This window comes from Cynocephalus volans, chromosome 9 (genome assembly GCF_027409185.1).
Source record: "Cynocephalus volans isolate mCynVol1 chromosome 9, mCynVol1.pri, whole genome shotgun sequence".
In the NCBI taxonomy this organism is placed as follows: domain Eukaryota; kingdom Metazoa; phylum Chordata; class Mammalia; order Dermoptera; family Cynocephalidae; genus Cynocephalus; species Cynocephalus volans.
This window is the reverse complement of record NC_084468.1, coordinates 90182309-90326487: the sequence shown is the minus strand read 5'-3', so window position 1 is coordinate 90326487 and position 144179 is coordinate 90182309. Positions and strand designations below refer to the sequence as shown.

Sequence of the window (144179 nt, the reverse complement as noted above, 5' to 3'; positions counted from 1 at the left end):
TATAGTATCATGTCTTCTGCAAATAGAGAAAGTTTGACTTCATCTTTTCCAATCTGGATTCCCTTTATTTTTTCTCTTGCCTGATTGCTCTGGCTAGTACCTCTAGAATTATGTTAAATGGAATTGGTGAAAGTGGGCATCCTTGTGCTCAAATCAGTAAAATTAGCATATTCAAAAATATACATTGTAATCATTTTTCTTATATCTTATATCAGAAAAATATAGACTTTAAGCCAAAACCTATAAAAAGAAACAAGGAAGACCAGTATATACTGATAAAGGGATTTATCCAGCAAGAAGACATAACAATCATAAATTTATATGCATCAAGCACCCAGATATATAAAGCAGAAACAATTAAGCTTAAAGAAAGAGATAGACCACAGTACAATAATAGTTGGGGACATGTACACACCTTTCTCAACATTGGACAGATCATCAAGGCAACAAATCAACAGAGAAACACAGGATTTAAACCACACTTTAGACATATTGGACTTGTCAGATATGTACAGAAAGCCAGGCACAGAAAGAGAAATAACCACATGTCCTTACTCATAAGGGGAGCTAAAAAAGTAAATAAACAAATAAAATTTTTTTTAAAAAGATATAACAATCATAATAACATGATGAATTTGCAAAAGGAGAGAACAAAACTGGGGTTACCAAAACTGGGGTTAAGAAAGGAGTAGGCAGAAGGGAGGTTTGAGAAAATTATTACATTGTATAATGTTGAATATACTAATTATCTGTGAACATATTGCACACAGGTATTGACTTTCAGCATGTTGCACACAGGTATTGACATTCAGCATGGTACCCATGGATATGTGCAATCAAGTTTCAATACAAAAAAAATTAAAAATAAAAAAACTGCCACCTTCACCACGCAAAAATCTCACGTTATTGTAAAAGAGCTCCTGTATTGTTTCATGGAACTTGCTATTCAAGTAGCATTTTTGGCAAAGAATGCCCACTTTATTGAACCATGTGCAGATACATTTTATACCTATCACAGGAAATAGCATTAACTAGAAACAATTTATTCTCCTAAATTAATTCTTCTTTCCTAGTTGGAAGGTTTAAATATCATAGTCCCTTGGTGTTCCTGTGCTATATTACTCTTGAATAGAAATATTTTTACACATTTTCCCCTTCCTGAGAAAACCTTTATTTCATAACTGTGCCATAAAGTCATGTTTACAAGAAGTAGAAAGTAGACAAGTCAGAACTGTTTGGGGCTGTGCTTTGATAAGTATCCAGAGGAAGATAAAATTCAATATGGGCCACGTTTCTAAGAGAAAATTACCAAGAAAGTAGTGTAAAAAGAGAAATAAAGAACCATAAAATATACTTTGACAGCTCTCCATGAGAAATCATAGTAGAGCAGTAGATGTCTGCCTCTTTTGAAAGTGTTAATATTTTATAGAATTCTATTTGTAGATATAAATTAGCCATATCAGGGGAGAAATAAGACAGTGTACCTGTTTAAAAACAAAAACAAAAAATCAGCATTAAGTCATTGGAAAATATTGCACATTCCACTTAGAATTTATTGCCACAGGGGCTGTCTGAAATTTATTACACAATGCCTTGCTGTGTTGACAAGTTAATGGGATCAGGTCCTGTGAATATCATAGGAAGGGGTCCCACCTTTTTCAGAGTGCCAGCATTCCTGATCATCTAGTCTACCCCTGGCCTAGGGCAATGAATCACAAGTGCTGGTGTGCTGAAGCACATCCTGCCACATGCAGGCTGCTCCCTGCTCTTTAGAACCAAATCAATAGTACTGAGAATGTCAACAACTGTAGCTGGCAACTTATTGCTCCTTTTATACAATCTCTTAGACAAACGGGATTTAGAAGAATAGGAAAGCCATGTTGTTATGGGCTTTGTGGTGGCCACTGCCATAACTCAGACTCCCAGTGCACTTTACAAACCTCCAATAGACTATCCCCAAGAAACTATAGAATTCCTTCTTCTGGAATTGTAGAAAGTGATGCTGTTGCTCTGTTCTGCCTATGTAGATTGAAATACTGAGGAAATAACATTCTCCAGGAGCAGTCCTCAAAGTATGACTCTTGAGAACTGGTGCGTCATAGAGCAGCTTCCTTGGCCATTGAGTCATTTCTACATTTGTAACTTTTCCGAGATCTCCCCCATAAGGGCAATCTTCAATCATCTGCTGGGATAAGTGGCTGAATAGTACGTGGCCTTCCTCTCCTTGCATTACCTTCCCGCCTCCCTGTCAGTGATCTGTGGACTGCCCAACAAACTACTTACACTCAAAACCTTATCTCAGTGTCTGTTATCTACCTAAACATTTTTCATTTCTTTGTGGTTATAACATTTTTGACACTAACTGTGTTCCTCAAGAAAATGGTACTGTTTACTATTTGGTGTTCTTTTCTACTATCCCCACAAATGAAATCTCCATGCAATATAAAACCAACTATGATGTTCCCAAATTTCCACAGATTTTTGAGACATTGGATGAACTATATCAAGCTTCCATATTAGCACTGTAAGTATGCCAGGCACAGTTTAAATATTTAAACTACACAAATTAATTTAATCCTCACAGCAACCCTGTGAGAGAGGTACTATTATTATCTACATCTTGCGAACTCTAAAGTTCAGAAAGTTGAACTAACCTAACAGGGAGTTAGGTGGTATATCTGCTTTAAAAATGGAAACAAAAGTGTTAGATAAGATAAATCAGTAGTGGAAATTAATAGTTCTAGTAAGTTTGTATCATAAACTGATAAGGTAGATAATTTTAAACCAAAGACCAAAGAAAATAATTTTCAAAGGCAAAATGAAAATACACAATTGAAAATAAAGTGACATTCTTTAACAATACTTATATACTTCAGAAAAATAACCATTGATACTAAGCTGGTCTCCATTTCCCATTTAGAACCAGTCATGGCCTGCCGATTATTTGTCATAGTTAGTATTTAAAAGAAGAAACTATTGATATTATTTACAATGACAAATATAACAGCAAGAACATCTAAAATAAGCCAGAACATAACTATTAATATAAGTCATTTTTCCCTAAGATAGCTAGCATAATATTTTATTTAATATATGAAAAGGAACAAAATTATAGGTGTTCATAAAATTCCACATTTAAAAAAGAAAGGCTGAAACTGCAAAGACTCCTTATTAAAAGAATATTGATGAATGGATTTTTCCATTTTCATTTTAAGTGCCTTTTGAACAATAATCTGAGTATCTTTAAATACCAACTTGCCTGATTCAAAACAGATGACACACTTTACAAAACATGTGTTCTGGATATCAATAGCTAAAAAATAGCGTTCTTTCTTTGAGAAATTAAAAAGAGTAATTTACTATCACAAGACAAATTTATAATAAAGAAAACTTGTTACCTGAACAATCTGATTATATTAAGCGTAGTGGTTAAGTATATAACTAATTAGTAGATTTGTAGTAATGTGTTAAATATAAAAATAAAACAACTGAAATTAAATCAAATTTTAAAATATTTAAAATGTCTTAGAACAAGACATTGTCACATGCTAAAATGATCAAGTGAAATTAAAATGGAATACATTTCATATAGGATTATTAAAAATCAGTAATTATTATCTCTCAGAAAGTTTAAATATAAACTTTTAAATATAAACTTTCTGAGAGATTACTGATTTTTAATAATGTTTTGTTGAATAGACTATCAAATACCTCAATATTGAGGCACATATATATGTGTACATATATGTGCATTCCGTAAAAAACAATACATAGCAAGAAGCATTACTTTGACAGCACATAAAAAGCACAGCAGAAATACATAAACATGTTCTAAAAATTCATTAGAGTTCTAGTTTCGGTTCTGATCTGTAAAGATCTTGGAAAATTTCACTTTCGTCTTTAAAATAAAAAAGTTGGACAAACTAAAAACTGATGACTTTGCTTAGACCCATCAGAGAACTGAGGCATAGACCAAATGCCACCCCCAAATCTGGAGAGAGTGGTGCATCCAGCGAGATAAAGCAACTGAAATTTGCTGACCAGGAGCAGAAGCCTATGGTGCCAAAAACTTGAAGAAATATATAGTAATTTTGATGAATTGATGGAGGCTGAGCATATTAGTCCATTTGTGTTGCTATAACAGAATACATGACCCTGGTTAATTTATAAAGAAAAGAGGGTTATTTGGCTTATGATTCTGGGACAACTGCATCTGGTGTGGGCCTCAGGCTGCTGCTTCTCATGGTAGAAAGTGGCAGGCAGCCAGTGGGAACAGATCACATGGTGAGAGGAAGCAAGAGAGAGAGAGAGGAGGTGCCAGGCTCTTTTTAAACAACCAGCTCTTGCGGGAACTAATAAAGCGAGAACTTATTCACTACCCTCACCAATCCAATCATGAGGGATCTGCCCCCATGACTCAAACAGCTCCCACCACTGCCACATTGGGGATCAGATTTCCACATGAGTTTTGGGGGGGCAAAAACATCTAAACTCTGTCACTGAGTATGGACTAGCATGAGAGTCTCAGAGGAACCTGCATTTGCATGGGACTCCGCTCCAAGAACCCTACCAGGTTCTCATTGTGAGGATCTGAGAAACATCCCCCTGTGGTTCTGGAGGGTGAGGGAAAGAGTAACCATTGTGAAACACTGCCAAAGCCTCCTCCAGACAAAAACCTACTCTCTAGGGGAAAGAATTTCACCAGAGTACAATTTTGAAACCCTATTTCAGCTGGGAGAAAGGAATTTCTTTCTACTGCAGCCCCTCCTGCCATTCTGTTTCACCTAAGGAGGAAAAATACAGTCAACAGGGAACAGGCCTTTAAGGATTTAAATTAGAAATGCTGAAGAGAAGGGAGAAGGGGACGAGGTTAAAAAAAAAAAAAGCTATAAGACTAGACGAGGGCCAGAAACACTTGTAAAGGTCACAGCCTGAGGCATAGTCCCTCTAAAAGACTGAGATTTAATCAAAAGATTATGGAAGGCCACCCTCCCTCACTCCTGACCACCACAGCAAAAGAGGTCCAATGTAATAACAGCGACTACAACTGAAAGACGTGCAAAGCACAGACTCTCTCTGAAGAGCAATACACAGAGAAGCCTTTAGGACAAGAGAAAAGAGAAAAACAAGGACACTAGAGAAATTCGAAGTCTCCGGTACCTATAACTACAACAAACATTTAACACAACCTAACTCCAAGACAGATCAACTTAAATCCCCTCATTAAATGCCTATTTACTTTATTTCCTATTACTCAATACAACATGTCCAGCTCTCAACAAAAAATTTACGAGGTATGCAATAAGCCAAGAAAAAACAGTCTGAAAAGATAAGACAACCATTTGAACTAGTCTCAGGTATAACACACATGTTGAAATGATCAGAATGGAAATATAAAATAATTATGATTAATATCTTCAGGGCTTTTGATGGAGTTCCCACGATCACTCTCAGCCTCAGCAATATCTTAGAAAGACTTGAAGTACTCATAAAAAACTGTGAATACTCACAATTAAGGTTTATTATAGTGAAAGGACACAGATTAAAATCAGCAAATGCAAATATAAATGGGGTGAAGTCCAGGAGAAAACAGGCATATGCTTCCAGGTGTCCTCCCCCAGTGGAGTCACGTAGCGATGCACTTAACTCTCCCAGCAATGACGTGTGAGAACACATGGGAAGTGTGGCCAACCAGAGAACCTCACCTGAGCTTTGGTCGTCTTGGGTTTCTTTATCGGATGTCAATTCAGCAGGTATGCAACACCCGAGGGACTTATTCCAGCTGCTTAGAGTCCAGACCCTCTCTCTCTGTAGAATATTAATTGCTGGCAAGGATTCAGAGCAACAGAAACTTTCATATTTATTAGCTCTATTAAATCAAGACTATAACTAGCATTGAGCCCTAAATATGCATCAAACATAAGAGGCGTGTGATGTAAATATGTGCCCTTTAACACAGCAATCCTAAAAGGCAAGTAGTAGTAATGTCTTCCTTGTACAGATTGAAAAATTGAAGCAAAAAGAGATTAAGTGGTTTATTCAGAGGTACACGACTAAGAAATAAGAAAACCAAAATACAACTGAGGAAGCTTATAACAAAAACTTTACATTGAACCTCTGAACTATTGTGAAAAATTGCTGCAGCTTGTTACCTCTTCCCAATGGTTGTTCACTGAGAAGGTTCTAGTCCCTGCGTTTTGTCCCCAGTGCTCTCTCTCCACTACCATTTCCCACATTCAGGCCCCATCACTCTTCATACAGATTTGAAGCCTCCTATCATCAGACCTTTTCCTCTCATCACAGCCCCCTTAAAATAAATTATTTTAGTTTATAAATATTATAAAAAAATGCTTGTGTGAAAATCTTTATTTTGATCTATCAAATGTAATGTCCCTCAAAATTTCTTTAATCTCAACAATATTATTTAAAGAATAAACCGTAGCTCTCCATCTTTGTATTTATTATTAGCATATTCATTTTCACAAATCATGATATCTCTTTATGCCCTTTGCCCGACCTATCACTTCCCAAATCCTGTCCCTCCCTCCTCCCATCTCCAGCTTCCTTAGGTTTGATATCTCTTTCTGAAAGGTGGCTCACATATTTTAAAATCTAGTAAGTTCATTTGGTACAAAAGGGCCTTAAAGCTAATTGACTAATGAGTATATTACTCGTGTGAACATAACTATTTGTTTCATAAAATGTCTAAATATTGGCTTCTGCTTTATAAATTATAGTTGTCTCAGGCTCCTTCCTTTTGAAAGAAATAAGTGCAGAGAATAGCACCATCACATTTCATTAGGCAGTTTGGCAATAATTATTCTGTGGTGACTTTTTTGGTTGAACACAGCTATTGTCATATTTTATCACATCTCTCCAAACACTGCTAAATAGTCATTGAATTATACCTCCCTCAAGTCATGTTGAGGGAATCAATTTTATGATGAAAAAAATTTGAAGATGTCCTGAATATAAGGAATATTGTTTTTTGAACAATATGTTTTAAAAATAATATCTACATGTGAAGAAAGTATTAAACAATCAGTAAATTTTTCATTTTGTATGGATTTGAGCATCAATTAATAATAGATTCTTAAATTAATATTACATTGGGACTACAAAATGGTGATTTTTCCAACCATATAATTCCTTCTAAATGTGTTAGTTGGCATTTTTCTGTAGAGAAAAGTCTTCTAGTCCCCACCACTTTTTAAGTATTAAAATGGACTCATGATTTTAATGTATTCAATATATTATGCATTACTAGTATTATTTTTATGCTAATTTGATCCAATTTGTTCAGTGGATGACTTTTCAAGCTGACTATCTGCCCTTTTGCTATGGTACCAATCTTCCTTGATTTAACCATGAGAAGATATAATAGTTTCACTGTGTACTGTCCCTGCTCCAGGTCTGAAAGCTATTAATTCTCTAATAACTCTGGGTTCTTTTAGTGGGGAACAATATTTAGAAAACAAGATCTAGCCTCTAGCTGAACAGAGTTAGGAAATGAAACCCTGAGTTTATACTGATAGCATTAATTCAAATCCAACATTATAAGCTCTTCCTAACTCTCCATCATTTAGTATTCTTTCCTCTCATGTCATACTATGAGAACTCCAGTTCTAAATATATTTAATATCTTTAGGTATTTTCTCCATCTCACAGTTCTCTAAAAATGTAAACTCATAATTACACAACTAATACTCCTACTATCAGCAAACCTGCTATATAAAGTTCAAAATTTATTTGCAGTCCTTGTAGTCTTTACAGTTTATCACACTAAAGCTTTACAGAATCCATTGGAGTGATGCAAGGAAAAAATTTGATGGAGCTTATTACTGCAGCAAAAACTGAAACATCTAGAGCTGCTCTGATTGTTGGTCCTTTCTGAATTTTTTTAACAAACATTTCTATTAATGTTGTGAACAACTCAATAGGCTTCCACAAATAAAATCAAAAACAACAAAACACAAAACAAAACAAAAAAATCTTGTTTAAGTGCTTAAGTTAGCAAGAGCTTGTTTTGTTACACCAAAGAAACTTAGTCACTACAAACCACATCTGCATGGCAGGACCAGCAAATATTCCCTTGATACACACATGCTTTTCTGATGTGCTACTCACTCATGCTATCCCCCCCACCATAAATTTTTTTCTCCCAATATGCAGAAGACACTAGTTAAGTGCATGGTTGCTGGAGTCAAGCTGCTGGGTTTGGATCTTTCTTGATCTACTTAAATAGCTGTGAGTTATATTACTTAACCACTTTTAGTATGAATTTTCTCATAACTAGAATTATGATAATTATCTAACTCATAAGGTTGTTATGATATAATAAGTTAACAAATAAAAAGCCTTATAGTAGTACCTGACACACAGTAATTACTTAACAATTGTCACAAATTGTATTGTAAACAACCAAAATGCATGTAACTTACCCTTCCTCTGATTCTTATTATGACTTCTCTTTGCACATTCTACATTTGGCCTTTTAATATTACATTTTCTAAATCCTAACACAGTGTCACCCACAATGTAGATGCTCAAAAAATATGTATTTTAAAGACAAATTAATTGTTCATTCATTGAGACATTATTTGTTTTTATTTCTCTTAAAGACAGATTCTGTGCAATATGCATAAAAATTTTCAATAATGATTGTTAAATTTGATTTAATTTATAACTGGGGAGATAATTATATTGCTATTGTGTTAGCCCTTAAAACTTTGACTGCATATAAACAGAAAAAGGCTTTATTTTGGCCAAAATAATGGGAGTAAATTGCTCCCATTGTTTAGTCCGTTCTAGATCTGAAAATTTTGACACTAATAATGAGATAAGTTTCATCCAGTTTAATATCTGAAAGACTTCTTTTACATGGGAGAAGGGGGATAAAATGCCCCTTCAGTTGTTAAAAAGAACTGAACCAAATTCTAGTGTTTGAGTTTTCTACAATTTATTATTTGTGCATACAAAATTAATTCTTTGTGGGTTCTTATATATGTCCTTTTTCTAGTCTCACAAAAAGATAATAATCCTTTACCAAGATGTCCAAAACTTTATTGTTTCTACATGCAATCTATGAGATTTTTTACTCTCTTTTTTATATTATTTTTTTATATTAAGTGTTTGAAGTCCAGTGTGTATTTTACACTTAATGCACATCTCAGTTTGAACTGACCACGCTGAAAGGGCTCTCTAGTCGTTTGTGACTAATGGCTGCCAAGTTGAACAGTGCAAACTTAGTGTCTTAATATCTGTTTAAGTTCTTGGTCAAAATAATGCATTTAAGTACTGTTGTTCATTTGTTTATTTGTTCGTTCTGCCTATTGACATCTACTGAAGTTTTTCTTTAGACCAATAAACTCTCTAATTTAAAATGGTCAGCTGCTTTGCAGTTAATGAAATCAGTTTTGTTTGGCTAAGTTCTCTTTCTATATCTAAAGATTCCATCTTACCTCTGCTACTCTCAGTGGATGTTGTATTCTCTGTAACTTAATTGCTATCTTTATTTACATGCTTTGGGGAAAAAAGGCTTAAACACTTTTTGGTGGAGAAAATGATGGCCCTATAACAATTCTAAGAAACATTTCTAAATTACACCATTTAATATCGTCCTGAAGAATTAATTGGTATTATCTTGTAATGACTTCCCAGGGAAAATAAATTCGATCTGATTTGAGTTCATTCAAATGCAAATTAATAATCTGACTCTCTATCATATTCAGAAAAATTAATGTGTACTTCTGACCAGTGGTTTTTGTTATTCAACTCAATCTGGACAGTTTCCTACTGGAATTGGTGATCATAACCTCTCTCACTTTAGACCACCAGGCCCTCTCAAACAGTTGTTTTTAAACTTTTTAATGATAAATTTTTCCTCCAAACAAGATCTTTAAAGATAAAATCTAACTTTATTGAAGGGAGAAAATAGAACCTCAATTCACTTTTTCAAACTTTTTCCCTCTGAGGCTTCAGAGAATTCTCTCTGGCATCCCTATGGTGGTGAGAAGCACAGTGAGAAAACCAATGGTTTAAACAAATTAAAAATATAACCACACACAAATCTTGAACTAGATTTCTCTCTTACATTTTCAACCTTAGAAACTCAATATATACAAAGATAGAATCTCCATCTTACCCCAAATCCCCCAATAGCAGTTGTAGTTACTTATAGAGGAGATCCAAAATCATATTCTAGTCAATTAAAGTTTAATTTAAATATAAAGGTATAAAATTAAATTAAGTATAAACATAAGAGCTACATTTATATATCATCATGCTTTGTTTACACAAAAATTCGTACTAAAAACTCTGAGTCTTTATAGAAATAAAAATTTTAAAGTTTCTTCTTGCTATATTAATTTTTGTGATGCAGTTCTTGTTGTATCACTTTTCTGTGGTGTGCTTAGGAAAACGAATGAGAAAATACCTCAACTTTAAGCAAGCGATATTTAGACTCTTTGGCAGGTATTAACTGCAATAAGAGTCATTACACAAAAATGTTTTTAAAATATTATACAAACTGGAGAGATAATGTTGGTTATAATGGTAAGGACAACATGCATTCTGAGATCAGAGACTCTTACTTCAAGAACATTTATTGCTATTTCTTTTCTTCACAATTTGACAGAAGAGTCCTTTCAGAAAAGTATGGGAAGTCAGTGGATGTATGACTTTGTTCAAAATACTATTTAGTTCCTGTGAGTTTATGATATTTATATATTGGTTTTTGTCCATGTTTCATAGCATACACTGCTCTCTGACCTTTTCTTGCCCTCCTTTTACCTGTTTTTGTTGTTGTTATTGGTGGTGGTGGTTTGTGTCTTTTTTCAGGCAGGTAATTTTCTGACCAACCTTAGCTGATGGTAGGTCATAAGACTCCCATTTCAAAAGGTGCTCGGACCCATACCCGGGAGGAAAGAATGCTGCACAGAGAGGCAAGAACCTGAACAAACAAGCCTTGCTGGTTTTCCCCACCTAGTCTATTAGTATTAGATCATACCCTTTTTGTCCAATCACATTTCTACCTGGTTGTCCATACTTCAAACATATCTATGTAATGAAGCTTTCATAAAAACTCAAGAGCACAGGTTCGGGGAGCTTCCAGATAGCTGAACATGTGCAGGTTCCTGGAGGATGGTGTGCCCAGGGAGGGTATGGAAGCTCTGTGCCCCTCCCCACATACCTCACCCTGTGCATTTCTTTATCTGTATCCTTTTTAATATCCTTTATAATAAACTGATAAATGTAAATACATATTTCCCTGAGTTCTGGAGCCTCTCAAGCAAACTAATCAAATGTAAGTAAGGAGTTGTGGGAACCCTGAATTATAGCTGGCTGATCAGAAGTTCCAGAGACCTGGACTTGTGACTGACATCTAAAGTGGGGGGCAGTCTTGGCACTGAGCCCTTACCCTGTGCAACCTGACATTATCTCCAGGTAGAAAGTGTCAGGATTACATTGCAGGACACTCTGCTAGTGTCCACTGAAAAATTGCTGGCTTGCTTGCCCCTGGGGAGAAATCCCCAGATATTTGGTCACAGAAGTCAGAAGTCAGTGTTCTGTGATATTATGATTGCTGCTGTTAGAGGGAAAACAAACAGTTTGTGTTCTTTTTTCCCACTCAGTCCCAATTCTATGGATCAAAAAACAAAATCTTTAAAGGAACATTACAGGATTTTTAAAGAATTATTCAAATTAATAAAAGATTTTTATAATTTGAAGTTAGGTAGTGTTATGCCTCCAGATTTACTTCTTTTGCTTAGGATTGCTTAGGCTAATCAGGGTCTTTTGTTGTTTCATATGAATGTTTGGATTGCTTTTTCTGTTTCTGTGAAGAATGTCATTGGTATTTAGATGGGGATTACATTGAATCTGTAGATTGCTTTCGGTAGAATGGGCATTTTCATGATGTTGATTATTCCCGTCCAAGAGCATGGTATGTCTTTCCAACTTTTTGTGTCCTCTTTAATTTCTGTCAGTAGTGCTTTGTAGTTCTTATTGTACAGATTTTCACCTCATTGGTTAAATTTATGCCTGGGTATTTTATATTTTTGGGGGCAGCTACTGTGAATGGGCTTGCTTTCTTGATTTCATTTTCTGATAGTTTTTTATTGGAGTAAAAAATGCTGTTGATTTCTAGGTGTTGATTTTGTATCCTGCAACATTACTGAAATTGTTAATCAGCTGAAAGAGTTTTTTGGTAGAGTCTATAGGTTTTTCTATACATAAGATCATGTCATCAGCAAACAGGGACAGTTTGACGTCATCCTCTCCAATCTTGATGCTCTTTATTTCTTTATCTTGCCTGATTGCTCTGGCTAGTACTTCCAATACTATGTTAAATAGGAGTGGTGATAGTGGGCATCCTTGTCTTGTTCTTTTCCTTAATGACTCAGTCTGATATTGATGATTGTTTTGTCATAAATGACTTTTATTTTATTGAGATAATTTCCTCTATAGCTAATTTGCTGAGAGTCTTAATCATGAAGGATGTTGAATTTTGTCAAATGCCTTTTCTGCATCAATTGAGAAAATCTTATTATTTTTATGCTTGGTTTTGTTGATGTGGTGTATCACATTTATTGACTTGTGTATGTTGAACCAGGCTTGCTTCCCTGCATTGAATCCTACTTGATCATGGTATATAATTTTTGTGATGTGTTGTAATAATCTGATTGCTAGTATTTTGTTGAGGATTTTCGCTTCTATGTTCATCAAGGATATTGGCCTGTAATTTTCTTTTTTTGTTGTATCTTTATCTGATTTTGGTATCAGGGTGATGCTGGCCTCATATAATGAGTTTGGGAGAATGGCTTCTGTTTCAATTTTTTGGAAAAGTCTCAAGAGAAGTGGTATTAATTCTTCTTTAAAGATTTGATAAAATTCAGCAGTAAAGCCATCCAGTCCTGGGCTTTTCTTTGTTGGAAGATTTCTGATTACTGCTTCAATCTCATTGCTCATTATTGGTCTGTTCACGTTCTCTATTTCTTCTTGGTTCAGTCTTAGTAGTTTGTATGTGTCCAGAAATTTATCCATTTCCTCCAGGTTTTCATATTTGTTCATGTACAGTTGTTTATAACAATCTCTAATGATTCTTCATATTTCTGTGGTTGTACATAAAACAGCATGGTACTGGCGTAAAAACAGACACTCAGATCAATGGCACAGAACAGGAAACCCAGAAATCAACCCAAATACTTACAGCCAACTGATCTTTGACAAAGGCAGCAAGAACATACATTGGGGAAAAGACAGCCTCTTCAATAAATGATGGGAAAATTGGACATCTATATGCAGAATAATAAAACTAGACGTGTACCTTTCACCATATACAAAAATCTACTCAAAATGGATTAAAGACTTAAATATAAGACCTGTCACCATAAAATTAGTAAAGGAAAATTTAGGGGAAACACTCCAGGTAATCAGACTGGGCAAAGACTTTAAGAATAAGACTCATACATACACTCCTTGGTCAGATCACCCCAAGCCCAAGCAAGGTTTTTGATGCAGTCTGCAGTATAGATGTTGTAATCTTTCCACAATCGTAAAATTGTCTTCTCAGTGTCCTCCTCAGTTTCAATTGCAGCAATTGCCTGGGCAAATGTCCTCCTCAGGTGGCAGACCTTAAAAGCTGCTATAACTTCTTGATCCATTGGTTGGATCAAAGAGGTCATGGTTGGAGGGGAAAACAGACTTTTGTAATGGGGTGAAGATCACCCCAATAGGATGAAGGATGTGCAGGAGCACTATCAACAATAAGCAAAATCCTGAAAGATATGTTATTCTTCAAAGAGTACTTCTCCAATTCGCTGGCATGGCAATTCTAAAGGGCATCATGGAAGAGGAGCTGGGTCATCCATGACTTCTTATTGTCCCCTTTGGTACACTGGCATTGTACACTTATTGGTATACTTGAAAGCCCTGTGGTTTTCACTGTGCCAGATCACAAAGGGTGTCAATTTGTAGCCTGCAACATTGCTCCTAGGCAAGATTATTATTATGTCCTTTAAAGTCTTGAAACCTGATGTTGACTTGGCCTACTTATGGATGCATTTCCAGAATAGGGAGGTTTCATTCATATTGAAGATTTGCTCCAGGGAGTAATTTTCCTCCACAGTCTGCTTATCTAGAGTTTCCAAAAATTCTTCAGCTGGTATTACATCAGTACTTGCAGACTTGCCACTCAACTTTCATGTTATGTAATGAATAATGATTCTTGAATCATTTAATACACCCAGAGCTAGCAGTGAATTCAACACTATAGTCAGGTCCAGCCTTTTTTTTTTTTTTTTCCCCGACATTGCAAACAAACTTTTTGCTTTGGCCACTATCCTCATGGTGCTGAGAAGATATTTTCCATATCTCATATGGGCCCATATCAAATTTTTGTTAGTCTTGTTACCTTCAATGAAGCAGATCTTTTAACAGCTTTATTACTTTCTTCTTATCTTCAAGATTGTAGCTGTGGTGAAATAGGGCATGCCTGACTGCCCATTGATAACCATCACTGGTTTTCTGCATTTGTAGTCCTTAATCACTTTTAATTTTGTTTCCAGATCAATCACTCAGTGTGACCTCTTATTGGCAACATTAGCAGTTGATTTTGTACACTTAAGGGCCATGATGAACATAGCAACACAAGATTCAATCAAGCACAAAAGACAAGGATGCAATCAAGAGATGCTTCTGCCAGCATAACACAGCATGCTGTTTTACAGTAAACTTTTTTTATTTTTTAATAAGTAGAAGCAGTATACTTTCAAATAATGAAGAAAAGAATATATAGTAAATGCATAAACCAGTAACGTAGTTGTTTATTATCATTATCAAGTATTATGTACTGTACATAATTGTATGTGCTGTAATTTTATACAGTGGGCAGCCCAGTAGCTGTTTTACAGCATCACCACAAACATGTGAGTAATGTGTTGTGCTTTGATGTTAAGGTGGCCACGACATCACTAGGTGATAAGAATTTTCAGCTCCGTTATAATCTTATGGGACTACTATGGTATGTGTGACCCATTGTTGACAGAATTGTCTTTATGTGGCACATTGACTGTCTTTGTAAAGATGAGTCTAATTTTGTTCCCTAATTCCCTGCCAAAATGGGCCTATTCATTTTCCTAATACTATTCAGAATAAATATCTACTGGATATTAAATATCCATGAAATTGGCATATATAATTATTTTTATTGTTTATTTTCTTAAATAAATAAAATCAGCATTTTTTTCTTAAAATTATTGCTGCCAAAATTTGAATTCCTAGTTGACCAGATAAAATAAATGTTAGGCATTTAGAAATAGTTTATAAATATAACATGAGTATTATTCATTAATATTTTACTGTTGAATTGTTCGCATATACACAAAAGTAGAGCTAATAGTATAACAAATTCCCATGAACCGAGTATCTAGCTTTAACATTTGTCAGTCCTCCAATTTTTTTTTTTATGGAGTATCCGTAGAAAATTCTAAACATATGCCATTTAACCAGCAGACTTTTCAGTATCTATCTCTGATATAGATCTTTTTTATACATAACAACCATGCCACTATCACACATAGTAAATTGATAATTCTTTAGTATTTAGCTATATTAAAACCAGTTGTCTCAAACATGACTTCATTGATCCAACTCATGGTTCAAAAATGTCCACCCAATGCACATAGATGTTATGGCTCTAAAATTTCTTTTATTCTTTATATCTCCTAATCCCCCTCCCCAATCATCTTTTCCTATTCTACTCCTTTGAGAAATCGAGTCATCTGGTGTGTATTAAACCCACATTTTGGAACTTTATTATTACAAACACCTTCTTTGTCTCATTCAGTGTTTCTCTTGTCCTGATTTTATTTTGTCTAATATCAAAATTATGAGGCTTGCTTTATGCTTTTTTGCTGTTAATTTTGCATGTGTCTCATTTGCCTTGTGGCTTTTGCTTTGTTAGGCCATCTGAATATCACTTATTCTTTTAATGAGTTACTTAGAATCATTTATATTTATTGGTATGATCAGATGTTTATTCTGAATTCTGTCACATTGTTTTATTTTATATAAAACTTTCATCATGTGGTCTGCTTCTTTTTGGATTTTTTCATACATGTTCTATTATGCAGATAAATTTATATATTTGTTCTAATAGCTGGCTTTATACTACTAATAATAATTGTGTATAATATTCTAGGTTTCCTCTTCTTGACATACTGTCTTATGATTCCTACTATCCACAATAATTAACTAAGCTAATGAAATCTTTCTCCTCTTCTTCTCCTCACCACCCCCATATGTAATTAAATCATATTATTTTAAGTTTTCGTTCATACCTATGAAACAATTAATAAACTTATTTTAAATTCCATAAACTCTTTCTCTTTTCTCCCAAACTTTTATAGTTATATTTGTAATGTCAGAGCATATGCATCTGTGAACAATTTTCTCATTGGCATCCTAAACACTTAGCTTGGTTATATAATTTAATATAATTTATGCTTGCTACCAAAATTTTTTTTTCTTATGATTGCTCAGATGTCTAAAGTAATTATCTAGAATATTATTCATATATAGTTGGTGGGTCAAATATTACTTAATATCTTTCATGTTCATAATTGTCTGTGGCCTTCATTTTATTTTATATAAAGCCTTCAATGTGGGTTTGTCGCTTTTTCATTTGTTTTACATCTTCTGTTATGTAGGTAAATTTGTATTTTTGTTCTAATCATCAGCTTTACACTACTACTAATAATTGTATAACTATATAATTGGCTGAATATGCTATTTTGCTTCTTTGAATATCTTAAATAAGTTGCTCTACTGCATTCCATTATGAAATGTTATTTTCAAGAAGTCTTCTTCCTATTTGCTTTTTCCCATCCTAAGTAACTGAACTTTTTTTTTCTGGATTTCAAATGCCTGTTTAAAAATCTTTGACTTCAGTAGTTTTAATGGGTTATACCTAAGTGTTGATCATTCTTGGTTGACATTCCCATAAAATATTGCACTCTTTTCAGTTCATAGTCTTAAGTAACATTTTGTTTCAGTAATTTTTTTTACTAATAATATTTGTATTTTTCTATTTAATTTTGTTATTTGTTACCTCAGGGATGCCAGTCATAGTATATTGTATCTTCCTTGACTGCCTACTCTCAATTTCTCTTGAAGAAGTATTTCTTTTTACCTTTTATTTAATTTTTCCTGTAGAGATATTGTCATAGGTCATATTTAACAATGATTTCTTCCTTTGGAACTCATAAATGCAATTCAGGTCCCACACCGCAGAATCAGGGACAAAAAGGGAAAAATATTTAAAATAAGGCAGAAATGTATGTATGTGTCTGTAGCATTCCTCACTCCCTCTTTATTTTCCCCACAATGTCTCAACAATCTATACAATCATAAGCTTCCTTTATATGTACATATATTAAGTTTTAATACACATTAATTCAATTGTACAAGCCATCTTTTCAATCCTTTATCACCCCTCAATGTAGTAAGTAGCTGCTTCAATTGCCCATTCCAATTTTCAATTTTTTCCGCTGTTTTGTGTGTGATAAGTTGTGATGTTTTTCAGTCTACTGTTCCACTGCACCTGCAATAAAATGAGTTTCTTGATCAGATGCTAAAAGCAGAAGGTCCTTATTGATATATTTTCTGCTCTAGACATTGAACTTTTTTTTTCAGTTGGTGGATACATAAATCCAAATCTAGATTGAGTGTCTAACGTGGTCAAGCCCCTTTGGTATCCATCTAGCATCATAGGTAATGGGCCAGTGTAATGAACCTGCAAGCAATAGGCCATCCTGGATCTGTTCCATGTATAGCGCATGGCTTCTCTTAGTTTCTAATGTTCATGTTGACAAAGAAAGCAATTGTTAGTGATGCTGTGAGCTTCTGAGGGAGACAGTGTGATACGTGTTTTTTTTTTCTGCCAATCAGTTTATTACTTGATGCGTACATGCCCATTCATCTCATGTGTCCAAAAGACGACTTTCAAGGAACCAACAAGAGTATTCACTTTTTGGTTCCAGTCCTCTTCTGCATTTGAATGGAGTTCTTTTGATAAGCACCAACAAGCCCCACTTTGATTTCCCCTTTTTAAAATCTAAAAATTCTCCGAAACATAGCACCTCACACTGAGAATCCTTTTATCTTTCAGTTATCTAGATTCATTTTCTGGATAAATTGCCAGTTAATTGGCTATTGCCCAATAAATATTAAAAATCCATACCATATCATTATTATACTTTGTTTATCTGATGCCATGAGGAATGCCTCGCTTATTTCTGCTCATTGAATGAATTTGTCATTTCCCTCTTTCATTTACATGTAACCATCAACAAGTCTCAAAGATGCTTTCCTGATTGAGTGTCAACCCATCACTCTTGAGACAGTGTCTGTAAACCATGTTGCATTTTTAGCGTCCTCAGGTAACTAATTGTTGGAAGAGGCCCATTTAGCCAGATGGTTAAGTAATTCCTCAGGAAGATTTAATGAAGGACTAAAATGCACAGCAACCACATGTTCATTTATATGATTGGTACCCTGAGTGGTTTCCCTTGTTGCGTGTTCTTGAATATACCATTTCCATTTAGCTAGGAAAGTTTCTGTGTACTTCTCTCCCATTTGCAATGATGATATTATATAACTTACATCATGATGGGTATTTCAGGTCTCAAGATAACTGTATGCCACTCAGGAACAGAAGCAGTTTCAATTGAAGCCCAATAATTAGCTAGCCTTTCAAATGGTCTGTACCTTGAAGATGCATCAGATTATTTTCTGGTCCAAATACCAATAGTTGCTGCTGGGTGGCAGTAACAGACTTTTGCCAGATTCCAGTCAATGTGGCTGCACTTTGTAGACACTTCCCAAATCATTTAAGTGTGCCAGTTGTGACATACTAATAAGCTTGATTGCATTCTGGCTCTCTGAAGCTCAAAGAAAGCCCATCCTTGCTCAGAACTCCTTTCAAAATTAGTGTTTTCCTGGTAACTTTAAAAATAGGAGCTAGTAAAATTTCTACATGTGGTATATATTTTCTCTGGAAACTAAAAAATAAAATCAACTTCTCTGCTTCTTGTTTTTATTTTGGATCTGGCAGCGACAAGAATGTACTTTTGGCTGTCTGAGAGATATCTCCAGTTGTTCCTTTGCAGGTGGGGCCTAGGAATTTTTCTATTGGCTCTAAGCCCTGTACTTTAGTCAGGACGATCAACCATCCTCTGGTAGTCACATGATTATCAAGCATTTGTAATTCATTTTTGGCTCAGTCTCAGACTGAGGTATTAAAACTTGGCATCAATATAATGAGTAACTTTTTTTTTCAACTGAATCAAATCTAAGTCTTTTCCCCCTAGATTTGGCAATAAGAAGAAAAATGTAAATATCCTTAAGGAAGCATAATGTACATTGGAGGCTACTTCACATTAATGAAAATTGAATTTGATTCCCTTCCAAAACAGATATGAAAAAGAAGACATTAGCTGAATCAATCATCAAATACCGATCTCCTTACTTGTTGCACAGCTTGAATTGTTCATATCATATTAGGCACAGCTAACACTATGTGAAAAATCACTCTATTCAGTTTTCCATAATCTATAGTTATCCTCCAGAATTCAACACCTTTTCTAATGAGTCATATTAGACAAGAAGTTGGTGAGCATGTACTAATATCTACATCAAATAGGTCCTATATTGAAATGAAATTTCTATATGGCCTTGGTATTTCCTATATTGTTTTCAACTAACTACTGAGTTTAGGTAACTGTAAAGATTCCAGTATAACATACCCAATTAATCATGATAAAGAGCAGATATGCACAATACCCTTTTGCCAATGGGTTGGGTAAGGGATGCTTCTCCCATTCAAATATCACTTTTATTTAGATAATATACTCTAGTAAAAGTGAGGCAATGACCATACATAACTTTCATTTACAAATTTCTACTTTGAACCATACTCTCACCTGAAGGCTTTATACAGTTGAATCACCATATCCTGCTGATTACATAACCTTTAAACTTTTTGTTAGCAGGTTTAGGTATGCCAGCATCTGAACACCAGTGTTCAGCAATACTAATAAAGTTTCGTCACTACCCTCAAGCCATTTTACATATACAAATGCAAATAAATTCATATCAAGTTCCATCCAAGGATATAATTTATGCAAATGAAGCAATCAGTTTCATCTAAGCCCAGGGACACCAATAAGATCTGTAAACCTTTGAGGAGTTAGCTATATAAATAAATTGCATCTTTTTATAAACTTACTCTCTAAGATTTCAGAAACAGTTTTATTTACAGTACGGTTGATAACATTCCTTATTGTAAGATAACAACTAAACTATAACAACAACAACAAAAAGCAATGGTAAACATTGTAAAGATTAAGATAAGAATTTTCTCATTTTAAGAATGATTTCTTCAAGGTTTTTGTCTCCCAAAATTCTTATATCTGATCTCCCCTAACACAGTCAGCTAGAAAAAATACCAATAAGTCTACTAGTCTGGTATTTCCAGAGAGCTAATTTTAAACTCTGGATAAAGGATTAATATCTGTTAAAAAGAATGCTAGACATTAGGGTTGGATTTGAATTCTGCTGTGTATAGTGGAAATTGTAAGTCTAATTGCACAGGTTTAAAAAAAAAAGATCTATTCTGTAAGCCCACTTTTCCCACCACAACTGGAACTCAGGAAGATGGCACAAACGAGAGTAAATGTGGTTTTCTGTCAGCACAGCATCCTTGTAGTTCTGCTAGTCAAAGCCAATAGGGGAACATCTGTCAGGGCAGAAGGCACTGAACCATCTCTACGGCTGGGGAAAGGCAGTACAATGGGCGAAAGAAGACAAGAAAGAGAAGTGTAGCATACAGATCTTTCATAACAGATCACCAATCAAAATATCAGTGTGTGCACACACATGCACGTATATAATTATTATTGTGTCAATTATATCCTTGTTCAACTTTACTAATATATAAATTTTAGAATATGCACCAATAATATAAAACATTTAAGAGATAAGATAAAAAATAAAAATAATGAAAGTTCTAGTATATCCTTCTACATCCTAATGAATCTTTTTTAGCACTAAATGAGGTATCTGCACCTCTTGGAGATTAACGGTACAAGGAGAGGCTAGGGTTGGACTCATTTATATTCATTTAAATGAAATAGTCCCCCTTTCTAATGCTTTTTAAATGTAGTTATTTCTAGATACTTTTAACATTTTAATTTTTTCATCCTTTTAAAATTTTAACATTGCTTTATTTTATATAAATTTAAACAATAAATACAGCATGTGCTCACTCATGTGGGAGCTAAGAGAGAAAGAAGGAAGGAAAGAAAGACCACAATAGTTCATTGGTCTTGCAGAGGGAGAGAACATTCCTTAGGGTACAAAGTGGGAAGGGGGGATGGGGAGGGAGGTTGGGGATAATTGGGTGGGGGATATGGGGTACAAATGCAATTTCTGGTAATGGGTATGCTGCCAGTATGAATCTGGCCCTCCCATCATGGGCACGAGGAGTGACAATTAGCTTTGTATCTCAGGAATATTCATTAAAAAATCCTAAAAACATTTTTAATCTAGAGATTCAACTACACTGGGAATTTTGTTTTTCCATAGAAAATCACAAACATAATGAGGCTATGAGGGCTGTTTCAAAATTAATATAATTCTCCCATATTTCAGCACTTAATTAAAATCAATTTACTCTATTGAATGGAAAATAGATTTTCCTTAAAATATACCTATAAAATTAAGATTGAAGTTCCTGTTAATAGAGACAGAGAGAGAGAGAAATACTACCTGCCTTTGATCACATAACTTTGTAAATCCCACACTCTACCACCATCAGATACTTGGCCATAGTTTACTAAAAATCCTTCATTCTTTTCTTTCAAACAATTTGAACCTTTTAGGAGTCTGTGATTTTTATATTAATAATGAAGCCATCAAAAGAAATACCCTAATACATGCTTTATTTCTGCGGGAAATTGAGAAGAATTCATTTCCTCACAATCAGAGGTAATATTCAAAATATCTAACTGGTATAGTAATATAAATTAAATATAAATTGAAATATAAATAACTTAAAAATTATTCACTTTTATTTTGTTGACTTTTTAGAAATTATTCGTGCACTTTATGTTTGTTTTACCCTGTCTGGTTTATCCCGTGTGATGAACTGATGAACAAAACTGAATTAGCCTCTTCCAATGACTTCCCAATCAAACTGAGGCCAGGGATTGTGGTGATTAAGAATGTGGGCTGTGTTGTTGAAACACCTGGATTTTAGTCCTGGCCCAGCCAGTTAAGTTTTAAATGACTTCTTTGTTACTCAGTTTCCTCATTTGTGACATAGAGATATTGATAATAATTATGCACAGGCATTTCTACTATAATGTCATTATAAATGTTTCTGATGACTTCTATTCTGGAAAAAAATGTTATGTTTAAAAAACAGGGCATATAGGGAAAATAGGGTAACTTAGTAACAGGAGCACTACCAAGAATAATTATCGATACTGGCGGAGATGCTCCAGCATGCCTAGAGGCAGCCTCAGCAGACGTTAAAAGAGCAGTACCTTCCCAGTAATAGAGTCATTATTCCCTAATTTGCCAATCAATATGCACTAGCATCTATAGGTGCTTCAGTATCAGATGTTAGCTCTTTAGTTGGTGGAATCCTGAGGAGCTCTGAAGGTTTCCAGGGAAGGAAATGGGACTTCAAGGGAAAAATAGAGGGAAAAAATCTACATTCCAATCAATTGGGAAGTACTTTTGTACTTTTGACAGTGTATGCTTTCTTTTTAATTGCGGTACAATAACTTTGTAGAATACTACACTAGCCAGCATATAATAGTATGAAGATTAGAATGTGATTACTCCCACAGAGAGTTAGCTATATCTGAATTTTTAATCTAAACCATGTTGATAATCTATAATCAAATTGGCAGTTGATTACATATTACAATGTTAGAAATGTTCTAAGACACTAAGAACATTTGGAAATAAATGTGTATCCAGAAAATTTTGTGTACCATTGTGAGTGTACCTGTTTTCACTTTAAAATACTTTCAATCTTGTGGAATTTATACAATTATATTAATATTTAAAATTAAAAATTATACAGACCATAAGTGAAGCATATGTAAAGATATTAGCACCTCCACTAAACACTAATTTCTAATTTCTCCTTCAGATGATAGCAAATGAATATGTAGCACAGAAAGTAAATACCAATTATGGAATTCTATAATTTTACTGATTAGCTTCGATTTGATTAACAACATCTAAGGAGCTCTTATTTTGAGGACTAAAAGGAAGATGAATAATCCAGCTATTTCCCAATCACCCCTCCATCAATCACCCGTTCTTACATTTGGAACAATGCATAGTGATGGTGTTTGGATGTATTGTCCTTCCAGAACTCATGTGAAAATCTGATCCCCAAAGTGGCAGTGTTAGAAGCTGTTTGAGTTACATGGGAGAGGATCCCTCATGAATGGATAAATACTCTCCCTGGGAGGTGTGGGTAGTGAGTGAGTTCTCGCTCTATTAGTTCCCATGAGAGCTGGTTTTTTAAAAGACCTGGTACCTCTCTCTCTCTCTCTCTCTCTCTCTCTCTCACTTGCTTCCTCTCACCACGTGATCTGCTTGCACCCACCAGCTGCCTTCTGCCTTCTGCCTTGAGTAGAAGCAGCCTGAGGCCCACACCAGATGCAGCTGTTCCATAATCGTAAGCCAAATAAACCTCTGTTCTTTATAAATTATCCAGTCTCAGGTATTCTGTGATAACAACACAAAAACAGACTAACACATACTTTAATGAGTTTTGAAAAAGTAATTTTCCTCTCAATTATATCACCTGTACCTCTTGGATTAATATGGAAAATTTTAGTGTTTGCAGATAATCAATATATGTCCAACCTACCACCTCAGTTACTTGAATAGAACCATTTCTCTCCTTATGCAAAGAAGTAAACAAACACTAATGTTACTGAAATTATTTTATGTTTAGCAAATTTGTATGAATATGTTTTTATTTCTTTGGAAAACTGTCGCCAAATTACATGAGAGTAAAAATGCAGATGGCAAAATAATCATTACTGTTAATCCTATAAAGTTACATCACGAATGCATTAATTTTCTAAAATTCAAATGAATATACTTGTGAAACAAAGAAGGAAAGGAAGGGGATGAAAGATAGGGAGAAAAGGAGGAATGGAGGGAAACAATTTGTTGTGCAGAAAATTAACTTCTCATTTCCTCGATTTAGCATTTGTCCTAGAGAGAGGGGGGAGAATGGACACGAGACTCTTCAATTCAGTCATTCTCAGCTCTCATAATGTAAGGGTCTTGAACAAATAAGTACAGTTTTAGTGATTGAAATGTGTGTTTTTATAAAAGCTGGACTCTGAATACAATTTAATACTTTAAGTTGAACTGAATTGAAAAAGCAGCAACATATTCCATAGTTTTAAGACCGTTCTTTAGGAAATGTGTTGTGCGCGTAGAGTAAACTTTATAGGTGACATAAAGGATTCTGAAGGGCAACTTGGATGATATGACATTCTCTTGCACACAGACGTGTGAAGCTGATCCTCACGTACGCTGTGACTATTTTGTGCACGTGTGTGCTGAGAAACCCTGGTAGTGAAGGTATCAATCATCTTGGAGTCAGCACAATGGCTCAAAGCCAGCTCTAACTCATAGCCCCCACCTTCAAATCATAGATTCTCCAGTTCTTTTTTGTTGGCTGAGTTTTAATTTCAAAGAAATTTTCTGTCTTTCATCTGTCTGTTTGTTTGTTGGAGTACCTTCTGTCTGTCTTTTCGGAAACATTCATCACTGCTGTAAGACCAGAATCCTTGCATGTTTGAACATATCTTTCAGTTGCCTTTATATTTGAACAAGAGTTTAATCAATGAGTATTCTTGGAACACATTTTTACATCCGTAAGAAATCTGAAGAATTCCTCAACTATCTTCCAACAGGTAATGTTGTGTAAAATTCCAAGGCCAGAATTATTTATTAAACTTTTAGGCGATTTTATGTTTTTTGCCTGTTACATATATTATTTTCTTATCCAGGGATCAATTAACTTCAATTGAATACCTCTTTACTTGATTTTTCAATGCAAATTTTGATAGTGACATGAATATTTCTGAATCTAGATTTAGTTTTCTTTAGTAATAGTTTCTTATCATGTGTGTATGTGTGAGTGTATATCACCATCAAGAATCTAGATAAATATAGATATAAATATAGATATAATATATAGCTATATAGCAGAAGGTAAAAGCCTAAGTTGTCATCTTGGTAATAAGAAGTTTGGGTTTAGTTCTGTTGTTCTTTTGCCATTGAACACTTTCTGATGAATGATCGGCTTTGGAGTATATAGCTTTCATGTCTTATAATGAATCTCCCATCTCTTTAAGTTTTACACAGTAATTTCTCCCTTAAATTTCTTTGGCTCTCTAAATCACCAATTGCAAAACTGTTTGGCAACTGCATTTCACCTTTACTTTAAACCATTCTAAAACCTATTACTGACAAAATGGCTCACATGCCAATGTCTTCATTTAATTTTACATCTCCTTCCAATTTGTTTTTACACAGGTCTCAGAAAGGCTCACGTAGTCCTTTGGAGTAATCGTGTTACTAGATTCCAAGCAAGCAATTATTGATTTGGCTCCTTTAGGTATTCCACTTACTAGGAAAACTCTGAACTCTACCAATTTTTTCCAACTTGGCAACCACCTCCCTTGGCCTTAATACAATATTTGATTGTATGAACCAATCCTGCTCCATTTATTATTGTCTGAAATTGAGTCTACCTACACTTTCCATTGAAGACATTTTCTTTTATTTTTATTGTTTTATATTTATTTGTTTCATAAAGGAGAGCAGAGTAAAAATATCTTTGGGCCATTGGCTTTAACTAGATAATGTTCATGCTTTATTTTTTAAAAATCAGGGTTTTTTGTCTACTCCATTTGATTTGCTTTGTTTTTCTCTTAAAGATGAGCTGATTAGCAGTAGAACGATTTGGGGGAAGAATAATGTATTAAATTGCACTCCGATGTAGTTCCAACTTTTCTGTGATTTGTTTGCTAACTGTTGCATGGTTTGTTTATTGTCCTGGAAAGATGGCATTATAGAATGAGTAAGATCCCAGACTCTGATACCAGCATCTGAGTACAATTCTGCCTTCCACTATTTCTTAGATATTGTGTGTGATTTCAGGTAAGTTATTTAGTCTCCTATGCCTCAATTCTTAATCCAAAAATAAGATTAATGGTATCATCACATAGGATCCTTAGGACATATAAATAAATTAATGCATGTAGAAAACATGCTTGGAACACTGCCTGGAATTTACAAAGTTCTCTATTAATGTTAACTATTATTTTTATCAAAATCATTTCCAAACTTAGGAGATAAATTCTATTAATATAGGTGTTATATATTTAGTACCCATTATGTAATAAACATTTTATACAAAAGATGTATGGTTAAATATAATCATCACAATTTTATTGAGGAAGAATCTGAGCCTAAGAGACAATAAGACCAGTTAAATAAAGAGTCAGAGCCCCCAGTCAAACATTAACCTCTCAGTTTCCACAGCTTGTGCTCTTTGCTGTTTCCAGGAACATTAAAAAATAAATAATAAAAGATGAGATGTTCTATTGGTTGATTGGTTACCTCAAAGTCACAACTTACTGAAATATAGAACACTAATTCAATAATGAGAATGTAGAGTCTAATTTTTGTTAAAATGTGTTTTGATATTTTTTAGAGATATTACAGTAATGGCATTAATATGTCACCAGATTTAAATAATTAGTCAGGTAGCCAAAAATATCAAAGCCTTAATAAAAGTAGATCTTTATTTAAGATTTTTGTTTGGTGAGTTACATCCTCTCAATCATAGTAAACAGGACATTTCTTTCAACTTGTCACTCAAATAGAGAAACAATTTTTCTTTTGTTCCCTTTTTTCTCAGTATTAAGAAGTCCCTAAACCAGATCATCTTTTTATTTACAGTTTACATTTTTGGTATTTAATTTTTTAAATGCACATAAAAAATATAAATGTAAAAATACAGAGATGTGTAAGGATAAAAAATTAATGTCATAAGTAATCCTAAACCCAACAGTAACCACTGAAATCAGTGAGGGTAAATACTCTTAATTTTTTTTGGTCTGTGAACACGTGAGTAATTTATTTGTTTCTGCAATGAGACAATACACTGTATACAGTTTTATATTTCTGTTTTACTTAACACTATAACATATTGTGTGTCATTAACAGTCTTTAAATCCCATTCTTCAAATTAAGGATAAAAACCCATCTTTGAAAATGCCATGATTCACTTTTTGTATATGACAAAATTATTTTGCATTTTTGGCTTTTACATTCTTCCCCTAAAAAATATAGCAACAATATATATACATCTTTGTGCATAAATTTTATTTGAAATTTTGATTACTTCCTTAGATCAAATTACTAGGAATGAAATTATTGGATTCAAAAAATGATATTATTATTAAGTTTCTTGATATATATTAGTAAATTGCATTATATTGTACCATTTTCTACTTCATTAATAGTTTATGTACCAGCATTGGGGGTTATTATTTTAAGAACATTTACTATTTTCAAGTGGAGAGAGATTTTTAGCATCTTTACTCACACTCTTTACTTATAGCTTTCCACGTAATGCTTCATTTGGTAACATCTATGTACAGAAGATGAGCTTCCATTCTCCAATTTAAAACCCTCATTAAATATTACCTTCAACTTTGAACATGTTCAAACATAGGAGGTGAGTTTATTTTTTGACACTGTGAGGTGTCTCCCTCCACTTACCAACCCTGTGTTCTTGGACAAATTAACCTCTTGAAGATCCAGTTTCCTCATCTGTAAAATGGTCACTTTAGGTACCTCAGTATTGTTGAATGGTTAAAGTAAAATCTATGTAAGTACAGTGCTTTGCAGAATAAATGTTCTCTAAATGACAGCTACTTTGAATTAAATTAAATGTAAAATTTACCTTTAAAAGAGGTAGCTAAGAAAATATTTCCATAGTACAGTCATGCTTCATATAACGATGGGGATACATTCAGAGAAATGAGCCATCAGGCGGTTTTGTTGTGTGAACATTGTATTGTATGCTTCCACAAACCTGGGTGGTATAGCCTACTACACACCTAGGCTATATGGTATAGTCTGTTGTTCCTACATGAGTAATTAGCATGCACTACAATATTATGATGGCTATGATGTCACTAGGCAATAGCAGTTTTTCAGTTCTTTTATAATCTTGGACCACCATTGTATATGAGGTACATCATTTACTGAAACACTGTTATACAACACATGACTGTACTTCGGGTCTTTAGGTAAAGGGAAAAGACGAGTACACCAGTGTATTATTTCTTACATGAAAAAAGCCAGTGTATTTTCTCACCTAAAACATAAAATTATTTCTTCCCAATGTCATTTAAAACATAAAACACAAAATTACAATTTACAATACAAAATTTCACCTACAAATGACAAACCCAGTAAAATGAGCTTTATTTCTGAAAGGTCATGCTTTTATAAATCACATGTGCCCTTAAACAATTCAGTGTCCAATTTAGGGCTGCCAATTTCATATTGAATACAGGAAGAATAGATGGTTTGCTAAGCATTTTGCAATCCCATTAAAATATTTCTATGCAAATCAGCTAAATAAAATTTATACCTTGCTCTTAAATGTCTTAGAGTTTAATTGGGGAGACATACCCATAAATAAGTAATTATAAGATGGTAAAAAAAAATAGCCAAGCTATTGACATAAACAGGGTACTATGATGGACTGTGCCATCATAGGAAACTTCCCAAAAAGGCAATAATTAAAAATGAAATTTAAAGAACAAATGATAAATTAATGGGAATAAAAAGGGTGTTAGAGGAAGAGGGATCTGAACTGTGAAGACGTGGTGTGTTTAATAACAGGATGTGTTGAAAGTATTGCCAGCAGTTTTAAATAGTTAAAGAAAAGAACCATGCCAGGGAGAAGTAGCAGATGAAGTTAAAGAGGCAGACGGAGACCAAATATTAAAGGACAATTTTTGACAGGGAATTGACTGATCTGATTCATGTTTAAAATGATCCTTCTAAAACATGGTAGAAATAGTTGACAGGAAGAGTGCTGACTAAAATCAGAATGATCCATTATGAGTCACAGTATCCACATGAGAAATAACAGGTATTTAAACTAGGGAAGTATCAGTGAGGATGGAAATAAGAAAATTTACATAAAAACTGCTAAGAATGTTGAATCTATTCTACTGGAGTTGGTAAATTGATAAGTTGGATTTGTGGCATAAGGAGGGAGAGAGAAGAAAATGTGAAGAAATCTAGACTGATTCCCAAGATTCTACTTTGGGCAATTAAGTCCGGCCAGGTTTATTTCCATATTAACATGGGAAGATAGGAAGAACAGGTTTAAGACCTTGAAAATGAGTTCAGTTTGGATCTTGTAGAGTGTGAAATGACTGCAGGACATCTGAAGGAAAATGTCCAGTAGGTATATCAGTATATAAGCACAGAGAAGTAGATTTGGTAGAAACTATTTTTAATGGTAGCAAAGACATGGATTTGCATAAGGTATATAATTCAGGGAGAGTAAATAGAACAATAAAAACAAACAGTCAAGACAAGAAACTTTGGGAACACCAAGTATAAATGGTTGTCAGAGGAAGAGAAGCCTCAAAATATATTGCTTGGACATAGGGATAAAGGAAGGGGGAAACAGCAGAGAGTGGGTCTACGGATTCATGGAAGGAGAAAATGTTAAGGATGAGGAAGTAATAATAATGTTGTTCAGGGCTGAATGGTGGGGAAGTGATGTGCTGCTGTAACAAATACCTAAAAGTGTGAAATTGGCTTTCAAATTGGTTAATGGATAGAGGCTGGAAGAATTTTGAAGCATATAATTGAAAAAGCCTAGGTTGCCTTGAAGATACTACTAGATATATGGACATTAAAGAGATTTCTGGTGAGGTCTCAGAAGAACATGAGAAATATATTATTGGAAACTGGAAGAAAGGTAATCCTTGTTATATACGGCAGATAACTTGACTGAATTGTGTTTTGCTTTTGGTTGGAAAGTAAAATTTTTAAGTGAAGAACTTGGACATTTAGCTGAGGATATTTCCAAACAAAGTGTGGAAGATGAGGCCTTGTTTCTCTTTTCTACTTGTAGTAAAATGCCAAAAGAAAGAGACAACTTGAGGAAGAAACTATATTTTAAGAAGGGAACCAGAAGATTTGTAGAGATTTCTAAATTTCTCAGCCTGTCCATATTGCAAAAGATGAGAAGCTGAGCTCTAGAGAAAACACAAAGGGGAAAAATTTGCTAGAAAGGTTGCACAAGTAACACAAGATTCCAATTGATCACTTAGATCAGAAACACTGTCAGCTTAGATTGAAGGGGATAGAGACAGGGAAAAAAAATGAAGAAAGGTTGTTAGCTTCTAGAATTCTGCAGGTAAAAACAAAAACTGGGCTGCTACAGACACTCAGTTGCAACTGTGTGTTATTCTTCATGAAAAGAAAAGAATGTCTCCTAAGTAACTGAGAGGTGAGAAGGGCTTCCACCTCCTCAACTCCAGAAGGCAGAGCTATCACTTCTTTCATCCAAAAGGGCAGGACTGCTGTGAAGGGCCCAGAGGCAAGGATCAATAGGGCTTTGAAAGGCCTAGAGGCAAGGGGCTGGTGGGGCCTCCACAGACCCAGAAGACAGGGCATCAAGCCACAAATGATACTTCTCAGGCCTTGACGTTTCATAAATTTTTCCTGGCTGAGTTGCAAACTTGCTTTAGACCAGTGATCCCTTTATTCCTCCCATTGTCTTCTTTCTGGAATGGAAATGTATATTCTATGCCTGCCCCACCAATGTATTTTGGAAAAGATAACATGTTTTCTAGTTTCAAAGTTCTGTGGGTAGAAAGGACTTTTTACCTACTTTTTACTCAGAGTCTCATGCATACCTAATTTAGATGATGAGACTTGGGGATTTTTGAGTTGATATTTTAATAAGATTTTGGACTTAGAGTTGATGCTGGAATGGGTTAAGACTTTTGGGGATGTTGAGATTGGGTGAATATATTTTGCATATTGGAAGAACATGAATTTTGGGGGACCAGAGGACAGACTGGTATAGGCAGAATTGCATCTTCCCCACAAAGTATGACCAAGTCTTAACTCCTAGTACTGTGAGCATGTCCTTATTTAGAAATAGGGACTTTGCAGAAGTAAGCAAGTTAAAATGAGGTACATTGGTGTGGGGTTGGCTCTAATCAAATGACTGGTGTTCTTATAAGAAGAGAGAAGTTTGGACACAGAAAAACACAGAGGGAAGGTGATATGAAAACATGCAAGAATACCATGTAAAGACAGAGGCAGAGATTGAAGTGCTGCATTACAAGCTAAGGAACACCAAAGATTGCCAGCAACCAACAGAAGCTAGGAGAGAGGCATGGAACAGATTTTCCCTCAGACACTTCAGAAGGAGCAACCTTGCCCATAACTTGATTTCAGAATTCTAACCTCTTAAACCATGAGAGAATTACTTTCTGTTGTTTTAAGCCACTCAGTATGTGGTACTTTCTTATGGCAGCCCTGGGAAACTAATATAAATGTCAATGCTACTTCTACAGAAAGGTCAAGAAAGTTAAGGATGGAAAGTGACTATTTGGCCTAATGTGCAGGTGATTGATGGGACAATGCACTGACAGAACAAGATTAAGTACTTAGTACTTAAAATTACATTGTGAGGCGAGGAAGTGGAAATACTGAATTTTGATATTTTGTTAAAGCGGATTATCTAGGAAGAAGAGAGAAAACATGGTAATTAAAAGGGTATGTGGTCAAGAAAAGGCTGTTTTAATGTAGATTCTTAGATAAGTTTCAATTCTAAAAAAAAAAGGGAAAAAAGAATGAAATGTTGAAGAGTGATAGAAAAGAAAGAAATGGTTAAAAGAAACAAGTAGCACAGATGAAAGAATGGGTTTTAGGAGGAGATAAACAACTTTCACCAAGTCAAAAACAAATGATGAAAAGATGGATGAAATATGCAAAAATGTCAAAGTTACTGGCTAATGGTTTTGAACTTTGTCAGATAAATTAGAAACAGCATCATTTGCTAAGCACGAGAAGGAAAATGGAGAAGAAAAAGATTAGCAGAATAGATGAGAATTTTGGAAGTGGGAACTGATTACAGGCACACATGAAGAGAGTATCTGATAGAGAGCCAGCATTTTTAAGGAACATCTGTCTGCCCAATTAAGTGAAGAAGTATTGATTGATTGATTGCCAACAATACTCAGTAGCTTGACTGCAGAAGCCCAGAACCCAAACTGATCCAATGTAATTTCTGATGAAATTACAAAAGAAAAAGTACAAAGCAAGGGTGAAAGCGCTAGACTATGAGGATCTGATATTGATAAGAAAGAAAAAATCTCAACATAATGGAAAACAATGAACATAGTGAAACTAAAAGTGTAAGAGAACTGTCAAATAGGTTGTTGTCAGAGACTGAAATCTGGAATTTTGATAAGCTCTTGTTCCCCAAAATACCTCTTCCACCAGTCAGCAACATCACCTGAAATTCTACCCTATTCTCCTTGTTTTTAAGAGGCCAGTTAAAATAAAACTTCAAGTATGAAATATACCATAGTAAGTATCCTTAAGTTGTAAGAGAGGAAAAAATAATTAATACATGACAAGTATCCATTCTCTTATTATAAGTTTTTAGCAAATGACTAGGGCATATTGCCAGTATGTGTTCTAAGCAAAAAATATGAAGAGTAAATAAAATTTACTCTTTCTATAAGAAATACAATCTACTAAATGAAAGAAAGTGAGCTGAGATGCCAGGTACCGTTCAAGCTTTATTAAAGAAAGAAATCTGCTGGGCTGTGCTCAGAGTGGCACAGGGCCCATGGCTGCCCTGAAAATGGCAGACAACCCCAACAATGGGTTTGCAAGAGTTTATATTAGCTTTTGGGCATGAAATGTACAGGGGGAGGGACCATTAGGTTGATGAAACTGGGTGGAGAAATACAAGGATGTGGAAGCCGGAAAGTTGTTTCTAAGTCAGGAGGCTTCTCGTAAAGGGAAGTGGGGAGAGGACGGGAGGAGGTGGGCAGCACCATTTTGTACTTGGGCTTGTCTAAAGTGGCGCTGGTTATGTTGCAGATCTATTATTCCTGCCTTTGAAGTATAGGAAAAAGGGGGAAAGGGTGGAGGTCTCATTCTTCTGAAGCTACTTCCTGCTGGAGATGGGCAAAGAAATAGAAAAAATAAAAGATTTAGGTGCAGGGTATTGGTTTCGTGTGGGGAAGCTGTATTCCTCCAGGGAAGGGTTGTTGATTCAGAGGGGCTGATATTCTCCTTTCAGGGACAATTTGGCGACCTTTTGGTTGGTGAAAGCCTGTATAGTTTCCTGCAAGAAATTAGAGAAACACCAAAAGAGACAGAGACCAAAAAGTAGGATGAGGCACAGTTCGGGGTCCTAGTAGGGGCACAAGCCAGGGTATCCAAGGGTTCAGTGATATAGTTTAAGTTGTTTGGATCACCCCAGACTCATTTATGTAATAACAGCATTCCTCCCCCAAGAAGAGGCAGGTGCCTTCCTTCTCAGCTGTAAGGAAGTAAAGAGCCCGACGGTTCTGTAAAGCGACTGTCGCGAGTGAGGTGACCTGTCGCTGGAGGGAGGAGATGCTGTCTCTGCTTAGTTCTTCTGAGAGTTTTTGATAGAATTGAGAGGCAGTAGCAGGGCCCGCTATGCCAGTTCCAGTTGCAGGAAGGATCCCTGCCTCAATTAAAAAGTACAATTAGTGCCCTGTGGGAGCAGGGGCACTTCCTGAGGGGTGGCCGAAGTTAGTCCCAGTCCGCTCTGTCTGGATGGTGATGTCAGGGGTGAGCCAAATGAATATGCAAGAAATTGCGTTGGGAGCAGGCAACAGGATAACATAGTTTTACAAAGGAAATACATTCCGGTTTTAGAGCGTGGATGAGGAGGGGTAAGTGAATGGCAGCGTCTGGTGTTAGTGAGGCAGGGTGTGGGCAGGCCCCGCACAATGCTGACAGTCCCCACTGAGGTGGGATTAGAGGAAAGTGAAGAGACATTTGTGGAAACGTTACGGGCTACATTGACAGGGAGGGGGTGGCCACAAGAAGTTTCTCGCAAAGTGGGAGACAGATGAGTCACTTGGGGACCAGTCTGATTCACTGAGGACTGCATCATCCCTGCGTACCTGGAACCTCCATGTTCCAGGTAAGGGGGAGCACTGAGATAGGAGGAAAAACATGGGAAGGTTGTGAAGTGTTAGGGAGCCAAAAGAATTTAAAGGGGACATTGCCACAATGACATTGCTAAGAAGCATCCTACTGATAGGAGGTAAAGGAGTGCCAGGAGAAATCTTCCTATAATGTTACAATCTTTTCAGGCAGCACTGGCCAATCCTGTAGCAAGTACTAGAACAGGTAGTGTAATAGTAGCTCTTGTGCAAAGGACATGAAGCGGGCCTGCAAGAGTGAGAGGATAATCGCTGGGGGAAAGATCATCCTTCTTCTGGGACTGGGGAAAGAGTGGAGGTCCTGGAGATTTTCAGTTTTGTGGGTCCTAAAATGGACGAAGTGTGAAGAGAGATGTTGGGTTGGGGGTTGAGCAGAGAGACCCCTCTGGCTTGGTTTCAACAGGTTTTTGGGTAAAGTCTCAGGTGCTAGTTTTACCAAGGATAAGTGATAACAAGGGGCCTTTCTTAGTACTTTTACTGCTGTGGGGGTGGTAAGAAATACTGTACAAGGCCCTTCCTAACATGGCAAGAGAGGCTTTGGGATTCGGGTTTTAATATACACTTGCTGTCCCAGGCTCAGTTTAAAGTCTGAGAGGGTGGTGAAGAAAGGATGAGGTAATAGAAGGTTGGCCTGTTTGCTAAGAAAATCCCTAATGAGTGAAAGAGTAGGGAGATACTGGCCTAAACGTGATGAGCTGGAAGGAAAAGGTGTGAGAGTGAAGGGTCTGCCATACATAAGTTCAAGGGGACTGAGGCCTGTGGGCTTGCAGGGAGCAGCTCATAGGCGAGTGAGTGGCTGGTGGGTAGGCCAAAACAAGGGATGATTTCTGAGGTGAGAGCATGCATTACTGCTGTAGCATCCTCTGAAGTGCCTCAGACGGAAAAGCTTCAAACCAACCTGAAAAGGTATCTACTAAGGTTAGAAAATAGCATGTCCTTTTGTGGGATAGTAATATAAGGGCTGAGGAAGGCGTAATAAGAGTTCATAGCCTATGTGAACTGAATTATGGAAATCTGAAAGGATTTGCTCAGCTTGTGTAGTAAGGAGGACATAGCAACCAGAAAGAGTATGCCAGTTGTCCTTTCTCTGTGCTCCCAACCATTGGAGGTGTTGTATTTCTTGGAGTGTGTATTGGGATAAGGGCTTAGGGGCCATGAAAAGGACCTGAGCAGGAGAGGAAGAGTGGTGGCCTGGTGATTGACCAGCCTGTTTTGCAATTAGATCTGCCAGTTTGTTTCCCTGAGCTATGGGGTCATTGGAGGTTTGGTGTCTTCTGCAGTGTATAACCCCAACCTCCTTTGGGAGTTGTGCAGCCCCAATAGCTTGTGTTAGATTTACTATGGCATAACTTGCCCGGGGGGTGGGCATAGAGGTTTTGCTCCCATCTATGAACCGTGTAATGGGATGTGGGGAGATGTGTGGAAAGGGACTGAGAAAGAGGTCTAAAGCGGCTCCATGCAATTGTGTTCTAAGTGTCGCTACCTTGTCCCTAAGGGAGGGCAAGGTTTAAAGGAGAACTGGAAGTTTTCAATGTACATAAGGTGAATAAGTGGTAGTCAGGAAAGGGAAAGAATTGACTTGGCCTTATAGCTGAGAAGGTCTTGACTGTTTGTTGTTTAAAAGTTAGTTTAGAGCTTTCTTATGCTAAAAAGGCAGCTGCCACCAAGGCCTGTTAGCTGGGGCCCATCTCAAGATGTGGCATTTAGTTGTTTAGAGAGGTATGCAACCAGGGAGAAAATATCTCCTGCCTTTTTCCCAAAACCCCAACTGCCAATCTTTGGGTTTTGGTGATGTATAGGATAAAAGGATGAGATAGGCTTGATAGAGATATAGCTGGGGCTGCGAGGACAGCGGCTTTTAATTACTGGAAGGGAGAATGAATGGACTTTGTGGGATCTAAGGGAATGGCAGGAACCCCTTTGGCTGTCCCATAAAGTGGTTTTGTAGCTGCCAAAGTTAGGAATCCATAGGTGAAGATGCCCTGCCAGCCCCAAGAAAGAAAGGATTTCGCCCTTTGCGGTAGGAGTAGTGAGTTCAGAAATTAGACTCTTGAACTGAAGGAGAAGAAATTTGGGCCTTGTTGGGGGACACTTGACATCCCCTGGAGGCCAGGAAATTAAGCAGAGCAACAGTGTGGGCCTGTGAATCCTCATAGGAGGGGCTACAAAGGAGGGGGCCATCCACATGTTGTCTTAAAGGGCTAGAGGTTGAGGGGAAAGTTCAGATAAGTCTTGAGTTAAGGCCTGGCCAAAAAGTGGGGGCTATCCCAAAACCACTGAGGTAGTACTGCCCAAGTAAGTTGTTGGGAATGACGTGTGTCAGGATTAGTCCTGTACTAACCAGTATGAGCCATTACGCTTTATGACTGGAAAGATGGGTGTATTAAAGGCAAGTGGGTAGGCCATAAGAGATAAGAAGAAAGGAGTTTGTGTATGATGGATTTTAATCCTATTAGGTGTTTGTTAGTGATGGGGTACTGTGGGACATTAGGGAGCAAAGAGGGGTTCTGCAATTTAACAAGGATAGGGGAATGATGCATAGCAATGGAGGGAGAAGAAGCGTCCCATACTAGGGATTAACCTTGTCCGAGGAGGAGGGGAAGGTGGAAGCCTCAGGGGCAGGTCTGGGTGTGGCCTGTAACAGGAGTATTGTAGCTGGAGTTAAAGTGTTTAGGGTAAAAGTAGCTTTGAATTTGAAAAGAATGTCCCATCCCAGTAAGGGGGCTGGGCATTGAGGCATTTTTAGGAATTTGTGTGTGGACTGGGTGTGATAGGGTGCAGGAAAGGTGTTGAGTGATCTGTGGGCGGTGTTCTGATCCCGTGACCCCTACTATTGTGATAGAGGATGGGGTTGCTGGTCCTGCATACTCAGGAAGGGTAGAGTAAATGGCACCTATATCAATGACAAAAGAGATTGGCTTACCTGCTACGAAGCGAGTTACTGTGGGCTCATGCGTGTTGATCTCCATGGGGGCCTCAGGCCCTGGGCATCGTTAGACCTCCTCCTGGGCAAAGCCGAGAAGCTCTGGTAGGGATGACTGTGAAGCCAAAGGCTGTAGGCTGGGGACTGGGCCACTCCTTCTCTGGTGAGTGGCACAGTCAATCCCCCAGTGACCTGGCCATTTGCAGTGAGGACAGGTTACAATAGGCCCATGCTGAGTAGACCAGTTGACTGCATTTGAAGCAGTTCCCAGGTGGCTTGTCCCTTGAGGTAGCCAGCTTTGGAGTATGTGAGCCATGGATGGCATTAGCCAGGAGCTGGTATTTGGCCTGATCTCTTTTACAGTTTTTTGAGTATCAGGGGCTGATTGGGTAATGAAATGAGAGTGTAAGAGGGCCACTCCTTCAGGCGAGTTTGGGTCTATACGTGTATATTCATGTAAAGCCTCGTAGAGGCAAGTTAGGAACTTGCTGGGATTTTCAGTGGATCTCTGTGTGATCTCTCTAAGCTTGTCATCATTGACCTGTGAGTAGCCTTTTGGAGACCCTGAAGTAGGTGTGTGATCATATTATCCTGGAGATCCCGATCCCCATGGCCAGCCTGGTAGTTCCAATTTGGGCCCATGCAAGGAACAGCAACGACTCCCACAGGCTGCCTATTATTTTGAGCATGTACCTGAGCCACCATCCAGACCTGCTCCCTCTACATGGACTTGGATAATTCCTTCTGTTCCAGCCACTTCGTGGAAGGGTTATAAAAAGCCGGAGCTGAGGCGGGGTTGTTACCTAACAAAATGGGAGAAGGGGAGGAGTTGGGCTGAGGATGAGCATCTTGAGGCCAAGTGTGGGGAAGAGAGAGAAATGTGGAGGGCTGATGGATCAGAATATTGATCTGAGTCTGGAAGGAGAGGTTGAGCATGAGCTAGGAGAATTTGAGATATAGGACAGTTTTGACAGAGAGAAGAACATGTTCAGAGATAGGAAAAGGCCTGAACAAGGAATCTCTGTAGCTTTTTCCGTTTTGGTGAGTGTCTAAATTGAGTGCCATCTTGTGGCCACTGGGATCAATTGTAATGAGACATTTGAGTTTTAATATCTCCCTGGAGGCAGAGAAATTGGCCAGGAGACGGCCCAGAGGTGTAGAGCACAGAGTACAGTAGAAAAGGGGACCGGACATTTAGGGTCAATGTCTCCCTGCAGGCCAAGATATTGGCCAGGAGATGGCCCAAGGGCATAGAGTGTGGAGGTTTGGACCATGAAGATCCCATTTAGAGGGTGAGAAAGGGCAGTCAGTCCTGGTAGAAGTGTGCCAGCAAAGAGCGTCCTATCTGTTGCCCATCTTCTTTTCAAGAGAAAAAATAGCCAACCAACCAGCTAATGAATCGTCCTTCAATAGCTGGGGGGCACGAGAAGAGTTCCCTTGGCAAGGCGCCTGGGCTTCGTAGAGACCTGAGTCGTAGAGAGAGTAGTCAGGGGAACCACAGAAGTAGGCAGGACAGACCCACTGACTCACCCTGAATTGAGGCCAATGTTGGATGTGTTGGTCTGAAATGGCAAAAAGAGAGAGAGTCCCGAGTGTACCGGTTCTGGCAGGACTGGGAAGGGCCACCGAGAGCCAGTCACTCCCAGAGAGAGGGGATCGTCCACAACGTCTGCCAAAACCCTTCCTGGGTTTCAGCACCATAATGAAAGAAAATGAGCCCAGACACCGGTCCCGTTCAAGCTTTATTAAAGAAAGAAATCTGCTGGGCTGTGATCAGAGTGGCACAGGGCCCATGGCTGCCCTGAAAATGGCAGACAGCCCCAACAATGGGTTTGCGAGAGTTTATATTAGCTTTTGGGCATGAAATGTACAGGGGGAGGGACCATTAGGTTGATGAAACTGGGTGGAGAAATACAAGGATGTGGAAGCCGGAAAGTTGTTTCTAAGTCAGGAGGCTCCTCATAAAGGGAAGGGGGGAGGGGAGAGGAGGAGGTGGGCGGCGCCATTTTGTACTTGGGCTTGTCTAAAGTGGCGCTGGTTGTGTTGCAGATCTATTACTAAATATGATATTTAGTAATAAAATAAATACTTCTTGGTCATTAGGAATAAATAGCATTCACATAAACAATCATAATTTGTATTACATTTATGCAGTCAAACCAATTTAGTTCACTAATATCTAAAACCTATTAACATCTCCTATTAAGTCACCTACCATGTTGACTTATTTCCCTGCATCTTCATACATTTGCATAAATGCACACTAACGCATACTCCCATCTTTTAAGTGTCAGAGTATAAGATCCTACTCTAAGAGTCACCATCTGGTGTTCTACCATTTCCTCTACTCTTTTCCTTCCCTCAGTGATCCAAGGATAAGACTTTTGGAGTTCTTATAGTAATAGAAAAGGATAAGGAAGAATTAGGAAACCAGTTTACTCAGATAAGAGTAGGGATTAAAACCTGGAACTATCACGGCAGCTTATTCACCAAATTCTCTTGGTCAGTAAACTTCATCCCTAGTCATTACCTCCTAAACCTTCTCATTTTCAAGGTGTACACTTCTAGTAAGTACACTAGTACACTTCTGTCTTTCTTTTTGCAACTTTATTCCATTCTTACAAATAAAATTTTTAAAGCAATGGACAGAATCCAGAATTCAGTGGGCACAACGTCTTCCTACACAGTTAAACACTCCCATTTTTCTCTGTTCCTTCCTATTCCTACTCCTATATCTGCTTTAATGTCGAAAATACTGCTGGACTACAGGCTGCAAGTGGATAGGGTTCATTCATTGCTACATTCCCAGTACCTCAGAAGAAAAGAATTCTTTAAACCCCTTTCATTGTATCTACTTATAATTTCATTATCACTGTTTTTTTAACATATCACCTCTGTTCTTGTATAAGACCGATGAAGACAGAATTGTAGACTTACAATACCCTGTAAGTACTATAAGTAAAGCAACAGCGTAAAATGAATGTATTTTTACACAACTAAGTAACTTTATAACTTTAAAAATCTCATCAAAATACGCATACTTGTCAAACAACCACATAACCCATTTTGTAATCTTGAATAAGTGGTATGTGTCATACAAAGAGTTGTTTTTTGTAGATCGTTTTGTTTTCTAATTCCCTCTTGATTTCATTAAGGAAGGAAGAGGCTTTTATTTCTAACTCAAATAATTTCTAGATGATGAAGTGAAAGAAAGAAGTAATCTGCCTTTCAAAAGAAAATGGTTTAATTTAGAATTAGTAAGCAGGAAGTGTGGAATCTTTATTAACTTTAGCTATGACTTTTCACAAATTTTCACAGGCCTCTCTGGGAAGGAAGAGGAAATTAAATTTGATAACTACCATGTTCAGCATGCATTTATTTTGAAGCAGGGTTGCATCAGTATAATTATTATCAGGTTGCTGCAAACATATTTCTATATACTACCCTTTAGTCATAAAAACTGTAAGAAGGAAAATGCTATTCATCACCAGTCACCTTAAATCCATTTGTGCAATAATCACAGCAGGAATTTTGAAGAATATGTTCTTAACCAGAAAACTAAAGAATGCAGAATGTCTACAAATCACAAGCTACCCTCTCTTAATAAAACTGGCTGTTCAGATCCATTTCCCCTGAAAATGTTTACATAAAATGCACATTGATAACTAGAGGGAAGGGCAGTAGCATTTACTGAGGTCTTCCTCCTGCCTCCAGTTGTTGAAGAAAGTCTGTTGAATCTACTTATCCCCATAATTATGCTGTAAATTAGTTTTTTGTTTGTTTGTTTTTAAATCTTCATTTTCAAACGATGAGACAGAGTTCCCGAGAGTGCAAGCATACTCTGGAGACTGCTAAGAATTTATTTAACTCAATCCCTATACACCTGCCCCCAAGAGAAAAATAGGGGAGGGTTTTGGCTCCGGAACCTCCTGATAAATTGCCTGTAAGATAAATCTAAGCACAGACTGCTTTCTAAAGCTTGCACTCTACAAAGCACTCTAGCTCTCCTGCTCTCAGCCAAAGCTCAGAAGTCAGGCCCGCTTATCTGCCAGGGAAACTAAGGTTATTGTCACGCATCCACTTGGTCAGACCCTGAAAACCAAAGTGTCAAATGTCCAGAATTGTATAACCAAGTGTATTTATTTCCATCATTAATAGAATTGTTCAACCCAGAGAAATGAGATCCACGTCTCATCGTCGTGTTTCAAGAAGACTTACATCTTGGGATTTCTGATTTACCTTCAGTGTGTTACGACATTTCAACCTGAGCAAAATCCTCTAGAAGAAAGCATAGTCTCTCTCTGCCTGGGGAGAATGGCGGAGGAGGGACTAATTTCTGGTGATAGAGATTAGAGGAAGAGGGAAAGTGGGTGAACATTAAAAGTGGGAGCAAGAGGAAAAGGAATTTGAGATGTGAGGATAAACCCGGGCGCTAAATGAAATTCCAAAAGCCAGTGATACCTAAGAAAGTGCAAGTGTCCGGCTCGCTGTACCCACAGCCTGCAGCAGGCTACACTCATACACACTTTCCGAAAAATCACTTGCGATCCTGCCCTCGCCTCAAGAATGAGTGATTTAATTGGTTTAGAAAAGAACGGCCCACAATAAATGTCTGAGAGCAAGGATCTCAGCAAAGTATCCTAAAGTTAAAAAGGAAAACAATGTTGGAAAGATTTTAATGACAGCCGAGAAAGCGCAGCCCTTCCTTGAGCGCGTCGGCCCTCCGAGCTCCAGCTGCTTGGCGACTAGCGAATGAACGGGATCCGAAGGTCGGGACGGAGGAAAGGAGGGCAATCGTAGCCTGCGAAGGGGTTTGTCAGCTCTCGGCCCCCACGACGTCACCGAAGCATGGGATTCCAAGAGATATAAAGCGCGCCTGCAGCGCACGATCCTCAGCTCTCCAGCCGGTGCCTGGGAGCTCACGCCAGGGTGGGACAGCCCCTAATATCTCTCTTCCCGACCATCCCATTCTTCCTGTCTGCCAGAGCCGCTGACCCCTCGGAGAAAGTGCGGCTCTTGCTCCCCATCACTTGCTGGCTCCAAGCATCCCTTAACCAGCAAGAGCTGCGGTGCCAGTACGGTCTGTACCCGCTTCCAATCGGGGCTGAAGACCGCCCAGCGCCGAGGTAACCAGGAGGCAGAGAACTTCGGGAGAGTCGGCTTGGGCTGGCGACGGGTGAGTGGCCAGGTCCTCAGCCGCAGACTCGCCGCGATGGCCTCTCTCCCAACAGCCGCCAGCTGGACAGACGGCGCTGGAGGCGTGGGTACGGACTCGCGGAACCTGAGTGCCGCGCTCGCCGCAGGCGCGGCTGCCGGGGCGGCTGAGGCTGACTGGCTGCAAATGCTGCTCCAAACCGGCAACCTCTCCTGCCCCTGCCCCTCAGCGCCCGGACTGCCCGCGGCTTCCCCCGCACCCTCCCAGCCCCGGGCCAACCTCACCAACCAGTTTGTGCAGCCGTCCTGGCGCATCGCTCTCTGGTCCCTGGCCTATGGCGTGGTGGTGGCCGTGGCCGTCTTCGGAAATCTCATCGTCATCTGGATCATCCTGGCCCACAAGCGCATGAGGACCGTCACCAACTACTTCCTCGTGAATCTGGCTTTCGCCGACGCCTCTATGGCCGCCTTCAACACGTTGGTCAACTTCATCTACGCGCTGCACAGCGAGTGGTACTTCGGTGCCAACTACTGCCGCTTCCAGAACTTTTTTCCTATCACAGCCGTGTTCGCCAGCATCTACTCTATGACGGCCATTGCAGTGGACAGGTGAGGAGAAGGCGGGGAGGAGAGAGGGAGAAGGGAGAGAAGAGCTGGACAGTGGGATAAGGTTACAGAGGAAATGGTGACATAACGGGGCCTATAAAGTAAAGGCACCAAGAAAGAGTTCTTGGAGAAAGGAAGTCACAAAGCCCTGCAGTGGCTGAACCCTTTTTTGCCTCCATGGCCTCCCCGGCTCATGCCCTAACTCCCAGAACCCTATTAAGGGCATGTAGAGAAAGACTGAAGTGGTGAATGAGGGAGATGTGAAAATCAGTCATCTCAAGTAGGAGAGACTTAGCTAGAAACATTTAATACTAGCGGACTTTCCCAAATGTCTTAGAACAACTGCGCACAATTTATGTTCTTGTAAAATGTACTTTCTGGCCTTCCTTATCCCTGTCAGTCACTATTCTGGCAGAGAAATGGACAATGAGTCACCCTCCCCCTTTCCCTCCTTGCTCTGGTTTGCTGCTTCTCATTCTTACCTGTCCCCATTCACTCACATCACTCCAGCGCCCACACTGGTTAGCCTCCCAGCCACGGAGGTTGTTCGAGGCAGCAAGCTGCTTCCTGAAGACTGCTGTCGGCTACGAGTTTCTCCGTGTCTCAGGATAGAGTGAACTTCCGGCAGTCTGCAGAGGCTGTCAGCTGGGTAAACCCTGGGTAAACCCTGTAACAGAATCTTAAGCCCAAGCAAGAAGTGGTTAAATATGAGACACGCGACAGATTTTTAAGATAGTGTTTTAGAATGTTCCCCCACCTACATTGGAGATTCCGAGGTGCTTAAGCAATTAAAAGAGTCCAGATAAACTCAAACATTTGTTCCCATATTTAAGTTTTTAAAAATTCTGCATGCACTTGCTGTCTCATACTGAACATTATGAAATACACATCCATGTGGAAAGACAATGGGGAGAGCCTACCTGTTATTGAAAGCCGGTTACACTTTAATTGAATATCATGATAAAAATGAACCACAATAGTTGATTCCAATCTCGGCATTGTGGTTGGCAGCTGCGTGGAGGGTGCATGGAGATGTCATTTCAAAAAGTCCCAGTGTTCTCATCTGGGAAAAGAGCACTTTTTTTTTTTTTTTTTTTTACATTAATGAACCTATTTCAAAATAAAATGAAGCTAAATATTATTACTACGTTCAGTAGTGTTTACTGTTTTGAACTAGTGAGCACAGAGATATTAATAACATAAATCTATAGATACTATTTTCACATGACAGGTCCAGAGGGGTAAATTGAAGGAGCAGTAGCTGATTGACATTAACTAGGATAAACATCATTTTTTTAAAGCGTCAGAAATTGTCAGTCTTCCCTTTTTTCTTAATCTCTGATCTTCCACACATATTCACCCCTTTATTTCTGGCAGGGAAAGGAGTACAAAGAATGAGCAGTATCAGCCCCAAATTGGGAACAGGTGAAATTGCCTCTAATCTTGCTCCACCAAAATAGAAGTGAATGTACCTTTGGTTTGAGCATCTTTGTTGTTGTTGTTGTTTGTTTGTTTGTTTTGTTTTGTTTTGTTTTTCTTTTTCTTTTTTTAATTACTTATAAGTAGGTGGTTTTCAATGTTGTGATCAGGGGAGAGGCATTAGCATATAATGTTATAAAATGCTCACAATCTTCTTAAAATGTTGATGCAATATGAATTTGCTGAAAATTTTAGTGAGTGTAAAATTGCTATTTCAATTCTAAGGGTAGGATAAAGGTTATTTTTTCAATTTTCTCTGCCAACATTTCTGAAATGGTCTTGAAATTATTATTATTATTTTTTTTGGTCTTGAAATTATTTTAACTGATAATGTAATGCTACTGTATTACACTCACTGGTTGGAATTAATGCACACTCTTCTATTTATTCTTTACTGTTTCTTTATTAGAAAATATTACCCGATCACTAAAGCTATACACTAATTACATAGTATACAATTTGATATAAAATCTGAAGCATACTTCATTCAGGTACTGAAAAACTTTTTTATAACTTATTTAAAGGAATACTCTTGTTTGAGCAGACAATTGATGAAAAGAAGTATAAAAAGAGAGAAAAACCTATATAAGATAATTTTTAGAATTAAAGACTGTTATACAAGACATAACAGTTATTAAAGCTCTCAGTAGTTTACCAGTCTATGAAACCTTTCTACATTGGTGTCTTATCAAACATGTACTGGAAAAACTGACCCTGTGATATTCGCAGTAATTTTATAGATTGACGTTTGTAAAGTTAACCTTTCTGAGATTGACACCTGAGTCATAGTGCCTTTGGTTATGGTTGCATGAACCTATTTCCTCATTTAGCTGAAAGGCAGTTAACAGTAAATGATCACAGAAATTATATTTTTCCCATACAATCAATGCTTTATTGAAATAACCATAAAGTTTATATAATCCCTAATTGGCTCTCATTGATAAGGAATACATCATTTAGACTGCAGTGTAAACACTTCAATTATTTATTTGTGTTTTGTATCCCCATATAATATAAACTTCATCCCAGCCTAAATGAAAAACATATTAAACTCACTCTGACCCTCTGCCGAAAATCAACAGATTCCCTGAGTTTGAAAACAACTTCAGCTTTGACACATGTCCATATAGCTTTTCTTCAGCTAAAGCAAAATGCTTTCATCCTCTTATAGTTTTCAGAAATTTTAGACCCGAAAAACACTGTAGATGTTCCCTTAATGAACACCTGTGTCTTACAAATTAAGTGAATGATCACACATTTGTTATAATAAAAGTCACTGAAATTTCTTTGAAGTGTTCAGCATTTATTCTACACTGGGAGAATTGCTTGCTTTCTATTTTAACTTTTTAAATAATATTAGTAACTCTACTGAAGATTTGAATGTTAGGTTACAGATTCTGGTCTATCTTCAAGCACATTACCTTCTACTTTGTTACAGATTCCTGCAAACTGTTTTCTTATTGGCCACGAATCCATCTTTCAGTTCTACACATTTCCTTCTTGCCTGAAGGCTACTTCACCAATACCTTCCCCCCTCCACCCCACTCCCCACATACAGGGTGGAATTATTTGCCAATGAAGTTGCTTTTCTCTCCATCATCCTCCCCAGATTTGCCATTTTGAAATGTAAGATTTAGATATAACATTTATCTAAAAGATGCCAAGATTATGTCGTAGAGCCAAGAGTCAAACCACTGCAGTCCACTCCAGGGCCCAGGCTCCTCTTAACCTCTGCACTATTAAGCCTCCTAAAAAGTTGTGAAGATTCAGGGTTTGATTAGACAAAGTCATTGTCTTCAAGCAAAGTAAAATTTAGAACTTGTTTATACTATATACCTTACATGTATATATACCACATCTTACGTATATAACCTATACTTTAATTGAAAATGTAGAAGGTAGAAAATTATGAATAGGACAATTAATCCAGTATAAATATTGTGCTTTCTATTCATTTATGACATACACCACTTGATGTATGGGAATATTAGAAAATAGTTAAATATTTTCTTTCATTTTCTAAGCACATATTTGAAATTAAGTTAGAAACTCTAAGAAGTTTTATCAACATATAGTAAAGGACAATTTCAAGGCACATGGTCCAGTATTAATTCAAATTTTAATTGAAGAATTTTTAATGTCACATTTACCATTTCTTACTTGTAAATCTTAAGGGAATAATTTAATATGTTTTATCTAATAGACTAAGAGCATTAACAAAGATAGCAACTAATACTTTACATTCTTTAAACCTAGGGACATATCTGAGATGAATAATTATTAAAAGGAATATTTAACCAAACTAAGCATTAGTTTGTAGCCAAATAGATAAAAATTGATCTTATATGCTACTCTTTTAAAAAAAAATTTTTTAGGAATTTTCTATTTCATTCTTTTTTATAAAGTTAGTTTATGCAAAATATTCATGGAACCCCTATGGGGGGCTTCTGAGATTTATTATGAACAAATAAAAATATACATTTATGAAAAATAGTGAGGCCTCAATCCATTAATACATTGTCTACACTTAATTGCTATAAAAATTGTAGATATAAATGCTGTGGTAAGTTTTTTTTACATCCTTTATCAGGCTTTTATTTGAGTGCTCTGAGCCAATCTCATTTCTCTGAACTCTAGGAAAAGTCACTGCCTGTGCAGTTAATATTCTTTATTAGTGTTAGAGTCATATTTGACTCACTACTTAACCCAGATAATGAACTTTATGTGCTTAGCCTAAGACTAATTGCTTTATATCTTTGAATTATTTACAAAGTAGTAAATAAAGTATGTTCTGGGAAATATTACTTTCAAGAAATTTATTATGAAACTTTGGTTCTTTCTACAATTTACAGTTCTTATTCACGAATTTAAAAATATCCCATTTGCATCCATTACAATTACTGCTCTGGTTAGTTATGAAAATTCTGTTAAAATTATAGTGTCAATTCTTTCAAAACTAATCATGAGCACATAGTTCAAGCAATTAATATATATTAATTAAGTGGATGAAACATAGATCATCACAGAGTAAGATGTAATCAGAGGTGGCTCTCCTATAACTAGCAGAACTCCAGTTAATATTAAGACTATATTAACCACAGTAGGAAAGAATATTTCAGAAAAGAATTTGAAGCATATTTAACAGGAATAATGTAAAAAAAATCCCTAATATATATCTCTAATATAGTCTTATACACTAAGAAAAAGATAAAACCCCAATGTAAAAAGAGCAAAATACAAAAACAGAAATTTCACAAAAGTAGAAATAAAAATGTGTAACAAGCATAAAACTAACAGTTGCTTATATTTCATATTTCCATTTCCTCATCTGCTATTTGCTCCTTGAACCACTCAAACCTGTGTTCTTTCCCCAAAGACCCAAATTGTGAAATTCCTCGACTTCCTTGACCTGTCAGCAGTATTCCTCACAGGTGGCTACTACCAGGAACTCTCTCCTCTGGTCTTCCAACTTTTCCTATCTTCACCTTAGCCTTTCTTCCATTGCTGCATTTCTGAATCTCTGCCTGCATGTAAATGATTAAATACAAAGGTTCCTCAGTGCTAAATCCTGGTCCTTTTCTCTCCTTACTTTGTTCTCTGTCCCCAACTTATCTTATCCAGAACAATGGTTTCATTTATCACTTTAAAAAATTTTTTTATTATTAGCATATTCATTCTTACAAATTGCGATATTTCTTTATTCTCTTTGCCCAACCTATCATTTCCCAAACCCCCTCCTTCCCTCCCCACCATCTCTAGTATCCTTAGTTTTGTTCTCTCCTGAAAGTTTAACTTATTTGTGGTCTTTTCTTTCTTTCTTTCCTTCATTCCTTCCTTCTTCCCTCCTTCCCTCCCTCCCTCCCTTCTGTACTTCCTAGCAGCCAGTTATGAGTGAGAACATGTGGTATTTCTGTTTCTTTCTCTGGCTAATTTCACAGAACATAATTTTCTCCAGACTCATCCATGTTGCTGCAAATGGCAGAATTTCATACTTTTTGAAAGCTGAGTAGTATTTCATGGTGTATATAAACCACATTTTCTTTATCCACTCTTCCATCAATGGACACTTAAGTTGGTTCCATATTTTGGCTATTGTAAATAGAGCTGCAATAAACATGGGAGTGCAGGTATCCCTTTGACATGATAATTACATGATAATTTCTTTTTTTTTTTTTTTTTTTTTGTCTTTTTCGTGACCGGTACTCAGCCAGTGAGTGCACCGGCCATTCCTATATAGGATCCAAACCTATGGCGGGAGCATCGCTGCGCTCCCAGCACCACACTCTCCTGAGTGCGCCACGGGCTCGGCCCAATAATTTCCATTCTTTTAGATATATACCCAGTAGTGGGATTGCTGGGTCATATGGTAGCTCTATCTGTAGTTGTTTGAGAAACCTCCATACTGTTTTCCATAATGGCTGTGCTAATTTACAGTCCCACCAACAGTGTAAAGAGTCCCACTTTCCCCACATCCTTGCCAGCATTTGTTATTCTCAGTCTCTTTCAGAATGGCCAGTCTAACTGGGGTGAGATGATATCTCAATGTTGTTTTGATTTGCAGTTCTCTGATGACTAGTGGTGCTGAGCCTTTTTTCATGTACCTGTTGGCCATTTGTATGTCTTCCTTTGAAAAAAGTCTGTTCATCTCCTTTGCCCGTTTTCTAATTGGATTATTTGGTTTTTTACTGTATAGTTGTTTGAGTTCTTCATATATACTGGATATTAATCCCTTGTCAGATGTATAGTTTGAAAATATTTTCTCCAATTCTGTAGGTTGTCTTTACACTCTGTGGATTGTTTCTTTGCTGTGCAGAAGCTTTTTCAGTTGGTATAATTCCATTTTCTTTTGTTGCTTGAGCTTTTGGGGTCCTATTCAAAAAGTCTTTGCCCAGTCCGATTACCTGGAGTGTTTCCCCTATATTTTCCTTACATAAATTTTATGGTTCAGGTCTTATATTTAACTATTTAATACATTTTGAGTTGGTTTTGGTATATGGTGAGAGGCGCAGGTCCAGTTTCATTTTTCTGCATATGGATGTCCAATTTTCCCAGCACCATTTATTGAAGAGGCAGTCTTTCCTCCATCTTATGTTCTTGGCACCTTTGTCAAAGATCAGTTGGCTGTAAATATGTGGGTTGATTCCCAAGTTTTCTGTTTTATTCCATTGATCCAAGTCTCTGTTTTTATGCCAGTACCATGCTGTTTGGGTTACAATAGCTTTGTAATATAATTTGAAGTCAGGTAGTGTTATGCCTCTGGTTTTATTTTTTTTTACTTAGAATTGCTTTGGCTAATTGGGGGTTTTTGTTGTTCCATATGAATGTTTGGATTGCTTTTCCTATTTCTGTGAAGAATGTCATTGGTATTATGATTGGGATTGCATTGAATCTATAGATTGCTTTGGGTAAAATGGACATTTTCACAATGTTAATTCTTCCCTTCCAAGAGCATAATATGTCTTTCCACCTTTTTGTGTCCTCTTTAATTTCTTTCAGTAGTGTTTTGTAGTTCTCAGTATAGAGATCTTTCACCTCCTTGGTTAAATTGATACCTAAGTATTTTAATTTTGGGCAACTATTGTAAATCAGCTTCCTTTTTTGATTTCATTTATCACTTTTGAATGAAGACCTCCAGTTTTTTCTGTTTAATTAGTTTTCTCTGGATTATAGGAGACACATAGGACACATACAGTGAATAAACAAATATAAACGAATAAAAAATTAAGACTGAAAAAAAGATATACCACATAACAAGACCATACTAACAGAAGTATATATACATAAATAAGTATATAAATGTAGAACTTCATATATATTTACGTGTGTGTATATATATATAAATGTGGGAATATGGGACTCATACAATGAATAAGATAAAAACGTATTAAAATTTAAGACTGTGAAGGGGGATGGAGAGAGACTGGAGACTAAAATGAAAATGATTTGGAGAGCTTTTGCCATATATTACAACTTTTATTCATATGTATATATATATATATACACACACACACACACACACACACATATATATGAAGTGATATATATATATATATTTTTTACATATATATACTTGTATTACTCTGGTCTTGTTATATGCTATATCTTTTTTTTAGTCTTAATTTTTCCAGTCTTAATTTATATATACACACACATACATGATCAAGGTAGTATATATGTATGTATGGTATAGAACATGACCAAGGTAAAGTTGTAATATAAACATTCAGATCAAAGAGTTCTAATCCTTATGAAAGCCTAACCTCAATATGTCTCTGAGCCGGTTGGTAACAATACAAAAAAGGGATAAAAATTAGTAATATGTTTTACACTATCCATAAAGACAATGCATATACATTCTTTAAGTTCTAAAGAATTTCTGGTACTTGAGTTTCAAGGAATTCTTTGTATGGGCAATAAAGAGGACAGTATCCTCAACCACACTGTCATAAATGCAAAAACAGGTTTCCTGCAGGTTTTTGCTTAACATTCCTCTGAGTAGGTCAAAGGCATGGTGCCATAGCAGAACTCAGCAAATGAAGATTTGAGGGTACTAAACCCACCTCTAAACAATTTCCATATGGTATGGTTTGTTACAAGGATAAAACTGCAAGAAAAAATAAAATGCATTTTCTCCATAAGTATATTCCTCACCTGATCTTCGCATATAGCTTAAGAAGCAGATAACTGAAAGTTGTAATATGTGGTAGAAGCTCTCCAAATCATTTTCATTCTAGTCCCTGGTCTCTAATCTATCCCCCTTCCCAGTCTTATATTTAAATGTATTTTTATCTTGTTCATTGTATTAGTCCCACATTAACAGTGCAAAAAAAAATCCAAAAATATAAATATTAGAAAGTTAAATTTTCCCATAATTATCCTACTCCCCAAATGTAGGTAACCTATGATCTTTACAACCACATTGTAACTCTGCCCTGGTTTTGTAATACATATGCTCTCTCTTTCCATCTTTCTGTCTCTCTGTCTCTCTCTATATATATGTATATATACACACTTATACATAATACGTTCTATACATGCGTATGTACAGATATGTGTATTTTCTTTAATTACTATAATAGCACATTACTATGTCATTTTAAATTAACATACTGTTATTAAACATGCATTTAACAAATTATACATCTTGAATATATTTTTGTATCAGAATATAGAGATTTGTCTCATTCTATAAAATTTTTACTTTAATTTTTAACAGATAGTACATATATAAGTTTTAAAACTGAAAAAGCAAACAATTAAATTTAAAATACCATTCCTAAATCTCTCAGCTCTGGTCTTGTATATTCAATTACCTTCACAAATTTCTACTTATATATCCAAAAAGCTCCTTAAACTCCACAAAACCCACTTTCCTAACTCCAAACCTTTTCCTGTTTCATTGTTCTCTATTTCAATCCATAGTAGAAGGTTCTATCCAGCTCACATATCTCCCAAATCTATTACCTTTTTTCTTTCTGTACTCCCACTTCCTGAGTCCAAGACATACTCATCTTTCCTGACCTACTTTAGTGACCTCCTAATTGTTTTCTGCTCATTCAGTCTAAAACCACGCTGATGTGTTCATATTTCAACACAGAGCGATGTTTTCAAAAAATACATGAGAACATGTTTCCTACATCCCTAGTTAGAATCCTCCAATGTCTTCCCATTGCTCTTATGAAAATATTCTTAATCCGGTACAACTTCATTACATACCATGATTCAACTGGCCTAACCTCTGTTCCAGCCACTCACATTCTCTTTCACATCCATGGTGCATGATGCTATCTTTTTGCCTTTGAACACAGTTTTTCTTCTGCCTCAAATTCTCTCCTTCCAATTCCTCATTAGTTAAATGTACTCCTCTTTTAGGTAACAGTTCAAATGTCACTTTTACCTTCCATGAGCCTCCCAATTTAAATTAAATGTCCTTTTATTGATTGGCTAAATATGCCAATCATAACTTTTTCCATAGATTAAATTTTATATTTATATTTAAGAATATTTCATTATAATTTCCTCTAAAAGACTTGTAACCACCGTGAAGGCAAGCTCAATTCTGTTCTCAGTTCTCATGGTATTCTCATGCCTATCATAATGGTTTGAACCTAATAAGCACAATCCAGATTGATGCAAAAATGAATTATAAAAGTAAAAAATGGATGAAAATTAAGGTGATAAAATACCACTTTTGATCTATTAAAATTGACAGAGATTGGTAGGCATGTGGTGAAGATGGCATTTTTACACATACTTGTATGAAAGTATGTGTAAAATTTTCATATTTATAGGTTTTTAAACTTTTTATTGAATCATAATTGATTATACATATTATGGGGGTTCAACATTGACATATGTTGATCAAATCAATATTACTAGCATATATATTATTACAAATCATACTTATTCTTTATGCCCCTTGTCTAATCTCTCCCCATCCCTCTTTTTCTTCCCCCTCCCTGCTCTAATTACCCTAGATTTCTTCTCTCCTTCAGAAAGAGTAATGGTTACTCTGTTGACTTGTTGCCTAGATGATCTGTCCAATGCTGAGAGGTGTGTTCAGGTCCCCCAATATTATCATAGAGCAGATGCTTCTTCTGTCACTCCGGAATGGACTCTGTGAAGAGAGACATCCTCTTCTTTTCTTGGTCTCTGCTGGTGACTCTCCTTGTGTCAATGCACTCCAGTGGCTGGTGGACCATCTGCATGCTGGTTGTGGCATCTAACCACTTTCACAGCAGCCGTGGTTATTGTGGTGGCTTTTGGGCCACCCACATGGAAGTGATGTTTTTGGCATGTTCCTTACCTAGTTGGTGGCGGCAATGGCAGTGTGCCTGGTTGTGGGAGGGGGTCTGGTCACCACTCCATACCTAAGGACCCCAGGCAGACCCGTGGCACTGGCAATGTGCCTAGTTGTCCTTCCTTTCTGACTTCATAGCCCAGGGGACTTCTGGTCCTTCTAGGTATAATAGGTGTTCTTTGGTGACATGAGATGTTTACTAGGTAATATCAAACTTTGTCTCTGGTTGTGGGTACTCTGTTTTTTCTTTCAGTTCTGTGTTGGATTATTTGCTGTTCCTACCACTTAAACTCTGCACTGGAACTAATCTGTTGCTCTTTGCTTACTTCTAAAGTCAGGAAACATCCTGTGGGGACCAGTATTTGAGCTTCATGGTTGAGCTAAGTTGTTGCTTTGCTGTTGATTCCCTGGAGAAGGCTTTTTGTGCAGCTCAGGTTTTAATGGTTGACTTTATAGGACTTCCGGGTTTAGTGAAATCCAATGTACCTGGTTTGCATAGAAACACTGGTCTGGGCCTGAGTCTTTTCATCAGACTGCACCCCATGCAATTCTATATTCCTGAACAGTCTCCTCTGAGTGATCCTATGCTGATTGTGTGGCAGATCAGTTGTCCTTGCTGTGCCCCAGTATTCTCCCAGTGGGCCCCAGTCTCCCAATGCCCATGCTGCAAACATTTCCCATGGGATGGGCTCTATACCAATCCCTTGCAATGACTCACTAGCCTGTGAGTGGCTCCTTTTTTCAGTTGTCATGGCTCCTCAGTCCTATGTGGGTCCCGGGAAACCCTATTAGTGGTCTTGCTGGCCTGGGGGCCAACATGGCCCTCTTCTCCCCTGCTGCCTCCCAGCAACTTCATCTGAAGAGCACAGCTGCTGCTTTTGTCGGATCCTGCTCCATGCACTCAGCAGCTCCAGCCTGGAGTGGCCAGGGCTCAAAACGGTCAGAGCAGTTTTTTCTTTCTCTTATCGTGGCTTCTCCTGCCTTCATACACTCCGTAGGTCTCTCCTCCTCTTCCCCTGAGCTCTAGCAGTCCCAACTTAGCTGTCATTGCTTTTTAATAGGTGTAAATTAGTTGATTTGTGGGAGAGAATAACACTGGGGACCATCAATTTTGCCATCTTAACTGGAAGTCTCAAAGTCTTTTTCTTGTATTTATAGTTTAAAATTGTCGATTACTATTTAATATTGTTTAACCTAAAAGTTGGGTATAAATTAGCAAAAATCTTTTAGGAGTGCAATTTGCCAACACATAATCCTCTGAATCATTTATTCCATTCACTGCTAATAATTAATCTTAGTAAATAACAATAGATTTTAATAAAAATTCAAGTTTAAAGATACTTTTAAACCAAAATTAAAAGAATTGAAAACAATTAAAAATCCCACTAAAAATGTTCAAATAAATGATAGGGGCATTTAAAAATGAAATTCTACATAGAAATAAAAAATAATGTGTTTAAATAGAGCCCTGATTCTCCCAAGTCTCCAGGCCCATGTGTATAAATGTGGTAATGTATACACTTCTTTTGCCCATAATCTCTACTTATAAACCTTTTCTTGCTATAGACTCCCAATTATTTCAGAGTGTCCCTAGCAAGGTCAAAGGGGGAGAGGATGCGATAATAGTTCATCAGTAGTCCTCTTTAGTACTTCCAAAGCAATGTCAACACTTTGTTTCAGAGGATGACCATTTCTCTGGAAGAACAAGCCATCTTCTTTTTCCAATGGCTGTTCTGGGCACATTGCAACCAAATCTGCAAAACTCATAAATTACAAACTTTACCCTCTGCCTGAAATTTTTGTAAGTCTATTTGTATTCCAAATAGAATTTGTAAGCATTATCTTGTCCCTAATATTTTGCTAAATATATTAACAATTTCTTAAGAACCATGTTCCTTCATTGTCATCTTGCAAATCTCCCTCCATGGGGTTTAGCTCTAAGTCATTTGTCCAGGACAAAGAGTTATCCATCCTTTTCTTTCCTATGCCTCATCACTCTGAGCATAAACCATTTTATTGAGGTTTCCTCACTGGTACATTAAATAAGTGCTGTAAAGTAGACAACTGGAGATGGCAGCCCCACCACTTCATTAGACACAGTCAGAGTCTGAATCCCATTCTAGACACAGCAGGATCTTTAACACATGAGGAATTTTTAGACCATGCATTTAACAGTCTGATATAATTATGTATGTGCAATAAGGTAGATATAGATTTGATTTGCTGGGAATAGTGAGACTTTGGGTAATTTTATTTTCTTTTATACTTTTCATTTTTTAATTATCTACAAAAAAACGCACTTCTTGTACATGAAACAAAATAACTTCAAATATTTGTTAAAGTTGTGGATATGGATGGTGGTTATGGTTGTATAACAATGTAAACATACTTAACACCACTGAAATGTAGACTTAAAATGGTTAAAACGGTAAGTTTAATGCTATGTATATTTTACCAAAATAATTTTTTAAAAGCATTAACTAATTAATTTAAATACTTTTAAGAAAATCTAATAGTGACTCTGAGATACGAGCAAAACAGTGTGGACTCCAGAAGAAAACTTGATTGAACTTTGTATAAATATTTTTGTGGAAGGTGTTTTATAGCAAATTTTAAAACACATTTTCTAAGCTGTCTTAGAAATCAAAGACATTTCTGGCAAGAGTGTACTATTGACATTATAATAGATTAGCAGGCAGTGAATCTTTTCCCCAGAAATTGTAGAAAGATAGCTCACCTGTATGGAGCAACTTAAAAGCCTGCCTAAAGGTACAGGGATAAATTAGCTCAGTGTTTTTGTTATTTAGTTTGTATGTGACACAGGTTTTTAAATATTTGCTTAATTTCCCTATTTTGAACTTGTATTATCATCTGTGGGATGTTCTTTCCTTCACACCTGCCCAAGTATGTATCAAGGTTATTTAAAATTTTCTTTTATGCATTCCTATAAGGAAAATATTAGTTGTGTTCTTGATTCAGTTTATACCAGCCAGAGAGAAGCAATTGTGAACATTTTTTTCCAACTCTGCGTTTAGTGATGTTACTTTTTTAGCATGAAGTCATGGTAATTATACCATAAAAATCTTCAAACACTACAAATTAGGAGTTTTGTTTTTTGTTTTTTCCAGGAGTACCTGTGGTTGAACATTTATCAGCACACAACTCACTATATTTGTATTTACTCACTCAACAGATATTTTGGGAATGCCTTCTAAGTACTAGACATTGTATAGGTATGGAGCACACTAAAATAAACATAATAGATATGGCCCATAACCTCATAAAACTGTTATTAATATCTCCAGCTTGAACCCCTCAGCTGTATTCCAGAGAACTAAATCCAGCAACCTACTCAACATCTCCATTTGGATGTCTAATAGGCCTCTCAGACTTACACATCCAAAACTGAGTTCCTGATATTCCCCCAATACTTACTCCTCCTGCAGTCTTCTGAGGTCAAAATATGAGTCTCAGGTCAAAACTCCTAGAAGTATTCTTGACTTATCTCTTCTTTTATATCCTATATCCAATCCATTAGCCAATTTAGCCATTTTTACTTTCAAATTATATGTAGAATCTAACCACTTCTTGCTGCCAATATTGTTTCTCACCTAAATTACTACAGTGCTCACCTAACTGGTTTCCCTACCCCTACTATTTTCCCCCTTTAATTTGTTCTCAATGCAACAATCAGAGTGATCCCATTAGTAATGAGTCAGAATATATATTGCCTCTACAAATCATCCAGTGGTTCCCCAGCTCTCTTAGGGTAGAAAGCAAAGTCCTTAGGAGAGCTTATAAGAATTTACAGTAACTGGTCCTTTGTCACTGTCTGACCTTATCTCCTACTACTCACAACTCTACCACTCTGCTCCACCTGCATTGTTCTCCTTTGTTTCATCAATATACTAAACAAGTTTCCACCACAGGATCTTGCACTCTCTATGAAACACCCTTCCAACACCCAATTTGCTCATTCCCTGTACTCCTTCTGGACCCTGACTATTGTATAAAATTTATTTTTTCTTTCATCTATCACCTTATAAAATACTATATTATTTAAAATTACTATATAATTGACTCATAGATAATGTTTATTGTTTTTTGTCTGACTCCCCTACTGTGTTGGAAGTTCTATGAGAACAGTGCTAGACTTCTGTCTCAGTTCAATGAATGAACAATAGATGAAGTGCATGGTAAATGAGAACACATAGCAGGGGAAATTACATTTACAGTGTCAGTGCAGAAAATCAGAAATTGCAGTTGTATTTTTAATCTTCCTTATTTTATTAAAAAATAGAAATAGAAAATGTCCTAATAAATCATCCATGTGTTGTTAATATTTAAATGAAAACAAAATATTTTAAATACTCTATACAACTTCATGCATGATGATCACCTTCATATTAAGCTGAATCATCTGCAGAGAAAAAGGTTTAAGGATTTTCAAATAAGCATAAGGAGCAATTTTGAAGAAGTCGAATAAAAGCTTTGTACTTATGAAATTGAGTGATTACATTGAATAAGTACTATTAATCAGAATTCACAAACGTATAAACATGTTGAATTTAAAAGATGTCATAGTACCATGTGTATATACATTTTTACCTTCAAATCAAATGGGTATATGAAGATAGCTTTTTCCAATTACATGACTATACGGTGTAAATAAATTCAAAGATCTTAAACTATTAATCATGTTTTTATTAGCTTTAAATGTTTTACTTGCTAAATAAAAATATTTTCCATATGTTTTCAACAAAGATTTACATAATCTAATTTCATGTTGAAGACTATAGTATTTCAGAATCAAACAATAGTGGTAGTGTAATCTGATATTACCTTTAAAAACTAATAGATTTTAAAATCTTTACTGTATAAGAAGTTACTGGTAGTCCCTGTTCATCAGTCACAGAGCCGTTGTTGATGAATAATTTTAATGAACAGAAGTGAAACAGGACTCCATGGAAACAAATAAAAATATACCATCTTTAAAGTTTTAGTTTTTCATAAATAGAATATATATGCTAAAGATAAAATAAATATATGTTTGTATAAACAGATAATCAAATCTAAACATGCACTTTTCACTGCACACAGATTTTAGTTACCAAGATTTAGTTAAATAACCCCAGTCCCCTCAACAACAGGCCTCAAATTTCAGTTACTATGTTATATTAACTGCATCTGCATAAAGTAGAAATTTAGGGGCTACCTGTTCAGTCTACAAATCACTCTACACATAACAGATTTGAATCATAATCAGTGGCCAAACACATTCCTTCTTTCAATATCTGTCACTGATTGGCCACTGATCATTTGTTGTTCAGTTCATGCACAGACAGCAAAGTATGAAGTTGTTATTGCTTAATTGTTTTTCAATGTTAAACTCAGCTGACATTTTAAAAATAGTTAATCAAAAGAGGGATTTGCCAACAAAGATGAAAGTGTAGTGAAGAATGAAAAGTGATAACACTGAAAGTGAAATTCAAATCCAACATAAATGGAGATATAGAAGACTAACTGACAAGAGAATGTTGACCGTATAGACTATATGCAGCCAAAGGGAAATAGTCAAGGTGAACTTGTCAACATAAATGAGGAAACTGGTAGTGACAAAAGGATGGAGATGTCACAAAGGAAGTAGCATTAGCAAAAATCTTTATGTTAAAAAAACTCTTAAAGGTATTTCGCCACTTTGAAAGTACAAAAGATAAAATGTTGGAAGCTGATTCAAATTTAGAAAAGAGTACAACACTTTGCCAAGGTATAGAAAAAATGCCTTCTCTCTATCATATCATACAAGGAAAAGGCAAAAACTGTTAAATTATTCATGACTCATTTTCTGCAAATAATAAAACTTTTTGAAGTGTTTTTAATGTTTTAAATTACACTCTACTAAATAAATGTTAGTTTTCCTTTTATAAATTTTTCTATGCCTTTGTAACTGAAAGTAAGGAAGTGTTTGATATCTTTTTTTTTTTTATTTATTTTTCTGGCTAAACCATCTTTTGGACATTTATTTTTTTTATTTTTTTATTTTTTTAATTTTATTTTGTCGATATACATTGTAGCTGATTATTGCTCCCCATCACCAAAACCTCCCTCCCTTCTCCCTTCCCCCCCTCCCCCCCAACAATGTCCTTTCTGTTTGCTTGTTGTATCAACTTCAAATAATTGTGGTTGTTATATCTTCTTCCCCCCCCCCCCGGTTTGTGTGTGTGTGTGTGTATGTGTGTGTGTGAATTTATATATTAATTTTTAGCTCCCTCCAATAAGTGAGAACATGTGGTATTTCTCTTTCTGTGCCTGACTTGTTTCACTTAATATAATTCTCTCAAGGTCCATCCATGTTGTTGCAAATGGCTGTATTTCATTCGTTTTTATAGCTGAGTAGTATTCCATTGTGTAGATGTACCACATTTTCCGTATCCACTCATCTGATGATGGGCATTTGGGCTGGTTCCAACTCTTGGCTATTGTAAAGAGTGCTGCGATGAACATTGGGGAACAGGTATACCTTCGACTTGATGATTTCCATTCCTCTGGGTATATTCCCAACAGTGGGATGGCTGGGTCGTATGGTAGATCTATTTGCAATTGTTTAAGGAACCTCCATACCATTTTCCATAGAGGCTGCACCATTTTGGAGTCCCACCAACAATGTATGAGAGTTCCTTTTTCTCCGCAGCCTCGCCAGCATTTATCGTTCATAGTCTTTTGGATTTTAGCCATCCTAACTGGGGTTAGATGGTATCTCAATGTGGTTTTGATTTGCATTTCCCGGATGCTGAGTGATGTTGAGCATTTTTTCATATGTCTGTTGGCCATTTGTATATCTTCCTTAGAGAAATGCCTACCTAGCTCTTTTGCCCATTTTTTAATTGGGTTGCTTGTTTTCTTCTTGTAAAGTTGTTTGAGTTCCTTATATATTCTGGATATTAATCCTTTGTCAGATGTATATTTTGCAAATATTTTCTCCCACTCTGTTGGTTGTCTTTTAACTCTTTTAATTGTTTCTTTTGCTGTGCAGAAGCTTTTTAGTTTGATATAATCCCATTTGTTTATTTTTCCTTTGGTTGCCCGTGCTTTTGGGGTCGTATTCATGAAGTCTGTGCCCAGTCCTATTTCCTGAAGTGTTTCTCCTATGTTTTCTTTAAGAAGTTTTATTGTCTCAGGGTGTATATTTAAATCCTTAATCCATTTTGAGTTGATTTTAGTATACGGTGAGAGGTATGGATCTAGTTTCATTCTCCTGCATATCGATATCCAGTTATCCCAGCACCACTTGCTGAAGAGGCAGTCCCTTCCCCAGTGAATAGGCTTGGTGCCTTTGTCAAAGATCAGATGGCAGTAAGTGTGTGGGTTGATTTCTGGATTCTCTATTCTATTCCATTGGTCAGTGTGTCTGTTTTTATGCCAGTACCATACTGTTTTGGTTATTATAGCTTTGTAGTATAGCTTAAGTCAGGTAGTGTTATGCCTCCAGCTTTATTATTTTTGCTGAGCATTGCTTTGGCTATTCGTGGTCTTTTATTGTTCCATATAAATGTCTGAATAGTTTTTTCCATTTCTGAGAAAAATGTCTTTGGAATTTTGATGGGGATTGCATTGAATTTGTATATCACTTTGGGTAGTATGGACATTTTCACTATGTTGATTCTTCCAATCCAAGAGCATGGAATATCTTTCCATCTTCTTGTATCCTCTCTAATTTCTCTCAGCAGTGGTTTGTAGTTCTCATTATAGAGATTTTTCACCTCCTTGGTTAACTCAATTCCTAAGTATTTTATTTTTTTGGTGGCTATTGTAAATGGGCAGGCTTTCTTGATTTCTCGTTCTGCATGTTCACTATTGGAGAAAAGAAATGCTACTGATTTTTGTGTGTTGATTTTGTATCCTGCTACTGTGCTGAAATCATTTATCAATTCCAACAGTTTTTTTGTAGAGGTTTTAGGCTGTTCGATATATAGGATCATGTCATCTGCAAACAGGGACAGTTTGACTTCCTCTTTTCCAATCTGGATGCCCTTTATTTCCTTCTCTTCTCTGATTGCTCTGGCTAGTACTTCCAACACTATGTTGAATAGGAGTGGTGAGAGTGGGCATCCTTGTCTAGTGCCTGTTCTTAAAGGAAAAGCTTTCAGCTTTTGCCCATTCAGGATGATATTGGCAGTGGGTTTGGCATATATGGCTTTAATTATGTTGAGATACTTTCCCTCTATACCTAACTTATAGAGGGTCTTTGTCATGAATGAGTGCTGAACTTTATCAAATGCTTTTTCAGCATCTATAGAGATGATCATATGGTCCTTGTGTTTGAGTTTATTAATATGGTGTATCACATTTATTGATTTGCGTATGTTGAACCAACCTTGCATCCCTGGGATGAATCCCACTTGATCGTGATGAATAATTTTTCGTATGTGTTGCTGTATTCTGTTTGCTAGTATTTTAGTGAGGATTTTTGCATCTATATTCATCAAGGATATCGGCCTGTAGTTTTCTTTTTTGGTTATATCTTTACCTGGTTTTGGTATCAGGATGATGTTTGCTTCATAGAATGAGTTTGGGAGATTTGCGTCCATTTCAATCTTTTGGAATAGTTTGTAAAGAATCGGTGTCAATTCCTCTTTGAATGTTTGGGAAAATTCTGCTGTGAATCCATCTGGTCCTGGGCTTTTCTTTGTTGGGAGCCTTCTGATAACAGCTTCAATCTCCTTTATTGTTATTGGTCTGTTCAAATTTTCTACGTCTTCACGGTTCAGTTTTGGGAGCTTGTGTGTGTCCAGAAATTTATCCATTTCCTCCAGATTTTCAAATTTGTTGGCGTATAGTTGTTTGTAGTAGTCTCGAATGATTCCTTGTATTTCAGATGAATCAGTTGTAATATCGCCTTTTTCATTTCTAATTTTGGTTATTTGAGTCTTCTCTCTTCTTTTTTTTGTTAGCCATGCTAATGGTTTGTCAATTTTATTTATCTTTTCAAAAAACCAACTTTTTGATTCGTTGATCTTTTGAATTGTTTTTTGGTTTTCAATTTCATTCAGTTCTGCTCTGATCTTAATGATTTCTTTCCGTCTGCTAACTTTAGGATTGGATTGTTCTTGTTTTTCTAGTTCTTTAAGGTGAAGTGTTAGGTTGTTCACTTGCCATCTTTCCATTCTTCTGAAGTGAGCATTTAATGCAATAAATTTTCCCCTCAATACTGCTTTTGCAGTATCCCACAGGTTTTGGTATGATGTATCATTGTTTTCATTAGTTTCAATAAACTTTTTGATTTCCTGCTTGATTTCTTCTTGGACCCATATGTCATTAAGTAGAATGCTGTTTAATTTCCATGTGTTTGTATAGTTTCCAGAGTTTCGTTTGTTATTAATTTCTAGTTTTAATCCATTGTGGTCTGAGAAGATACATGGGATAATTCCAATTTTTTTGAATTTATTGAGACTTGATTTGTGACCTAATATGTGATCTATCCTGGAGAATGATCCATGTGCTGATGAGAAGAATGAATATTCTGAGGTTGTTGGGTGGAATGTTCTGTAGATATCTGCCAATTCCAATTGGTCTAGAGTCTTGTTTAGATCTTGTGTTTCTCTACTGATTCTTTGCCTAGATGATCTGTCTAATATTGACAGTGGAGTGTTCAGGTCCCCTGCTATTATGGTATTAGTGTCTATTTCCTTCTTTAGGTCTAATAGAGTTTGTTTTATAAATCTGGCTGCTCCAACATTGGGTGCGTACATATTTATGATTGTTATGTCTTCTTGATGGATCAGTCCTTTTATCATTAAGTAGTGTCCCTCATTGTCTCTTTTTATGGTTTTTAGTTTAAAGTCTATTTTGTCAGATATAAGAATAGCCACTCCAGCTCGTTTTTCTTTTCTGTTTGCATGGTAAATCTTTTTCCATCCTTTCACTCTTAGTCTGTGTGAATCTTTATGGGTGAGGTGGGTCTCTTGTAGGCAGCATATAGTTGGGTCCTGCTTTTTGATCCAGTCAGCCAGTCTGTGTCTTTTAATTGGGGAATTTAAGCCTTTAACATTAAGAGTTGTTATTGAAAGGTGTTGATTTATTCCTAGCATTTTATTGGTTGTTTGGTTGTCTTAGGTGTCTTTTGTTCCTTGCTTTCTGATTTACTGTTTGGTTTCTTTGTTTGTTGGTTCCTTAGGTTGTAGATAGTGTTTTTGTTAGCTTGTTTTCTCTTCATGAATGCCATTTTTATTGTACTAGCGGGTTTAGATTTTTCTTAGGTTTTTATGGCAGTGGTAGTTATTTTTCAGGAACCAAACCCAGTACTCCCTTGAGGATTTCTTGTAAGGGTGGTCTTGTGGTAGTGAACTCCCGCAGTTTTTGTTTGTCTGAGAAATATACTATTTGCCCCTCATTTCGGAAGGATAGCCTTGCAGGGTAGAGTATTCTTGGCTGGCAATCTTTGTCTTTTAGTATTTTGAAAATATCATCCCATTCCTTTCTAGCTTTTAGGGTTTGTGATGAAAAGTCTGATGTTAACCTGATTGGGGCTCCCTTATAGGTGATTTGACGCTTCTCTCTTGCAGCTTTTAAGATTCTCTCTTTGTCTCTGAGTTTTGCCAATTTGACTATGACATGTCTTGGAGAAGGCCTTTTTGGGTTGAATACGTTTGGAGATCGTTGAGCTTCCTGGATCTGAAGATCTGTGATTTTTCCTATACCTGGGAAGTTTTCTGCCACTATTTTGTTGAATATGTTTTCAATGGAATCTCCATTTTCCTCCCCTTCTGGAATACCCATGACTCGGATATTTGAGCGCTTGAGGTTGTCTGATATCTCTCTCAGATTTTCTTCCATGTCCTTGATTCTTTTTTCTTTCTTTTTGTCTGCTTGTGTTATTTCAAACAGCCCATCTTCAAGTTCAGAGGTTCTCTCTTCAACTTCGACAAGCCTGCTGGTTAAACTCTCCGTTGTGTTTTTTATTTCGCTGAATAACTTCTTCAGTTCAGCAAGTTCTGCTACATTTTTTTTCAGGACATTGATTTCCTTGTATATTTCCTCTTTCAGATCCTGTATACTTTTCCTCATTTCATCATGATGTCTAGCTGAGTTTTCTTGTATCTCATTCAGTTTCCTTAGAATTATCACTCGAAATTCCTTGTCAGTTATTTCAAGGGCTTCTTGTTCTATAGGATCTAGAGTATGAGATTTATTAACTTTTGGTGGTGTACTTTCTTGATTTTTGTATTTCTGGTGTCTTTTTTTTGGTGTTTATTCATTGTGGCAGGGGGTTTCACAGTCCACCGGTTTGAGACTAATGACTAACTAGGATGTTGCTGTGGTTGCCAATTTGGTATGGCTCCCGCCGTGACTGCTCAGTTGGCCTCTAGTGTCTTGTGTGTGTGGTTGCCTCGGGTCTTGGGCTTCTCCGGGGATCCACCTTTCTGGTCAGCTTGGACTCTGCTGGGCTGGTGGATCACGTACCACAGGGTGTGTGATCTCTGTTGAGCTTTCACTTTCTGTACAGGACTTCTCCCCGTTCCGTGTGCTCTGGCCCAGGCTGTTAGATCGTGCAGTGGCGACCCCACCGGGTGTGTGGTTTCTGTCGAGTCTCCGCCTCCCTGGCCGCACGTCTCCCCCCTCTGTGCACACTGTGCTGGGCTGGGGCGTGTCTTCTGCACCCCTCGTCTATCAGCTGGGCCTTCAAGACCCTGCTCAGCACCGCCTCGCCCAGGAAGTCTACCAGGTTTCTGCTAGGCACAGACGACCGGTCTCTCTGGGTGCCTTTGTAGCACTGTGTAGATCTTTCTCGGGTCTTGTTCACCTTTGTATCCCCCTGGTATAAACCGAGTCTAGTGCCCGCCTGCAGCCTGCTCTCCGGCAGGTTCAAGCGGACCTGGGAACTCTCCTACCACACTATTCCCAACCAGAAATTCGTTAGGCTTTTTTCCAAACTGGTGGTCGCAGAGATGGTATCTGCCTCCCAGTAACAGGAAGTTTACCGGGGCCGGAGTCCAGGGTGTGGTGGAGTGACAGTCGGCCCGCCCGTACTTGCTAGCCCTCCCAACACTGGTCGGACGCCCCACACCCCCAGCCCCGCCAGAGAACCGCGGAGGGAGTGGGAGAGGAGGCTGGCCCGCAGGGTCCGGAAAGCCCCGCGCCAGGCCAAGCAAATGGGCTCAGTGATGGCCGAGCAGGGCGGAGCTGCCTGCACCTGGGAAAATGGAGGCAGCACCGGGGCAGTGAGTGGCCTGGTGGTGCAGGCGGGAGCCGCGTGGGCATCCACCCCCCGAACAGAGCTGTGCCAGGGATCACTCACAGTGCTGTGCCAGGTCGGGCGTTCGCTCTGTCTCTGGTTTGTTGCCTTCCGTGTTCTCGGCGCTGCCGCCTCGGGCTGTTCAGTCGCGGCGCCGCTCGGGCGCTCCCAGGAATCTTCTTTAATGCCGGCCTGAAACCTCGAATCCTGAATAGGGCAGCTGGCCGCCTTCAGTGCGGCCCCAGCCTCCGGGATCCTGGCTGCATCCACAACAGCCCTGGCGCCGTGTTCCCTGTTTCAAGACTCGCTTTTGCAGCTAAGAATCAGTTCTTTTCCTGCTCCACACTTCAAAGCTGTTGCCTGTAAATGAGGCAGCCTCTCCTGCCGGGGGCAAAGTGGCGTTGACCCCCACGACCGGCCAGCAGCAGCAGTCCTCCCTTAAGAGATGGCCAGAGGAAGGTCCACAAGTTTCACGGCTGCCTGAGGCCCAGTGGCCAACTTTTCCACCTCAGCTACTCTGCGCCAGCCGCCGCAGCCGCCGCCATCTTGAAAAATCAAGTGTTTGATATCTTAACAAAAATTTTAAAGGTCACAGAAAACTTGCAATTTTCCCATTGATTGTTAAGGTCACCTTGCATAATTTCATCTTGCCTGGGCATTTTAATATTCCCACCCAGCTTTGCAAAGTAAGGACTGCCTGCATGTCAAATATCACAATCTGATTGCCTAAGCTTGGTAATCAATAGATACTTTTCTCTCAGACACTTGCACACTATTTAACTAATTAACAAATATAGACCATCTGTTCACCAAACATCATAGCTTATTGAAATATCTTTGTCAGAGGTATAAATTTTATAGCTTTATAAATAGAATGGAAAAGGAAAGAGGGGGAAGGGAAACAGTTGCTAGGAAAGACAACCGAGAGAAGAATGGATGAGTAAATACCAGAAACTACTAATATACAATCTTAAAAGTAACCATATGACCCTCTACATGCATACTGAAATGCATCCAAGATATAGGGTACTTTCTTAAGAAGATATACAATAACTACCCATAAACACAATACTTGAGAACTATCTGAAGTAAACTATACACACACATGTGTGCACACACACATCTATATACCAGAAAATAAAATACACGTACTGAGAAGACTAAATAGTAAAAATATGAGGGTACATCCAAAAGCTCAGGAAAATATTTGTATTATCTTTTAATTCTATTTTTCCACGAACTTTTTGAAGTACCCAAGTACCCTTGTATATCAGTTCTTTTAATATTCAATGTAATTTCAGTAAAACCACAGTGGAAGTATAATAGAACTCTAATAGAACTTAGTCTAAACGTTTTCTAATTATAAGCTGCTAAATTAACCAAGAAATGTTTGTAAATGTAATAATAATGAAGAAAAATGCCTAATGGGATGGGTAAATACTATAAAATTATAATAGATATAAACATTTGGAAAGAGAACAAGAATCAACAGTTAGATTAGTAATCTATGTACAGAAATTCTTACATATGTGAGATTATTACAAAGAAAGTACCACAAAACAATAAGAAAAAGCATAATAATTCAACATGAGAAATTTGGAATTTACCTAATTATTTGGGGGAATAACAATTTAGAGTCTCACTATACTATGCACTAGTATAAATATCACATAGAATAAATAGTTAAAATATAATAATAAAATAATAAAATAACATAAAATATTGCCATTAAACTTTTTATTTTAGCTAGGAAAAGATACTCTAAGCATAAGAACATCAGTTGATCTGACTACATAAAACTATATTACCAAAACATTGGGTAGTTTGACCAAAAATCAGAAACATTAAAGCAGAATTAAATTAGAAGCAAACTGTTTTAAGTATTTACAATATAAATGATAGACACAGTTAACTTTAACTTACAATGAGTTTTTACACATCAATAAGAAAATATTAATGCAAATATGTAAAAGATGGCAACTATGCAAGAGTAAAATTGTTATAAAAATAGATGGAAAAAATGTACAATAATAAAAGAAATGCACATTTACCTAAATTAAATAAGCTACCATATTTTATGTTAATACAATGCTGATGAAAGTCAGAGAAGTGGGCATTCTAATTTCCTGCCAGCAGAAATAGAAAAACAGAACAGCCTTTTAGAAATCACTTTGGTAATGAATATAATGAAATTGCTCATTCCCTTAGTCACAGCAACTCCATCTCTAGGTATCTATTCATAGAAAATAAAGTTGCAGAGAAAGATTTTATTGTTTACAGTCTTTTTAGCATTACAAATAGTTCTGAAATAGACTTTCTTGTACATGTGTTAGAATGTACATTAATCAGTGATTTAAAATAATGTTTTGAGAGTACTGATATGCAAAATAACATGCAAAATATTACTTTAAAAGGATGTATATAAATATAAACAGATGCGAAACATAATGATATAATTATACAATATACATAATGATATGCACATAAATATACATAGGCATATGCATAAGTAAAATAGTAAAAGGAAATGAAAAATCAACGAGGAAGTTTACTAAGGTTGTCCCTTAGTGGCAGGCTTGTGGGAAATCTGTATTTTCTTATGTATGCTCTTCCATATTTCAGAAATATGTATTTAGTAATGATGGAGAAAATGTAACTTTTATGTAAAGCAAGAGAAAACTATTACTTCCGCAATTTCATTTTCTGCAATGACTGAATGTTCACATGCTTTCCCATTACTCTGATATTCTGCTGTTGATTAACTCACATAAATCTGGACAATGACTGCCTTCGTGGTAACCTGGCCCTTAGAACTCACATTGTGGTTCACTACCTGTATCCATTCCTGGGAGTGTCCAGAGGTGTGTAATGGATTTCTAATGACACTTTGCACAGTATTTTCTACTCATTTGCTATGGGTATGGTTCTACTATTTGATTTGTTAATTTTTAGGGGAAAATTCGTAATATCTTTTAATTCTATTTTCCACAAACTTTTAGAAGTATTCTCGTGTAACATTTCAGAATAAATGGAGAGAATTGTTGGCATCATCTGTGTGATGAACTCTCCTCTTAATTATAGCAAGCTGATTAATCATGTTGGACAAATCTCCATCTTTACTAAATTTTGTTATTGTTGTTTTGTCTTCTTGTTCTATTGGCTATCAAGAGAGGTGTGTTATAGTACAACTATGATGGGAGATTTTTTCTTACTTTAGTTTTGTCAAGTTTGCTTTGTACATTTTGAAGCAATGTTAATACAAATCTAAGACTGTATGTCTTCCTATTGAATTGATCCCTTTTATCATTATCAAATATCCCTCTTTATATTTAGTAACAAGTGCTTTAAAGTCCAATTTTTCCGATACTTTTTTAGCTAATCTTTTCTTTTGGTTAATGTTTACATGGTAAACCCTTTCATATAAACATTTTAATACCAAGAATGTCTAATATAAAAAATCACAAATATAATTTCATGATATGAGGGCATGTAAATTCCAATTACATAGTTTTATTATTTTTTTGAATTAACATACAGTAAAATTTATTTTAATTTATGTACAGAGCTAGGGTTTTTAATGCATGCATAAGTTCATCCATTCACCACCACAATCAGGACACAGAACAGTTCCATCACCACAAAGGAACTCCTTCATGCTATTCATTTATATTCACACCCTCCCCGGCCTAAAACCTAGGAACCACTGGTCTCTCCTTCATCACTGTAGTTTGGTCTTTTGGGGAAATGTCATGTCAATATAATCTTATAATATGTAACCTTTGAGACTGGCCACTTTAATTAACCACACCTCTGAGGTTATCTAAGTTCTTGAGTTTATCAAGAGTTTGTTACTTTTCATTGTTGAGAGTACTCCACTGTATGACTGCCCCACAGTTTGTTCATCCACCCTTTTCAGGATATTTGGGTTGTTTTTAATTTTGAGCAATTATAAATAAAGCTGCTATAAACATCCATGTACAGGGTTTTGTGTGAACACAAGTTTTCATTTCTCTAGGGTAAGTAAATAGGAGTGGGATTGCTGGATCGTATGGTAAATATCTACTTAACTATAAAGTTAAAGTTAAAACCTGAAAAACTGTTTTTGTACCAGATGTACCATTTGTATTCATACCAGCAGCACATGAAAATTTCACTCATTCCAAATCCTAACCAGCAATTTATATTGTCAGTATTAGTTTATTTTAGCCATTCTAATGTGTGTGTAGTTGTATCTCAGTGTGGCCTTAATTCACATTTTATTAATGGATAATTATTTTTAACATATTTCATGTGCTTATTTGCCATTAATACATCTTCCTTTGTGGAGTACCTGTTTGAGGCTTTTACCCATTTTTTAATTGGGTTATTTTTCTTAAAATTGAGTTTTTTGTTTTGTTCTTTAACAGCCTACTTGAGTTAGAATTCACATACCATAAAGTGCACTTATTTTAAGTATATGAGTCACTGATTTTTAGTAAATTTAGTAAATCATCAGTTATGTTGATGTTTATGTAACCATCTACATAATCTAATTTTAGAACATTTCCATCACTCTGAAAAGAAACCTCACTTCCAATTGCAGTTACTCCCTGTACCACACTCAGCTCTGGGCAACCACAAAGCTATTTTTTCCCAATATAAATTTGACTTTTCTGGAATTTGATATAAATAGATAATTATATATAATGGATTTTATATAATTGATATAATGGATAATTGTATAATTATACAATGAGTAGTCTCCTGTATAGACTTCAAATTGTTTTCTCTGTCTTTAAGTTGGATTATATGCCTTACTAAGTCATAAAAGTTCCTTGCATGTTCTGGGCAGAAGTTCTTATTGGACACGTGATTTGTAAATATTTTCTCCAAGTTTGTGGCTCATCTTTTCACTTTCTTTGTGGTGTATTTGAAGAACAAAAAGTTTAATTCTGATGAAGGACAATTTGTAATTTTTGTCCTTTATTGCTTGTGCTTTTGTGGTCATATCTAAGAATTCACTGCCTAAGCCAAGGTTGTGAATGTTCATTTTTATGTTCCCTTATGATAGTTTTATCATTTTAGATCTTGTAATTATGTATGATCCATTTTGAGCTACTTTGTGTACAATGTGTGGTAACAGTCTAATTGATCTTTTTGCATGTTGATATCCAATTGTACCAGTACCATTTGTTGAAAATGCCACGGTTTTCTGCATTGAATTGCCTTGGCACATTTGTCAAAATTCAATTGAACATAAATGTCAGGGTTTATTTCTGGACCCTTGATATTTCTATTCCATTTATCTATATGTCTGTGTTTATGTCAGTACCACAGTATCTTGGTTAGTGTGGCCTTGTACTAAGTTTCAAAATATGGAAGTGTAAGTGCTTTAACTTTGTTCCTTTTTGAAGTCTTTTGATTTTTCTATCATATCTAAAAGATATGATTTTTAGGACCAGCTCTTACATTCTGGAATTGGAATAGAGAGTTTTTCAAGGATTGTATTGAATCTTTTGATCAGTTTGGGGACGACTGTCAGCTGAACAATATTGTTTTCTAATCCATGGATATCAGCTCTCTCTCCATTTATTGAGGTCTTTAATTTCTTTCAGCAATGCTTTGCAGTTTTAATGTTTTACAAGTCCTGCACTTCTTTTATTAAATTTATTCCTTAATGTTTGTTGAGCTTTTTGGAAATATGGGTTCATGTTCTTCATCCAATTTGAGGAGTTTTCAATCATCATTTCTTAAAATATTTTTTCTGTTCCTTTCTCTTCTTCTGGGACTCTCATTTTGCATTTGTTTGCATATTTAATGGTGTCTTACAGATCTCCGGAGCTCTGTTCATTTTTCTTTCTGTTTTCATATTGGAAAATCTATATTAATCTCTGTTTAAATTCCTTAATTCTTTCTTCTGTTAGCTCAAAAACAACTAGAAAAGTTTTGATTTTAATTTTTTTGTTATTGTACTTTTCAACTGCAGAATTTCCATACAATTTATTTCATAATTTCTGCATCTTCAATAGTCTCCATTTAATGAATCATTGCATTATAATTTAATTTAAAAACTGATTTCCTTTAGTTTTCTGAACATAACTACTTTTAAGTTTCTGTTTGCTAAGCCCAACTTTTAGAGCCCCTCAAAGATAATTTCTAATGACTGCGGTTATCGCTGTGTATGGGTTACATTTTTCTGGGTTTTTTAAATGTGTCATACTTTTCTGCTGAAAACAAGACATTTTATATAATATAATGCAGTAACTATGAATTCTGACTCCCCCCTTCTACTCTGAAGCTTGCTGTTGTGGTGATTTGGGGCCTGTTTGTTTGTTATTTATGTAGTGACTTGCCTGCTCTAATTTTGTGGAGTCTGCTTCCCTCACAATTGTGGCCTGTGATATCATTGCTCTTTTTTTTTTTTTTTTCCTTGCTGTTATTTTTAAGTCTGGCTTCCAAGGATTTGCCTCTGAGTCAACTTAGCTAGTGGTCAGCCAATCAGCCAATGGTTGGTCAGAGGTTGTGCTTAAATAACTTGAGCTATTAGGACTCCACAGTTTGCTATTGGATCTGTGTCATAGTGATGGTTACAAAGTTCTGGGAGTTTACAAGGTTGCCTCACATTCATCCAGGGTCTAGTAGCTCTCAAGGGCTTTCTCAAGTCTCTCCTAAGTGGACACACTCTTCCAGATCACCAGGGATATGTACAATCCTAAAACGGCCTTACTTGACTGTTTCTTCCCCTGGATCAGCCTGTTAAATTTATAAATGACCTGCAGTTTTGTTGCATTCTTTAAATAATATTGCCATGATGTTCACCTTTCCTAACTGTTTACCTCTCCTAACTGTTTACCTCTGATATCTCTATTGTTTTCTACAAAATTCCCAGATATGGGTTTTTCCAGGCTCTTATTTAAACAAAGTCAGCCCCCTCCAGCAGGACAGCAGAGCTGATAATTCTCATATATGTTCCCACCCACACAGGACAGAGCTCCTACACCATGGACCCGGGGAAGGGAGGAGTACACACAGATTCCAACTGCTTTTACAAAGATTTAGTAGATTATTAGTGAATAAATACTTCTTAGCTGTTTTGGCCTCTGTTCAATTTTCAGAGACTTTCAATGGTTAATTGTGACAATTTTGTACATTGTTTTTTTCATTGGTTATGAGGGAGAGGATTTCCAGAGCTCCTCACAATTTAGTTCTGGGAGAATACCCTACCATGGAGTTTGAGTGTTCTTTATGTATTCTGAGTATGAGTCCTTTGCCAGGTATGTGACTTGCAAATATCTCCCAGTCTGTAGATTAGCTTTTTCTTCTCTCCACAGTACCTTTTGCAGACAAAAGTTTTAATTTTGATAAAGGTCAGTTTATCAATGTTTCATGCTTTCATTGCTGTGTCTAAGAACTTCTTAACTACACCCAAGGTTATAAAGATTTTCTCTTGTATTTTTTTCTAAAAGTTTTATTGTTTTATGTTTTACATTCAGATATATGATCCATTTTGAGTTAATTTTGTATATAGTATGAGGTTGAGTTCAATGTAAAAATGTTTTGATACACAGATGTCCAATTGTTTCAAAATATTTATTGAAACTCTCATTTATTCATTTAATTGCTTTTGCACCTTAGTCAAAAATCAATGGGCCATATTTATGTGGGTCTATTTCTGGACTCTCAATTCTGTTTCATTGATCTGTGTCTGTACCAAATCCACACTGTCTTGATTACTTCAGCATAGAGTAAGTCTTAAAATATGGAGTGTGATTCCTCCAATTTCAATCTTCTTCTGCACAGTTATTTTTTGCTATTCTACTTCTTTACTCTTCCACAAATATTTTAGAATAAACTTTTATGTATCTACAAAAAAAATTCTTCTGGAGTTTTTATTGTAATTGTATTAAATATCTATGTCAATTTGGAGATATCGATATTTTTATTATGATGAATTCTCCAAACTAGGATCATGGTATGTCTCTTCCAACTATTTAGGTCTTTTTGTATAGTAAATAAAATTTTTAAATGTCTTATTTTAGCAGTTTATTTTTAATATATAAAAAAAGAGCAAGACAGGAGAATCTGTTGGCCGTAATATTTTATAAGGAAGAATATCACCCTCTGTTTTCACTAAAATAGTTGATCTTATAAAGGAAAAACTAACCCATTAAAATAAAAGAACCTATGGGAGAAAAATGGTAGTCTTAGAGAAAAAAATTTAACTCAACCAGAAAGGAAACTACTCAACAAAATAGCACTTTCTTTTGAAAAATTACTGGTATCAGATGGGTGGATATACAGCCATAGCTATCAGAATAATGTTCAATTCACTAATAACCCCATGAGCCCTTTTAATTGAGAACATAAATGAGATTACTTATTTTAGAGAGTTAAAAAGCTCCTCACATGGTGAGAGAACAAATCTAGAAAATCTGTAATTCTAATCAATAATTTCAGATGATGAATGAGTTAGGTAAAAGATCCTGAGAAATGAGAAAGGAGCCTCGTGGACAGATTTTCATTCTTAACTACATGTTAGGGTACAAATGAGAAGCAATTCTATACTCATAAATAGCTGTTATGGCATTTCCACTTGACAATGATGAAAAAGATATATGTCCCTTAAATTAATATGGAAACCTCTTAATAGATGGTTACCAGAGCAAATTTCCTATTATAATACACATTCTTTCATTTTTACTGGGCACACTGAAATTTTCCTTCCTTATCTGGTTTAAACATTTTTCCTTGTCTCAATAGAGTAAAAATTCCTGTACATTAAGCACCATTTTCTTTATGTTCTGTGGGTGTGACCACTACCTCAACTGGTTAGTTCTTCATAATAACAATAGAAAAAGTATGCAAGCTCCTATGGCCTAATTAACTTCTTTTTTTTTTCATGAAAATTTCACCCCTAGATACAGTCAGTACCCTTAGAAAGGAATGACACTAGTAACAAACAAAATAGAGCAAGAAATTTATTAGAACAAAGTTTATCCCAACTTTAAAAAAATAGCACAAAGCACAACTATATTGAGAAGAAGCTAGTAAAATCATCTGCCTGGAATATTGTGTGAACTCCTTGAGGGCGTTTGTTGTGTAACCTAAGTAACATTGAATATTTGACTGGCGGTAAGCATTCAATAATATTTCTTTATATATTTATATGAATGCCTTATAATATTTTCTATTGTCAAAGATATAAAGATGGCAGAATTAAGGTCCATCAGTTTAAGGTAAGGTACTGAATATGTAGTAATTGCATAAACACTAAGTACTTAGTGTTAAGTATTATCCATATCTATGTATTTATGTTTCTATGTATTTATGTATCTATCTATCTATATAGCTTTATTTGTAGCATCAGCATGCATACATACAGAACAGTTACTCACTTCACCAGGTGGTAGTCTTAGTTAATCCCCGCTGTTACTCCCCCTGCCCACTTTACTGCCAAAGTGTCACTAACTGGCTACCTGAAGGTTTTCAAGTGGCTGAATATAGCATACATTTTATACTGGATTGAATAGTGAAATTTTATCAGGCTAGACACTCTTGAGACAGATTGTAATTACTCCAAATTTTTAATTAATAAATAATATATATGTAATGATTAAAAATAAAATAATAAAATAAGTCTTAGATATCTAAATTTCCTAACTCATACAAGTATATGAGCCACTCAAAAGAAAAATATTTGCAAGAAATTTGTGATTGGCCCGTACCCTCACTAAGCACCATGGAGAGCACCCTACTTTCCTTTGTTCTCAGGTACTGCACATTGCTTGGACACAGTCTGACAATGTAATTTGAGGCATAATTTGACAGGAGATAGAGAGCTTTTTATTAAAGGATTTAAGAGTACTAGAAAAGAAACATAATTGCTTAGCGATATAATATTGTGTCTTCTCATTGCACGGAATTTAAAATGTTACAAGTCCTGTTTTATCAAGCCAAACTACTCCGTATTGTAAAAACAAAACAAAACAAAAAACTAATATAATAGGGTTTGTAATGTTAGTCTGCCTCAACACATGCATTCTATGTGCTTCCAATATATCTTCTGTTAGAAAATACTGGTGTCAAATCTTTTACTTCTCTCACAATGGATTTTATTACAGACCATCACTCTACTTACTTTTTCCTCATGGTTCTCCAGAGTTCCCATTACACTATAAAATGTTATTACATAAATTTAAATTTTCACCCTCAAACCCAAGTTTAAAGGGAGGTTATTATAATCTTATAAAACATGTAGAGCTTAATTTAAAAGATTCATACCCTTTCCTCGCACCCAAATTCCCCAAACTCAGCAGTAATTCTACACTAGAATTGTTACTAAGGTGTCTTTTGAGCACATTTTAAGCCTTAGAATAAGATGGCATTTTATGTAAGAGCCTTTTGCACCCATTTCATGAAAACAAAATTACTACTACTACCTCAAGTATTTGTCTGTAGTTCTGGCTTCTAAAAACCAGATATGATGACCCCCTCAGAATACTTTCACCTACTAACAATTCCAATTCTAAGTTTTAAATATACTGCTATTAAGGTGACTATTAAGGTGACCAGCCATTATTTGTACACCACATTGTCACCTCAAAAACACAAAAACAGTTCTACCTATAGAAGATATACATTCTCAAAACAAGAGAATATGAATCCAGGATTGTGACTGATCTTTAACTAGAAGAAAGCAACGCAACTGGGCAGAGTTAGGGCCTTTTACTTTCCTATATTTACATAATAATGTATCATAGGAGATGTCGGTTAACATTTTATGAAGATTATAAAGTGGACATAACAATGTTCTGAAATGAATAGAACTGAAATCTAGTGTATGGAAGATTGGTAATTTAATGTGAACTGTCTGGAATCACTGATTTGCTTCAGTAGTGAGACATGAAAATGACCGAACTGGAAAACACTTGCTATTTGAGGTTAGATTTTATGACTTTTAAATCATTTGTCCCCCATGAGCTCAGAAGGACTTGGAAGAGTTATAGCTCACAAAGAGCAAAGGCTATTAAAATAAAATGATCTTATAAGTGTGATGTGGCTGAGAACAGAGAAGAAGCTCTAACAAAAAAATGAACAGTTACCTTTTCATTTTCTCAGTGTAACTCATCTATGAACTGACCACTGTCTAAACAGCAACATTGTGTCATTTTCTGTCTAAATGTACTTCATAGTACTGTCTATTTTATTTATGACTATAGTCATAACATCTAGGATAATGCCTGAATTTATTTGGCACTCAATACATATTTATTATATGACTGAATGAATGAATGAAGGCAAATTTTTAAGTTGTTTTCATATGCTTGAATGATTTGTGCTCAGATCAAGTTTAACAGGATATTGTGAAAATATAATTAAAAAGCAAAGTAAGCTATGGAAAAAGCCTCCATTTCCCACACTTATTATCTCGATTTTGAGGTTAAATTAATACCTGCTTTCTTCCACTTGCATAGTTAAATAAGCATGTACATCATTACAGCTTAAATACCCTTAAAATTTAGAAATTCTTCTGCTTGATGGGCACCATCATCTCTATTAATTTAAAGATAACATACCAAAACTATACTACAGGCTAGTATTTACTTGAGAAGGGATTTTGATATTGTGAAGATCCATATAAGACAAAATTAAAGATAATCAATTCCTATTGCACCCAAAGAAATTACAAAGTCTCCAAGTGTAACATTGAAATTTCCATTTAACCATTGAATCACTGAGCACTAGCTGACCTTATTCAAGTTGCATAAAAGATCTCATTACTCTCCATTTAAAAAACTGTTTTAAAAAGTGAGATTTAGAAGAAAAATAACCTATACTACATTACCCTGATAAAATTAGTTTCTGTTGAAAAGCTAGGAACAATATCAAAAGCAGGTTTTCTTAAGTCCTTAGATCAAAATTTGAGCATAAACTTATTTTTCTTTACATGCTGATCAAAAGTACCTAAGAATCACTTTAAATAAGTTATTTTTCTGTGTACTTTGCTGTTGTTGTTGTCTCTCCATAGCTGTTTTTCTTCCTGAGTGTTAATTTCATTATATTCAATATAGTTCAGGATGATTTAGGTGGAGAGTCTCCTGTGCATAACAGTATTTAACTCTGTTTGAATACATTGTGTTATTTAATGCAACTTTAACATCGTAGTCACACTCTGTTTTTTATTCCCATTTAGCAAGGTTAAGAAAACTATTCCCTTAAAAACTTGTATACATGCAAGAGTTCTCATTTGTAAGAAATTACTCATTCCTTCATGTGTCCAAATATTCAACAACCATTTGCAGTCATCATTCAACAACTACTACTACTATGGGCAAGATGCTTTGCAAGGTGTTACAGAACAAAGAGAAGAATAAATCAGTATTCCTTTCCTTTAGTAGCGTATTTAGAACAGAGATAAAATTAAAATATGAACATAATGCCATTGGAACACTGAATGTACAAAAACTAACTCCGAAAGGAGAGAGGGGAAAAATCCACAGTGATCATTCTGTATCTGAGTGAAAATGAAAGGATAGGTAGGAGTTTTCCAATTGTAGAACTTTAGATAAAGATCTGAGTAAGAGGGATAATTTCGATTTTTCGACTTAGATATACTCTATACCAACTCCACTCTTTTCTCTGCCCCTTCCCCACAAGGATGACTGGCTGTCATAGATAGGGTCCTCTACTCCCTGAACTTTTTTTGGCTTTGCCTAATGGAAAACACCTGAAGGAGATGGAAGCAAGTGATGAGAGTGACTTTGGGGTATATCTACCTTTCCTTCCTTTCAGGATTGCTGCAAATTGGCTAAGCCACCCATAGGTATCCATATCCCTCATTGGATGCCTTTCTCTCTCTCTCTCTCTTTTTTTCTTTTTTTGAAGCTTTTTTTTATTAAAAGAGTGACTTCAGCAATATTCAGTCAAAGTGAAGGAAAAACTTATGTTTTGTAATGAAGAATCAAAGAATAAAACAGTGCAGTGTGCAGGGAGAAACTATAGATTTTGGGGTCAGACACACTTAAGTTCAAATTCTGTCATGTTATGCCTCTGGATTTATTTTGGGGGGGGATGGGGGTGCCTTTCTCTTAAGGCTTCATCTCATCATTTCAAATTTAGGATCTTTACATCCTTCAGGCTTGTAAAAAGGGGAGAGGCATCAATTCCTTGATATTGCTTGTTTTGGAGGATGTTTATTTCAGGTTGGTTTCCCTTAAGCCTCGCTCCCCCACACACACAAACATACACAGACACACACACACACACACAAACACACACACACACACACACACACACACACACACGTTTGTAAATGACCTCTTTATTAATCCCTCTTTAGTTTGCCCATTCAAGTGTGCCGTCTATTTTTCCTGGACCTCTGATTGATACAGTATATTAAAATTGTGGGAAAAGGTGAGATGTTTAGTATCATTGTAGTAAGGAGTGTGTAAAAATGCAGTTAATTCTGTAGGAAGTGAAGAGACAGGGAATTATCTTAGATAACTTTGAAGACAACGTGAAAAAAGCTAGAAAAGAGTAGTAGCAGGGAAACCCATTATGACTATGTTTCAAGTTCAGGCATTGATAGTTCAACTATCAATCAGAGGGAAAGAACAGATTTGGTGACATTAGAAACTGGACTGATATTATTTTTAACTGTGCAAAGGAAGTGAGAAAAAGGAAGGAGTTTAGAATAACATACATACAAATGAATAACATTTACAGTGAAGGCAATTAAAAGAGTACTAGTTTTCTGAGAATGAAAAAACCTATTAATGCTATTGTAGGGGCCAAGGGAAAACTTGCCCTTCTCTGAAAAATCAACTGAAAAACAGGTTGATATGAAGAAAAGGTATAACAAATCATAACAAGTTTTATTATTTTAAATGCTGGGATGGGACAATGCACAGGGGAATCACAAGAGAGAAATTTTCCAATTTCCCATGGAGTACAAAGCTTATATACCTATCTTTATAGGGAAAGGGAAAATGGGGGTGTATTAGTAAATGGTTCTTAGTGGGGGTTCAGCGGGCTTGGAGAACATTCAATGGCCTGAAACAAAGTCTGTCAGGCCCACAAAGCAGACAATCGCTGGTAAATGATTCTCTTAAAAATACAGGATGGGACCAAACTAGAACACAATGGTCTGTGGCAAAAGTCTGTCCACGTGTGCAGCCAGACTTTAGTCTTCCTTCCTTTAATATGAGTTAGGTTAATGAAAACTCAGGGAAAGGACAAGAGGTGATTATCTTCTTTGTTGGGCCCAGACTTTAGGCAGGTAAGGGAACAGCTTCATCCTGTGCTTTGGAAAATGACAGAGTATTGAGAGACAGGAAAAGGGGAGGGGAGGTCAGAGAGACCTTGAGGCTGCTTCCTTATTTCAGCATATCAAAGCACCATATTTTGGGGTAACATCTTCTGATCCCCAACATGCCCTTGTTTGAAACCTCCCTGGGAATTTCACATATTAAAAGCTGAGTTGGTGACTGTGGACAGAAAAATTGAATTAGTAGCTGAATGGTAAAGGATCTCATTCAATCGGTCTCCCATTCTTGGGAACAGGTCAGTTCAATTAAACAGTTGTGTCTCGTTGTAGAAGATGGTGTTGTAGATGGTTTCTCAAAGCTAGGCTTCTATACATAATGTACACAAACGGATACTTAATAACAGGCATTTCTGTGGAAATAGAAGAGGGACAAAAGTTGCCTGGAGCAGTCTCTTAGCTAGTCTCTGAGTCTGAGGAGCAGTTATCTGAGATTATTGGCAATCTGACAGATCTTTGTGGATTGCAATTTGTATGTACAAATTTCATCCAAATGTAAGCTGATGACATGATTTTTCTTCAAAATTGTTGACTCACTTTTGCCTACAGGGTCTTAGGAAGGAAGGCACCTTGAATTTCTTGTGATTCCAAGTCAGAAGTGTGGGAGAAAAACTGGAAATGTTAGTCTGGAGAGTCATATCCAGAAACTGGAGAAAATTAAAACTTCAGGATTCAGTTCAGATAATAAAAACATAAAAACAATGGGCAGGACTAGAATCTAATAAGAGGTACAAAATAGAGTATTTTTCTGAACATAATTACTGTCTCTCCAGTCCCCCTTTTCTACCAAGGATATTTATGACAAAACTAATTCATGTGCAAAATAAATTTAGTCTCTGGCATGATTATTTGCAAAAAGTGCAACAAAAGTAGTGATTATCATATAGGCTCTTTATAAATTGGCTTTGCTGAAACTTGTCATGAGGAATCTCAGATTAGACTGATAAGCTTTAAAAGCTTCTTGAGGCTTAGGAAGCTAAGCCAAGGATTTGACTCACTCTCGGACTGTATTTTTATGAATTGGGTGAATTCCCCTCTTCTGGAGATCCCCAAAATATCTTGAGGTTCCTGAGCCCAACAGAAAGTGACTTTCTTTGCTTACTTTAAGGCTAGGAACTTTGTAAGAATGTATACAGGATACCAGGACAGTCTTTCCAAGGGGCTTTTTATTGGCTCCTTAAAAGCCAACCTCATAATTACTAGCACATGTCTCATAATATCACAGTGTACTTAATGGGGGAAATTCATTCACCAGAATTCCCAAAAGATTGGGCAAGACAGACCAGCTTAATAAGGAAATGAAGGACTGGGCTAAACTTCTTAAAAGGTTGTACATGACAAGATCACCTATGGTACATGCAGGATTTTAGAAAATTGCAGAATTTAAGGTAAGCATACAAAGAGAACAAAATCCAGTTTAGAACCAGCAGGATGAAGAACAGTGGTATACTTGACCCTCCCCTAACTCCAAATTCAATACAATTTTGAAATATGAAATACTTTATATGATTGGATATCTTTTGGAAATCATGTGATAGTACAATTTTGCACCCAAGTTCACACTGAGTAAAGTGAATAAATTTTATGCAGATTAAATAATGGAGACAGAGGGTACTATATAAGTCAGGTTGAAAACTTGTAGGAATATTCAGAGAGGGTGCTGAACACACTGGCCGTTACACTAAAACCCCAAAGAACATTTAACAAACTATCCAAGAGACAATGTTGCTCCACGCAACACTTGGGTTGTAGTTTCTCACCTATTTTGTGTCTATTTAAATAATGTGTTTCTTCTGCATTAAATTCTGGACTCTAAAAGCACAGGACTACATCTATTTCATTCATCAATAGGGCCAAAGAATATGTCATAATTCTGCCCGGAAAATAGTTGGTATTCAAGAAATAGTCGAAAATACATAGAGATACTCAGTAAATAAGCAAATAAATGAATGATTAGTTAAACTCATATTTAAATTTAAATTTAAAGCATACACCATGAAACTCAAATACTTTTACTATTCTGAAACTGATTTAAATATAACTTCCCTTAAATACCAGTGTACACATTTTACTTATAAAAATCAAAGAATTTGAGTAAATGAACAGCTGATTTATTTTTTGCCAGATAATTTAAAGTTCCTATAATATGTGTACATTTATATGAATGTATTCATATATGTTTATTTCAATAAATGCTTGTTCATGCCAAAATTTATTAAGACAATATTTATAATTAACTAATTGATTAGCCCATTATTAAGCTTGTTAAAGGCATTTATGGAAAATCACAAAATAAAATTTATCTAGAAAATGCAATTTAGAAAAAGGTACTATACCTCTTAAATAATCTGACAAAGCAGAAAATGCCCTAGCACTGAATCCAGAAGTTGAAATTTTACGGGTCATGTTGCAACTAATCTTTATTTTGCACAAAGAGCAGCCAGATCACATTTTATATTTAGTATTTATAGACTATAACATCTTTTACTGTGGCTAGAAGCAAAGGAGAGGACAGTAAAATCCATATTATTTGGGGCAAATTTTCCTTGCATGGTTAGTACAATCAAGCAAATACTTGAAGGCTGCACTCTGTCTTCATTGCAAAACTTAAAATTATGTAGAAGTGCATAAAGATCCCGAAACAGAGCTTAATAAAAATGCAAACAAAAAGAATTACACTCGACACTAATAAAAAATACCAAATTGAAAAGGCTTACTTATTCAGAGCAGGCAAACAAAATTTATGTCAAAAAAATCTGTTTTTCTAAAGACATCAAAGTAAACATAAAGAATCTCCTCAATTTCATCAGAAAAAAAGTAAGTGGAAGAGGGAAGTGGTCTAGTATCAGAGCAGAAAGGAAAACTGCTGAGAGATGGCACTAAAAATATGAGCTTTCAATGGATGCGTCTGAGAATTTCAGCCTCTGTAAAAGATAATAAAAACTGCCTTTAAAACCTCTTTAGGAGATATGCTAATTCTAATAATGAAGAGTCCAACCTTAGATGTTACTTGTGAAATAATCATACTAAGGAGACGCTAATGTATTTGAAAATCAGGGGAGGAGAGAATGCTAGTGAGAAGCTCGGTCAAAAACCTAGGAAAAGCTAAAGTGATCCCATAAAAGATACATGCTTCTTTAAAGGAATGAAGTACTGACAATTATTTGGGTAAAATTATAACTTAGATTTTATCATTTCTTCTCAAAGTCTAGAAAATCTTCATCCATATGAGCCTAAATATCCATTTTTTCATGCCTACTTTTGAACAAATTGGTTTTGCTGGAAAAAGTTACAGAGTAGAAATATTGGTGCCAAAAATTAATTCCTGACTGCTAATTTCAAATTTGTCTTCAGCAGTGCCTGGCAATTCTACCTACTTCTGTGGGCAACTGGGTCTTTGCTTCTACAACAGTATTTCTACTTTCTACTTTCAGCATTTCTTTTTTTTTTTTTTAATTTTATTTTGTCGATATACATTGTGGCTGATTATTGCTCCCCATCACCAAAACCTCCCTCCCTTCTCCCTCCCCCCCCAACAATGTCCTTTCTGTTTGCTTGTCGTATCAACTTCAAGTAATTGTGGTTGTTATATCTTCTTCCCCCCACCCCGGTTGTGTGTGTGTGTGTGTGTGTGTGTGTGTGTGTGAATTTACATATTAATTTTTAGCTCCCACCAATAAGTGAGAACATGTGGTATTTCTCTTTCTGTGCCTGACTTGTTTCACTTAATATAATTCTCTCAAGGTCCATCCATGTTGTTGCAAATGGCAGTATTTCATTCATTTTTATAGCTGAGTAGTATTCCATTGTGTAGATGTACCACATTTTCCGTATCCACTCATCTGATGATGGACATTTGGGCTGGTTCCAACTCTTGGCTATTGTAAAGAGTGCTGCGATGAACATTGGGGAACAGGTACACCTTTGACTTGATGATTTCCATTCCTCTGGGTATATTCCCAACAGTGGGATAGCTGGGTCGGATGGTAGATCTATCTGCAATTGTTTGAGGACCCTCCATACCATTACTTCCTCAAACCATTCACTTAATTCAGTCTCCAGTGGTAACTCTCTATTCCAAGCAACCGTCATTTATCACCCAAACTGAAACATTCGCTGGGTAACTTACTTCCCTATTTCCCTTCTTTCCCTCCTCCAGTCCATTCTCCAGACCAAAGCCTGTGGCTCTTTCCTAAAGAAAATCTGATTATTCTACTCCTCTGATTAAATCATCTCAATTACTTTCCATAGCAAAAAAACTACAAGCAGCTCCCTGTAACTTCATCTCAAACCACTTACCCCTTTTACTTTGTTTCAATTGTAGCAACTTTCATTACTCAAGTATATAATGCTTTTCCCACCCCTACCCATTGTATTTGTTTGCTAGTGCTGCCATAACAAAGTATCACAAACTAAGTCACTTAAAACAGTAGAAATATATTGTATCATAGTTCCGGAAAGCTGGAAGTAAGAAATTAAAGTGTCAACCAGACTATGCTCCCTCAAAAACTTGTAGGGAATTCCTTCCTTGCCTCTTCCTAGCTTCTGGTGGTTTTCTGGCAATCTTCATCGTTCCTTGGCTTGTTGATGCATCCCTCCATCCTCAGTCTTCATGTGGCAGTCTCCCTATGTGTGTCTCTGTTTCCAAACTTCCCCTTTATCTAAGGACAGTAGTCCTAATGACCTCATTTTAACTTGATTACTTATGTAAGGACCCTATTTCCAAACAAAGTCACTTTCTATGATACTGGGGTTAACACTTCAATCTTTTTAGGAGGGGACACAGTTCAACCCATAAAAGCCCACCATCACCACAGCAGTTTTTTGCATGCTGTCTGCTCTCCCAGAAATCTTCTTTGTAACCCTCACCCTTCTACCACCTTGCCTAGTCACCCTTCCACATTCCAAACCAGGATGACTTTTCTTGGGGAAGACTGATGTGTACTCTAAATATGTTTTTCTCAGTTAATACTTTCACTTGGCCTTGGCTTTGTGACTTGTCACATTTGTAATTTATACTTGTTGGTAAGATTATTTGATTAGTATCTGTCTACTTCACTGGACTGTGAGCTCTATGGAGGCCACTTTTGCTCATTGTTGTATCACTATAGTGTTTGAAATACCATAATATACATTCAATAAATGTTTTTTGAATAAATGAAGGATGATTCAGAACAGAAATGACAAAAAGGCCATCCTCAAGTTTCAATATCTCTAGTCTCACTAAAATGTTATTTAGTGAAAATGTAAATTGATTATTTCCATATGATTCAAATAAAACAATGAAATAACAATTATTACCTGTCAGGAAATAATTTCTCTAACGTTAGACTAATTAGCCAAAGAATCAATAAGAAAGTTTCAGTTTATTTTGAATTACCTGTGCTACAGTAGCTGGATGAGACTATAACTGTGCTCAGGTCACCCAATTTGTCTTTTTAGTTTCGAAAAATCAACCGTCTAAATATCCAAATTGTATTCATAAAATTTCAGGGCAAGAGAAAAAGATTATGATAGAATTGAGGAATATTCAGCTCAGTGCAACAAAATATATTGAAAAGTGCCGCACTTGGCTTTGAAAATACCCATAAAGCAATAATTCACATATTGTGATGAATGCCATTATGAGCAGCAGTGGGAAAAGAAATGCCTACATACAATTCTTGCCTTTATATGTTTGACTTTCATTTTTGAGATTACACATGATGCTTTTGTATTCAAAAGGCAAAATGCTACCGCTCATTCTTTTGAAGGTGTCTCTACCTTATAAATTTTTCTTTCTATTCCACAATTCCTAACATGAATGGTTATATTTAGAAGCCATAATAATCAGTATCAATATTGTCTTTGTAAACTGGCAGAACTGATTTAGAATCCAGCTGTCTCCCTTACTGTCTGGGTCATCATGAACAATTTACTTAATCTCTTTAAGCCTCAGGGGTTTTTTTGCTTTTTGTTTTGTTTTGTTTTGTTTTTCTGTAAAATAGAGATAATGATATTATTTGTTTGGTTGGATTAGTCTAGATATTAAATATATATAATGTATAAAATAAAGTCGCTGGCTAGGGTTAGCAATTAATAAATATTGCTATGATTATCTTTACCAACATAAGCATAAGCAGTGAATTTTAAACAGTCTTCCATTTCAAACATATGCATTTTATTTTATTTGTATGGTTTACCTGCTTTCCTAAAACAAGGTACTGTTTTTATCATTCTTTTTTCTTTTTCTTTTTTTTTTCTTGTAAGCTTTATTGAGATGTAATTGGTATCCAAAAAGTGTACATATTTAATGTATACATTTTGATGAGTTTTGATGTATGTGTACACCTGTGATGCCATCACCACATTCAAGGTACTAAACATACTCATCACCTCTAAAAATGTCCTCGTGTTCTTTAGTGTGTGTGTTTTGTTTGTTTGTTTTGTGTGTGTATGTGTTAACAGCACTCAACACAAGACCTGTTCTCTTATATTTTAAAGTTCACAATATTGTACTGTTAGCTATAGTTACTAAGTTATACAGCAGATCTCTAGAACTTATTCATCTTTCATAACTGCAACTTTATACCTACTGATCCCCTGGCAACCACCATTCTATTCTCTGCTTCTATGAGTTTAACTATTTTAGATACCTCATATATGTGGAATCATGAAGCTAAATGAAATAAGCTGGTCACAGAAGTATAATTATTTTTTCATATTTAAGATTTGTGTTCACCTTTTAACTGTTACAGGTAATGAAATAAAACTATTTCCTTTAGGTAAATTATGGCTAAAGTTAATACAGTATTGTAGTGCCCTTTTACCTGCCCGTAATCCTGCTGACTGGGCCAATTGTCAAGCTAGGGCTGGGTCTGGAGCTCACAGACCCCTCAAGCCCGTTGTCCAGACTGGGTCACAAACCCTTCACATGCTAGGCTGGGTCACCAGACCCCTCACACACAGGTCTACAAGCTAGGTAATGGGCAAACAGGTCCTTGGAAGCCATAGGTTGGAGAGCATGGCCATGCGCACAGACACCTGAGGCAGATGCCAGCCAAGTCGTGTCACAACCCATGTACACTAACCCACCCACACACAACTTATTTAAAAAGAATGCACCACACCACCCCCAACCAGACAGGCAAGTGAGGGGGCCTGATTAAATTATTCTATTTTCCCAGCAAGTACATATTAATAGTAAATAGATAATTTCCATCATATCTGCTGATGATCTATCTAATTCTGCCTAATAGTTACAAAAGCAAAGAGCAATAAACAAATCGATTAATTATCCTTATTCTGAAATATTTATTAAGATTAAAATGCTTTTGACTTAAGTAATATTCATTCCTTGATAAAAGCATTGCCTTTGAAAATTATCCATAAATCAAAATATATTATGTTTTGCAAACACAAAATAGCCAACAGTAAAATTTAAACAATTTAAATTTTGTGTTTTAGTGATAGAATTTTCCTTTAAACAGTTAAATGTACAGAAAAGAAATGAAGGTTTTGAGTTGTGGAACTAGTATTTTTAAGCACTTATTAAGTGTCGTTCCTATTCAGTTCAGCAGACATTTATGAATTTCGATGTGTTATGCATGGCACCAAACAATACCTTTCACTTACGTTGTTTCTGTTGAGCCTTACTTACCCCAAGAGGTGAGTGTTCCTATTTCTATTTTTAAAATAACAAAGTTGAGCTTCAAAAAGATTAAACAAGTGTCAGAATAGGATTTGAACTTACGTCTGCCTGATTCCTAGTTCTATGCTTTGTTTATCATTCTATGCTGCCTCTACACGAGCAAAATCCTTATTAACTTGTTTACCAGAAGAGAAATAACTCTGGCCATTGAAACAACTTGGGAACTCCATCTTAAACTGTTAACAAGAGAACCAACAAAATGGTTTTGTTTGTTTTTACGTAGGTATATGGCCATTATTGATCCCTTGAAACCCAGACTGTCTGCCACAGCTACCAAGATTGTCATTGGAAGTATCTGGATTCTAGCATTTCTCCTTGCATTCCCTCAGTGTCTTTACTCCAAAACCAAAGTCATGCCGGGCCGTACTCTTTGCTATGTGCAATGGCCGGAAGGTCCCAAACAACATTTCACGTAAGTTAATTTTCTGTTATGATTTTCACTTCAATTTATCAAACAGTTATGGAATTATAGATAGGGAGCAACAATTAAACAAATAAGACATAGACGTTTCCCTCAGAGCTCACATATTATTTGGGAAAAGAAACACCCCAAAATTCTGTAATACAGTGTGATATGGTCAGTAAATTTGTATAAGTTACAAAGGTTTTTGATTGGTAATGTGATGACTTCTATATGGGGTAGCACTGGAGAATTTGCTGGAGAAAAGTGATAAAAGATAAAAACAGTGTGCAAAGAAAAGGGGTGATTATTGAACAAGAATGGGTGAGAAGGGAGAAATCAAAGGCCAGAAGTGCTGATTGCTCTTTCAGGAAGCCCGGCTAAAGGGAAGGGGTGCCCTGGTTGGTTCTTCCATTTTGATCTGGTTTCATTTGACTTGTGTTCTTTTGTTTCAGTATTAAGAAACCTAAACACTAGGATGTAAAGGAAATAGGAATGTCATATGATAGAATTTGGTATTTCATATTTTGGAACCACTTTTTAAAAAGCAAAGGGGTAGAGAAAAGCAAACTTGTGTAATTGATTGCATTTAATTTTTTATTCTGATCATTTAAATTTTATTTCAACAAAATGTTTTTTTCCCATTTTAGTGACTTGTTTTTCCCTTTAAAAAAAATAAATGGTTCAAATACTGTTTATCTTCTAAAGCAGTCATTTTATCTAACTCTGCTCTCCCCAGAGTCCAGATTTCTGAAGAAAAATATTAGGAAGCACATACTGAAGGAAAATCAGGTAGCAGTTATTAAACTGAGTACTGGATTCTGTCCATTATCATTGATAAATCTTAGTTGTATGACAATTTTATCATCCATAAATTATTTGTTGACTGAATTCTTTCCTTATTGACTTTATTTTTTTATTGGTTATGAATATTCATGAGATACAGAGCCAATTGTCACCCCTGGTGCCCAAGATGTGCTTAGCAAGCTACTAGTAAACAGGAAGGCAAGGAGGTTTACGTTTGACTTTATAAAAAACACAGGTATTGAGAAGACTATTATAACAATTTCTAATTTCTTTAAAGCATTCCTAAAATAGTAGAATCCACACAAAAGTGTGTAAAATTCTATTTGGGCTGTTATAATATGGGTTACCATCCTATTCCTCCCTAATTCTATTCTTATAATTTTTATTAAAAGCTATGAAATTCCAGAATTTAATGTAATAATTTATACTATCACAACTTTGGTGTGACTAATATGTCTATATGTTATTTACCAAGTTAACAGTGCAATCAAATGCATGAGGACTTTGTAAAATTGCATGTAAATGTCCTTACCTGACTTTTTGAAATAACAGTCCAGTAACTTGTGGTCCAACATGGCTCAGAATATCTACTTACTGTTTTTTTTCATTTGGATGAAAAATAATTTATTTCAGATATGTCTGATGTTACAGGGATACATAGAATAGTCCTACATAGAAGAAAATATATGCCAGTTGATTAGTTTATTCTGTCCCATCTCTTTTCCTCTGATGACACATTTAATCAGTTTAGCTCAACAATTATCAAGAAGAGTACCAAGCAGAGGAAAGGTGTTCATCCTTGGCCTCTAGGCAAGGGGACCATGTGCAATTCAAATGAGCACTTCTGCTCAGCTATAGTTTTTATATACTAAGGAAAGATTGACACAGATCAGCTGATAGCATTTGAAATGTGTAGATAACAATTGCATAATATTTTGATGCATCAGTGAAATGAGGACATAGAGATAATGTGAAAATTATGTTTGGCAGTTTTATAATTTAAAGCTAAAAAAATTCAAAATCTCATATAATTCGTCCCAATGGATTCTATAGCATGTGTTTTTCTTATATCTTGCAGTTACCATATTATTGTCATTATACTGGTGTACTGTTTCCCATTGCTTATCATGGGTATCACATACACCATTGTCGGAATTACTCTCTGGGGAGGAGAGATCCCAGGAGACACATGCGACAGGTATCATGAGCAGCTAAAGGCTAAAAGAAAGGTACTGTTCCATATCATTTACCCAGCATTTGTGAAAATTGTGGCACATCAGAGAGGAAAAAATCCTAGTCATGGCATTTTAATATAATATGATTTGATGTTGTACTCCTACATTTTTAATGTCTTTTTTTTTTTAAATTCTGCCCTTCTATAAGCCACTTTCTACATACAATATCTGTCTATGATAGAAAAATTACTTCCTTACCTCAAGACTTTTTAAAATCTCCTTTTGCAAAGTATTCTCAATTATTCTACCTGAAATTGCTGAAATTTCACTTTAAGTTGATTGTATTTCTGCTGCTCTAGCTATCTGTTCTTCACTGAGCAGAATGCCTCTGATGTACTATATCTGCCCAAAGCTTCTTTTATCCCAGGAATGATATCTTTCCTAGAAAGTGCTATAATTGAGTAATATCTGTCTATACCTCTTCCATCCCCTCCTGCCTCCTCTCTCTCTCTCTCTCTCTCTCTCTCTCTCTCTCTCTCTCATTCTTTCTTCCCCCCTTCAGCCATCATGTATATCTGATTATAGGACAAGAATTATGTTAATACTGTTCTGCAACTTATGGGGTGACATGAAAAAGCCTACTCCTGACTAATTCCTAATTCACATTAAACAAGGAAATTTCTGTAAATTATTATATTGACATTTTAACTAGGGTTGTTATTTTTATTAAGATTTATTTTTTACTACCATTATGTGACTCAATGAGAGAAAATTAAAAAATGGAGTTAGAAGGAATCTTATTCCATCCTCTTCTCTCCAGTTACTATGAGCTTAATGCATCCTGGAGAGGTTTGTCCAAGCATGAGCCCTGCTGATTATGTCGGTCATTATTATTTATTCCATTTATCATTAATTTATTTATGTAGAACTATCACCAACCATCAAAGGAAATAGACATTTCCTTTACAAATCATTCAACCATCTCAAAACCACTTAACTACAAACACTCACTTAACAATGGTTAATCAGATATCAAATAAGCAATGCAGAAAATTGATTCCATTTTAATAGTGTCTTTTCTCTGATATTGACAAATAATGGCAGACAAGACTTATATCCTATAAACATTTATAATGATCTCTAGTATTTGAAAACCAAAAGTAAGCATGATCTTTTCCACATCAATTTACTCATTCATACTACATACAGATATGTCTAAATTATTTACATAATTTCATTTCTCTTTCAAAAAACTAACCTTAAAAGTGATGTTCACAAACAACCAAACTATGTTATTAGCACCCAAAAAAGAATCCTAAAATTAAGAGAACGTCAATAACATTTTCAGCTTACATGAACAGTTTCTCTCTCCCTTTTATAACGTCAATCCACATTTTCTAAGGTCTTGCTTGTATTGCAAGACACTCTTTTCTTGGGATAATTGCTTATACCTATGTTTAGGGTATCGTCACATTATATAAGTAATGTGAAGTTTTATGTATTTCAGAGTAATTTCTGTCTTTGTATTATCAACTTAGTTTCCTATCTCTTATTTATTTCTTATTGGTTTAGGTTTTTAATTTTTTTTTTTTTTTATGTTTTCCATGTTTACTCCTAGACAAAATTAAAATAAGCGTAGTAATTGTAGACTATATTTCTTTTTTCTTCATATACATGTAATATTTCATAGGAAGAAATAGAAATTAAATCTTCATCTTAAAGAAATACAAAATAAATCTATTATTTTTTAATTTAGAGTCCCAGAGGGAACAAAAGCCAGAGAGTATATTTTTTAGTTTGTTACGATACAACTGGTGAGAGTAAGGTGTAAATATTCCCTTTTGATTTCATAACTCTACAATTTCAAAGTAGAAATAATACCTCAAATTGGGAGTATAACTCTTCTAGAATATTTCGAACAAGTAAGATATTTAAATGTTCCAGTTCATATATCTTTCTCTTGGATTGTGTTCTGGGCTGAAATAATACAAAACGACATTTCTGAATGCCATGGATGTTTATAACAAATCACCTTGTCCTTAGATTTCTTTCACAGTCACTTAATGGTATACATCAGTATCTATGCAGTAATATTCATTTTGTCCAAAATTTCAAAATTTCAAATTATAACTAGCTCTTCTCTTAATTTATTTCCTTCTATCTAAAACTAAAATATTTTTCTGGAGTGGTTTGGAATATAGTTATTACTAGTAATCATACTATTTTCATATGATTATTTAGATCAAAATGAAAGGCTGTCCTGGATGGGACATTTAATTGTATGGTGTCTCCTATAGAATACATCTTAGACATTACAGATTGGACTGGAGAGGTAAAATAAAAAGTATTGGCTACAATCATGCAAATGAGTCATAAGTATTGGGAGAAACAACTCCATAAACAACTCTGAGCAAGCCTCTTTTAACAATAAAAAAGGTAATAGATGTTGACTGAACTCCCAAACACACATATACAAGAATAAATAAAAGCTGAAGAAATTTTAGTCAAGTCACTAAGAGAAGATCTTTGTAATTACTGAGGAGCATTCGCTTCCATGTCACTTTATCCCACAGTCTTCAGGAATTATGCTCAATTTCAAGCCCTGTAGTTTAAATTCTTTGAAGAATAGCGAGTAGAAATACATCACATTTCTAACTTATATAGAAGCCAACAAGTTTAAAAATTGAACTAATATGAAACTTTTAGATAATTTAGGAGTAGCCACCCCCACTTGATTTTTACATGTGTCCTGCCTAAGTATACATAGTTTAAAATAATATCACTGGTTGCACCAGTGCCAGGTAAAAAGACAAAATAATAGTCTTCAAAAATGAGTTAATACCTCTAGAAACATTTCCTCATTATTAAAATTAGAGCATTAAACATGAAAATCAGTAAATATTTCAGATCAGAAATATTAATGGGCTAAAGTCATAGGAAATTTTCTAATGGGCTCTGTGCAGTTGATTTTGGTTAAGGCCAAACTTCCCTTTTACCTTTGATGCTATGCAAGTAACCAAATATATATTAATTAATATATTAATGACCCACATATATTAAGTTCAGAAAGGCTTAGAAGAATCCTTTAGGGTTAGACTTATAGTGTGCAGGGGAAGGGATGGGAAGACCCGCACTTATGTCAGTTTGACATAGAGCCCCCTCCACTCGAAAACAAAGGTTACCTTTCTTTCAATTTTTAAGACTCTAGTCTCCACACTTCTTTCTAGTCTTGGCCACCCCTCCACCTCCTTCTTCTGCTCCTAGCCCAATCTTAAGGGAAAGAAAAAAGTACATGCGTTGACTTACTTTTAGGCAAGTGTTGTACAGTAATGCTAGTGAGAGAGAAAACAGGAAGGGGAATCACAGAATGCACTGATACTTAGAATATTAATTCACACTTACAGTGCAATGCTATGTTGTTTATCTGTAGTAGCTCTTGCTCCATTACTTATATAAATATGCATATATATGCATATAAAGTATATATTTAATGCACAGCAGTGGTGCACCAGATAGTGAAGCAAAGGAGAAATAATGGAATCTGAAAAAAAATGATGAAAAAAATTCCCAATTCTATAAGCTTTTGTAGCACTAGTCTATACATTATTTTATTTTACACTCACATTGATGTTCTAAGATAGATAGGAAAGGTATTACCTTACTTTAGAAATACAGCAGTGAGAAAGTTGAAGCTAGAAAGGGTAAAGATGAAATGGAAAGGGCTCGATGTGAAAGACTTTGGAAATAATCATCAGAGTCTGGTGACTGATTAGATGTGCATGGAAACAGAGAGGGGAAATGAAAAAATTCTATTTCAGGATTCCTATTCTGAGAAAATTGGGACAGTATTGTCAGAAAATAGAGAGCCTACAAGAAAATACAGGAACTTTTGGATGAACAAGATGAATTCACTTAAGAGAGCTGAGGAAGGTGCAGGAGTTCACGTGCAGCTGTAGGTAGGTTCCAACTTATGCTGATGAAGACGACAAGTGGAGGTAATCAATGCACATAGGTTCATATCAATCAATTCTGTACTCGGATTAGACATTTTCACAAGAAGAACATTCTATCACACCCTCTGAATGGCATAATTATCGTGACTATCGGTATACCACCTACTTGGTATCAGGAGCACAAATTCCTCTGCTTACCTCTCGCTCCTTCCTCTCAATCTCCACTCCCCCGACCTCTGGGAGCCCAAATCAGAGGGGCAGAGAAAAATCATTTTGCTAGAGCTGTTGTCTTCTATCCACATTTATTTCATTATTTCTGCTTTTTATTTCTAATTTAGTAAAAGGAAGATTTTCAACCAGTGCAGAAAACTCAATGATAGCATTGTTCCTCTTTTCTAGATATTACTAGTTACTAACAGGTTAATAAAATATCGTTTGAAAAAGATGAGTTGATAGCTGACAGTCCGTGAAGCTATTTTCGTACTTCAAAAGCAAGAGGATTGATACCACCTGCCTTCGTCCAGTCTCATTTAATTTGTCATCATAATTATGTGGCCTCAATCCAAAGCAAAAAGGAAAAAATAAATAAATAAAAATAAAAATAAAAGTTAATGGGGATAGAAAGAAGAAAAATGTTTTTCACTTATGAAAAGCAGCACCAATAATTATTCGATGAATTTGAAAATCAACTCCAGCAGAGAAGTATATGAGATTCCTGCTGATACTGATCATCTGAGAAATAATGATTTATTGCTGTTTGGTATATGCTTCCTTACGTGAATACAATTTTCCACTGTGGAATCAAAGTAAACTAAGTGTTCTGAAGGAAAAAAAAAAAAAAGAAAATTATGTGGCCTCTGAATAATAGTATGTAGTCTTTTAGCTTCTGGCCCTTCGTCAGCAGGAGATGCATCTGTAGCTGTTTATTGAGCATGGTGATAGATTGGTACTGATGAACATTTGTGTATTTTCTCCAGCTTCTATTTTGAAAGACTATATTTGTTTTTTGTTTAAAAAAAAAAAAAAAAAAAAAAAAAAAAGCTGAGGTTGGGGAAATCTGTGGTCACAGAAAAGAGCAAATAAAATTAATCTGTGGAGGAATTAAACCCTAAGACAAAGAGGTTAAGAAACCACCTGACTATTTTTTTAATGACTCGACTGAAGATAGGAGATATAAATGATCTCGTTTAAATTCATGCTAAGTAAGCTATTCTGTGGGCCTCTGTTTATGCATTTAGCCGTTGGGATTTTAAAAGCTAGACACATTTTCCTTCAGATGCTCAGTGTTTCTTTGTTTAGGTAATTACATTTAATTATAATAAGACCATAATCCTAAGCACTGTTAGTCATCTATACTATCTCGTTTAGATTTGGTAGCTTCATTAACACTATAAGCTATTATTATACTTAGCCAACTGATGATGTAACCAAAGCTCAGAGAGTTTAACTCACTTTAAATTATTATGTTCAGTAAGTAGAGGAATCTGGTTTGGACCCTCGTCTAACACTAAAGTTAAGGAAATAATGAGGACATTATTGTCAGAAAATAGAGAGCCTATGAGAAAATCCAGTAACTTTTGGATGAACAAGATGAATTTACTTGTATGCAGCTAAAGTACATTACAGTTAATGTCAGTAAAAGAAGTAAACAAAAAAAAGAGTGAAAAGGGGTGGGAAAATAATTAATGATATTATCATACTAATACTATTTAGCCTTTTCTGCAATGTATACTCAATACAAAAATTTTTTTAAAAAGCCATTTCTTTTATAGACTAAATTCCTCTGATTCTATTGTCCATGTAACTCACAAACATCTTACCTTGTTCAATTATTTATGAATAATTGTGGTTGCATTTGCAGGCCACTGTTAGATTTTATATTTAATACTAAATTGATCTTCTGCTTTTCTGTATGGAATTTCTTATCTGGAAATAGATCCCTGCTCTTCAACACTTTTTTCCTCCTTTCTTTGTGCTCTTTCAGTGCAGCTTTTAAGATAAGGTTCCTGTCAGAATTTATTTAAATGTTTTCTGTCTTATCTGATAAAGTAAATCTCCACTAATATTATTGTCTCTTCCTTCTCCTAAGATTAAAGGTCATTTTAAATGTTATCATGTTTTGCTATTTTACCTTGCTTGTGTAGTTTCTAATGAACACTTAAATAGTTTTAACTAGGCTATTTGTGAACACTTGAAATATTTACTTTTGTCAATATTGATATATTTTTAATACTATTAACAATTCTTCAGTTTACAATTAAATCTTATCTAGAAATAAGTTTAAGTGGCTATTAGAGTAGACCAAAAAATAGAGGAGGAAAGAATAAGGTAGATTAAAATTAGATTAAGTGAAAATTATGCTTGGCAGTGTCCCTAAGGAAGGTGGAGCATTTTATCACAAGCAAATTCTCAGATCTATTATAGAACATCCATCTAAAGCTATGCTTTACTCACCATTGTATACTCACTGCCTAGCATAGTGCTGGGTGGATGGATGTAAATTACAAGTGTACACGTATATGACTCACCATAGATCCACCTAGGTTAAGTAACAATACAAATGTCAGTTATATTTCATGATATCACCCCATGTGATTTAGGGGTTGGGTGAAGTGATGAGGGAGGGATAGGCAGAAAAAAGAGTGTGTCAGTTTGTTAGAGCTTTTATAATAAAGTGCCACAGTTGGGGTGGTGTAAACAATAGAAATTTATTTTCCCACAGTTCTGCAGGCTAGAAGCCTAATTATCAAGATGGCAGCAGGGTTGATTTCTTCTGAGGCCTCTCTCCTTGGCTTTCAGATAGCCATCTTCTCCCTATGTCTTCACATAATTTTCTTTCTGTGCCTGTCTGTTCTAATCTCCTCTTCTAATAAGGACACCAGTCATATTGAAATACAGCCCAACCATATGACCTCATTTTACCTTAATTAGCTTGTTAAATGTCCTATCTCCAATTTTAGTCACAATCTGAGGTACTATGGGTTAGGACTTCGACATATGAATTTTGAGAGGACACAATTTCAGCCCATACCAGAGAGATTATTAAAGATCTTTAGAAATTGATTTCTTTGATCCAAGTCTCCTCTTGGATTCTGGTAGCTTCCTGGCACCAAGGATGAATTCTGCCCTGTCCCGAAGCTACAAGTTCCTTGGCAAGTGAGAATGCTACTAAATGAAGGACTGTGGTAGAACTCCTCCCCATCTCATTCCAACAGGTCTGTACCTTAGCTGAAAGAAAATTGAGAAAACTGTTTTTCTGATTTTGACTTAAACATTTTACTCCTTTTCTCATCCCTAGTTGGCACAGTTTGCTTTCTTCATCCCCTTGCTCCTCTACTCCTCTTTCTATTTGCCTTAGAGGAAACAGTTTCTTTTGAAATTATTTCACTTTCCCATTTTTACATAATCTTTGGAACAAGGGACAAATCACAACATTTTAATGTGTGCAACATGACACCTCCCTCCCTCCAAGAGAGCACTCTATAAAATAACTCATACCCCTTTCATTTTTTATGCTATCCAGTTCCCAGCAATCTGCTGTTTTATTTTACCATTTTTTATGTAACCCAGGTCTTTGCTGATTTCAGGTATATCACGTTTTAAAATTTTCATGTCTTTAATTTTAAAAGTGTAAATTTTACTAAGGAATCTTGTAGATTACTCCAAAAGGAGAACTTGCTTCTCACAGCATCAAATTTATTTTGACATTTCTTCTCAAGTCAGCTCCCAGGCAATTGTTTGTGTTTCTCTCTCCCCTTTTTATCTCCCTCTCTCTTTTTATCCCCCTCTCCACCTTTTCTTCCTTCTGCCCCTCTTTGATCCAGTTTTCTGCTCCAGAAAGACCATTCACCCACAATTTTTGAAGATAAATTTAGCACTGTTCTTGCAATTCTATTCTATGCACTGTTTTTATAATTCAAATAATTTCAAACTTGCAAATTTCTACCTACATTCATTACCCTGATTGGCAAACAAAATGTCCTCCATAGACCTGGTAATTGGAATCACATAAATAAAGTGTTTAACAACATGGTGTGACAGAAAAAAAAAAAAAAACATTATTTTTCTGTTTATAATCTCCTTCTGACTTAAAGTTCAATCTTTTATAAACAGAAAAATAATGTGCTTTTGTTTTTTTCCTGTTACACCATGCAGTAAAACACTTTATTTATGTGGTTCCAATTACTTGCTTTGAGTATTTTCAGATGTATTTCTGGTACAGTTTTTATTTATATTTCATTTTAGCAAAGATTTTGGGGAGACTATCTTGCACTACTTTGCTTAGTTCGTAGATCCCAAAGTGCAATGATTCTCTGTACATCTATATACTTTACTCAGCGCATTTCCAAATTTATGGCTTTGTCAAATCACTTGTCAAATCATATGCCTCCCAAACCTGTCCTGAATCTGTTTTTATTTGAAAACATTTAGAACTGGTGGGATAGTACATTGTGATTACTTTATATCTTTTGATTCTCAGGTATTATCCTCAGATTATTTCTGCTTCATTATTTCATCATTCTCCAACAAGATGTGGCAGCATTATACAAATCCCTGAAACAGGAATTTCTAAAGCCTTTTGCTGCATCCATCTAAGCCCAGATGAGGAAAATGATTTCCACTGAAACCCTACAGGAACATACATGCTTCACATATTAAATCTGCAAAAGAAAAGAGCATCCTAAAAGAACTGAAAACAGTGCACAGAATAGTTGTCGCATGCTGAAAAGGAACAGGATCTTGAATATTAATAAGAATAAATAACAGGTCCTTCAAATGCTACCCATGCTGATTAAAAAGCAGAAGATCAAGTATGAAATAATTTCCTTCATATAAAATGTCTCACCAGAAACTGAGTGGTCACAAATTTGTATGCAACAGTTAATCCAGTTTGAATGAAATGGCATGTTTTATTTTAAAACAATGTTTCATGGAGAACTAGAAGTTATTTTCACTTACTTGACTGAGAATACAAGCCAGGTCTCTATCATCCCAACACTAACCTACATTTAGCCATAAGGTTTCTCAGAGCATCGCCTAGAATATACCATTACTAAACTGGAGATTTTTACTAGGAAGGACTCTACACAGAGACCTCTAAATCCAGTGCTGTGGGGGTAATAAATAAGTCAACTTGCATTTATTTAGTGATCAACTGTAGTAACATTGAATGGGAGACCTGCATCTCACAACTCAGTTTCTATTGCTCTCCTATCTTCCTAGAAAAGTTACTAGGATTTAAGCAGCTTTGAGCACATGATACAAAAATGAAGAATTTTACACAAAGTTCCATAGCCTAAGATGAGAATCATGGCCCAGAAACATTTTGCTATAGAGATTTCATCAAATTTTTAATATCTATAAAGCACAAAAGTGGCTGTTCAATTGTATTCTGCAATTACAAACCAAAAGATATTTTGCCATTAAATAAGCAAAAGAAACTATTTTTTAGAATATAAAGTGGTTAACATCTTTTTTTAATTTTTTTAATTTTAGAGGAACATCACAGAATCTTTGGGTGATTTAACAGTATACGTCAGAGTCTCATTTCTCTGAAATATGTAGCTTTGCACGCATTTTTGTATCCAACTAAAGTACCATATTATGCTATTTGAGTAGAAAAAATCTTATAGTTTTATTTATGTACACTGTAAGCATAAAGAGAAAGGAATAATATATTCATTTTGAATCTTTTTTCCAAGTCGGTTGTAGGTATACTCTAATTTGAGGATGGGTAGATCCAGCAAATGACCTCACAGCACTCCCATCTTTAATTTTGCCCTCTGATTCATTTTGATTAGAATTTTAATGTGTATTTTATTCTATTTTTGGAAGTGTGGTTCTTCAAAGCTGGTGAATGCCCTTCTCTAACCACCTTGACATTGGTCTTTTCCGGATCTGATAGCTCCTTGCTACTGAATTCCATGACTCTACAGCAATGCAGCTCTTAATGCAGTACTTGAACAATTCCAGGCATCGTATTTGAAATCTCTTTGATATGGGACTTGAGGCCTCAACTGGCCACAAATTGTGGCCTAGGTTCGTTCTCTGAACAGTCAGCAAGCTTCTTCCATCTCTCTCTAGTCTCTATCTTTTCATGCTCTTTATCCACACTTCGCCTGTGCTCTGGATCATTGGCACTTTCTTCTCTAGAGTAACCCTCCATCAGTTAAACCATCCATCTTCTGAACCATGACCTGTTTCACTTCACTATGTTCCCCCTCAAAATGTAAGCACATTCACATCTCTTCCATCTTGTGTTGTGTACATTTGCTTTCCCCTCTAACTTACCAATCTTTTTTGCTCATCTGGTTAATTCTTTATGGCTTCTAAGACACCATTTCACTGAAACTTTGATAGAAATCAAAGTTACCTTTGACCGTTTTGTTAAATTCATTGGATGCATCAGTCCTGACAAAATTGAAGCAACAGATACACTTTGATCACGCCCCACTTGTGAAGTCTTCTCTTCCATGATATTTGCTTCCTTTCTCTCCTCTGTCTCTCCACAGTAGTCCTTCCTCTACCATTTAAATGCTATGCTTTACCCCAGAGTCTCATTTTTCATATTTTTATAGCTTTTATAGGGCAGTCCTTTTTGAATAATTTGATCTACTCCCAAGACATCAACACCCTTGAAAATTACTTTCAACTCAACATTTATACTATGCTCATATCTAGACTTCTATTCTGAAGTCTAGGCCCTGAACTTTAAAATAAAATTCTATTAACCATCTCTCATTCCAAACCTATGTGTAGTAGACACTTCAAAATAAGCTGGTCAAAACAAAATAATCACTTTTGTCTCTGAAATTCTTCTTCTAATTTCATAAAATGTTACTAATATCCATACAGTGGTCCAGACAAAAAAAATCTAGAAATAATCTATAACTCCTCCCTTTCCTCAATGAATGTCCAGTAAATGATAAGGCCCTTTAGATTAGCTCTAAAAATGAATCAATTAGATTCCCTTCTTTCCTACGCCCTGCTTTACTCTTGTTTAGAACTATGTAACTCCTTGCCTGGGTTAATATTGCATTTCTACTAAAAAGCCTCCATCATATCCCACTCAAATAAAATCCATTCTACACTGCCTTCAAGGTGCTCTCTGCAAAATCTGAATTTATTAATACCCTCCTTAATGTTTTTTAATGGCTTCTCTGGCCTGTAAACACATAATATCTCTCTCTCATCCATCAATCTCTCCCAGCTTCTTCATCAGCACATGTTACATCTCAGTCAGAGAAACTACTCATAGCACTAAAAGGAGGTGAGAGTTTTGCTTATCTTATTTTCCATAATCAGGGCATGCTTCTTCCTCTCCTTCACCACTTTTTCTTTTTTGCTCCTCACACATGGATGTTCCTGTTTGTCTTTCAAGGTGCATTACAGGCACTTCCTCCAGAAAGCCTCTTCAATACCACCGCCCTCACCATGCATTCAATGTTTCACCATTTGCTTAACTATCTCTTCCAACAAAGTTTACAAAGCTGAAGGGGAGGGTTCATGTCTTATTCATATTTAGATATTCAGCAACTCAGAGGCTGCTTAGCATAATTCAGGAACATTATAAATGTTTATAAAATTAATGAATGGATCTTTTTCCTTGGATTTTTTATCTGATGGCCAAATGCTCTTAAAAGAAAACTAAAGACCAGTGATCTTTTGATTTTTATAACTTCGTAGATAGTGAATTTTCAGGATATTGTGTAATTTTTCACCCCTTAATTTTTTTCTTTACCTACAAGCATCATGGGGTCTTGAGGGTCTTGAGGTATTTTTTCTCTTCTAATTACCATTTCCCCTGGATGCCTGATAAACACAGGTTCCTTCAAAGTGAGGATACTAGTTAAGTTCATTTTGTTGTGAGGTTGTCACCCAGGAAAGGAACCAAACACTTAAGAATTTTAACAGTCTTTATTAGCCAGCCGGTGACTGCCTCCCCTAGATATTTCGGGAGAGCAGCAACTAGCCTTGGTCTGGTGGAGTTTATAAAGGCAAAAACCACATCCCATGGGCACACAGGTTTGTCCAGGTGCACAAAGCAAGCTAGGTAGCTGGGTTACAGAAGCCAAAAGTGAGCAGTTAAAGCAGTCAAGCATAAAAATTTTCATTGTGTATGGTTCTTGTTCCTATGTAACAGTTCACGGTGTATGGTTCCTGTTTCTATGCAACAGTTTTTGTTTCTATGAGAAGGTCAATGGTTTCTCATGCAGAGGGGGGTAGTCTGACAATGAGAATGGAGTAGTGCCTACCTAAGATGGCGTTAATCATATCAGAGTTTTCTGTTACATTCCCCACTGGTTTTATGTACATGAGTCAAATCCTAGACTCATTTGTATGTAATCTGCTATAGTGGGTTCTTAAAACCTTTAATTTCATTGATTGAACTTTTGGTTTGATATATTTAGTAAGAGAGGTGAACACTGGAATTAAAAGCAAGGGACCAGCTAGTGAGGAGAGTTGTTAACCAAGGAGACCAGGAGAATAAGGCTTCATACTAGTTGTGGCCTTTGTTTCTTAATTCTTTTCTTTCTTTTAACCTTTTTCTGATTAGGGAGAGGCTGTCTCTTATTACTCCTGAGTGATTAGTACAAAAACAACAGGTTTCCTCTAGAACCACATATAATCCCCCTTGTCAGTCTGATTGTGTGGATTATTTTTGGGTGCAGCTGCTGCTGCGCATTCAGATAGGTCCAGCCTCTGTGTAGGACACAATGACCACAGTGAAGAGGAAAAAATTAACTTTTTACAACATTGTCAGATTGACCACTTGGTGTAAATCTTTTCATCAAAGCACTTTACATTTTAAAATTGTTATTTAACTGGAATTATAGTAGATGAAATCGGATACAAAGCATCTAGTCACAAAAATAGAAAAGGTAATGAAAGAGCACTTCAGAAAGAAACTCCATAGCCAAAGGGCATTTAATTGTTTTTCTCCAGAGACCTGTAATAATCTAGGGGGCCATGAAGCCATCTGGGTTCAAGGTGGTGGCATTTCACCCATATGAGGTCTTGCAGTTGGTGCGGATGTGGTGTTAGGACTTTTGTCAGTGGGTAGGCCTCTCTGATCAAGGAGTGAATCTGGCGTAGTACCTGTTGGTGGGCCTGAAGAGACTGAAGAAGGTTATAGTTAGTGATTTCAGCAAGTTTATCATCTTTAAGACAGGGCAACAGAGGGGGCGGCCTTCCAAACATAATTTCATAAGGTGTAATTCCTTGTATGTATGGGGTGCATCTTGCCCTTAGGAGGGCAAAGGGAAGGAGGCTCACCCAGTTCCTGCCAGTCTCTAGTTTTAATTTGGTAAGTGTTTCTCTTAAAGTCCATTTCATCTGTTCTACCTGTCCTGAAATTTGTGGCCTATAAATACAATGTAGATTCCAATTTATTTTTAATGTTTTGGCTAATAATTGGGAAATTCGGGCTGTGAAACCAGGCCATTGTCAGACCCAAAGGTTACATGTAGGCCAAATCTGGGGACAATTTCTTGTAACAATTTCTTTAACATTATCTGAGCAGTTTCAATTTTGGTAGGAAAGGCTTCTACCCATCCAGAAAAAATGTCTATGAACACCAAAAGGTAGTGATACCCGTATAGTCCAGGTTTTACCTTGGTGAAGTCAATTTCCCAGCATTCGCTAGGGTTGGCTCCTTGTATTCTGGTTCCAATGGGCAGCCTTGAGTTTGGCCCTGGATTTACTTGTGAACAAATTTCACATCTGGTAACAATGTCTTTTGTTATTTTGTCAAGATCTTGGATGTAATAATATTTTTTTAAAGTTCAGTTAATTTTGTGGATCCAAGGTGTGTTCCTTGATGTATCTGTTTAATCATCAATCTGCCTAGAGCCTGTGGTAAATAAATCCTGTGGTCTGGCAGAATTTTCTAATTCATGGCATTGTTGGAAGCTTTTAAGATCTTAGTATGTTCTACTTCTTCTTTAGTATAATAGGGGGTCGGCAGCAATTGAGGTGCTAGCTAGAATGACTATTAAAGAGTCAAATGGCCCCACTGGTTTTAATGCAGCCTCTTTGGCAGCCCAGTCTGTGGCAGTGTTACCTTGGGCTTCAAGCGAATTGTCCTTTTGTCCCCAACAATATATGATGGCCACTCTTTTTGGATACCATATGGTTTCAAGGAGGGCTAGTATTTCTGCTTTATTTTTTATTTCTTTTCCTCCTGATGTTAATAGTCCTCTCTGTTTGTATAAGGCCCCATGAACACGGGCAGTGGCAAAAGCATATCTGCTGTCAGTATATATGTTAACAGTTTTATCTTTTCCATGCTTTAAAGCCTGTGTTAGGGCTATGAGTTCAGCCTTTTGAGCAGATGTTCCTTGGCTTAAGGCTTGAGCCCAAATGACCCAATCCAAAGTTACTATGGCTTCCCTGGCATACCTGATTCCATTGGAGAAGAAACTGCTTCCATCAGTGAATAACACTTCATCAGGATCTGTCCAGGGCTCATCAGTCAGGTCCAGCCGGAGTCCTTGGGGAGTCTCAATTGTTTTGAGGCAATTATGGACAGGCTCAGTTGGGTCGTCATCTGGAAGGAGGGTAGCCGGATTTAGAACCATTGTTTTTAGGAACTTTATTTGGGGCTGATCTGGAAGTAAAGCCTGACACTGGGTGATGTGGCCATTAGTTAGCCAGCTATCTGGTGCACTCCATAGGAGGGATTGTATAGAGTAAGGGGCTACCACAGGTAGGTCTTGTCCTAGAGTTAGTTTGTTTGCCTCTTTTACTAGCAAAGCAACAGCTGCTATGGCCCAGAGGCAAGCTGACCATCCAGTAGCTACATGGTCCAATCTCTTTGAGAGGTAGGTGATGGGCCTCTGCCATGGCCCTAGGGCCTGTGTAAGTACGCCCTTAGTAATTCCCCTTGCTTCAGCAATAAACAATGTGAAGGGATTGTTTATGTCAGGCAATGCTAAGGCAGGAGCCATGGTGAGTGCCCGCTTTAGATCTTTAAAGGTCTATTGTTTAACATCAGTCCAAATTAAGGGGCTATTTCTTCCCCAGTGAACACAGATATCCAAAGGCAGCAGTAGCCCACGGCCCTCAAGAATTTGTGAACTTTTTGTTTGTTTTGAGGTCCAGGATTTTCTTAAAATTGTCTCCATTCTTCTGGACTTTCTTTGCCATTAAAAACCTTTTGAGCAAACTTGACCAAGTCAGATAACAATTTTTCTTTGAACTCTTCCTGTCTTTGAAGCTTTTTTTTTTTAATATCTGGGGCTGACTGGGTGACAAAGGCAATATTTATTGCCCACCAATTTTCTGGGGCCTCAGGGTCCACAGGAATGTAAGTCTTATAAGTCTCCACACTTCAGAAATGTGGTGGGGGACTTGTTTGGCCCTTGAATAGTTTCACTTACTTTTGATAGGTTAGTGGGCTTCTGGGCTGCTGTGTGGAGTCCCTGAAGGAGAGTGTGGTGATACTTCTCGAGAGCCCCCTTACCTTGGTCCATGTTTGGGTCTTATCTGGGTCTGTTAGAGGGGAACACGTGATCGAGATGAATGGAGTCATCAGAGGGTCGGCCATTGTGACCGGTAACAGTGTTTAGGGCCTCCCTCTGGATCCACTTGCATTCTTCCGATGTGAAGAGAGTCTGCAGGAGCTGCCAACAATCATCCCACGTAGGCTGGTGGGCAAAGGAAACAGTCTCCAGGAGGGAGATGAGGCCCTGAGGTTTTTCTGAGAAAGAAGCGTTTTGATTTTTCCAGTTGTACAAGTCACTAGTAGAAAATGGGACATAAACCATGAAGGGAACCTGATCTTGAGGAGTTCTGGGAGGCAAGGGAGCCTGTCGGAGAGGAAGTTGAGGTACAGGAGCGAGAGAGGATGGAGAAGAGTCAGGGTCACGGTCAGATAGCAGGTGGGGGAATGAGAGGAGGGTTTGAAGGAAAGGCAGGGAGAGGACTGATACGCAGTGCCATTCCGAGTATGCGGGGGGAAAGGTCAGGGCCTTAGAGGTGTCACGGAGGGTGGGAGGTGCTGTGGGGGCTGCAGGCTTCTTCAGGGAAGCTGGAAGAGAAGGCTTGGTTAGAAGGACAGTTGACCCACTTACTTGGGGGCATTTTTAAGGCATTTCTTTAGCCATGAATGCTTGTCAGAGACTATATTACTCCCAACCTGTATGTAAGGCAGTTGATCAGGATGTCCAGAATGCCCAAGATAAACGTCTTAGACCCAATAAGCTGTTAGAAAATCAGTAGTTTCATATGAGGGCCTCCCAACATTGAACGTTCTCCAGTCAAGTTCAGAGAATTTTCTGAGACCAAATGGGTTGACTGACACCCCATAATCTGCTGCCCTTATTTGGAAATACTTGAAGTTAGAAATCATGCATTCAAGGGGGCCTGCCATGTGAATCGGCCAAGATGGAGCTTGCCCCATTTGGTTACAAACAACAATGATGACAGACACACAGAAACAAACAAGTAACAGGCAGGACAACAAAACTAAGACAAGTGGCCACAACCAATTATCAAACCAATGGATCTGGCGACGTCTCGCCAAGATCCTGGACTTGGGAAGTAGTGCTGCATCCAGCCTTCCACAAAGTCCCCAAATCAGAGCTCTGATACACAAATGCAAAAATAAGTTTTTGAGATCTCACACCAAAGCTTACCTCTGGAGGTCCAAGATGTAGAGTAACAAGACAAACAAAGACTCTGGTGCCAATTGAAGAATTTGGTTGTGTTGGGCTCTCGGGCAGGGGCCAAAGGACCTTGGGGCTGAGGAATGTCTTCTCGGTGGCCTCCCATAGGGCCCACAGCAAGAGCAACCCTGGGGCCAATTTCCCTCATGGTGGCTTGCCCTACGGAGACTTGCCGAGTTGCCCTGCATCCGAAGCTGCTGTTTTTGGTTCCCCTGAGTGACAAGATCTCACTGGGGTGTCCAGAATGTTAAGAGGTTGTCTCCCAGGAAAGGAACCAAACACTTAATTAAGAACTTTAACTGTCTTTATTAGCCAGCCAGGGACTGCCTCCCCTGGGTATTTTGGGAGAGCAGCAACTAGCCTTGGTCTGGTGGAGTTTATAAAGGCAAAAACCACATTCCGTTGGCACACAGGTTTGTCCAGATGCACAACGCAAGCTAAGTAGCTAGGTTACAGAAGCCAAAAGTGAGCAGTTAAAGCAGTCAAGCATAAAAATTTTCATTGTATATGGTTCTTGTTCCTATTTAATGGTTCATTGTGTATGGTTCCTGTTTCTATGCAATGGTTTTTGTTTCTATGAGAAGTCAATGGTTTCTCACACAGAGGGGGTAGTGTGACAATGAGAATGGAGTAGTGCCTACCTAAGATGGCATTGGTCATGTGAGGGTTTTCTGTTACAATTTCTCTATTCAAGTGAGGCATTACTTAAAAAATAGGTACTACAAGTGAAAGCTTACACTTAATATAGTTAGTATCATATTTCAAAATAAATCAAAGTTTGCTATATGTTTTTTGGCTTTCTTATTTATCTAAAACCATGAGTCAAATGAATTATGATCTTTTAATGTTTATGACTCAAATAATATTAAAAGATAGTGACTCATTTTTGTTCTCTAAATCTGGCGTTCATTTTTGATAAGGCAGTATACACCAATTCTTATGTTGTGTGAGTTGCTAGCAAGAATAGACTCTGACCAGAAAGAGCAGCAATTAATGGTGTTAACAAAAAGACAACCATGGTATCACTAAGAGAAGAGGGAGACTTTTCCAGAGAGAGGAAAAAATAAAAGGAGAAAAATGCAATCTGCATATCGGGGAACACAGGTTCCAACTGGAGCAAAGTCAAGCATTCCACTGAAGGAAGAAGGCTGGCATTTATGCCTTCCAATATCAGGTTCATATGCATAATGAGCGAGGTTAAAGAAATGCTATTAATATTTATGGTGAGGCCATACAAATGGTCACAAGCAAACACAAGTACAATCATAAGACACAAAATTGTGTTGTTGTGCAGGGTCAACAGTCTGGCCCAGGCTGGTTTTGATATGGCCTCTCTTATGTGAGAAGAGGAAGAAAAATGTCCGTGGAGTCCATTTTCTGTCTAATTGGGCCATAGTTGACCCTCAAGAATGAGAAAGAAGGGGTGGATGACTGGTGCCAGTTGGATTCGTTGAGGGCAATATAGAATTCCCAGCTGTAGCTGATTTAGCCTTATCTGTTGAGAGTTGTTTTTGCTTAGTTACAGGAAAGAAAACTTCATAACAGTCGGTAAGACACATACTTGCAGACTGAGAAATACATATCCGCCCTTTCCCTCGCTGAGGCCATTTGGTTTTGTTAAACAATTTAAATGTTTCTTTTAACTACAGTGAGTCTATTTTGTCTGTCCTTTGGGGTGCATTTCACAATGGGAACTCAATACGAAATATTTTGCTAATTAAGAGGTTCTAAAATTTAATTTTATCTTCTAGTAGTAATAAAAACAAAAGAAATGTCTTATTGTCAGAGTATAGTGTTGGGAAAGGATATGAGATGTTAACAAAATCAGTCAAACATTATCAAGTACTTATTATCAAATATTTACATAATTGTAATTTAAATAAAGGATCTAATGCTTTGTATTGATTTCAAATATTTTTCTAAGATTTCTATTTGGTTCTTCTTTTTTTAACAGTTTTTATATCTTTCCTGAAATTTTCTATCTTTTAAATTATTATAACGATCTTTTTCTGTGGGTAATTTAACATATTTATCAGAGTTATTTAAAGGCCTTATCAGCTAATTGCAAGACCTATTGACTTGTTTCTTTTCTTGACTATGGAGCATGTTTTTCTTTTTCTTTGCATGTCTGATAATTTTTGGTTGCATACTAAAAATTGACAAATAAGTTAAGACTCTGAATAACAGTATCTTCATCTGAAAGTTTCTGTGCTTTCTCCTAGAAAACAGTTATATTACTAGGGGCTCATCTCAAATTTGTAGAGGTTTAGTTTTATACTTTGTTAGGGTAAATCTATTTTAATTTTTCCCTTGGTTTTAGGGTTAATCTTTTAATCCCAGGCATAGTATTTATTCCTAAGGCATAGACTTTCTGAGAAAACCCAAGGTACCCTCATATATATATATATATATACAGACATATATATATGTATACATATACATATACATATATACACATATACATATATACATATGTATAGAGACATAAGTATACATACGCTTATATGCACACATGTGTGTATATATGAGTGTGTCTATATACATATAAATATGCAAGCTACTCTGTATATACTATATACAATATATACACCATATATTATATAATGTCAGAGTAGCTTCTACGTATATAAAGCATACACACACACACACATAAAGTTTAACAAAAAGTTTAACCAAAAGTTTACAAAGTGTGTGTGTGTGTGTGTGTGTGTGTGTGTATGCTTTATATACATAGAAGCTACTCTGACATTACTGGGACCCAGAACCCCTAAATTTCTTATATAGGAAACTTCTTTATAATATGTCCTGTCTTTTTTCTTTGGCTGTATGGTTTGTTTTGTCTGTGTTTATACATGCTTTCTCCATATCTCCCTCATGCTTTAACCCTTTTGATTTGGATTTTGCCTCCACAGCATCACCAGAGATGCATGAAAATATTTAAGACATATTTTGGTGTCTTCCTTAACAGGATTTGCCAAGGGATTGAATGGGGCAGTGAAAATGAGGGAAAGCAAGGGAACAATAATGACTTCTAAGTGTCTGGCTTTAGCAATTGGATGGATGGTAACACCACTTACTGGGATGAGGATGTTCACAGGAAGAATATAGATTTTATAGGGGGGAAAATGAGCTTTTTTTAATACATAAAATTTTGAGATGTCTTTGAGACATCCAGATGGATATAGCTGTCTGGGGGGAAATGGTGGCTAGAAAAGGGTTCTTTAAAAGTGCTTCCTTCTCATCTGCAACTTTGCTAATTCTCCTGAATGAAGCAGCAGCTTTCACAAAACAGTGGGCAGAGCTCAGAAGGGTGTGTGAAGCCCAGGGGGGTGCTGCAATCAAAGAAAGAAAGGCACAGAGTTTTACTCAACAACCTCATCATTCTTGAGACTGTGAGACAGCTAATTCCACCCTAGGTACACATGGCGCAGACTGCCTCACCACCTCCCTCTCAAGGCACCCGGCTGGCCAACAGGAGAGGACACTGTTCTCCCTGCCAAGGTTTGCAGATTTGTAGCCCTGAAAGGAACACTTTCACTTTATCTTTATAGACAAGGGTGGAAAGAGACTGGAATTGGAAAAAGAAAATAAAAACAAACCATAGGGAACCCAGCTGCTACAAACAAGACAAAGGAGGTGAGCATCTAGAATAAGCTGTATGCCATGAACTAAAACACAAGCAATACAATCACTTAAACTATGGCATGAAAAGAAATCATGAGACTAAATATATGATTTTTAAATTTAAAATTCTAGGACTAATGGGTACAAGCTATGCTATCTACCCTAAGTGAACTGTGTATTGAAACAGCACACTGTACCCCACAAATATGTACAAATAAAAGTTAAAATTAAATAAGTAAATTTAAAACTCTAATTGCTTAAAAAAAAGGATATTACTGTTGAAAAGTGAAGAAATATATCAAACTATATACATTATACAGATATATACATATGTATATACACGTACATACATACATATGTATACACACACATACATACCTAAAACACCTAAGGCTCTTAAGGGAATAAAAAACAGAATCTTCAGAAACAGGTCCAGGTTAGAAATATGAATTCATTCTCTTGAATAACCAAAAGTTTACTGTATATGTTTAATTTCCTTTCACTCCAGAATCATCCTTCTCTACCTTTTGTATTATGTGTTATCTACTGTTCTAGGCACACTAAGCACGGGTCATTAAGAAACGAGGATGAAATTACTAGAGATTTCTCACCATGTAATCCACAAATCTACTTGCATATACACTCTATATTCTTCCCTCTTATTACAATGAGAAAATTCCCCACCTCTCAAAAGTTTGTGGATTTCATTCATTCATATTCTCTTGAAAAGCACGAGCCTTTAGTTGTACTCAATGACCTATTGGCTTATTCCAATAGCATTCAAACATCATTCAGCATGTCTAATTTTAGGAAGTTATCTTTTGATCCCCCATTTCTCCCCTACCCAGCTTCCAACCTATATTCCTTCATCATAACTAACCAAACGAATTGTTTATACATGCTTTCTTCATATCTCACTCTCACCCTTTCAATTTGGATTTTGCCTGCACAACTTCACCAGAAGTGATCTTGTTCAGTTAATCACTTGCCTACATGGAAATGGTAATTTCTTACCTTACTAAACCTTCGAGCAGCATTCAATAGGATTGGCAATCCTACCCCTTAAAGGAGATTAAATAAATAAATAAACAAACAAACAAACTGTTTTCTTGACTTTCCTGACCACAGTCTAGTAGTTTTCTTGCCAAATCGTTACTGCTCCTTCCTTATATCCTTTCCAGATCTTTTCTTGTATCTTACTTCAAAATATCTGAGTTACTTGGAGCTTGGTCTGAGCTACTTCTCACTCTTCATTCTCTGAAATGTGTGTTTCAAGTCAATACTTCCTCTATGAGCTCTAAGTTTATATAATCATCTACATACTTGACATCTCTGCTTTGGTTGTTTCTCAAGTATTTTTAAATTATAATACAAAAAATGGCCCCTAATATTAAGTGTCCACATCTAACATGAAAATAGCCTCTTCCTACACTCACTCAAATATCAGTAAATGGCATTTTCACTTACCCAGACACTAAATTCAGAAGAGTCATTATTGAACATTCCTTCTCCCTCTTGTCATACCTGATCCATCACCAAGGTCTAATGACTCTCCTTCCTAAAAATATCTCCCATCTCTCTACTTCTGTCCAACTCCATTACAATAATTCTCCAAGATACTATTACTGGTCATCAGGACCACCATAACAGCCTCCCAACTGGTTTTCGCAGGTCTACACTTGTTCTCCTCACATTCATTCTCCATTCAGCAGCCAAGATGATGTTTGTTGTATCTAAATTGATTCAGGCAATCTGCTTACAATTTTTCAAAGGTTTCCCAATATATTTAAGAAAGTAAATGAAAGAAAGTGCAAACCCTGAAAATAATGTACAAGACCCCGTAGAATCTTGCTGCTGCTTACTCTGCCAACCTAATTCTGTGTGACCTTGCCACGCATGCACTGTGTTGCACTGATGCTTTCTCTCATCCACTGCTGGATGTCAGTAGAGTGTGTCCATTTTTTATTTTAGTAAAAGGCTTAGTGAGTTTTATATTCATTAAAGAAACTGTAAATACATGGATTTATTTAATCTTCAGGGCAAACCTTTGACCATAGATATCATTTCTACACTTTATGAATGAGGCAATTAAAACAAAGGAAGTGCAGTGATTTCTCAAGATCCCAAAGGCAAATTCATTGCTAGGATTACTGGGTTTCTTAGTTTCTCACTAGCAAGGACTCATTCTGTATACATACACCCTGTTTCTCAAGACCCTTAGGAATAGCCCTTGCTTCTCTCCTCATTTATCATGCTCATGGGGTGCTTAAGTGGAAGGGTACACAGTATCCTTCTCTTCTAAGAGACAGCCCATTTTATGTGAGATGAGATGTTTTCTTCAAGGCAAAAGAGTCAAAAAAGAATTTGGAATGGTGGCATGGTCATGGAAGCTTCAAGTTGGAGACTGGTTTATCTATCTCTATGAGTATAGACAGATTTATCAGAACTAAAACTTGTGAAATAGGGACTCAGTGCTTTAAATGTTTTATGTGCTCTCTGGCCTTGCCGCTCTAACAGTGTGATTTTCCTTTGGTGACTGTTACAGAATGTTAGAGCCAACCGGCTAATGCATAAAGTGAAGCACTTCAAAGTGCTAAGCATTGCATTCTGTAACACAGAATCTGTATCAACAGAAATTGGCCACAGTAAAGTAATAAAAATAAAGATGTAGAAATAGATGTTTGAAAGGTAGGATGAGAAAGTCCTTACGTAGAGCACAGGATAAAAAATTTGAAAACACTGCTGTATCTTCCAGAATTTATGAGAAAGAAACTTGAAATACAGAGGCAGAAATGGACTCTCTACTACTGTCAAGTTACAATATAACAATCCAGTCCATCTAGTAAGAGCAGAAGACATAGATCAAAAACTATGGAACTCCATTCCCATTGCAAGACTACTTTATTGCAGTTCATTATGAATTAGTATTTTTATATATTTTGTCTATATGTTGTGAATAGTATACTTTTATTACATTTTTATGTTAATTTGCTAGAAGTATACCTTTAAAGTAGACCTCACTTTTTACCCATATTTGATATTCCTTACTTTTCTAAATAACGGTTGTCTCAGAAACATGAATTGGCCCCAATATTCATAATAAGTGAAAATTGCTTTTTAAAAATTCTTCTTGAAATTGATTTTGTTTGGATAATTGATAGTGGTAAATAAATCTACCTCTATTGTTTTTGTAAAGCACAGAAGTTGTTTGCTGTCTATTTTCTATTTTAATTCTCTTCCTATAAAAACAAACAGGTAGAATCAGCTCTGCTCCTTCAGAGGTGAATATCTAAGTGTGATAACTAAAAAGTCTTTTGCTTTAATCAAAGGAACCACTGTTCAGTCTAAGTTCGAGTGACAGATTCAACTGGAGTTTTAAGTTGCATGAAAACCAAGACTAATCTATTGCCTCACTCAGCAAGCATGCATTCTGTGTGCTTGTTATTCTTTCTGCTGCAAAAGAATTAGCAAGGAAAACAGTGCTTGTGAGGAAGTCATATATAACCTAAGATAGGCTCAACTGATGGAAATGAAGACCCTGGTCTATCTCTTACATTGCTGAAAGCAATTTTAGAGGCAATCCAAACCACTCTGGAGATCTCCATTTTTACTGGGACCCTGCACCATATTTTGCTTACTACTTTGCTAGAATAAAGTTATATAGTATACTGCCCTCAGCATCTCAAACATTGTATTTGAGATGTCTACTCAGGCTACCATAACAAAATGCCATAGACTGAGTGGTTTAAACAACAGAAATTTATGTTCTTACAATTCTAAAGGCCAGAAGTGTGAAATCAAGGTATCAATGGGGGTTGATTTCTTCTGAGGCCTCTTCCTTGGCTTGCAGATGGCTACAACCCTGTGTCTTCACATGCTCTTTGTTGCGTGTGTCTGTGTACTAATCTCTTCTCCTTTTAATGATACCAGTCATATTGAATTAGTGCCCACCCCAATAACGTCATCTTAATTTAATTACCTCTTTAAAACTCCTATGTCGAAATATAATCACATTCTGAGGTACTGATGATTGGCATTTCAACATATGAATTTTGGGAGGATACAATTCCACCCATAACACTATGCACACTGGTCCCCCAAAATTCCTTTCCTTCTCACAGGCAAAATACATTCACCCAATCCCAACAGCCCCAGCAATCTTAACTCTTTCCAGCATCAACTCTAAGTTCAGAATTTCATTTACATCATCTAATTGATGTATGGTCGAAGACTTGAGGTATGATTCATCCTGAGGCAAAATTCCTCTCCAGCTGTGAAATGTGAAACCAGACAACTTAGCTGCTTCCAAAATACAGTGGTGGAAAAAACATAGTGTAGACATTTCCATTCCAAAAGGAAGAAATCAGAAAGAGAAAAGGAGTGATGGGTCCTAATGAAGTCCAAAACCTAGCAGGGCTAACTCCATTAAATTTTAATGGTCAAGAATAATCTTCTTTGGCATGATGCTATGTCCTATGACCCAAAAGGCCAGTGGCCACACTCCCCAGGCCCTGAGCAGTGCCCCAATCTCTCTGGAACTGAGGAGAACACAACCCTATCTCCCCAGCCTGTGCTTTCTAGGCCCATGGTGACAATGGCAGCCCTGCCAACCTCTGACGTGCCTTGGGAGTCATTCTTCCCTTTTCTGGAAGGATAATACATGTTTGCAGCTGGATAGCTCTATTAGCCTGTCCTGCGGAATCACAGAAATCTGGCATCCTTTCTTCATTCTGTCCCATCTCTGTCCCCTTCAGTCCAAACCTGCAGCATTTTTACCGGTATAACACCATCTCTATTCCTGCCTTTTGCTGGGATGCCTGATTAGATCCATTATGTCACATTCCACAATCTTTATTCCTTCTGCCTTAATATACTTATTTTTCTAATGCCATTCATCTTGTCTTCCTTTTTGTGTCTACAACTTTTTCTTTGATTTCAGATCATTATAGGCCTAAAATCTTACAATGCTCTCAAAAACCAAGTGTCCAACGGAAAAATAAAATTACCTTAAAAATAAAATGTGACCAATGAAATGTAAAGGAGTAAAAACATAACACAGAAAAATATTTTCCATATTTGTATACATATGCACATATGTTTTTTTTTTTTCCATTGGGTTTGATACCATTTTTTATAGGCATTGCTGTAGGCTGATGTTAATTGAATGCACACGTTAGTTGCCTTTGGCAAGAGTGTTCAGTTTCATGAATGACACTAACATAATATGCCTATATTAACATAACCCTGAAATTACTGGCAAAATTCAACTCATCTTCTGGGCCATCCTGCTCTGTTTTCACAGGTACTACTAAATTCTCATTTTCTCACTTGGTACTGAAATTCTTAAGTGTAGTCTTTGAAACTGAAACACCAAAAGCCAAAATTAAATAGTCCATGAAGTACTACTTTGAATTTCAATGCTTTTTATTAATATTTTTTTCTGTATCTTAACCTTGAAAACATTATTTTAGTCTGCTAATCTGTGGTTAAAGTAAGCAGGCCTGTAATACTCACTTAAAAAAATATAATGATCTATTCTAGAACATTTGTCAGAGGAAAGATATGGAGAAGTGGTAGGGTGCAGTCCATGAGATGGTTGTCCAAAACATATGCTCCGAGGAGATTCTAATAAAAAACAAGAAGTTTCCTGTCACACAGAGGTGACCATTTCTAGTTCAGACATTTAGAAAGAATATCCTGTACTGAGGAATATGACTCAGATTTTTTTAAAGGTTGGCATTATTTTATTTAATTTCCAAGACTGATTCTCTTATGACCTAAACCTCACAGTCATCCATCCTACACTAATTTAATGTGATAGATAAAAACAGCTGCAGGCATTCCAGTCTAACCTGTACAGGATACAAAAATCAAAGATTTTTTTCCTCTTTGATACAGGAGAAAATGTTGCCAAGGCTTATTCTCATTAACATATGACATGCATTTCCATCCTACCTATGTGGTTAAACTGGATTCTTAACTACTAGAACTTTGTTAAGAGTTACACCATTTGTCCCCACCTGCTTTCCTCCTGCTTGTAAGTTCCTGTACCAAAGACAATGGGTGGCCACAACCATGCATGTTGCCATGGAAAATAACTCCCATTGCCTCAGAAGCAGGATATGTCTTTCAGCTTCATGAAATACCCAATATCAATCAACCTTTATATCAAGTTACAATAAAATTTGTTAAGACATGATAAGAGATTTTAATCTTCTCTATTCCGCACAAGAATATTGCCTAAAATCCCAGGAGTTTGAGGGAGTCTACCAACTGATTCCCTTTCCTGCTTAGCATTCATACCTTGTCTGTGCTAGTGCCGTTGTTCAGCCATGCGACACAGTGGCAACTGCTCATAGAATTTGCTCATCTATCATTGCTTGAGCTTTGCGCTTTGAGGAGCTCTTTTCCTTAGCATTTCATGAGGGGGGGGATTTGCAATTTTGTAATTTCAGCATTTCACAAAGCAAGATAATTTCTCCCACCCCAGAGCCTGCTTTTGCATTTACCTCAAAACTAGGGTCCTGAGAGTTCAACATCAGAAATAACTCCACAATATTTTGTGAGCAGAGAGCTAAAGTAACAGTATTTTATAGAAATAAATACAATATATCATAGCAGTTGTTTCACTTTAAAAGACCCTTTTTTTTAGGGTCTTTAGGTGTTTTCTAAAAATCTTCAAATACATTTCTAAATCTTTTGCAACAAGGTTCTAAAGGCCCTATATATGTGAGTTAGAAGTTATCTGAAACTTCTGTTCTGTTCTCCACATGCACTTTAATTTCTTCCACGTTCTTATGGACTTTTTCACATTACCAAAGTCACTTTAAAAGACTGATAGCCTTAGTATGTCTTCAGCTATTGTTGGAAAACAATTTCATGCACAGGGAGTTTTTGGTTATTCTGTATAAAAGGGTTCACATGAACTCCATGTTCACATTCTCATAGATATATAGATATAGATGATATAGATATAGATATAGATAGATATACTTTGTTGTTGTTCTTAACATGTATTCAGAATAAAATTAAATGCTTTCATGTGACCATAGCAATATATGGTTATATTATTTTTGTGCTCATTCTCCTTACCTGAATTTGTTTGCCTTGAAAGGAGAAATAGCAGTAAATGTTATGCTTGTTTTATATACACACACTCACTTTAAACTTGGAGAACAAATGATACCAGTAGGTAAAGACTGAGTAAAATCTTGGACGTCACTTAACCTATGTATCTTTCACTTTCTTTCATTTTGTATTCACTTTCATTTATTTATTTTAAAAAATTTGGACTCCCCATTATGTGTGAAGTCCAGTCTAGGTGCCTGGAATACATCAGTGAACAAAACAAGGAGAAAATTGTTGCTTTTTTATATTCTAGCATGAGGAAACACAATGTAAAGAATAAACATAACAAATTAAAAATAAAGAGCTAGCTTATGGGTTTTAGGATTGCTGGAAGGGCAGATTACAGTTTTGAATAGGTTGACCAGGATAGGATTCACAGGAAAAGTAACAATTGTGCAAAAGCTTAAAGAAGATGAGGGAGTTAGCCAGTGGGAATCTTGGCAGAAGAGTACTCTGGGAAGAGGGAGGGAAAATAATCTAGGGCAGGAGCCTGACTACCTTGTTCAAAAAATGGTAGAATGTTCACATATTCCAGAGTGAAAATGTCAATAGAACCCATCTCATTCAGTCTAATATTCCCTGAGCCTACAGGTAGCAGGCACACATTGAGTCATTCTTCATTACAATAAACAAGTGCATTCTGTGTTAGTCCATTTCTGTTACTTATAACAGAATACTTGAAACTGGGTCATTTATAAAGAAATAAAATGTATTTTTTTACAGTTTTGGAGGCTGGGAAGTCCAGAGTCCAGGGAACACACCTGGTGAGGACCTTTTCCCAGTGGTGACTCTATAGCAATGCAGGGTAACACATAGCGAAATGGTTGAGCAAGAGAGAGATATCTCTGTCTTTGCTCTCCTTTTAAAGCCATCAGAACTATACCCATTACCACTTAAGCTATCATCCTATTACTACATGAATGGATCAATCCATTCATGGGGGTATAGTCCTCACAGTCTAATCACCTTTTTAAGGCCCCACCTTTCAATTACCATAATAGGATTTCCCACCCTCTTTTTTTTCTTTTTCTTTTACCAGAGATGGTAATTTTTGACAGTTTTTTTTTATTGAAAGATAATTAATTATATGTATTTGTGGAGATTGGAACCAAATGTTGACGCAAGTGTACAATCTGTGGTGATCAAAGCAGGGTAATTAGTATACTTATGTTTAAAAAATGTAATCACTTTGTGACCCTTAACAGCCCTACTCCCTCTTTCCCATTCCCACCTCTAATAACCACAGTTCTGTTCTCTCTCTTTTATTTTTTGAATGTTTAATGTATTATTGTGATTGTTTCTTTCTTTTTCTTTCTTTTCTTTTAGTTTCCACTTATTAGTGAGAACATATGGTATTTCTCTTTCTGTTCCTAGATTATTTCACTTAACATAATTTTCTCTAAGTTTACCCATGTTGCTGCAAAAGGCAAAATTTCATTCTTTTTTGATAGCAGAGTAGTATTCCATTGAGTATATATACCACATTTTCCTTATCCACTCATCTGTCAATGGTCATTTAGGTTGATTCCAACTCTTAGCTATTTTAAATAGAGCTTCAATAAAGGTGGGAGTCCAGGTATCCCTTTGACATGATGATATCCATTCCTTTGGGTATATACCCAGCAATGGGATTGCTGGGTCATATGACAGTTCTATCTGTAGTTATTTGAAGAAACTCCATACTGTTTTCCATAATGGCTGCACTAATTCGCACCCTGTTATCATTGTTACAGTGGGGAGTAAGTTTCAATGGGTTTGGGGGATACTCAATCCATAGCACATTCTCATAAATATTATTTTCAGTTTTATTTGCACATGTTTGTACTCACCATATTTCTATGCATTTTTACAAAAATTTTACATTTTCTTTTTTTTAATTATATGGCAAGCTTCAGGATAAAGTGTTGGTTCTCTATCATTGTATTTCTCAATTTGTTTCTTTCCTAGACCCAACAGACATTCAACAAATTGTTTTAACTGCAAACAAGAAAAAAAAAAAAAAAAAGACTTAAGAGTTTGAGTTTTAAAGACCCTAACTTAGTTCCATGAATCACAGTGGTAAAATCTTTTGGTCTTTGCCTCAGTTTCCTAATGTGTAATTGAAAGGCAATTAATAAGTTGTTAAATATATGAAATACTGCATAAGTATAAATTTAAAATGGCTCTTACTTGTATTCCATAAATATGTGAATAAGAAATATAAGAGATAAAAATGTAGAAATATGAATGCAATTCTTCAGAAGAACACAATGGAATTTGAAGAACACTGAAAAAATCAAATGAATTTAAATGGTGTGGCCAGTGATGACATTCTGTGAGCTATTGATCTGGATTTTCAGCTCTGCTGGCCAATTTTCCATTAGCTCACTACTAGTCACCTGCATTGTACGGTGATTAGGCCCTTAGGGAAGTTTTGCCTTCCACACCGATCCTTTTCATGCTTTGTCTATTTCTAGAATCATGTCTTTCATGACTCTTAACCTTGCCAACTTTCATCTGAATCCCTAACTTGCAGTCAAATGACAAGTCAAGTTCATAAATAATATACTTTCCTAGTTCTAAGCTGCCTCATAGACCATTTACTTCAGGACTATCTCTGATGTGTATTAATCTGACTGCAGGTAAGCCTCAAAATTCTTTTGTTTAATATAACTTATTCTAAACTTTTTACTATTTCCAAATTCCAAATTTAGTGGACAGATTAATGATGAGAAATGTTAAATGAGGTAGTCAGACAATATTATTTTAATTCCTTTTTATACACAAATCTGAGCTGCTCAGTGCTCAGTACCTTTGATTCTACCTTTATTATAGACACAGACAATGGAACAGATTTTTTTTTTCATTTAGAGACACATAAAACATCCTTCTCATTCAAACTCCAGTTGCAAATAGTATGTTGCCATTCATCATTCATTCACTCTATATCTATCAACCTCCAGCTATATACAAGGGTCTGAGCAAGATGTTGGGAATATTAAGATAATAAAGCATTGTCTTTGCCTTTCAGGAATTTAAGGCCTAGTAGAAGAGAAGTAGAGGCTGACATTCTATTTTGGCTAGGGCCTTCAGCACATTATCGTTCAAAAGTGTGGAATCAAAGGAAATGGCCTACACTTATCAAACTCATAGAGCTGATGTATAAAACAGTTGTATAAGCCAATTGCCTATTTACAAATTTAAAATTAGTGATATTTCCTCAGACTAATACGAATATTCATAATCACTATCTAGGTAAATATTCCTCGGTATTATATTATAAGAGAAACCAAATTAAAATTCAGAAGGTTGCTTAGTGAGCATGGTATTAAAATAATCTGAATAGCTTTAAGCTATAGTCAGGCTATTATAAATACTTATGAACCAGCCCAGTCCTTGTAGTCCACTATTCCTCCATAGTGACTTAACAGTCAGTTTCCCCAGACATAATACCTCTGCTAACATACAATACAGGCTAGCACAGCCAAATCCTAGCTCCTGGCTCTCTCTCCTCCAGGCTGTCTGGGTTTCTGTAAACACTCATTTTTTTCAGGCCAATTAAAATATATTTTTCTATGTTTGGGTTAGTGCCATCCATTCTGTTGGGTTGGTAGAAATGGAATGGCAGCACCATCATACTTTCTTGAGACTTACCTTAGGCAACAGTCCCTATATTATTTCACCATTTTTTAATATATTGTCTATTCCTTAGGCATGCTTGGCATTTAACTGTATTGACAGAAACAATATGATTTGCAGTAAATTATTGGAACTATTATACTTAATGACTTAAATTTGTGAAAAATGACTTTCTTTCATTCTAGGTTGTGAAAATGATGATTATTGTCGTGGTGATATTTGCCATCTGTTGGCTGCCCTATCATATTTACTTCATCCTCACTGCAATCTATCAACAATTAAATAGGTGGAAATACATCCAGCAGGTCTACCTGGCTAGCTTTTGGCTGGCAATGAGCTCAACCATGTACAATCCCATCATCTATTGCTGTCTGAATAAGAGGTAAAAACAAAACTACCAAATGCAAGTTTCTTGTCACTCCTGCCTTCACTGGAAGCAATAACATTGTTCCAGCTTCCTGGTACAAATTTAACATGCAAAAGGAGGGAAAATTTCTGAATTCCCTGAGAGGAACACAGAGCCTGATTTTTAAAAATACTTTTCTACTTTACAGAATATCCCACCTTAACAATTACATGCTCAAAAGCAATGTTCTTAGAGGTTCTAACTGGGCCATTTTTATATAGGCCAACTTATACCTCTAAACCTTCAATCATTTTATCTGTCTAAGAAAAAGAAATGCCCTCATTATTGAAGAAGGGGAGTTGAATATGTGTTCAAATCCTCAAATAAATTAAGGTACTTCCTAGAAATTCACAGATAATTTCTACGATAGAGAAATGATGGCATAAATGAGTGGAATCTATTAAATAAGGTATGTTGTAAATAGATTTCAAAATAGAAGGTGTTGCCGTGAGGGTGGCAGAAATAACAGTAAGGACAAGGAGAGTTGTAATCCTCCATCCTGAATAATGGGGGTGGGAGAGGACATGGGGGCACCTACAGCCTCCATGGGAAATGCTTGTGAAAAATTGGGGTGGTCAAGGGAAAGATGTTTATAAAGTAAAGTTAAAAAAATAGGAATATTTATAGTCAAATTTAAGACTAGAAAAAAGGTAAAATGTGGCTTCCAGATAAAAGCACTTTAAATGTATGGTTACAACATAGAGAAGTAGGGTTAAATTTCATAGTTGTCGATTCCCTTAATAAACCAATATGTTTTGTGCACAGGTAGAAATGGAACTTTATGTAAGTAACTGCACGAACTAAATCCTAAACTGTCTTCATAGTTGGGGCCCCAGCACACCGTGCCTTAAGTTTCTTAAATACTTAATTAACTTGTACATTTTTTACTAGTTGCATTAGCCATATCTCAATTCAAGCCACCCCACAAGCAGTTCATCTGCTTTTAATCAACTTCATTTAATGGTTTACAAAGACAAAGATTTTGCACTTTAATATATGGTTAGATAAAAACCATCAAGATTAGCAATTAATTCCAACATTAAATAAGACTTTAATTTATAAATGTGCACTTATTTCTGAAAGAAGCTATTTTGAAATATGTCATTTTTAAGTTCCATAACCGGCAAGCCTAATTTAATTATACTTCTGTAAATGTACAAAATTATTACAGGGAAGTACACTGTTTCTTTGGCATATTGATTACCTGATGCTGTACTTTCATTATTTGATAACTTGCTTCTCATCGATGGGAAAGTAAGATTAAATTCAAATTAAGATTAAATTCAAACAAATACTGTGACATAAACTTTAAAAGTTTGACTAGAAAATCAAGTTCAAAAACTCAGTCGGCATAAAAGGCTAATGTAGAATTTTCTGTGGCAGCCAAAGGACATGCCCGCTTGAAAACACGACTTTTTCTTTCTGTGTCCCGCTTCTGCTCAGATTTCGAGCTGGCTTCAAGAGAGCATTTCGCTGGTGTCCTTTCGTCGAAGTTTCCAGCTACGACGAGCTGGAGCTCAAGACCACCAGGTTTCACCCGACTCGGCAAAGCAGCCTGTACACCGTGACCCGGATGGAGTCCGTGACGGTGGTGTGTGACCCCAGGGACGCGGGCCCTGCCAAATGCAGTCGGAAGAAGAGAACCACGCCAAGAGAACCAAGCTTCGATGGCGGCTCCCACAGCAATTCCAAATCTGCCTCCACCACTTCCAGTTTCATAAACTCACCCTATACCTCTGTGGATGAATATTCTTAAATCCATTTCCTCAAGTGAGAGATTAATGTGACAATCATGCTGCCAGCCTAGGTCCCCATTGTCCTGTTCATCAGTCCTGTCCTGCATACGCTCTAGAAACAGAAGGGCACTTTTTAGGCAGCAATGCTTAAATTGAGAAAGGTAGTATATAAATGTGGCAAAGGCACGATTAAGGTATCAGACCCCCTCCCCCCCAAAATAAAATAGGCTTCAAATGTATTCTTTGAAAACTCTAAATTATTATATGCAACCAACAAAAATATATCTGAAAAATACCTGTAAAGTGTCCAGTTTTTCTCATTTAAAAATTGCAATATATATTTGTGACACTAATAAGACATACGAGAGGTCTTCAAAAGGTTCATGGAAGGATTATCTTTTAATTCTATTTTTCCACAAATCTTTTGAAGTACCCTGATACAGTTTTTACAAGACTAAAGAAGCTTTAAAATATAATATTGTGAATGAAGAGAAACAAATCTATAAGAAATGTAGCCTTTTTATCTACAGCTAGAAACAAATCTATATGAAATGTAGCCTTTTAATCTACACCTATAAATGAAAAAGAGTTAAATGACCCATTTTCCCACCAGAGTGAGGAAAAAATAACTTCAAAAAGTAGAAACTAATAAAAATCTTTGCTCAATAAAACTCATTTTGTACAATAAAACTTTCAAAGATTTAAATATTTCTTCCATGACATTTAATTGAAAAAGAAATCTAGCCAAATCATTAGGCAGATGTACATGACATCCTCTTGATTATTTTTTCTGACAAAGTGACTTCAAAAGACAAAAGAATTCCTCTTTGACCATTACATATTTCTCAATGCCAAGTGAAGAAATAGTCAGAGTTAGGGCCTTAAAAAGACAAAGAAAATTCTTACAATCCTCTTTATTTTATTTTTCACAGATATTTTTATATCTCTGATTAGAAAATATCACAGATGCTAATGAAGAAAGGAATCCCATTTGTTTCTGAAAATGGCTACTGGTTTTCAGGCGAGAATAAAGGTAGTAATTCATAATTATGAAGGCAGACAGGAAGGAGCATCTCCTAGCTCCAGAGGAAGATGTTTCTCCCCTATAAAACCAGGGAGAAAGTTTAAGGTGGACACCAGCTTTATCAGCTGCATCGTGTCCTCCTTTTCCCTCACTGAAAAAGGAATAAGGGCTAGAGGAAGGTATCAGAAAACATATTCAAATGCAAATCCTTAGGGAAAAAAGTTGCAAGTGTGACCAAAGAAAATATACATACACATCAATCAGGCAATGCGTAGAGAGGTGAGTCAACTGTTAGAAAAGAAAGCTGCACAATAGTTTGAGTACATGTGAACTAATACCGGGTGAGCAAGAGTGTAACACACACTCTTCCAAGGAGAGGCCTTTTCTTTTGTCTGTTTAGAAAATTCAGAAGTCCCACCAGAAATAAATGAGGTAATGATCCTGAAGAAACACTCATTTTACTACAAGAAAAAATATACTGGAACATTTCTGAGACCCCTAACAAAACAAAGAACACCTTTCAGTGCAAACTTTATCTTCTAGGCATCCGTGCTTATAAATCATCTCTCCTTGAATTAGGGATAGTGTCAATCCTACTAAAGAAAGCAAAAGCTTCCTGAGAATGTGGGCATCTAGTACAATATTCTCCTTTAAAATACCCAGTTAGATTTTTAAAGCTGTCTGTCTAAAATAATTACCTCTAACACTTTACTTCCTTGTTATGCCTCCATAAATATTAGATTCAAATATTTCTGAAGAACAGGATAAGAACAAGTATTCAATAGCAAATCATGGTCTATTACTACCACAGCATTAATTTTCCAATCTTCCTCCTTACTTTGGAGCCAAAACCAGAAATACCCAATTGTTACAAAGTGTTAAAGTTTTAAACAACCTAGCCATACGTGTTTGAGCCAAATTTCTTCTGATGGCACCAATCAACAGACACACACACATAGGAGTACGAAAGCACATGCAATCATTTAATGAATGTAACAACTTCAAAGAATTAAATTCGGAATTGAAAACTGGAATAGTAAGTGGTCATTACAGGGTTGCCACAAATAGCTCAATAAAGTCTAAGAAGCTTGTGTGCATGTTTATTACTATGCAGTATCTAATCGTTTGAATATAATGTTTTTAAATGTTCATTCTTAATAAATGTAAATTCTTATCATAGAATGTAAATGTGTCAAGAAAAAGCCCCGTATGTATTATTTCCTTCTTAAATTTATGAATGATATGGGACTAGAATTAATTAATGTTCTGGACATATGGGATTATATTCAGCTGTAGAATAAGCACGTAAAGTTTGGCCCTCAAATTTAATGCAGTCAGCCACCACCGAAGTACATTTGAAAAACTTAACTCCTGGCCTTCACACGTGTTAGGGCCAGTAGTATTTGCTAAGACATTTGTGAGAAAAAATATTGCCCTAATAGGTTGTTTTGTTTGTTGGGTTTGGTTTTTGTGAGTAGATTTGTTGTTGTTTTACTTACAGAGCATCATCCCTTCTAGTGTGACAGAAATAGCCGAGGTCCAGATAGTACCTTTTTAATACTTTTTAAGGAAAAGTGACATCATTCACTCAATCCTCATGACACTTAAACAAGACTTATAGGCAGAATTTTTTAAACTCAAAAATTTAAATGAAAATAATGATAAAATAAATGAATAAAATATGAAAGAGGTAAGACTTCAGCCCTTTTCTCTGCATTTTGGCACTGAGAGTTATACAATAATGCATTTGGAAATCAGCTGCCATGGGACTCATATTTTTAAAACAAAGCTATGCCAGTGTTTTTATATTTGCCAGGGTTCAAAAGAATTTGCCTCCAAAATTCACTCTGCTGATGTTAAATTGCAATGTGAATTTTTTTTTTTTTTTTTTTGATTGTTTGCAGCCAAAGACTGGCATGATACTAGGCAGATGTTTAAAATATTCTAGGGATTTTTAGACTTGAATCAGCACCAGAAAAATCCAAAATATTTTGAGAAAAATCTGAAAGAATCAAAAAGCCTTGCATCATTTTAAAAGAAGAAAGTAAATTAAAAATATTGTATTTTCATTGATTTGCATATGGACAAAGTGTTTTGAAATTACCCGCATGGGAAAAAAATTAAAGAAAACATGATTATTATAGAATGCAATCTAATATCTTTAATTTTTTTGGCAAGTTCAGTATGCTGTTGTGATATTCCATCTCCCAACTTCAAATGGTAACATTTCTGACATAGTAGCCGAATTCATCCTCAGAACCTGCCAATCTCATGTAAACAGAGATCCCACGAATTTCAAATTGACCCTCACCTTTACAAAGATCACAGAATACCAATTAGCTTAGTATCAAACCTAAGAAAAACAAAATGAATGTGAAACATCAACACAGGCTAACTCAAAATTTAAATTTGATATTTGTTAATGCAGGATCTCCTCAGAAAATCTCTGATTAGTATCTGGTCAATTATTCCATCAATGACAAGGGCAGGAGAATTACAAAAATTTCTCACACTTCTAACAGTTACAATTGGAGTTCACACTTGTCATTGATAATGTACCAAAAACTAAGGAAACCAAGCTTAACACTGACCATTTAGAATAATAATAAGGTTAAAATAATTTTCCTTAGGGCCAACCAGGAATGGAAATAAAGTCCAAAAGTGCTGTATAAGGTTATTCATTGTGTGGTTTAATATATATTGACAAAAAAATTGTTTATATAAGAAGTAAATGTATATGAAGTTTGTAACTAGTATTTTCAAGTTGTGGTAATTATAAATATGTTTAATAAATTCACACCCTTTTCATAGTGGTAACGTGACAGATTTAATTTCTATTTTTTCTCTAAAAACATTAAAAATGATATTATAAATAAAAGGAAGCCTCATTATTTTCCTATTGGCTAACAACACATATGTTCTGGATGGTCTTATCTTTTCTAAACACAATTACCCAACCATCCCCCACAACATACATTGGGCTTTCTTATTTTTCCTCATGAGAAGGCCTAGTTTTCCTAAGTTACCTTTATTCAGAAAAAGCATTTATGGGGAGCAAAGTTATCAAAATGTAGAAAAATATTCTGTATAGAGAGCAAGAGCAGATGAATTGGAATGTAGAGCTGAATGTGAATTTAGCTGAATACAGAGCATAGCATTTTAGAGCTAAGGCATCCGGGCTGTACCAGCCGACAGACTTGAGATTAAATCCAGTCTCTATTAATGTCCAGCTGGGGGACTTCTGGCAAGTGATTCTCTGCTCTGAGCTTCACTTAACCCATTAGTAAAGAAGGGAAAATAAATTCCTCAGAGTGTTAATGTGAGCATTAACTGAGCTAATGCATGAACAGGGCAGAGACAATGAAAAAATGTTCAAAAACATCATTATTATTGCTGTGTGCATAGGGCAGAATATTAGACAAACCCTTTTTTGCCTGTATTATTCGGTCCCCATCCAAAACTCTTTGAGTGGCTGGAAATACCTCCTATCACTTAGCCCTGGGCTGTTGTCAGAGTTCCCAGGAAATTTTGTGGATTGTGCATGAGTATTCTGGGAATTGGCTGTCTGGCCCTGGACCCTGAGTAGGGGAAAGCTGTACAAGTGAATGGTTAGAAATAGCCAGTCAATAGAAGGAGTGGCCTTGGTCATGTGAAATTAAATGTGCTTCTTAGAGAAGATGCAATTAAATGAAGCCATTTTTAGATTAAGGGATAAAAATGTTAAACTTCAGAGGATAATAGATGAGGGATGGAAAACAGAAAATTTTCTTTTGAGGTTTCCTGGGCAGCTCTGCTGACTGCTATCTTGGTGGCTCCTCCCTGGTGCTCTAAGGAAGAGTGCCCAGAGACATTTCCATGTCAGGTGGCAGCAATGACCCACACTGCCTATCCAATTCCATCAGTTACAAGGACATCTTCCCTGATCCAGTCTCCCAACTCCACCTGGATACAAGCCAAGCATCTCCTACAAACTCATCATAAAGGGGGAAAGAGAGAAAGAAGCAAGACATCTTCACTAGCCCAGGACACATCCAAAGCAGCAGGAAATCCTCTAACCTCTTAAAATACATCAAATGTCGTACTCCTTCACACTATGTCAACTGCTACAAACATGGTCCAAGATACCATCATGTCCTATCTGGATTATTGCAATAGCCTACATCTCATGCCCTCACTACAAATGATTCTTAATAAAGCAACCCAAGTGTGGGAAAAATAGGATAATTTAGTCAGGCTCCCTTGGCTCAGGTCTGGTTGGGGATTGAGCAGCACATTTCCTGTAAACAAGTTGTGTTGGAGTTAGTGCACATGTGCACAAATGTGTCCTTTTAGTTTTGTTGCTATTGTGTGCTCTTGAGATTGTGAAGCAGGCTGGCTGGCAGAGAGCTCGCTTCTAAAAATAGAGCAGGTTTACTCTGCTTGCAGCTGCTCAGTTTTTCTTTGGACTTTGCCAGCAGCAGTTAAGTTTCTAAGTTTCTCTTTGTACTGCCTAGCTTCTAGATGTGTGTGTGCTGAATAAAGACTATTCCTTCTTCAACCAAGGCTCCAAGGACCTTTTTGCCAGTTACCTAGCTCATAGACTTGCATGTGAAGAGTTTGTGAATGGGCTCAAAGGGTCTGTGAGCACCAGACCCTAGCTCTAGCGCTATACCAAGTTATTCTTTTAAAATAGCATTATATTATCTCACTCCTTTACTAAAAAATACCTTGTAATGGCATCCCATTTCACACAGAATAAAAGTCAAAATCTTTACAATGGCATAGAAGAATCTTCTTTCTTATTCTCTCCTGTGTTACGTAGGATCCACGGATCCACCTATATTGGCTTCCTTTATAGTCTGTAACTATGGCAAGCATGCTACCACCTAGGGACTCACATACTACTGATACCTTCTGAATAGGATGTTGTCCCCCAAGAGAGTGGCAAGACAAAATTCTTCATCTTCTTCAAATCTTTCCCCAATGAGGCCAATCCTGATTACCTTATTTAAAATTACTAGTCCTCACTGCCCCCCGCCACACACTAGTCGTCCCAATCCTCCATCCTGTTCTTTATTTTTTCATAAGCATTTGTTACTTTGCAGAATACTGTATAGTGTACTAATTCATTATATTATTGTATAGTCCCTCCGCACCCCCCTGTTTGAAACGCAAACTCTATAAGTGCCTGGACTCATTAAATAATTATTGAATGAATGAATGAATGAGTTTTGATGCTAGGTGTAGTGGAGATTGAAGTTCTTTACATAGCCATCATTTCTCACTGTCAGGGCCTCAAATGGTATTTTTTCACCAGCAGGCCGTCATTTGTCTATTCTTGTCTGTGATGCCAAAGCTGGGACTTTGTAAAACACACTCGCCAGACTCTCTTTTTGCCTGACTTTCCATTTGCTTCTGTAATATGAGGAACTAGAGGCAGAACACAATGTAGAAGAGAAGCTCTGGTCAGTGGCATTCCTACAGCAGCAAAGAGTTGACATCTATCTCTATCTTCTTCCAACACCCCTAGCACTGGTCTTCCATGTACCCTCCAAGACAACAGTATCAACTGTACTGTGCCCCTTCGGCAATCAGATCACCAGCCACACCACAATCACTCACCTGATGGCCCTTGGTGCCTTCTCAGAGGCCCAAGCACCAGTCCACTGCAATCTCTCCTCTGAGTTCTGAGATTCTAGCAATATCTTCTCTTCGTTTTTATTATCTCGGGACTACACAATGTAACTGCTTCCAGCAGATAGGAATCTCCGGGTTATCTAAACACCCTTTTTTTGTTGTTCTTTCAAACTTCTAACATCTGTTGACCCCAAATCTATGCTTGAAATGCTTAGCTTGGTTTACCTTTTCCTAAGTGGACTTCCTGACTGATACAGTACTTGTAAAGCTAGAGCTAGGTCTCATAGACCCCTCGAGCCCATTGTCCAGACTGGGTCACAAACCTTTCACATGCAGGTCTGTGAGCTAGGCAATAGGGAAAGGTCCTTGGAGCCATTAGTGAAGAAATAATAGGCTTTATTCAGAGCTAGGAGTGCCTGGATACAAGGACCTACGATGGCTTCCTGGACCATCCTCTAGAAGCTTCACGCATCTGCACTGTTAGTCCTTTATACTCAAGTCGATAATTCAAAAAAAAAAAAAAAAAAAAACCCAGACGCACATGCACAACCACATTAGAACATCCGTGCACATGTGCAAACCCACCTCTGGTGTTGGGCAAGACTCCGAACATCTGAGGGGCCCTGACTATTTTCCTTCAGGGTCTCTCGCCGTACAATCTACATGTTCAGAATCTTCTGCAGTGTTCCCTTAGCAGGGATAAATGACCCTTATATTCATGTAACCTATTGTCTGTTTATACCTTAAGGCTTGTCCTGTAGTTCTGTCCTTTCAACTATTAGCCACACATGTCTGGTTAGTTGTCATCATTGGTGTGATTTTCCATGGGAATCCTCCAGTAACACTGATAGGCAGTTCAGTGCATATTCAGTAGGTTGACACATTGATCACATGAACGTATGTATGTACCCAGTTGACTCTGGTACCCGCAGCCAGAACACTATAGGCAAAAAGACAGAAGGGTTATTGGTACTAATAGGGGAAGTTCCCACCCCTCTGCTAAGATATATGCCAGTTTGCCATCCTGAGAAAGGATGGTTGCAGGAATAGGTATTGTACCTGGTTTACGATACTATACTTTATCCGCTAACACTGTTGTATCTCTAGGTTCTACATGCAGCGGTATAGGGGAACTCATAATTGGCCATAATGATAAAACAAATATGCCCTTGGAACAGAGCACTTATCTTTAAGATAAGACATGAGAGGCCATGTTATCTTTACTTGATGAGGCCAGGTACTTGTCACCCAAGGTGAAACTTGCAAGTTTTCTTCTAACCTTTTCCCCCAAGGCCCTATTAGACCTACCCAGCGTATGTGGGGGGAGGTTCTATTCTCCAAGGCCATTCCCATTGTACTGTCTGTCCCTGTTGTAAACAAATTGGGGCTGGTAAGAGAATATTTCCTTTCTCACCATATCCTGGCTTCAAAAGCTTATCTTTAGTAGTGACTTGCAGTGTTATAAGTGCTGCAGCCCTATGTAACAGAGCTTCCACTGGAAAGGGCCCACCCTTGTTCTCTCGTTTAGAATCCTATCAGTCAAAACCACCATTGTCCACCCCTTCAGGGATGGGCCTGGGCAGATAGCCTTAGTCCCTTTTTTAAAAGACCATTGTACCATTCAATCATTCCTGCTGCCTGGGGATGATATGGCACATGTAACTTCCACTGAATAGACAACTCGGAGGCCCACCCATGAACCCCATGTCCAGTAAAGTGGGTTCCATTATCACTCTCTATGACTACAGGCTGGCCACACATGGCCGTAAGGCTATTCAATGCCTTTACAGTGTTTACCTGGTCTTGGGCCTTACAAGGCCATACAAACAGAAGACCAGTAGCCATATCAACAGCAGTGAAGATGTATCTGAAATTCTCTGACCGTGGCAGTGGTCCAACAAAGTTCACTTGCCATCAAGTCAGGGGCACCCTTCCTCGAGTTATTTGCCCATCTGTATGGGGCATCTGCCAGGGGTGTGGACTCTCTTGATCACATACTAGACACACATGACAGGCATTCACTACATCTTCCCATTTTATAAGCAAGTCCTACCTTTGAGCTGCCATCCACTTGGTTTTGCTGCCAGCATGCTGTATTCATCAACGTAACCACTGTGCTACATCAGGAGCTGGGGTTCTCTCCAGCTGTCTTACATTAGCCAATGCGTCAGCTTCATTATTTCCTGGACTGGCTAAGGGGAAGTGTCCTATGACATGGAAAAGAGTTACTTCTTTTTCATGTCCCAATTCCCATGACTCTTGCCACATGGCTTGTCCCCACAGGGGTTGGTGGCCTACCATCCACCATTGATATTTCCAAGTAGAGATCCAAAGGGTTAAACCCTTGTACACAGCCCAGCTGTCAGTACAGATGGTTAATGGCCCAGGTTCATTTTTTATCACCATCCATACTGCTCTCAATTCAGCCCACTGACTGCTTTGCCCTGTACCATTTTCATGCCACATGGTATCTGTTAAGGGCTGCACAGCAACAGCTATCCATGATGCTGAGGGTCCCATGCTAGAGCCATCTGTATACCAAGCTTGCTCTGTGATAGGTCTCTGTCCCTCATGGAAAGGTGTAGCCTCCACCTCCATGGGTAAGGGTTGTGCCAAAGTTTCCTCCATAACCTCAACTGGTCCTAGCACATTCTGCAAGTCTTTGGACAGAGGACTCATTGACACAGTGCATGTTTTTTCTATATATGCTCCCCATTTGGACAGAGTGTGAGTCTGAGCTACGTTCATTTTAGAGTTGTTTGCCCATGTGTGCAACCAACCTAGTATGGGGCATGTCATCCTTACTAGGACTTTGGCAGTTCCCGTGATAGCTTCAGTGGCCATCAAGGAAGAAAACACAGATGCTGTTTTTATATTAGAGAATAGTGCACTTCAGTGCCCTTCCAGAACTGAGACCAGAATCCTACAGGGGTTCAGAATTGGTCTTGTCTGCCACTAACACCATCCTAACCCTTCTTGGATTATATGTATATCTAATTCAAAAGGCTTAGTGGGATCAGCCACTTTTAAAGCCTGTACTTGTTCTATTGCCCTTTTTGTAAGCCTGTTCAACTTCCTCAGTCCAATCCCAGAGGGCTCCTCTCTTTGTTAATGCATACAGTGGGTATGCCATTTGGGCCATATGGGGTACAAAATCTCTCCAATACCCCAGAAGACCCAAATATCTCTGTAGCTGAGCTACAGCTGTGGGTCAAGGGTATGCCTATATCTTGTCTATAATAGCTTCTGGGATGACTCTCATCTTACACAACCAGAGCACTCCCAAGAATTTGACTGGCAGCCCAGGTCCTTGCACTTTGGCTGTGTTAATGGCCCACCCACATTAGTCCAAATGACTTAGCAGCATTGGAGCTGCCTAGATTAAATCTGAAAGAGAATCAGAGGTTAGTAACACATCATCAGTGTAGTGAAACATTGTAACTGTGCTGGGCCTACTCCACTTGTCTGAGTCCCCAGCCACTAAACTATGGCAGATAGTTGGGCTATGCAGATAACCTTGGGGCTATACTTGAAAGGTCCACTGCCTCCCTTCCCAGGTGAAGGCAAACTGATCTTGGCAATTAGCTGAGATTGGAATAGAGAAAAAAGCATTTCCATCAAGTCGTGAACTGAAGGCACAGCTACATGCAAAGGAGGCACTACTTTGTTTAGTTCTCAATAATCTACAGTCATTCTCCAGGTACCATCAGGTTTTTTCACTGGCCATACTGGAACATTAAATGGGCTTTGAGCCAGATGAATAATGCCAACTTTCTCTAACTCCAATATAGTGGCACCTATCTCTTCATGACCTCCTGGTAGGCAATACTGCTTTACATTAACTACATGTCTTGGCTTGGGTAACACCTGTGGGTCATGTTTAGCATATCCCCATAACACAGGCTTTCCTGTCTGTATTCACAGCCAAAACTCTCCAACTGTTGTTTGCAGGTACAAACCATAAAGTACATCCATACCCAAGTTGTACTCAGCTACTTGGAATATATATACAGTACATACATGAGAGGGCAATCATCCTATGCCCAATGGCAATGACACAGCTTTGACTTCAACAGCATGTCCTCCATAGCCATCTGTATGAACTGTGGCACCTGGAAACTTACCTGGATTGCCACATATCAGGCTACATTCTGCACCTGTATCCATTGATGCCAAAACACACTGCACATTTGTCTTCAACCACTATATTGCCAATTCAATGTGAGGCCTCAGGTCCTCACCCGCCCCCAAAAGACAACTACCTTGGCCTGTTCCCTAATCAAAATGGAACATTTCATCCACCTCATCAGGAACAACCAAAAAAATCTTTTAAATCCATTGAGCTTACCTTGCTACCTGTTTCTGGACATTTTGAAATGCTGTTCAGGGCGCAATTGCGGCCACAAGGCAAACAGGACTGCATTTGGCTGCCGGTCAATTTTCTTGCTATAAACCCCTGCTGCAAGCAAGTCAAACCACATCTGCTTACAGCTTGTCTTGCTTGGTCCCTTTGGGATAAAATCCCAATTATTTCTTGGGGGTTTGGTCTTAGTCACCTTTCAGACCCCTTTTGCTCGTCTCCTATCCTCTACTTCACTCAGGCTGGCAATCATGGTCATTACTTCATGTATAGGATGACCAATGTATGGGGCTAGTACGGCCATCAATGATCCAAAGGATGTTGATGGGGCATTTTTCAGCACTATGTCTCTCATGCTGCCTGTAAAATTTTCATCATCTGGGCCACCGGTGTTTACATTAAACATGGGCAGCTGCATCCCCAGCTCCCGAATTGTTTGAACTAACTCAGCATATGTTTGCCATGTACTCACAGTCTTGGGCAGTTCTCCAGCATTCGGTCACAAGGCTTGGGCAGCTGCATTCACCCAGTCCATCAAGGAGTGATTACGTGGCCCTTGTGCATATCTGTGGCTATTCTGTAACTGCTGCCTCAGGGATGGGTGTTTGGTAATGGAGGCCAATTTTTCCATCTCCTAACCAGAGCATACCACACTCTCCAACCCTAGGTCCCTCAACAACCAAGCAGCCAGGGGCTTCCCCTGTTTCTGCTGGAACTCTCTCCCCTAGTCAACTAATTCAACCAGGGTATACAGGACATAGGTAGTGAATTGGGTCATCTGTGGATCACCTGCCAGTTGTCTGCCTGGTCCCATAGGCTGCTGATGCTTTACTTTCTGATGCTCAACAGGTCATGCCTGGAGACACACATCTCCCCCAACTCACCACTGGGTTTGTCATCTTCCTTGGTGTGAGAGGAAGCAGTGGCCAGTCTTGCACGTCATCCTCCAGGACATTTATCTGCGCTTCCAACAACTCTGCTTTCTGCTTCAAATTTCAATCAGCTTGCAGTATAGTGAGCAATAGCCAGGCTCCAATCAGCAGAAAAGTGGCCACCAGGCACCACATACTCAAGGACAGCCACATTTCCTCCCCCTCCCGAGGGGTTCTCCACTGTAGTGCCTGCTCTATACTGACTTGCAGTATCATGAGCAGCAACCAGATCCCAGTCAACAGAAAAGTGGCCATAGGGCCAACATATTCAAGAATAGCCACATTTCCTCCTCCTCCCAAGGGGCTTTTGGCTCCCATACCTGCTCAGAATCCTGCCAAAACTATGCAAATTGTAAAGCTAGAGCTAGGTCTCACAGACCCCTCAAGCCCATTGTCCAGACTGGGTCACAAATCCTTCACACACAGGTCTAAGAGCTAGGTAATAGGAAAAGGTCCTTGGAGCTGTTAGTGAAGAAATAATAGGCTTTGTTCAGAGCTAGAAGCACTGCCCTAATATGGCTTTCCTGTAGCGTCCTCTGGAAGCTTCGCACATCTGCACTGTTAGTCCTTTTTACTCAAGTCCATAATTCATAAAAAAAGCAGATGCATACACACAATCACATTAGAACACCCATATGCACACGCAAACCCACCTAAGATGTTCTGCAAGACTCCAAATATCCAAGGAGCCCTGACCATTTTCCTTATATTTTCCCAACAATACTTAATACTAGGAGTGGTCATAGGGAATTCTGATTTGGTTTGTTTATGTCTGCAGTCTTGAACACCATCTGTACTCTTACTCAGTGTAAAATAGTATATTAATAATTGATGCCATGCAGTGTCGTCATGATTTGTTAAATTATCACTTATGGTTACTTAGGATAAAAGGACTACTGAACGCAAGACTGGGAGGTCAGGTGGCAATTGTACTTATTCATTGTGGGATTATTAATTACAACAATGACTGGGTATAGGGGAGGTAGTGGTATTCTTGCCAGTATCTACATTGGAAAAATTGCAGAATGAAAATGACAAGCTTCGGGCTTTAAATTTTTATCACAAGTAATGGTCAGAGGACATGGCCCTAAAGCAATCTCTGGTTCTGAAGGGAGAAGAGCAGACCTTATTACAAATTATTGTCTATGCCTGTCTATTGTGTACTTATCTCTGTTTTGCCTAATGCAGAACTCATTCAAGGCAGAAAAATGGCTGGCATTGTCTATAACATAAGTTAAATGAACTACCCACAGCTGCCTAGAGCAAAAGATTATTGAGAAACATAACAAAGCACCAAAGCTTGGTAGAAAAAGCAAGGGAAAGAGTGTCTGTGTGAAACAGGGGCATTTGAAAACACCCTTTTATACTAGGGAGTTTAGAAAAGCCAAGTGCATGCCCAGGGGGAGATACACATCTTGGTCTGCTCAGGCTGCTATAAAAAATATCATAAATTAGATGGCTTATGAAAAACAAAAATTTATTTCTCACCATTCTGGAGGCTGGGAAAATTTATTTCTCACCATTCTGGAGGCTGGAAACTCTAAAATCAAGGCCTTGGCAAATTTGATATCTGGTGAAGGCCCATTTTCTGGTTTGTAGATGGCTGCCTTCTCACTGTGTCCTCACATGGTAAAAGAGGAAAGGAAACTTTCTTGGGCCTCTTTTACAAGAGCATGATAATCCCATTTCATAATCCCATCCACTCTCAAAGGCCCCATCCCTAATACCATCACGTTTGAAGTTAGGATTTCAATGTATAAGTTTGGAAGGACACATTCAATCTATGGCAATGCATGATCAAAAAAGATCTGACAAAATGCTAAGCTCACCCTTCTGGCTGATCTCTAGATTCAGTGACATCTTGACTAAGTGTTGAAGATATGGTCCCAGCATAGAGCTAATCTGCAAAGGGAGAGGTGGCTATTCCTTTCTTCAGTTTCTGGTATTCAAGGAAATCTCTGCCAAAACACTAGCTGAACACAAGCTAAAGCAACCAAGACTTCAATGACTACAAAAAAAAAGGAATGCATTCTTTGCAAAAATAGTTTGGAAAGCTCACTAAACGAATGGATAACTACAACCTTCAACCATGAAGAAACAGCAAGTCTTGAGAAAAAAGAAGAATCTAATTTCCCAAGGTAACATAATATTCAAATGTCCAGTTTTCAACAAAAGTTCACAAGGCATACAAAGAAACAGAATAAAAGGATTTGGCTGAAATTAAATTTTCTCTGCCTATACAATAAAGGCAAGAGAGAAATAAAAATATATGCCCATGTAAAACTTGTACACAGATGTTCATAGCAACATTATTCATAAGTCAAACAAGTGGAAACAACCAAAATGCCTATCAACTAATAAATAAATAAACACAATATTTCAATAAAATCAAATATTATCCGGCAATCTATAGAAAGAAATAGAATACTAATTTGTGTACAACATAGATGGATCTCAAAACTATTACAGTAAATGAAAGAGGCCAGCCAAAATGAGCACATACTGTATGATTCCAGTTATATGAAATTAATGTTATACACAAATCTATAGAGAAAGAAAGTAGACTTGTAACTTCTTGGTTGCCTAGTGCCAGAAGGGAAAGGAAGGAGGGGGAAGTGGTAATGACTGCTAATGGGTACACAATATCTTTTTGGGGATAATGAGAATGTTTTATTTTTTTCTTTTCTTTTCTTTATTTTTTTATTGGTTATGAATATTCATGTGTACAAAGCAAATTGTCACCACTCATGCCTAAGATGTGATGGCGAGATCCATACTGGCAGCATGCCCATTACCACAAATTGTGATTATACCCCATGTTCCCCACCCAATTATCCCCCCAGTTATCCCCAACCTCCCTCTCCATCCCCCTTTTCCCACTCCACTTTGTATCACTAGAAATGTTCTCTCCCTCTGCAAGTCCAGCACGCCACTATGGTATTTCTTTCCTTCCTTCTTTCTCTCTTAGCTCCCATTTATGAGTGAGTACATGTGGTATTTATCCCTCTGTACTTTGCTTATTTCACTCAATGTAAGTTTCTCCAGGCTCATCCATGTTGTTGCAAATGGGAGAATTTCATTCTTTTTATGGCAGAGTAAAATTAGATTATGATGTTCGTTGCACAACTCTAAATATAGTAAAAATCACTGGATTGAACACATATGTAAATTATAAATCGATAGACTCATTTTAAAAAGAAGAATAGGGATATTTAATGGAGCAAAAATCTGATGAGGGTATCAACAACCTGTATCATTAAAGGAGCCCTAAGAAGAACATCATCAAATCAGCAAGCAAAACAGTTGATCGAACAGACCTTAACAAGGAACTTGCAAAAAAGTAAAAGGATAGGTTCCCCTCTCTACAATGCAACTGGAATTTTTTATTAATGTTTTCTCTTGTTAAGGGCATAAGCCCCAAATTGGACATGAGAATTTCCTTCAGATAATCCTAGACCATAGGAAGAATTTACCGCAGACTCAGAAGCACATTGAAATATAATTCCAAACATATAATAAAAAATAATCCACTTATTTATTGTTTTTAGTTGTCAGCAAAAGAAACTGAGGTAATCTTAGTTAAAAAGAGTTTTATGCAACATATTGATAATTTGCAAATTCTCTTTAAGAGCTAGAAGAATAGGCCTGAGAATACGCAGTCACTAGCAATACACAAATCACACCTCAAATTGTGCCAGAACTGCTGGGCACAATCTCTGTTACTTGCAAAATTTTCATCTCCAAAACCAGGCACCTGTAACTGCTGCTAGAACTGCTACTGCTTCTGCCTCTGGAAATGGGATGTTAGTGTTACTGCTGCACCACCTCCACAGGGAATAGATTCTCTTTCATGTCTGTTGCCTTGCTTCCAGAACTTTCAATCCAAAGCCCAGGTGACTGCATCAGACTATTGGAGCCTAAGCTAATGAACTTGCTTTTAGCTGAAAATGAATATTGGATTTTCTGCTCATAAAATGGGAGACAGGCTCTGCCTCATAAGGTGGAAATTCCCCAAACACAGATGCTGGATATTCAATAACAAAGGCAAATATCTGTTATGGATGCCTTGAGAAAAGAAAATATACCTAAATGTTATGTGTATGTATTTGGTTAGTAGGAACACAGTTTACAATTTTCCTTTTATTTTTCATGCTAGCCATATTTTCTTTAATAAACATGTATTTCATAAGCAGTAAAAATTTTAAAGAGCATTATTCTGAGGAAAAGAGTGCATTCTGTTGTAACTGAATTCACAGGAAATGTCTCCCTTTTTCCCCAAAGTTATTGTTAACCTTGCATTTTATGCAAACACAAAAACAATTGCTATAGGTTTTAAAGGTTAGAATAGTTGGCTTTTGATAAGTGGATGATATCACAATTAGAAAAATTAACATAATTACTGTCTACATATAATGTCACACTCCCAAAGGAACTATATAAATTTTTAAAAAGTATGTGATTCTGACAAGTCACACAGGCAATAATGAATGGTCCAGTCTCCTCCTAAAGAACTTGAACCTCTACTTGATCTGAGATTTCAGGAGAACAAGGTGAAGACCTCTTTTGATTAACTATAAAACTTATTATCAAAAAAATGTTCTTCTCAGTTTATAAGATGCCTGCAGTTCATTCTAAAATGCATGGGAAAGGCTATGAAAGGGATCATAGTGCATGACTGTCATCAGAATATTAGTTGAAGTTCTAAATCAGAATTCCCCCCAGTACCAGAAATATCAGTTGTTGAGTTCCTTCTTCCTCCAGCCTCCAAATAGCCTGACAGTGGAACTGCATGGTCAGTCCTAGGTGGTATGAGAAGACAAAACAAATTTTAATAAACTCAACCCTTAAGCACGTGTTTATACACCAGGCTAAGGAAAACATTAAAACATTTAAAGCTTCAGCTTTGCACTCCTAGAAGGCAATGACCCCCAAAGTGCATGACCCTTTGTTTTGCAGAGCACCACAAGTTCTTGGATATGCAATCATAGTGAGTGGATACAGTTGGCAGAATGCATGATTGAATGAATTTATTTTGGAATATGCAATCATGGTAGCAACAAATTCTGAGTACCCTAGAAACCACTGAGAACTTGAAGTAGGGATGAGAAACGAAGTGGAACAACCCATCGGGAGTCCAGTGGGGACTATAGATGAGTGAAAAGTGGTATGAGGGTTTTAAGGCAAGAGAAACTGGCTCAAAAATGTTGAGTACTAGGGGCAGAACTCAGGCATAGCAAAGTAAATTTTGCATACTTAAAAATGTGCTTATGTATTCAAAGAATTGATTCTAAATGAAAATCTTGACAAATATGGCTAAATACTAAAGAATGAAAGGATCTGGCAGAGATTAAACTTTCTCTGTCTACACAGAGAAGAAAAGAACATAAATTTTCTAGCCAACACTTGACCTTTTCATTCCAAGGGCATGCAAGTACAGGCCGGAAGAACATTGTTTCCTTACTGAAGAGTAGTCATCAGCCTAAAGTAGCTCAAAAACATGTGATATTTTCCTCCCTACTCACCAGAGTAGACCTCGCTGCTACATAGAAATTCCATCTCATCCCACCTCACCACTTCATAAAGCATCTCATCCATCCCATCCCATTCATCCCTTGCCACCCCTTGCCAAGTCAATATTCTGCTCTTGCCCTCCCTTAACACTGTCCCAAGGTGGGTCTGTGATACTAATAGGGGGCCCAACAAAGAGAATAATTTGTTTTCAAACACATTCAAAGCTTTATGAAGATTATAAGGGACAAATAATTTCAGTCCTCTACAATTTAAAGGGCTAGGTGATAGCATGTAAAACTAGGTCTGTGATGAAATTACTAAAGTTGACAGCTTAATTACCTTAATAAAAAATGAAAGATAGTTTTAAAAATCAGAAGTTCCATTCACTTAAAGACAAAAACTGAAAATAATTCTCTGAAACATGTAGTCATTTCAAAATCACCAAAAAAAGAAAAGTTAAATAATTTCTTTCTTTTAAGAATTTGACTTTTAAATACCAAACACAATTTGCTTTAATTAAAGTAATGATCATTTAAATGTATGATGCAAAAATGCATAACATCTTAAACAGTTTATTTTTCACACAAAGTCCAAAGATAGAATTTCTGCTCTTGGAGGATGTGTTACTCCTCCTAGCCCTGGGTCAATGAACTGAGCTCTTTCCCTCTTATGGCTTTTGTATCTCCTAAACCCAGCTTCCAAGATGAGTGTGCTTTTTTGAATTAAGGCATTAGAGAAAAAAAATAGCTATGAAAAGGTACATGTGATTTCTAACTGCATTCCTCTCACAAGAACTAGACACATGGTGTTGCCTAAATGCAAGGGATCTGGAGAAATATAGACCCTGGCTGGGCAGCCACTTTTCAGCAATAGCTTTGCACTATGGGAAGGTAGCATAACTCTTTGGTAGAAATCTAGCTTTCTGCCACAGATTATCCATCTGGCCCCCAAATATCTAAAAGCACCATATGTGTCCAATACAGAAAACACCCTGACACACCCCACTGTTGACACATACAAAGAGCATCCAGTTACCTCATCCATTTCAAAGTTTAGGATATCTAGCTGGTGTGCAGTTCTCTCCATCTGACTCAGATGGGGCTACTCATGGTTCTGCAACCTATGATCAAAAATGGCAAGCCATCTGTCCTGCCCCACATTCAATATATAATATGCAAGAATAGAATAAACATAAAACTCAAATTCAGAAATGGGAAGAAGAAAGTACACAGCAGGCACTGGTCCATACTGAAGATGAAATTCTAGAGGATAAGTATAAGTGCACCTCCTCTCCTGGCAGTAGTGTATGTCAGTGTCTGATTTTAATGGCTATCATATCTGAAAACTCATGCATCACAAAGATATGTGTAGTTGCAAAAGAGTATATTGTTAACTTCTCTTACAATTGATAATGGATATTAAAACATAAAACAAGTAAAAAATGCTCATTATATGATTATAAGCATACAAAATGATTATTAAATCATAGCACATTTTTTTACCAATTACACAAGTTTTTCTAAGTATTCTGGTCTATAACGTTCTTATTACTCCATTCAATCACTTATTCTTACGTACTGAAAAGTACTGTATTATCTTAGGTAATTAACAAATATTTTAACACACCTTATATAAACATTGAAGAATAAAATTCTTAATTTAGAAGATTTAAAGATTTTTTAAAAATTGTGTCCAGGTTTTATAAGTATGCACACAAGAAAAATGTTATAGGAAGTTTTCTTCTTTGCCCTTGGATTATGAGAAAACTTCTTTCATGCTTGGAGCTCCAAATTAGTAGTAAAACAAAATCAAGCAACTGTTTTAAAAGTTCTTTTGACCCTGCATATGACCAATAAAATACACATGCTAGCTGTTCTCCTCAGGCTGAAAAACTTAAGTTCAAAGAGATGGCTGCTTCCTCTCAATGGCTTAACCTTTCTTAGATTTCGCCTCCTGATTTCTCTCAGGAATCAAAGGAACTTCTGCAAACACAAATCAGCCATTTCTCTTTTATGCCTGTCAGAGTCCATGAAAATCATGGTCTAGTAAAAAATGCAGCCCACCTATCTCATCTGATAACGGAAGAGCAGACTATGACTATTAAGGACAACACCTGGTAGCTGAAAATGAAAGGAACTAAAAATATCTAAACCCTATATAATTGCATGGCCAATACTCTTCAGTGATCACATGAAATTTTATTATTAAGAATGGGGTGAGATCACTGTGATGTTTCAATTTGTAATGATAACAATTCTCAGATAACGTGTGTATATAGAATATTGGGGTCATAAAACATTCACAATGGTCCATAGCATTATACCAAGAACATAAAGATTTCCTTTCCATATAATCTTAGAGATTCCTAAATTTATTCCTCTTATTTTGTCTGTCTTCAACAGAAAACATACATAGGAAGGCATGAAAAAATTATGTCTAATTTAGTAAGAGTTTTTTAAAGTTAACATCTTTATTTCAGCAACTACAATTCATTACCATCTTCAATCACCTTCACATCTCTTATTACCAACTTGAGCACTTAGTCTTTATTTTGAAAGTGACGCATGGCTTATTAATTTTTAACACAATCTTTCATATGAAGTAGATTATTATCCTAATTTTATAAATAAAAAAATTAAAATGCAAATTTTAAGAACCTTGCCAAAATTACACAGTTTGCTTCTAGTAAAACTAAGCTTTAAACTCAGAGAGTTTGACTCCAGAGCTTACATAGGGCTTTGACTAGTAGTTTGTGAGATCCAGCACATCAACTTGAAGTAATGCTACATTGGTCTGTTTCTGACTCTGATAGTAATCTTAGGAAAAAAACAATCCTGCTGCATTCTAATGTTTCAATCTTTAAGGTGTGGATATTGTGCATTTCATGTGGTAGTTTTGAAGTATGTAAACTACTACCTCCAAACATTTTAAAGCATGTAGTGTTTTCAGAGAAGAGGCTGACTACTTGGATGCTAAGGCGTTTTATGAGGACTAGTTATCATGATGAATTAACCCTAGTTCTGGTTCTTATACTAAGCCTTAGGATTTCCTAGGGTTGATCCCAAATCAGAACAGTTAAGTCATATTAACAAAATTCACAGAAAACTAGAGAAAATATCAGAATATTGGCTAACTAGCATACTCTCTTCCTACAACTATGGAAAGACAACTATTCAGAAAATTCAATGAACATGTAATAAGAACAAGGATTATTATATAATAATATTTTTTGTTGGTTTTCTCCGTGTATTGCTCCTTGAACAGTAATTATTATGTATGACTAAGACACTGTTAATTAGTATAGCATCTATCCTTGTTTAATTATCAGATTGCAAATCAAGTCCTGGTTACATTTGTGAACAAATAATTTCATTATAATAAAATAAATGATTAAAGAATATGTGTATAAGATGCCATAGTAGTAGATCGGGGACAGCATCTCTGTCTACCCGGAAGAATTGGGAAAGAAAGAAGAGATGAAGAGGGAGCAATTTTCACAGAAGATATAATATTTGAACTTAATCCTGAAGGATAAATACACATTCTCTGAAGAGAAGAAAAACCCAAACACAGAGAACAGAGTGAGCAGAGCCAAGGAGATCTAACCAATCCACAATTTTTTTCCACTAATTGATAAAGACTTTCAAAGT

General features: G+C 36.6%; 1 protein-coding gene across 1 annotated transcript; it reads left to right on the top strand.

Annotated features, from left to right (window-relative positions):
* The first annotated feature begins 42520 nt into the window (after window positions 1-42520).
* Window positions 42521-123106, top strand: TACR3 (tachykinin receptor 3). The gene is made up of 5 exons (XM_063108696.1): window positions 42521-43071; window positions 87795-87983; window positions 89857-90007; window positions 121130-121326; window positions 122794-123106. Exons 1-5 carry the CDS (start codon window positions 42521-42523, stop codon window positions 123104-123106), a joined length of 1401 nt encoding a protein of 466 aa, XP_062964766.1.
* The last annotated feature ends 21073 nt before the right edge of the window (window positions 123107-144179 follow it).

What these genes read in the sequence shown, in the direction of transcription:
- TACR3 (XM_063108696.1), top strand. Translation starts at nt 42,521, where the DNA reads ATGGCCTCTCTCCCAACAGCCGCCAGCTGGACAGACGGCGCTGGAGGC. An exon ending in ACGGCCATTGCAGTGGACAG is followed by an intron (nt 43,072 to 87,794) that starts GTGAGGAGAAGG and finishes GTTTTTACGTAG; the next exon opens with GTATATGGCCATTATTGATC. An exon ending in AGCTAAAGGCTAAAAGAAAG is followed by an intron (nt 90,008 to 121,129) that starts GTACTGTTCCAT and finishes CTTTCATTCTAG; the next exon opens with GTTGTGAAAATGATGATTAT.